This window comes from Chlorocebus sabaeus, chromosome 26 (genome assembly GCF_047675955.1).
Source record: "Chlorocebus sabaeus isolate Y175 chromosome 26, mChlSab1.0.hap1, whole genome shotgun sequence".
In the NCBI taxonomy this organism is placed as follows: Eukaryota; Metazoa; Chordata; class Mammalia; order Primates; family Cercopithecidae; genus Chlorocebus; species Chlorocebus sabaeus.
The window spans coordinates 12,109,292-12,253,470 of record NC_132929.1 but is presented as its reverse complement, the minus strand read 5'-3'; the positions used below and the strand labels follow the sequence as shown (position 1 = coordinate 12,253,470).

Genomic DNA, 144,179 nt, shown 5'->3' with positions numbered 1-144,179 from the left:
GTTCTACATCTTGCTTTTTCACTGACAATTTATCATGAATATTCTATTACATTTTCTACTATATTATAGAACATGTTAACTTTTTGCAGAAAATTAATTTTTTGGTTGTGTCTTAAGGTTAATATTAAAATTAATATTCTTTCCTAAAGCATCCACACTAACAACTATGCAAAGACTAACAGTGGGAGTAACTCTTTTGGGCTGTTACATATATTTTATAAAGCTGAAGTATATAATTTATGTTATAAATGTATCCAGGATGGAAAAGGGGCAAGTGTGGGCAGTGTAGGAAAAGAAATCAAGGAAGAGGCTGGTCCTTCCTCATTCAGTGACTGGTGACTTCCTCCTTCCTCCCAAACTCTCAGTTTCAACCTTCCAGTCAGTGCTTATGGTGGCTGGGAAAGTTCCACCAAGGCAGACTGGACGCTCAGGCTCACATCTCAAATATGGCTTGTGGGTGTTGTTATCCTCTCTGGAGCCTGGCTCAGGGGAGAACACGTAAAGAAAGCCGTCCGAGACACAGCTTGGCTCATAGTAAACACTCAATAAATAAATAAATACATAAATATTATTATTATTTTTGAGGATGTTCTGGCCCTAGAATCTTACCATACATAAACCTGGGGCCCACATCCAAATATTCTAATTGTATTAATTTGGGTAGGGGCCCAGGCATCAGTGTTTGCTTCTAATATGCCTCCAACATTGAGAAGCAGCGATCTCTGAAACAGGGCATCCTGTGAGCTAGCTTTCGCTGCATACTTATTTGGTTGCCAGGCAGTGTTCTTCACGATTCACACACTCCTTCAGTTCTCAGAGCAATCTGCCATAGGGTTTATTATCCTCACTATTACAATGATGAGGAAACTGAAGCACAGAGACAGTAAGTAGCTTGCCCAATGCCACATAGCTGGCAAATTGCTGAGTTAGGATTTGAAGCCCAAATTGGAGCATTCAGTAAAATAGAATATCCAGCAACAAGAGAAGAATGCTGAAAGCTTCCTCACATTTTCAACTATAGGAAGAACTTGGAGTCATTAGATTAAACGACAGTGAATGGTCAGTAAGGAGACTGAAGGCTAGAGAGAAACAGATGCTGCCATGTATCAAGATGTTGTTAGCTTAAGAGGCAAAACTTCAGCCTTCACTCTAACTGGGTTGTGGGTTAAAGAGAGTTCTGGTAACTCTCTGACATAGCAGTTTCAGATTTTGCAGTCTGCTAAGTACCCAAATGAGTAAAAGAGAATGTGCTTACCAGAGTGTTAGACATATGGGTTTCTCTAAAGTGCTTATTATTTTAAATTTCTCCAAGTCAACTTTCTTTGAGTTGACTATTGTTTATAGTCACTGCTTTAATTTTTTAATGAAAACATTAATTTAGATAGGAAGTCTTTAAACTTTTAGTTCATATCCAGGCTAACTCTTGACAATGCTACAAAATAATATAGTTGCCTCAAATTACAGGTGTTTCCTATAGAGTATGTCACATAAGTCAAAGATATTTAAATTTTCACAATAGTGACAGAAGAGTCACCACTGAATTCTGATATTTCCAACCTATTAACTTAGACAACAGAAATGAGTTTGTTGCGAGGGGAAAGCATACTAAACTTTAGGGAAGACTATAGAAAGGGTACGTTTTAGGAGACGGTGTCCTTTCAGGACAGGTAAAGCTAAGGGGGAACCTTGAAGAATGAGAGGGGAAGAAATCCCTAAAGTTGGAAGATACCACCAAGACTGCAAGCGCTAGCCAAACAGGGTGTGGCAGGGAAATACGGTAATACATTCCACCGAGACTGCAAGTGCTAGCCAAACAGGGTGTGGCAGGGAAATACGGTAATACATTTCTCTGCTTCAGTAGTTTGTGTGCTTAACCAGTAAGTATTGTTGTGGGTTTTCCGTGATGTGTAATCACTAGAACCTTAGAGATGATTGAGTTTTGTAAACACTAACTGCTCAAAGCTTACTGAATAATTCGTGTGAAACTCTAATTTTCTTATTTGAGAAGTACTGTAAATTAGGAAGAGTGAAGTGATGAGAAACTAAATGAAACCCAAGTCCCTCAGTTATTTTACATTCATTTGTTGATGATTTCAGTCCCTCAAAACTGTGATGCCTATTATTCAGTCTTCTAAAATTTGATAATTCTCTGGTCTAGTGTGAACTGCTCAAACACTTGAGTTATTAAGAGTATACCTGAAACCACAACTGGACATAGATTTCACCACATAAGTTGCAGAAATGTTAAATGCCTTTATGAGTCTGTGAAAGCAGAAGTTGGATGTTCTGAAAATTTTAAGCCATTTGTTATTACTTTAAGTGTATTTGAATATTGAATATATTTTACTCACTATCCTTAAATTAGAAAAATTTTTGAAAGCTGAATTTCTTAATCTGTATTATTTTCCTAGGAATTATTTCTGTTTTTGAAGGCAAAATGCCAATTTGAGAAAATAAAAATCATAAATGATTGTAAGAATAAAGCTCATGAATGAAAACAAAATTTATTCTCATTTAAGACAAGGCCATTTGGATGAAGGTGGTCTAAGTACACTTCCCAACCTCTTTTCCATCCTTTTCCCCTTACATCAGTGAAGTCTGAAGGATAGACTGAACTATTCTCCTCTTAGGGGAAGCTGAGCAAGACAGGGCCTCAATCTCTGTGGCAAAAACAAGGATAATGTGAGCTGCGCTGCAGTCTATATAATTTTTAATTTTGCAGTACCACATTAAAACAGGTCAAAATAGGCCAGGCACAGTGGCTCACGCCTATAATCCTAGCACTTTGGAAGGCTGAGGTGGGTGGATTGCCTGAGCTCAGGAGTTTAAGACCAGCCTGGGCAACACAGTGAAACTCCATTTCTACTAAAATCCAAAAATTAGCAGGGCGTGGCCATGTGCGCTTGTAGTCCCAGCTACTAGGGAGGCTGAGGCAGAAGAATTGCTTGAACCCGGGAGGCAGAAGTTGCAGTGAGCCGAGATCATGCCACTTCACTCCAGCCTGGGCAGCAGAGCGAGACTTTGTCCCAAAAAAAAAAAAAAAAAAGGTAAAAATAAGGAATGAATATTAATCTCAGTAATTCAATATTTACATAATTTTAAAAATAATTTACTTAGCTTAATATGTCAAAAATATTTTAGCACATACTCAATATGAAAACATTAAGAAGATAGTTTACTGTTTTTGTACTATTCCTTTAAAATTTGGTGTGTATTTTACACTTATAAGACATCTCATGCCAGTCTAGCTATATTTCAGGTGCTTGATGATCATACATAGTGAATGGCTACCATATCGGTGAGGCTTCATGATATCATTAAGAAAAAACTTAGGGACCAGTGTAAAAGTTGAAGGCTTGCCTTTGTTCAGGATTTAGGGGAAGATCCTAGACTTCAAGGTGTCTGGCAAAGGGCACATCTGTTGGCTTGCTGTGTTCAACGTGGAAAAGCTCCTAGATCTGTTAACTTCGGACCTTTGAAAGAGGACCACAGCAGTATGCTGAAGCATTTCTAGGTCTTGCAGCTAAAAGATGACGACCGGCGCGGTGGCTCACGCCAGTAATCCCAGCACTCTGAGAGGCTGAGGAGTGTGGATCACAAGGTCAGGAGATCGAGACCATCCAGGCTCAATGGTGAAACCCTGTCTCTACTAAAAATACAAAAAAAAAAAAAAAAAAAAGAAAACCAAAATTAGCTGGGACTGGTGGGGGGCGCCTGTAGTCCCAGCTACTCAGGAGGTTGAGGCAGGAGAATGGCCTGAACCCAGGAGGCGGAGCTTGCAGTGAGCCAAGATAGCGCCACTACACTCCAGCCTGGGCCACAGAGCGAGACTCCGTCTAAAAAAACAAACAAACAAAACAAAAACAAAAAAACAGATGATGAAGATGCCCCTGAGAGTAGAGGGCACTCTTCCAAGTGTCAGCAGAAGGACGACATTTTACCAGTTTATGCTGCTAGTCCACAAAAAGAGAAACTTCTCTCCTACTAGAACTAGTCAGATTAACTCTCTGTGAGAGAGACAAACAGCCTGACCTATAGTAACAATGAAAGAAGACACAGCCCTGCATAGACACAGATAAAGCATAACTAATTTTTCAAGACTAAGTCACATGATGGAGAAGACCACATCAAAAAAACTAGAATAGAAAGAGTACTACCAAATTAGAACTAATGAAAAAGATGGAGAGAAATTAAAGAAAAAAGTAATGGCTCTCAAGGAGATATATTCAGAATAGAAAAAGGATTTTTCAGAATTGGTATGGTCAACTTTGGCTGCTATGACAAAATACATGACTAGGTGGCTTAAACAATAGACACATCTCACGGATCTGGAGGCTCAGAAGTCCAAGATCAAGGTCCAGATTTGGTTCTTGGCGAAGGCAGTCTTCCGTGTTTACAGAGAGTTGCCTTCTTTCTCTATCCTCGCGTGGTGGAGAGAAGCAGCTCTGGTATCTCTTTCTTCTCTTACAAGGGCCGTCATCCATCTCATCATGGGGGCTCTAACCTCATGACCTCATCTAAACCTAATTACTTCCCAAAGGCACTGCCTACTACAGGTCAAGACCAGCTGATCTGTAGCCAGCTTACAGACTTGAACCGAGTTGTTGTAAATCAGTAAGATTTTATAGGTTAGGCAGCATCTTTACAGCAAAAATATGACTAATGCAAAATAATTCCACAAATAATTGAGGAAAATCTCCTGAGCTGAAGAAAAACTTCAATATTTAAATTGAAAGGATTCCTTTAGTTCCAAAGAGTATTAATGAAAACAAACTTACAACTAAATATATCCTTGCGAAATTTTAAGAATAAATTGTGAAGAAAAGAGAATCAGTCTGTTATAAACATTCTTAATTTGTTTTATAAAGAGAAGATCATAAATTTTAAAGAAAACAGAAAAAAAAAGAACTGCTAAGCAGAGATTCTTTACCTAAGATATTTATCTGTCAGGGTAAGAGAAAGTCAAGGCATCGGAATATATACCACTCAGTCACCTATTTAAGTAAAGATTTTGAGGAAGCCTTCCAACTTTTTGTTAACGGAATCAGATTATTTGATGATAATGGGAAATAAAGAAAAGAGGAAAAGTGGTAACAAATCTTGCAATAATTAAGACTTAGTAGGTGGTTAAAAATTAACTGGAAATTTATTACATAAAGTAAGAATTAATTCAACCATAGAGAAACTCCAGAAGAGATAACATAATAATAACTTAAAATTAAAACTTATAGCCTACCTAAGCAAAATTCTGTGGCAAGAAGAAGCATTGTAAAAGCCCCTTCTCAGTGGGGGAAATGGAGAATTGGGGAATAAGAGACTTTAATAGTCTCTTTCAGTGGCAGAGATAAAAGGTGAGGAAGCAGTGAACAAGCAAGCATGACAGTTATTAACTAATGTTGATATATTAATCAAGTATATTTTAAAATTATCATTATTAGGAATCACTAGTGAAATCAATAAGCACAATTTAATTTCCAGATTACCTGGAGAGGAAGGGAAAGGGGGAAGATAAAAGAAAGTAAAGCCAGCAAAACTTATGAAAAGGGAATAGAAGAAACAACAATAATTTATAATAAATATTAAACATAAAATGAGATTAAAAGAAAAAATCCATCATTCCTATAAATGCAAATGGGCTAAATATCTGGCCATATGCTAAGTGCTAGTAAAGAATAATATCCCTCCTTCTCTTTTGCTTAGTACTTTTAATTGTTTGGCATAGGATGTAATTTAAAACTTTAAAATTAGAAGTGATCAAAAAATGTTAGTTTTTTGTATTTAGTTATGGAAAATAGCATTTGGATTTTAGATTCTGTTATTACATTAGATTCTGTTATTTCTTTAATATCTTCTTACTGAGGAAGCCATATATAGTTTTCTTTCTCCAAATGTTTAGTTATTAAACTGGGTGTTAGAGATATATAGCAAAATGACCATTTAAACTTAGTGTTACCCAGATATTAAAAATGTGAGTTTTTTTTCTCAAAATCCTACCAAAAACTCTCTTTCAATTTTATAGCGACTAATTACCAAGCTGCTCCTTTTCTCATCCCATGCAGAGTTGACTGTTTTTGTATGGCTATTATAAGGATGTCCTTATTTATGTTTTTAACATGTTCATGGCTCATTAGATAAACCACCGGAAAATCATTTACTTTATCCTTGTATTGAGTGAAGAGGTATTCCATTTTTTTAAAAGGGGCAGGGAAGTATAAGGAAGAACAGGAAGGCTATTTTTTTAAAGAATGTATCTGAGATATAATGTATTCTAAGACTTTACTTACATTAATGAAGTTAGATGTTCAAAGTCCAGTCATGATCATTCTGCCAAAAAAACACATGTTCTCTTATGTTCATTGCAGTGTTATTCACAACAGCAAAGACATGGAATCCACCTAGGTGCCCATCAATGGTGAATGAGTAAAGAACATTTGGTACATGGAACACTATGCAGCAATAAAAAAGAATGAAACCATGTCCTTTGCAGCAACATGGATGCAATTGGAGGCCATCATCCCAAGCGAATTAACGCATGTTCTCACTCATAAGTAGGAGCTAACCAATGGGTATTCATGGACATAATGAAGGCAGCAATAGACTCTGGGGATTACTAGAGTGGGTAGGGAGCAAGGGGAGCAAGGGTTAAAAAACCAACTATTGGGTACTATGTTCAGGACTTGGGTACTGGGATTATCGTACCCCAAACCTTAGCATCCCACAATATACCCAGGTAATGAACCCACACATGTGCCCCCGAATCTAAAATAAGAGTTGAAATTATGTTTAAAAAGTCCAGTTATAGTTTGTACATTTTCCTCATTATTGAACTTTACAAAACAAATTTCTGTGGAAAAGAAGAGAATTAAGAAGTGACCACTGAGCAGTGGTAAATAGCAACCAGCTTCATATAAGTATCTTCATTTCGGTTCGTATATTACAGCTTGAAACTTAAGACTAAATCAGTCTTTTTTTTCTTTTCTTTTTTTGAGACAGGGTCTTGCTATGTTGCCTAGGCTGGTTTCAAACTCCTGGGCACAAGCGATTCTCCTGCCTCAGCCTCCAGAATAGCTGGGACTACAGGTGTGCACCACCATGCAGGGCCTATCTTAAATCAGCCTTGTCTTTTTAGTACACTTGACTCACACTTCCACTTTTGAAATCAATCTTTTTTCCTCTACTTCTTCTTTTTTTCCCCTTAAATCTTAAAGAAAATTTTCTAACAATTTTCAAAATTGATGCCCAGGTTTATAAATTGCTCATGAGGAAGCATTTTCAAAGGGAGAAGCTAAACCAAGCTAACCTCTTTCCAGTTGCTTAAAACCATTGTTTCTGGGGTTTCCAATATCTGTTTATTTCTATAATCACAAAGGGTCAAAATCTATTATCTCATTCCCACTTCGCTCTGATTTTCAGAACACAACACCTGAGTCTTTGATTTTTTTTTTCCCCTTGCCATTTGCCACACAAAGAATTATACAGCTCAATAAAATGAAAGACTCAGCACTGTGTACTTCATCCAAGTGGCTGAAGGGATTTTGAGATAGGTTAATGGTTCTGATTGTTTTCTCCTATTGATTTTTAGGATGATTATATTTTATTTATGGGGTGAAAAACTTAGACTTGTATGTGAATTGCCTTGAGAGTAAACTAGGCCTCTTTCAGATTGAAGAATTTTATGTGAATTTGTAATGATTTGTAAAAATATAAAAAGCGGAAAATGACGACAATTAACAATTTCATTTTAAGAGAAGATTATGTCTTTAGAGAGCCTATACGGGGTTGAATTAGTTTAATTGAACTGACCATTTTTATTTTATTTATTTAATTAATTTATTTGTTACTATTATTATTCTTTTTTATTTGAGATGGAGTCTCACTCTGTCACCCAGGCTGGAGTGCAATGGCGCAATCTCAGTTCACTGCAACCTCCATCTCACAGGTTCAAGTGATTCTCCTGCCTCAGCCTCCCGAGTAGGTGGGATTACAGGTTTCCACCAACACGCCCAGCTAATTTTGTACTTTTAATAGAGACAGTTTCACCATGTTGGCAAGGCTGGTCTCGTGCTCCTGACCTCAGTTGATCCACCCGCCTCAGCCTCCCAAAGTGCTGGGATTACAGGTGTTAGCCACTGCACCTGGCAGAACTGACCATTTTTAGTAGCTGACAAAAGCAGAAACAAAAGGTGGTCCTTTTTGGCTCTAGTCCGAAGAAAGATCAGAAGAGCGGACCATCCAGGTTGTAGTGGTATGGGAGTGCAAAAGAAAGAAACTACTGAATCTTAGGTCAACTCCTTGCTGCTTGACTTCTGAGATTCCTTACAGCCTTCTGAAAGGCTGTGCTGATGCCCCTGACATTAAGGGAGGGCGGCTCCCTTTCTGAAATCCTGACATAAATGCATTTTTCTCTTTGCAGTGCTGGCTTGAATTCTTTGGATCTATTTCAAGTGGAGCAGATGACTAATCGCCCCCTTCTGCTAGTAGATAATGGGTTGTCTATAAAACCTTGCTTTTGTGTGGTTACCTTATTGTGAAGTTCATGTCTTTTGAGGAACATTCGCAACTGAAAGGCAAGGAAAATGTCCACTCCAGAGTGTAGTAAAGCTGACAGGGGAAAAAAAACCCCACACTAAATGACTTGGCTCTGTTGTTTTTTAGTTTCCTGAGAGAAAGTGGCCTTGACCCCCATGCGTTACTGCTTTTGAGATTCTAACAGCAGATGGTACGAAATGACAGTTGGTGAAGACAACTGAAGGTGTTTCTAACATTGCAGGGTTGTGCAGGTGACTTTAAAAACAAAGGATTTGGAAGTGATAAAAAGTGGAGACTGGCAGGAGAGATGGTAATAAAGCCACTAGCTACTTGAGGCAATGTCCTCCCCCCATTTTTTTATTGCATGATTGCAAATTAAAGTCGGAAAAAAATTTACCCCAGGCAGAAAAGAATATTCAGCTCTTACCTCAGTGGTTTTAGAACAACAACAACAAAAAAACTCTAGTCTTTGGTTTTTAGATTAGATAGTTTTTTTCCTTTGCCTGCTGGTTGCCATACAAAGAGATATAGCTCAATAAAATGAAAGATCCACTGCACCGTGTTTCATATCAAGAGCCTGGAGGGATTCTGAGCCAGGTTAATGGATATGATGGTTTTCCCTTCATTGATTTTTAAGATGATTATATTTTATTTATAGGCAAGAAAATAATAGTTAATCTTAGATTTATTGAAAACTTATTGCAAGGCTGCACGAATTGATAACAATAACAGTACATTTAGGGCGACAAAACTAGACTTGTCTTTAATCCCTTAAGTGCTGATGTGCAGGGAACCTATTGACTTGAAATTAAATGTGCTCTAACCCACAACTGAATCCAGGTGGGGAAGAGTTATATTTTTCTGGCTGCTCTGAAAGATTTCATTACACAAAGCTTTGGTACACCTGAGGTGTTTCTTTTGTAAAAATGATGTGAAAAATCTAAGAGCTGAGAGCTCGGGACTATCAGCATGTGGCTCTCTGGAGGCTTTAAGAACTGGTTTCCAAGTCAGCCAGTCATTTGTCAGCTAAAAAGCTTACTGGTCAACCAGAATTGTGTCCAGAGGTTTGAATCTTAAACAAGGATGCAGAAAAAGCTCAAAACATTAGCTTATGATAACTCAGAATTCCATTGACTTAAAGTGATTATAATTTGTTTTTGTGTTCTAAATGAGTTCAGGGACCTTTTGTATTTGGAGTGAATGAATCCCTGTTCACCAAACAGGGGCAGTACGTTTGAATAATAAAGATAGAACACTGGGTCTTTGTCTGTCTCAGGACTGAATAATTGTCAATATAGTCACATTATATCTGTGGCTCTGAACAGCTAGAGGGCCTCAATATGCGGTACTCATATGAAGCGAAGGGGCCAAAAACATATTCTCCAGCAATTTAGACAAACTTTTCCAGAGAATTGAATGTCTGTGGAGAGAAAGAAAAGAAAATATTTAAAATGACCTGTAGAGTCAAGAAGTTTTGACCATTGCAGTCACCCAAAATAATAATGTGTCATTGTTTTATAGTATTTTAAAGTTCACTTTTACTAAAAGTGCCATATTAACTCATACTGTAGCTAATATGGGTGGTTCAAGTGCACTATTTCCTGTAAAGCAAATGTTCATTTTTCAGTTGTGCTATGGTCTTATTTTCCAGAAATCTTAACTTGAATGCTTAGTCACTTTCTGTTAAATGCAGTGACAGAATATAAAATGAACTTCCCACCAAAATTGTTGGGTATACAGATATTTCCAGCAAGGGCAAACCAACATTCTAAAATGAATGCTAGAAATTGGTGACTTTCTGTGTCTGAATCCAGGACATATTCAAAGGAAGGAGTCAGAGAAACAAAATAGTTATGCAATGAATGAGGTTTCCTTTTTTACTTAATTATTCTGTGTTGAGTTCAATTATCCATATTACTTGAAGCTCTATATTCGGAAGGAAAAGAGAAACTAGAATAAGGATGTTTCCAAAGTTGAACCTCGGGTTCACAAAATTCTGGATAAAACGGGAGACGTTTTTCTATAGCTGAATATCAATCAGTAAAGTTTTATACTTACTTAAGTACATGTAGCATTTTCCTGCTAGGAAAATGGAGAAACTGAAATAAATCTTCAGGCTGGACATAAAGACAAAAATATGGAGATAAGATATTTGAAAATCCCAGAAAGAAATTTGATTTCAGTAAAGAAAGAGATTTAAAATGAAGCAAGAGATGAACCATACCTTTTACCCAAAAATAATCTCTGTCCAGAATTTTTGAACACAAACACAATTTCTGTTATTCTCTATATTTGACTTTATTTTTCTTGGCCCCATCTTGAATTATCAACAAGTTGTCCAGAAAATTCAAGAACGCAACTCTGGTGAACATTTTGTATGAGTCAGGACAATAAAGAACATGAAGATTCTTCGATGAGAAACCTATTTTCTCAAAACTTGTGGTTTACTTTGTAATATTTGTGAAATAATAATAATCATGTTTTATCAAAATGTGTGGTGCTTCTCTGATCAGAAATTCTCATGTAGATATTTTAACTTATCTTCATCTTAAATCTACTAAAAATTCTTTCTGAAATATGGAATTATTATAGAAACGGGAAAGAGGCATTGTGTTTAGATTTTCTTTTAACAACATTTTTCTGATGTCAAAAATATAGATATTTATTGTCAAAAGTTTAAACAAAAAGAAAAAAAGGCCATTACCTCTGACTCTCTTTTCTAAAGGTTAATTCCTGTTAACATACAAACACATGGTTAGAATTACACATGCTGTTTAGTTATCTTTTTTTAGTTTTTGGTTTTTTTTCACACAACCATATATAATGAGAAACCTCCTTTTAAACAACCAATGTAGACAGTTCTTTCAAATGGTTTAACTTTAAAAAATAATAGCATATCATATTCTTATTCTTTTTGGCCAAATCATATTTCTGTTAAATTTTGCTGTTTTCCATTTTCATTTCCATTTATTTCTGGAGATGAGATTCAACTAGACCAGAACGGGGTAGGGCATATTGATTAAGGTTCAATTTATGATCTTTAAGTTTTATTTCTGTTTTTGATCTCCTTTCTCAGCCTCACCACACAAGATTTTTCAGTCTGTGCATATTTTGTATACTTACTGAATTTAATAAAATTAGTTTGTGAGTAAAATGCTATGAAGATGTTGACACAACACATTAATATTTCAAGAAGAAAAAACATATTTAAGGTCTGATATAATACTCTAATAAATTCCTGATAAAATGCTATTCTGTCGTTGATTCTTATACAGTTAAACAATACCTCGCTCTTATTAATTTAGTATAATCAGGGATTATAATCACCAAAATCATCATTAGTATTCAAGACAATCAACTGAAAAGGTCAGGATTTCTAAGAACCCCTGCAAATGATATAAAATTGCTTTCCTATATGCCAGAAACAACCACTTAGAAATCATAATGGAAAAAAATCTTTCAATTTATAATGACATCGATTATATAAAATACATGAGAATAATCTTAACAAGAGTAACTCATGGTTGGTTTACCCTTTGAGCAAATTCTGTTTTTACTTCCCGCTGATTCTGACTTCAAAGCAGGACTCAGTGGGTATTCATAGTCTCTTCATAGGAAAGATACTCCTCAAAGTATTCAGAAACTCTGTAGAATTTACTAAAGATGTCATTGACTTTTGGCTGGAAGGTTTACATGGCTTTTTCCGCAAGAACATTCCCTCAGTATTGTCTCCCCTTGTCTGCCTCTCTTTTTGGTAATCTATAATTAAATCAGGGAGGTCCTCCTTTGACCCTTTTTCCATGCAGCCTTTAATCATGGAAACTAATAGGGCATGCAAATAGCCAAGATCATGTATATATGAACAGTTCGTAGAAACAGTAGGGAAAGCATTGTTTCTAAAACACAACTGGAGAAGGATATAAGCAAAAAAACATGAGTAGGAAATACAAAGCTAATAAACTTAAAAAATTCAACCTTAAAAAAGAATTATAAGTTAAAGAAATAATAAAACATCATTTTCACTTAACAAATTTGCAATTTTTTTAAAAAAGATGAACACGTGTGATAGGTTTGTGAGGTATCACTTGTACTCTCAGTGGTCGTCGAAATTGTTAGAATTCCAACAAGAAATTTGACAATATTATCAAGAGTCTAAAGCATAGCCAATTTTCTTGATTTAGTTCAGAACCTCATCATCTCAGTTGAAATGTCCTCCTAATTAATCTCCTTGACAACAGCTTAAATCTTACCACACCAGAGAGAATTCTTCCCAAGAAATAAACCTGATTATGCCAAGCTCCCTGGTGGGTCCCCAATCCCTAGTTAATGACGTTGTTGTGTCCCTTATGCAAACACATGCAGGCCATTCATAGACAACCAGCAATAGATATTGTTTATTGGACAATTATATTTTAGAAAGTTTTCTAGGTGCTTCTGAGTTTATCTCAGTTAATACTCATAACAACCCAGTGGAGTAGGTACAATTGTCCCCATTTTACATATGAGACACAAGGTAGTTAACTAACTTTCTCAAGGTCATCCAGCCAGTTTGAATCCAGAGTCTGAGCTTTAATCTCTATGCTATAAAAAGACACCTAACCTTAACCTCACCTACCAGTTTCCCTGAGCATGCTACCCTTCATCCACATGAATATTCCTCCCATTCCCTAAATGCAATTGGCTCCTTGATACTTTAGGCATACGTTAATTATTTTGCCTAGGATTCCTGTACTAAGCCAACCACTGATACGACTTATCCTGAAAATCCAGCACTAACATACTCATCACACTGTATTGTTAATTATTTTTATACTAGTTATGTCAGAAACTCTTATTCGTCTTCCCCTTTTTAATGAAAATCCTCAGGTTTCCTTGTGGTTAGGTGTGGCCCTGTTTCTAAGTTCTCTCCAGTGTTCTTTGTAGTTGTGGGAGGTAGAGAAGAAAGTTCTTTGAATGTGGGGTGGGGAAAGGTGTTCTTTCTGACAAAATCCCCTTCAGAACTCCAGCAGCCAGATTGTGACCTTGAGGATTAAAGATCACGAAGGGAAAAGATAAAAGAAGTCTGAGTCCTTGGTGGCTTCAGAAGCCACCATACCAGCCTGGGGCTGCTCACCTGTGTATGTATACCGGTTATGAGTAACTGTATGCAATGCCTAAGTAACATATTTGTAAAAGCTAGAAACAACATTTTTACTTAGTATTATTATTATTATTATTATTTTTGGCATATCTAACGCCTGGATCACAGTCTCTAGTATGGAGTAAGAGGCCCTTCTGAAAATGTTTGTTAAATACATGTAACTTTTTATACAAGGAAAGTGTAAGTAATATTATTATGAAAGGCAACATAAGTAAACACTGGGGATTTGTGACAAATTTTTCTTTTTATCCAGACCTGTAATCAAGTTCAAGAAGCTCTCTTTCACATCACAAGCTAAGACAGCAATATAAACGTATACTTTCATTTTTATAATCCATTTCCTACCAAGTTTTTGGTGTTTGGGGTAAAATGGAGAATCGGGATGATGTTGGGCTTGACTCAGGTTAAGAAAGTCCTTACCTCTGAGCATTATGCTGAGGCTTGTGTGAAAGTGGGATTTATCCGTGAATGATCTTGATGATTGTTTTAGCAGTCTAATATAACTTATTTTGAATTTTATATGTTCTTTTTTGCCTTAAAAATACATGCTGCATCCAGGGAGGGATTGTGTCAGATAATCTGCATAGCGTTGAACAAAACTCTTTACTTTTGAAGTGCTTAGTTAATATTTAGATGAAGGTGCCAAATTGCTTCCTTTTTTATGCTGTTTACAGAACTCAAGAAGAAAACATGAGGTTATTTATTGCCCAAGTCGAGTGCCCAAATAACCGATTAATAAATAAGAGATTACACAAATAAAAATAAGAATGCTATTTTTAAATGTAATATCCTGATTACATACTTACGATCCTAGATTGATGGAATCAATAAAATCCGAGAAGCATTTTATTTCCACATTGGATGTATGTAGCAAACCCTAAGCGAACATTTTAAGAGGCTGATGGGGTATGACCAGTTTCACTTTCTCTCTTGGGTTCTCCCACAGAGATATTGTGACAAAAATAGACACTCCGACTCGGATTTTTATTCATAATTCTATGATCTTTGTGCATTTGAGGGAATTTATTGCTTACTTCAGTAAGCCCATCTGATTTACCTTTTTAATAAGAAATGATTGCAGGAACATTTAGCTGAGATGCTCACTACCTATTCTATTGAGACATGTTGCTTTTTTCTTTTTTTCCTTTTCTCTAGGTTCACCCTTTCCCTATCCCACCAGTAAATCTATCAAGGGCTTTCAGTTGTAGGTTATTCTTCCCTGGTCTTTCTCTAATCTCTTTAACCTCATAAAAACACTAAGAAGAAATTCAGGCCAGGAGCTTAATTATTTCATTTTTCTCTTCTTTGATGCCTCCATACATTACCTTTAACTATAAACCTTTAAAGTCATCATTTTTGGGCTGTAAAAACTCTTTGTCTTGATAATAATGGCTAACCTTAGAGAATATGGAGATCTTGCTTTACTTTTCCAGTGTAAACTGGAAAAATGACACATAGAGCTTTTGCCATGAATCGTGGCTGGAGACAAGTATTAGTCTATTCTCATGCTGCTAATGAAGACATGGTAATTTATAAAGGAAATAGGTTTGATTGATTCACAGTTCAGCATGACTGGGGAGGCCTCAGGAAACTTAAAATCATGGTAGAAGAGGAAGCAAACATGTCCTTCTTCACATGGTGACAGCAGAAAGAATGAGAACCAAGCAAAGGAAGAAGCTCCTTATAAAACTATCAGATCCGTGAGAACTCACTATCACTAGAATAACAAGGGGGAAACTTCCCTCAAGATCCAATTACCTCTCACTGGGTCCCTCTATGACATGTGGGGATTATGAGAAGTACAATTCAAAATGAGACTCGGGTGGGGACACAGCCCAACCCGATTGATTATATCTTGATTATATTGATTAAATATATTATTTAATTATATTGATTAAATCTTGATCGAAGTGATTAATCTTGACTAAACCAATATATAATCAGGGTTTTTAGTTGCTACATAAATCGGGCAGTTAGCTCTATTCATGAATTTGAGATCCTTCTCGAGAAGAAGGATAAAATTACAGGTTGCTAAATTTTACTTTATTTCTGTTAATTCCCTGGCTTCAATATAGATTTATAGTAGTTCTTGTTTTTTTTTTTCTTTTTAATTTTTGAGTGATAAGAAGCTCTGTCGCTCCGTCAGAATGGCGACCTCCCCTGGAAAGTCAAGTCATCTTTACTTGTTTATTCAATTTCTTCTCATTTCTATAGCTCCTCATTTCTTCTAGAAACTTTGCCATACTCACCTTCCTTTTCTAAATGCTTATGAATTGCTTTCTTCATGACATTAAATTTTGTTATGCTACCAATATCTTTGACTGTCTAGGTATCTACCTATCTATTCATGTATCTCTATCTAAACATGGTAATTTTGATTTTCCTAAACTTTTTTTTTTTTTTTTTTTTTTCAGACGAAGTTTCACTCTTGTTGCCTAGGCTGGAGTGCAGTGGCGCGATCTCGGCTCACTGCAACCTCTGCCTCCCAGGTTCAAGCAATTCTCCTGCCTCAGCCTCCTGAGTAGCTGGGACTACAGGCATGCACCACCACGGCCAGTTAATTTTTTGTATTTTTTTTTTTTTAGTAGAGATGGGGTTTCACCAAGTCAGCCAAGCTGGTCTCAAACTCCTGACCTCAGATGATCCACCTGTCTCTGCCTCCCAAAGTGCTGGGATTACAGGTATGAGCTATCATGCCTGGCTGACACCTCCTAAATTCTAAACACAGTAATATTATACTGTACATACATTTCTAAATTTAATTTAATCTTCAAAATAAGTCTATAAAATAATTAGTATTACATATATTTTACAGAAGAAAAAACTATATTTTACTTGTCTACTTATTTTTTTTTTGAGATGGAGTCTCACTCTGTCGCCCAGGCTGGAGTGCAGTGGCATGATCTCAGCTCACTGCAAGCTCTGCCTCCCGGGTTGACGCCATTCTCCTGCCTCAGCCTCCCGAGTAGCTGGGACTACAGGCGCCGCCACCACACTCGGCTAATTTTTTGTATTTTTAGTAGAGACGGGGTTTCACCGTGTTAGCCAAGATGGTCTCCATCTCCTGACCTCATGATCTGCCCGCCTCGGCCTCCCAAAGTGCTGGGATTACAGGCATGAGTCACCGCGCCCGCCTTACTTTTCTACTTATAATGACAACAATAATAACCATTTATTGAATTCCTAATACAGTCAGGAACCACATAATGACATTTCAATCAATAACGAACGGTACACACTATGGTGGTCCCATAAGATTGTAACACTGTATTTTTATTGTGCCTTTTCTGTGTGTAGGTGTGTTTAGATACTTACCATTGTATTACAGTTGCCTACAGTATTCAGTATAGTAATATACTATAAACATTTGTAGCTTAGGAGCAATAGGTTATACCAGATAGCCTAGGTGTGTAGTAGGCTACACCATCTAGGATTGTGTAAATACACGCATGAGGTTCGCACAGTGGTGAAATCGCGTAACAACACATTCCCTAGAAGGTATTCCTGTCATTAAGTGATGCGTGACTGTGTGTAGTAGGCATTGCACTAGGAGCCTCACTTAGTTTTACATGATTGTGTATTGCCTTGTTTGAAACTGGATTTAAGATAGCTTACTTGAACTATTCTTTAATTTTCATAGCAACTCTGAAGATAGAAATCTTATTTTAGAGATGATGAAAATATATCTTTACTGATAAAGTTTTATTCATGAATTTAATATTTAGATAAACAAATAATCAACTGGTAATTTTGGGGTAGTCTTTTCCTGATTGCCTACCCTTGCCTTATCCTGTTTATCATAAACCCTTATAAGTGGCCAGAAATTGCTCTCTTTAGTGCTTGCTCTGTTTAAGATATTTACTTATTTTATAAATGTTACTCTCTGTACAAAACTAGAAAATACAGCTAAATGAAAATTGGAAGAAAATTATGTTTCTTTTACTGGAATACTTTTCCCATTCTTCATTGTCCAGCCTCTTTGAACTGAAGAGTCACTTCATAGGGTAGCTATCCAATCCCTAGTCAGGTCTCTCTTTCAAATGTTCCTCTAGCTCTGTGCAATTTTACTCTAAAGCCTTCAGCAGCATTTTGATTAAGTAATTGCTTTTAAAAAATAAGCTTATTTACTCAATATATATTTATGCTTATCCTCTTATTTGTCAGACTGTGCTTAGTTCTTTTTTTTATTTTTTATTATACTTTAAGTTCTAGGGTACATGTGCACAATGTGCAGGTTTGTTACATATGTATACATGTGCCATGTTGGTGTGCTGCACCCATTAACTCGTCATTTACATTAGGTATATCTTCTAATGCTATCCCTCCCTCCTCCCCCCACCCCAGGACAGGCCCCGGTGTGTGATGTTCTCCATCCTGTGTCCACGTGTTCTCAATTCCCACCTATAAGTGAGAACATGCGGTGTTTGGTTATTTGTCCTTGCGACAGTTTGCTGAGAATGATGGTTTCCAGCTTCATCCATGTCCCTGCAAAGGACGTGAACTCATCCTTTTTTGTGGCTGCATAGTATTCCATGGTGTATATGTGCCACATTTTCTTAATCCAGTCTATCATTGATGGACATTTGGGTTGGTTCCAAGTCTTTGCTATTGTGAATAGTGCCACAATAAACATACATGTCCATGTGTCTTTATAGCAGCATGATTTATAATCCTTTGGGTATATACCCAGTAATGGGATGGGTGGGTCAAATGGTATTTCTAGTTCTAGATCCTTGAGGAATAGCCACACTGTCTTCCACAATGGTTGAACTAGTTGACACTCCCACCAATAGTGTAAAAGTGTTCCTATTTCTCCACATCCTCTCCAGCACCTGTTGTTGCCTAACTTTTTAATGATTGCCATTCTAACTGGTGTGAGATGGTATCTCATTGTGGTTTTGATTTGCATTTCTCTGATGGCCAGTGATGATGAGCATTTTTTCATGTGTCTGTTGGCTGCATAAATGTCTTCTTTTGAGAAGTGTCTGCTCATATCCTTTGCCCACTTTTTGATGGGGTTGTTTTTTTCTTGTAAGTTTGAGTTCTTTGTAGGTTCTGGATATTAGTCCTTTGTCAGATGAGTAGATTGCAAAAATTTTCTCCCATTCTGTAGGTTGCCTGTTCATTCTGATGGTAGTTTCTTTTGCAGTGCAGAAGTTCTTTAGTTTAATTAGATCCCATTTGTCAATTTTAGCTTTTGTTGCCATTGCTTTTGGTGTTTCAGACATGAAGTCCTTGCCCATGCCTATGGCCTGAATGATATTGCCTAGGTTTTCTTCTAGGGTTTTTATGGTTTTAGGTCTAACATTTAAGTCTTTAATCCATCTTGAATTAATGTTTGTATAAGGTGTAAGGAAGGGATCCAGTTTCAGCTTTCTACATATGGCTAGCCAGTTTTCCTAGCATCATTTATTAAATAGGGAATCCTTTCCCCATTTTTTGTTTTTGTCAGGTTTGTCAAAGATCAGATGGTTGTAGATATGTGGTATTATCAGAAATAATAGCACTGTGCTTAGTTCTATGAAGTAGCAAGTAAAACAAACATAGTGCCTGCTTTTATGTCTGTTGTCCTGAAAGAACGCAGGTGCCATGAGGGTGGGTGGTGTGTCAATAGGCTCATGATCGTATTCACAGATTCCAACCTGTTTTTTGATGTATGGATATGTGAGACACATCTGTAACCATGTGATTGAGAAAGGTCAAAAGGAAAAGGATAAGCAAAGATATAACAAGCAAATGCAAACAAAAACCAGAAGGTGGTTTAGTAACATCAGACAACATTGAATCAAATGCAAATAATCTTATAATGATAATGGTGCAATCTTCATGAATCTGATATCCATATTTATGTACCATATGATCAAACACTAACATTTATATTGATTGACAAAATAATGAACCCATAGAAAAAATCATATATATATATATATATATTTTTTTTTTCCCAACTTCTTTTTGCCAAAAAATACATAGGTATAAGAAGTCGTGTGAAACACCTGAATCTGGCCATCAGCTCCTGAAATTTAAGTGGGTTCTTGGTTACAACTCATGAATACATAACATATTGAAATACTGGGGGATTTATTTTTTCCTGAGTTAACAAACGCAGGTCACTGCCCTAGTTTGTGAATTTTTTTTCTCTCTTCTGGGTATGCTCTGTCATGTTCAAATTCATGTCTCTGTAACTCTGAAGTCTGTGTTCCTTACACTAAATGTAATTTCCCTTTTAAACTCGGTCTTCCCTATCCTTTGTTTTCTCCTGTATCTCTGTGGGTCAGATAGAACTTTGGTAGCAAGTAACAGAAAAACGCAGAAAAGAAGGCATAAAAGCAAAGATCCTTTTTTTTTTTTTCCCCAACGTGTTGAAGTTAAATGACTTTAAGACTAGAATTTAAAAAATCTCGTTAAGCTCTCATTTAAATGTGAAGATGTCATAAATATGTTTTCAGGCATACAAAGCATCAGAAAATATATCACACTAAGACAATCTTAAAGAGCTGAATGTATTAGAGGTGGTACTTCAAAAATAAGAGAAATACATACAGAAGGTAGTAATAAGGTAAATGGAAAGTGAGGGTATAACTTACTAAGTGTTAGATGTATTTTTTAAAAAAGGCATGAAAAATAAAACAAGCAAAAATAACTGGACAATACAAAATTAAAAATTCAGACATACCAACCTGGGTGGGGTTGAAGGAAGAGCCCAAGTACATGTCCTGTTTTACCGAGGAGAGGTAAGGATACAGATACAGTTAAGAAATTATTAAATATAAACATAATGTGAATAAGGAGTAACCAGAAGAATAACAAGTGAATGCATGATTTTAAGGTTAGAAGAAAATTCATACTAATCAAGAGAAAAGGGAAAAGAAGAAAAATAAATAAATGATGACTAAAAAGATGAGGAAAGAGATGTTCTAATTTAATAGAAAATGGATACAATTCACTAATCAAACATAGAAATAAATTGGATTAAAATATGTAATATGTAGTAGAGGAGGCATCACAAAGAAAGGTAGACAGCTGATGTTTGGGAAATTACCTCATTAAATGCAGAAGATTAAAGCTGGATTCATATCTTAAGCTGTGTATGCCGGTAGATACCAAATGAATTAAATACCTAAATGTGAATGGTACAACCATAACACAAAGAATAAAATGTAGGAGACTATCTTTGTGATCTAGAAGTTAACAAAAATAACTTCTCAAGCAAGATTCAAAAATAAGAAGCCAAAGGTTAAAAGAGAGAAAAATATGACGATATCAAAATAAATCATTCCTCCTGGATGAAGAGCACCATAGTCACATGCTGAGAAGAGATATTTGAAATGTCTAAAACTTACAGGGAATTCGTATCTAGAATAGAAAAGAAAACTGAAAATTCCCAAGAAAAAGCATAAAATACAGAAGGAAACTGTACAAAAGTCATACACAATTTCACAGAAAAACTCGAAATCTAATAGATATTTGAAGAAATGCTTGATAGCAATAGTTACCAGAGAAATGTTAATTAGGACAATAATGAGATGGGCTTAACACCCAACAGCATGCATTCCATAAGGACAAATGGAATATCAGAAAAGTAAAGTGGCAAGTTTTAGTGAGTAGTGAGGAATTTTCATAGGGAAGTTTGGTAACATTTGGTAAGAGTATGTCTAGCTACACCCAACAGTCAGTGAGTATCCTGGAGAAATTCCTCCCTTTCACTGCAAGGTGATATGTCAAAACAATTCTTCCATCTTTGTTGACGGGGAATTTGGTTCATCAACAGAGAAATGGATAAGTAAAATATGATCTATTAATATATGTTATAGAACAATATGTGCATAAAAAGCAACCAGCTGGCTGTAGAAATAAAAATTTGGGTGGATTTTTAAGAACAGTGTTAATAGGACAAAAGTAAAAAGTGGAACACAATTTATAGCATAATAGCTTTTGTGTAATGTAAAAATATAAACACAAAAAACTGTACTATGTGTTTTACAAGGCTATGTGCCTATTTAAGGAAATATAGTAAACATGTTTAAGTGGGTGTGTAGGAAGGCAGCGTAGTAGAAGCAGGAGCTGAACATAAAGAGGCAAATAAACAAGAGAGGGTCTTGGGCAGACTGGTGTCCCAAGCTGGGGGGTGGCTGAGGTGGTGGGAGTGGATCTCAATGGCTGGCCCCCTCTCCATCTAGAGCAGCTCTTTTTCTTGTGCATTATAAGGGTCTTCTGAGCAAGATTTCATGAGAGAAAAATTTCCAGTGCTAAAAAGCAGTTTTAAAGACGCTGACCTAGTGGATAAAGTACTGTGAATGAAAGCAGGTGCCTTGAATTCCACAACCTGCCCCAACACAATCCGTGTGCCTTAGGGTGAAACCCTGAAACCGTCTGTCTTTGTTTTCCTATCTGTAAACTGAGAAAAAAACACCTCTGTTTTTCTTAATCTCTCAAGATTGTTATGATACAAAAAGAATCTGATGACCCTTGAAATTATATCTAAAATCAATGAGTCATGTAAGAGAATACCTGTTGCTGCCCTGTATTAATGTGTGTTACACATTATATATATCTGTGTGGATTGTTTCCACCCAGAAGTTCTTCTGTAGTACTTGTGAGCAGTAAAACGTACATGGAAGCAGGCTTAGGAATATGTCTGTGGGAATCCCTGTACTCATCTTACCCCATGTGAGTAATGAGGCCCAGGCTAGTTTCCCTTAGGACGAAATAAATAGTATGATTTACAAAATGTCTTATGTCTGTTACCTCCCTTCTCTTTTTCTGATTTATCTCTTTAATTAATCCAATGATTCTCTAACTTTTTGGTCCCAGAGACATTTTACACTCTTGAAAATTATTGAAAACCCCACAGAGCTTTGACTTTTGTGGGTTATATCTATGGATATTTACTGCACTGGATATTAAAACTGTGAAATTAAAAATATTTATTAATTTATTAGTTTTAAAATAATACTAACAAACCGATTTTAGTTAACATAAATGACATATTTTCCCAAACAAATAACTACATATTCCAAAATAAATGTTTCCCAGAAACAAAAAAATTAGGACAGTCTTGCTGTTTTTACAGTTTTGCAAACATTTTAAAAGATTCTTTATAACTGCTTCCAGAGGTATATGTTTAGTAAAATGCTTAGACATCAAATATAGTCTCAGAACATTTTAGAGCATGGAATATATAACTTCCACCTTTAGAAAATAGCCTAACACCAAATATTTGTCTTTCATTTGTTATTAAAGGAGTATTTTCTGTTTTAATCTTGATGAAAGAATCCAGGAAATTTTGACTTCAACATATTTGTCTCAAATGACTTTTATAAGGAACATTAAATCTGTCTAGAATAACATTAGGTTGAACTACATAAAATTACTAATATTTGACTACTCTTTTGACCTTTAAAAATAAAATTTTATACAGTTTTTCCTAATATTATGGATAGCAGAGCAAACCCATTTGTATTCTTTAGAGAAATCCTTATTAAGGAGAATTTTACTTTGTTTAAGGAAGAGTTTAGGTTATACTTTAAGAAAAATAGTTTTGCCATATTGGAGCAGCTTTCTGAAAAAGCTTGGTTTGTGGATTGAATTCTGACTAATGGTGGAAGATTCAAGATGTTCTAGAAGTTTACGATGAAGTTTATCAGTTCTCACCTTTTAAGTTTAGCTAGAGTAGATAGCCTTTCACTTGAGATAACTGCTTTTAAGCTTTCAATGTTTTTGAAATCAAAATACTTACCAGATATTAGGGACAGGGTTGATAATACACATCTTAAAATTGTTTTTTATTATTGCTAAATAGTGTTAATAGAACTCACTAAAGTGGTACCAGTGTAGCAATAATGCTTTTCTTTGAATTAGAAGCTATATGTTTATTCAAAATGCTTATTGTGATATATATGACAGTGATATAAATATACATCCATGTGGTGACACTTTTTACCTACAGTGTATTTCTTTTTAAACCAAAGCCCATCCTATCATAACCAGAAGTTACAGAAACATATTGTTCACCATTGATGCTTCATATTATAAAATACAAACAAATAGTTACTGTGTTCTGATATTTCTAATGTCCTAGTACGTTAGAAAGCAATCACTTTTTAATTTATAGGAATCTAAATTTTAATCATTATTTCTTTCCTTGAACTGTGTGCCAGTTATAAATTATTCTAAAGACAGTGTGAAGTATCAACAAGTCTTATAAGACAGTATACCTCATTTAGTGTCTTAAACCAACAGTATTTTGCACTGGGAGCAAGGAAACCAGGATGTTTAGCCAAAATAAGGTATATGAAAATACAGAAAGACCTTTTGTGTCTTTGTCATTTTTTTTTTCCTGACATCATTGTATAGAAAATTCGAAGTTCTTTTGCCATCATCACTCGGTTTTGTAGGTATCTGGGTCCATGGCTAGTTAAGGTAAGACCTGCATTTATTGAGTACCTTATCAAAGACTGTTGGAAGCATCCTACCACCAGTCTTTAAAGAATGCCCATAAAGTAGAGGAACTTCTAACTAAATATAGGACAGTAGGAATGGAAGTAATATAATACAGAATATGATTTTCAGTAGATAGGTCAGGTTCAGGAAGAATAATAGCCATTCAGTTACTGACATTAAGGCAGCAGTAAATGGAATACAGAAAAGTGATAGAAAAACGGTGGCAGCATCTGCTACAGCCTGGTGTTACCTAATCCTGTGTCCCACTTGCCATCCTACACAGTGTGCATCCTATTGCCCCAGGCCACCTCTCTGGCACATCTGGGGAAAAGAGGAACAAAACATCGGATGCTGGCTGTGGAATGGGAATTTGTCAAGCATCGTAAGTCAAAGACAAGAAGACAGACTGTAATTATGAAGCCATGTTTTTTTTTTTCTTTGGGAAGTAATAGAAGAGCCTAAATGTGCTCAGACAAAAGAGCAAAAATAATAGCTGTGTTTTCTTTTAGCTCACTCATTTTGGTAAGAACTAACCCCAACTCTTTTAGCTTTTCCTCTTAGGCCATGTTTCTGGTCAAATTATTTCTGAATCTCTGTTTTCTGACTTCTGTGTTTTTTATATTGTGTCTGTGGCACCCAAAACTCAAAGATAGTATTTGAAAAGAGTGTGTTAACTAATGCTGAGTCAATAAATGAAGGGTTAGTAGAGCTGTATTACTGTGTATACTTACATGGACAGACCGTGACGCAAGCAGGATGTCATAGGAAGCTGGGAATAGGCCACCTGTCATTTCCTGCCCCTATAGAATCCCCTTTCTTTCTTTTCTTCCTTAGTTATCCTCCTCTCTCTGACTAAGAGATACATTGGACAAATGCATCAGGGTTGGAAGATGTTTGTTTGCGAAATACATAATGTAATGTGTTTGATTAGAAAAACCATCTACATCAGTTTCTGAGATGTGCTCATATTAGAAAGTTAGATAAGGTGCAAAAATGTATCTTGGGAGAGGACAGTATTTTTTTTTTCTTCTGGCTGTCAAATTAGTATGATATAAAGTCTTTGCTTGCTTTTCAAAAGAAAAATGTAGCAATTTGAAATCTTGGGACCAGAAATTTGGGAGAAGCATAGACGTATTTTATAAATACGACTATTTATCAGGATGTAAGCATGAGTTTGCCCTGACCTCCTTTGCTAATTGGTATCTCTGTCTATAATATGTACACATTTTTAATAATGTTATCACAACCCCCTTCTCCTTATCTGTGGTTCTGATCCATCTTCCTTTCATTAGTCTCCTTAACCAAGCCTCACAGGGGAGGTAGATTGTGTAGCATGGGACTGCCTAAGCTATATGCTTATTCCCATTAGAGGCGGGGTGGTAAGAAGAACTCGTGCAGAGAAATAACTCTTTATTTGGAATCTAGAACAGGGCTTTACTAAATATTTTAGATATGAGTCTTGTTTACCATTGTAGTTCTTTTGATATCATTGATGGCATGAAATGGTGGTTCAGCTGCTAAACTTATAGACATGCTATAGCCAGCAGACACATGCCCTTAGTGAGAATCTTGATTTAAAGTAACTATTACCAACATCAGCAATCCCACACAGGGTTCCCATGCTTCAGAGAGCAGTTATTCTCAGAAATTCCCTTCACAAACATACTGGGTTTCACCATCTTGTCATTCTCATGTACAATTATCTGATGATATCTCAGTAGCAGACTATCTATGTTCTTTTAAGAGCTTCAGAAAATAACCTCACAAACAAAACGCGATGATACAAGTAAGATTTAGAACTGCCTGGAAAAAGACACTTTTGAACTAATTTGATGAATACCATCAATTATTCTTTATCTATTTCCTTGTTGCCACTCATGATTTGACACTTGTGGAGTACACTAATGTTAATATAATGCATTAGGAAGAATTCCCCTCCTGAGAGCCACTGTAGCATAGCAAAGTGATGTTTAATGTTTTCTATGATATTTATTTAACTAAAATGGCTGATTACATGTTAAACAGAACATAGGTTAATTATCTTTGTTATTGGCATTCTAAAAAATTAAAAAAGAATAAAATAAGGTTAATGATGTATGCCATTATTGTTATTACAGAGATTAAAAGCATGCAGTTGTTGGCTGCAGTGAAAAAAATGGGCACCAAGCTGTGAGTAATTAACAAAATTATATTGTCTTCTAACCTTATAATTACTTTGTTTAGCTGTAGTGTTTTTAAATGTTGGTCTCCTTTGCCTTCATGTAATATAAAAATCTATACATAATTTTATATTTAAATATTGGAAAACAAACTCATAATGATTTTTTTTTTTTTTTTTTTTTTTTTTTTTACTTCTGAGAAAGAACCAGTGAAATCTACAGCCACTACCAAAGAAAGCACATGAGAAGAGATGAGACACTCAAGAACTTCTAGACTTGGTGGAGTTAGCTGAGATGTTGGAAGCTTTGGAGATCTTCTTTAGCTTTGGGAATAGTTAAAACTTTCGCCTCTTTGACCACCTCTACCAACCCAGGAATGCTCTTTGTTCTTTGGATTGTTTAATGAAAAGACTAGTTTTCTTTTTTCACATGAATTGTTTTTACGGTTACTATATTTAGGAAATAAAAACATAGGATGCTCAGTCAAATGTAAATTTCAGATAAACTATGAATAATGTTTTACCATTAAGTGCTCCCGTGCAATATTTTGTGTATATTTATACTTTAAAGTCTTTTATTTATTTTGAGATAGAATTTCGCTTTGTTGCCCAGGCTGGAGTGCAGTGGCATGATCTCAGCTCACTGCAACCTCTGCCTCCTGGGTTCAAGCAATTCTCTTGCCTCAGCCTCCTGAGTAGCTGGGATTACAGGTGCCCACCACCACACCTGGCTGATTCTTATTTTTTTAATTTTTTTTTTATTTTAGTAGAGACAGGGTTTCACCCTATTGCCCAGGCTCTTCTCGAACTCCTGAGCTCAGTCAGTCTGCCCATCTCAGCCTCCCAAAGTGCTAGGATTACAGGCGTGAGCCACCGCGCCCAGCCAGGTTATTTATTTATTTATTTTTGTTGGAAATTACAATTTAACTGGCAATTCTATGTTTTATCTGGCAACCCAAATTATTTAAAACCTTCCGAACTTTGTTGCACGGATACTGGCTAGTAAATTCAGACATTGGGTTTGAAATATAATATCTTCAAAGGCATAAAAACGCACATATCCCTTCCTTGCAGTTAAACTGAAACGTGTACTGTTTTTCTAAAGTATACAGTCATTTGCCATATAGAATTTACAAGAACATTTACATCTATTTATGTGGAGAGAGTGTGCTTTTTATATTGTTGGCCTACATAAATTTCTAAATAAAGGTGCCTTTTCCTTAAGTTCCTTTCTGTGTCCTTGGTATCGTAACTAGAACTTGTATGCTAATAGGGTATAGATTGAGTGGGGAGAACAAGAGGAGAAATTACATGATGGTGAAAAGTGTGTTAAAGCAATGTATGTTTCTTACTTTGGTCACCCTTAAATATTATCCTCCTGTTCCTCATCCTCATTCCTAGTCACAGCATGGCAAACGATGTCCAAAAAGTTGTGGATTTCTTACTGATTATTGAAGATGTTACTAATACACAGTCTTTCTCTATTTTAAAAAGAATGAATGAAAGATCTGCTAAGAAAAGTTGGGGATATTTAGGCTCTGATGAAGTTTTAGTAAGCTAATTTTTAAAAGTTAATTTGTTAAATTTTATGACATTACATTAGTTTTGCTTAGTTGTCTAAAGTGAGGCATTTAAAAAAACAAAAAATGCTTGATTCAGTTCTCTTAAATTGTTGGATTTCAATAGTTTGCTTCTAACGACATGTTTTTCTAGAGGAAAAGATACACAGGTTTTCTGAGTTCTTCTTTTTCATTCTTTTTTTAAAAGATTCTTACCTTGGCGTTTTTTCTTAATTCACTAGACTCCATATCTTAAGTTAATTCATCTATGATCATGATCCAATTTGAACTGCAGTCAACAAAGGTGTAAGTTCCTACGAGTGATAATCATTTATTTTTGTATACTATTCAGGGAAGATTGTTGTGTAAAAAATTCGTTTCTCTAATATTTACTCATGAGTTAAGCATGTTGACTTGTATCATTACGTTTCAGTTGGCATTTGTTTATAGGCAAGTTTTCTTAAACTTGTTGATATATCTCTTTAACTTGTTGATAGCCTGCACATTGAGGCCTGCTTAAGAAAAACTTGAAATTGTGGGCTGGGTGTGGTGACTCAGGCCTGTAATGCCAGCACTTTGGGAGGCCAAGGAGGGTGGATCATGAGGTAAGGAGTTGGAGACCAGCCTGGTCAAATAGTGAAATCCCGTCTCTACTAAAAATACAAAAATTAGCTGGGCAAAGTGGCGTGCTCCTGTAGTCCCCACTACTCAGAAGGCTGAGGCAGGAGAATCACTTGAACTCGGGAGGCGGAGGTTGTGGTGAGCCAAGATCACACCACAGCACTCCAACCTGGGTGACAGAGACCTTGAAATTTTGTGTTGAATCTTTTCACTCAATCAAAATTTAATTTCCACTAATACCTTTAATACAGCATATGCTGTGTGGTCACAGAGATACATTAAGGCCAAACCATATGATATTACCAATATTCATCCGTTTTTCATTAACAAAAATGACAATTTCATATGGTCCAACTAAATATAAGTTCTCTTGTCTTCCCTGAAGTAACTTGGGAATGTATGCACTATAATACATGGTAATGGATGGTAAGTTGCAGTTATGTGGCCCAATGCTTTTCATACTCTGAACACGTGTATGAGGGCTCAGAATACTTTTATCTACTTAATTATTTTTTCAATGAGCCACTTTTAAAAAACTTTGGGAAATTTAACTGTTTTAAGAAATATTATAGAAAAATGCATACTAGTTTGAAATGCTAGTAAAATATTTTTTAATAGCACTCATGTTCATCAGTGTAATAACAAATTCACCTTATCTACCATGTAAGACATATGTTACACCTTGGAAAAGCCACTGGAATTAATAGAAAACGCTATGAGTTCTGAAACATTGATCATATAGATCTATATAGATCTATATCTGTATTTTTGAGACGGAGTCTAACACTGTTGCCCAGGCTATAGTTCAGTGGCTTGATCTCGTCTCACTGCAACCTCCACCTCCCAGGTTCAGCGATTCTCCTGCCTCAGCCTCCCGAGTAGCTGGGATTACAGGTGACTGCCACCATGCTGGGCTAAAAATTTTTGTATTTTCAGTAGAGATGGGGTTTTGCCATGTTGGCCAGGCTGGTCTCGAACTCCTGACCTCAGGTGATCCGCCCGCCTCAGCCTCCCAAAGTGCTGGGATTACAGGTGTGAGCCACTACGCCTGACCGAAATATATATTTTTAAATAAAATATAAATCTGAAAGAAGAATGGAGAAGTCGATTACTTTCTAAATTTTATAGTAGATCTTAAGATATATTAGGCTGAACCATTAAAAAGTCAGCATTACTAGGGAGCAAACATATTTCCCTATTGGCAGTTTCATATAATTTAATCTAGTATGTAATGAAAAATGTTCCTTTTCCTGAAGGAAATTAAAGCAACATTATAGTTGGATTATCCATGAAGACATGCAGTGTGCTTCCCAGAGGGGCCTTCCTATTCTTCACTGCCACAGGTAACTTGGTGACCCTTCAAGCTGTTGACCCTAACATGTTGACTCATTCCCTGGGCCACTTTACAGCAGTATTTTCAATGACCTTTTATACCAGGCAAGTGAAGGCAGTGTGGGTAATAGTGGGACTAGATACAGTAGCACACCTGTTTGTGTTTACCAATATTCTTCTCTCTTCTCTGATTAAGTGAGACATCTACAAAGAAGATCACCTGTTAAGAGATAATCATTTGTCTCCTACCTACAGCCAACCAAGTGGATAGAAGTTTATTAACATAGCTGGGAGTGATCCTCATGTTGTGAAGTATGTGGAAAGCAGACAGGCATGAGATATGCACACATGAATTGTCCTCTTTCAAAGGTCAGGCTGCTACATTGCTAGTGTATGCCTGAATCCAGTATGCCCAGATAACCCTAGTTTAGTTTTTCTGATATTACCACTTGGATTCCATCATATGTAGGGACACGAAGATAGCGAGAAAATAACGAGAGATTTCAGCAGCATGAAAGATTTTGCTAACTTTCTGCCAAGCCAAAATATCTATGAAGACATAACTAAGAAATTGTATGCAGTTACTTTTTCCCTCTTCAACAGGTGTTTATCATTATTTCTCTTTTTAAAAAGAGAAATTTTCCTTTGGAACTTGAACTGCAATTATGAATGCAAAAATGCATTCTACAGAGAGAAATTCATGCAATGTTACCTACATGATGTACTTCATACTTGGAAAATATACTATTTCAGCATATTCTCTACTTATCTTTTGGGGGCTGGCACTTAGGGTATTATTCCAGTGAGAAGATAGAATTGTCACTGGGGAATTAGAGAAGGGAAAGTAAAGTGTGTTAAAATGAATATAGAATTTAAGCTACTGAACACACTGAAAGTGTTCAATAAATAATTGCTTTATATAAATATGTATTCTTAGGCCGGGCTCAGTGGTTCTCACCTAATAATCCCAGCACTTTGAGATTACAGGTGAGAACCACTGTGTGCATTTTAAGACGCAGAAAAAGTTCAAAACATTAGCTTATGATAACTTACAGCTTATGATTGGAGCAGGCGTATCACCTGAAGTTAGGAGATTGAGACCAGCCTGGCTAACATGGCAAAACCCCATGTCTACTAAAAATACAAAAATTAGCTGGGTATGGTAGTGCATGCCTGCCTGCAATCCCAGCTACTCTGGAAGCTGAGGCAGAAGAATCACTTGAATCAGGGAGTCAGAGGCTGCAGTGAGCAGAGATCATTCCGCTGCATTCCAGTCTGGCATGAGTAAGACTGTATCAAATAAATAAAATAAAATAAAATAAAATGAAATCAAATAAAAACATTCTATTAAAGTCAACTTTAATACTTCTCTCTTTTTAATAAATGCTTTTAACAACTTTCCGAAAATTTTCTGTTTAAAATTTAGGTGCAGCTCAATCTAAACAGATGACATTTTGCATAATTTAATGTTTGCGTGTAATTAATACAAATGACTTTTGATTGATATTTAATATTTTATATATACTCTATACTGGATTAGTATACACACAAAAATTTTAGCATAATATAATTGAGTAGTAAAGTTTCTAACTATAATAATTCTTGAATATAACATCTTTAGTTATCACTTTCAGGAATAGCCTTTGAAACATTAGCAAATTGTAACTAGTTCTTACACAGTTCATAACAGAATGTACTATTGAGGAATACTACCTTCATAACATATGTAGAGAGAAAATGTAGGAGTTGTATATTTGATGATGAATGACATTTTATAGAAGAATATTTGATATGTAAACTAAGCACATTTTACCAAATATATTATTGGAAGTCTATGTGAATGAATACACAAACATTTTTTAACGGAATAGAGTATTATTATAAAAGTGTTTCAGGAGGCCAGGCGCGGTGGCTCACGTCTGTAATCCCAGCACTTTGGGAGGCCGAGGCAGGCAGATCATGAGGTCAGGAGTTCGAGACCAGCCTGACCAACATGGTAAAACCCTGTCTCTACTAAAAATACCAAAATTAGCTGGGTGTGGTGGCACGTGCCTGTAATCCCAGCTACTCAGGAGGCAGGAGAATCTCTTGAACCTTGGAGGTTGCAGTGAGCCGAGATCATGCCACTGCCCTCCAGCCTAGGTGACAGAGCAAGACTTAGTCTAAAAAAAAAAAAAAAAAAAAAAAGCGTTTCAGAAAAAGGAACTGAAGTATCTTCATTACTCATTTCAAGATTACTGCAAGGTATCAATAGTCATAGAAATCTTATAATGCTGTTTCTCATCTGTTATTGAACAAAAATATAAGTGGTTTAGGGTACAGTTGCTTACCTATAAATTCAGTTTCAACAGATATTAGCAATTTCAAATTGTCTATTTAAAACTATGTTCATTTACTAATTAAATAAAATATAGTTTGTAGAAGGTAATGAATTTTCATTCTCCTTTACTTATTAAAATGCATTAAAGTTTTATTATAATGATCTTGGGAATGTAAGAAAAAGGCCTACATATAAATGTTTTGGAAGAAATGGATTCATTTCTCCAACCTAATAAAAAATTTGTAATTGACAACATTCATGAAGAGGCTGGTGAGGAAGGGCATCATTAGCAGGTAAATTGTTTTTTATTTAATCTTACAAGTGATTTCCAAAACATTGGGTTAAATATTACATTTGGCAGAAAAAAATTGCTCCAGCTGCTCCTACATTAGTCAATGTGAATTCTATCATATGAGGCCTTCAACATTGCTCATTTTCATTGCTCTGTGACATAATAATTATATAATTTCAAAATAGCCAGAACATAAATAGATAAAAGAAACAAAACATATTGAAAAATAATTGCGAAGTTTGAATATTCTTTACAGGATGGAAATGGGTTAGCAAATTATTCTTTCAAATCAGAGATCTATTTTCACATCATATATTTGAAAATTATCACTCATGAACTCTGTTTTGTTTTCTTCCATTATCAGTAATAACCTTAAAAATCTTTAACCTTTCATAGTACAGGTTCAGTATTAACTGTCAGATAACATGTCTCACAGGTTAATTTTTCTATTGAATTTTTGCACTTCTGTCAGCAGGCATGACATTATCGCTCTTTAATTTCTTCAGTGAAGCACATTGCTGGTAGGAAATTATTTCTTGTCTGGATTTGTGTTTTGTAATGACATGCCAAATACAGTAAAGTCTAAGATATAATCTATAACTGGGATCATACTTTGTATATAACACTTATTGAGTGCATATAAATTAGAATGCAGGGTTCATTGTGCCTGGCTTTCTTTTATCATGAATCTTGAGTTCTATGTTATATTTTTCCCCTTCCATTTAATCATAAGTGAAAAACAAATTTTACAGTAAATGGCATATAAGGAAAGACTTTAGGTTAAATTGAAGCAAACTTAGAGACAATTAACTCACTAAGTAGTGAACATAATTTTTTGACAGAATTGAATTTATAAACCTGCATTTCTGTGTTTGCATGTGAATATACAATACTTTGATATAGTTATAACACTGAAAAGTATTGCCCTTAAAAATAAAAGTTTTACCTCTATCATGTATGTTGGTTAAAAAACATGTTAATCTTTGTAAAGAGTATAATTTAGAGTTACTATTTACTTTATTAGGAAATAACATAAAGGTGTTATGAAAATAAATTCAGGTGTCAGCAGTACAATATTTTCAGGAAATAAGTAATTTCTAAGGTTAACTTTAGAATGCAGCACTGTTATCTAAAATAAAGTTTCCAGAGTAGAAAAAAAATGCAAACCTTCCATTTTTGGCAATATGAGACACAAAAAGCTAAAAAAATTCATTTGTACAGAATATCTTTTGGTTTGGAATAGTACCTTTGAAAGAGATTATATGTTTATAAACATATACTTTGATATAGGTTTAATATTTTTAATGTATTTTGCTAAAGTATTGGTCTGTGAAGGTTTGGTAATTAATAACAACTAAAAGCCTGATCTTTCATCTCTGGTAATTTGAGAAGAGCTTAGGTATAACAGGCTAGACGTACTACTCAAGGAGGAGACAAAATGTTGGTTTTACAAAAATTGGAAGCTCATACCTGATATTCTTGCAAAGGTGAAATGTTTAGTGGACGAATCATAGCAAAAACAACAAAAAGTAAACAGTGAAAAATAAACAATATCAACAGTCCTCTACAGAGGAGGATTGTTTAGATAATTCACTTTTGAGTGGATGGAAAAAGTTTCCTGTAAGGATTCCTCACAACAAGCCTTTTCTCCTGCCAGTTTGAGGCCCAAGTCATCTTACCTATGTGATCCCACACAAAGTAAAAAATTAAATATAAAGTGTTTCTCGTGTAGAGTTTGCTAGACATTACCTTCTCTTCATAGAATACAAGGACATAAACTTGTGGTATTCTAAACAGTTCCCTCCCAACCTGTATGCTATTATTGTTCAAGTTAATAATATTGTTAACCTTAAACCTTTTAATAAATATAAGTTAAATATGCTGACTAACTACTAAATGAATAAATATGAAATATAGCTCAAAAACTGGCAGGGAGAATTGTAATAAAAAATGGAAAAAACTTAATAAAAATAATTTCAAATATATTATAATGACATAACACTAACTGTAAATAAACTAAATTCCTCAATAAAATATACGTATTTTCCAAAAGAAAATGAAAAGAAATTCAGGTACATTTTAAAATAAGAGAAACAGCTAAAATGTAAAGACAAAGAAAGATTCAAAGTAAAAGGTTAAAAAGAAAGCTACAAAGCACATTCTAAATGAAATATGTCTATAGCTATATTGAAAGAGAATAAAATAGAAGGTAAAGTAAAAACTTCACCAGAAATAAAAAAGCTAGCATTTTGCCTCCCAAATCTGAGCAATGTATCAGGCCTTTTAAAACCTATGCTCTACTACGTATTAAGATATAACATAAATCTATGATAAGATAGTTTGGTAGTATGCAGAGATGGACAACCAGACTGGTGAATTAGAACAGAGATCCCAGAAACAGATCTGTGTAGATATTGAGATCTGATACAGATTAAAGTTGATAATGGCAAAATGATGGCTTAGTAACTAAAAAATCATCACATCCACATCTCACTATCCACAAAAATCAATTCTAGGTGGATGAAAACTTAGCTTTGAAAATCAGCACTTCAAAATTTTAGCACAGATTATTAGAAAATATTTTTATACAGGAAGTCCTGGCTAATCAGACAAGAGAAGGAAACGAAGATCATCCAAATAGAAAAGGAAGAAGTAAAATTATCTTTATTTGCAGATGATCTGATCTTATATTTGGAAAAACCTAAAGACTCCATCAAAGAAACTATTAAAACTAGTAAATTCAGAAGAGTTTTAGGATATAAAATCAATGTATACAAATCAGTAGCATTTCTATATGCCATCAGTGAACAATCTGAAAAGAAATCAAGAAAGTAATCCCGTTTACAACAGCTACACATAAAATGTAAAATACTTGGGAATTAACCAAGAAGTGAAAGATATCTACAATGAAAACCATAAAGCATTGATGAAAGAAATTAAAGAGAAGGATGCAAAAAAATACAAAGATATTCCATGTTCATGGACTGGAAGAATCAATGTCATTAAAATGTTCATACTATCCAAAGCAATTAATAGGTTCAAATGCAATCCCAATCAAAATATCAAGGACATTCTTCATAGAAATGGAAAAAACAATTCTAAAATGTGGAACCACAGAAGACCTAGAATAGCCAAAGCTATGCTGAGAGAAAAAAAAAAGCAAAACTGGAGGAATCACATTTCCTGACTTCAAGTTATACTACAGAGCTATAGTATCTGAAATGGCATGGTACTGGTATAAAAACAGACACATGGACCAATGCAGCACAATAGAGATCTCAGAAACAAATCTATACATCTATGGACACATCTACGGATACATCTACGGTGTATTAGTTTGTTCTCACACTACTAATAAAGACATACTCAACACTTGAGTAATTTATAAAGGAAACAGGTTTAATTGACTCACAATTCACCATGACTGGGGAGGCCTCAGGAAGTTTACAATCATGGCAGAATAGGAAACGCATTCTTCACATGGCGGAAGCGAGGAGAAGTGCCGAGCAAAGCCCCTTATAAAACCATCAGATCTCATAAGAACTCATTCACTATCAAGAGAATAGCAGCATGGGGGTAACTGCCCCCATGATTCAATTACCTCCCATAGGGTCCCTCCCATGACACATGGGGATTTGGGGAACTACAATTCAAAATGAGATTTGGGTGAGGACACAGCCAAATCATGTCATAAAGTAAACTCATTTTTGACAAATGAACCAACAACATAAACTGGAGAAAAGACAGCCTTTTCAATAAATTGTACTTGGAAAACTGGATATCCATATGTAGAAGAATGAAACTGGACCCCTATCTCTTGCCAAATACAAAAATGAAATCAAAATGGATTAAAGACTTAACTCTAAGACTTCAAACTATAAAACCACCACAAGAAAACATTCAGGAAACTTTCCAGGACATTGGGCTGGGCAAAGATTTATTGAGTAACACCCCACAAGCATAGGCAATCGAAGCAAAAAGGGACAAAAGGGATCACATTAAAAAACTTCTGCACAGCAAAGGAAACAGTCAACAAAGTGAAGAGACAAGCCACAGAATAGGAGAAAATATTTGCAAACTGTACATCTGACAAGGGAGAAATAATCAGAATATATAAGGAGCTCAAACAACTCTATAGGGAAAAAATCTAACAATCTAATTGAAAAATGGTAAAATAAATCTGAATAGACGTTTCTCAAAAGAAGGCATATACATGGTAAATGGGTATATGAATAAGTGCTCAACATTATTGATCATCAGATAAAAGCAAATCAAAACTGCAATGAGATATCATCTCACCTCAGTTAAAATGGCTTTATCCAAAAGTCAAACAATGGTAAATGCTGGTGAGGATGTGGAGAAAAGGGAACCGTCATACACTGTGGGTGGGAATATAAATTAGTACAACCACTATGGAGAACAGTTTAGAGGTTTCTCAACAAAACTAAAAATAGAGCTACCATGTGACCGAGCAATTCCTCTGCTAGGTTTATACTCAAAAGAAAGGACATTAATATATTGAAGAGATATCTGCACTCTTGTGATAATTGTAGCACTGTTCACAATAGTCAAGATTTGGAAGTAACCTAAGTGTCCATCAGCAGACGAATAGATAAAGTGTGGCACATATACACAATGGAATACTCTTCAGTCATAAAAGATAATGAAATCCTGTCATTTACAACAACACAGAATTGGAGGACATTAAGTGGTATAAGCCAGGCACAGAAAGACAAACTTCACAAATTCTCACTTATTTGTGGGAGCTAAAAATTAAAACAGTTGAGCTCATGGAGATAGAGAGTAAAATGATGATTACCAGAAGCTGTGAAGGGTAGTGGAGTGCATAGGTGAAGTGGGAATGGTTAATAGGTTCAAACATATAGCTAGATAGAAATGAGTAAGACTTAGTATTTGATAGCACAACAGGGTGACTAGAGTCGGCAATAATTTATTGTGTATTTTAAAATAACTAAAAGAGTAGAACTGGATTGTTTGTAGCACAAAGGAAGGATAAATGCTTGAGGTGATGGATACCCCATTTACCCTGATGTGATTCTCATGTATTATATGTCTGTGTCAAATTATTTCATGTACCCCATACATATATACACCTACTATGTACCTATAAAAATTAAAAATTAAAAAACTTCATGCAATTGGAGTAGATGATTATTTAATATCAAAAAACCTACATTAAAATTAATTTCTATTTATTAAAAAAGTGAAAAGACAAAAAGGGATTAGTGTGATATAGTTTATATATAATTATATATTACATATTATATAATTATGCTATATATAATTATAATACATTATATAATAAGATAACTCTAATATAATTAAAATAGAATCAATTTATATTATAAAATATTATTAGTCATATATATTAGTAGTATCATATATAACATGTCACATAAAATATACATATTCTTTTGAATCAAAATTAAATAGACAAATAACCCAACAAGCCAGAGGAAAAGGTGTGAAAAGTTATGAACAGTTATGAACAGCAAAACCCATATGTTGCCCAGGCTGGTCTTGAACTCCTGGGATCAAGTGATCCTCCTGCCTCAGCTTCCCAAAGTGCTGGGATTACAGCCATGAGCCACCACGTCTGGCCTTTAACAACGTTCTTGTTGAACATTATGGTGCGTTAAATGAACTAATCAATAAAATAGGAACAGACAAAGAAAATGAAGATATTAAGCTTAGTTGAGGCCTAGCTGACATAGAAAAATACCTTAATTAAGTGATAATCAAGATTCTCTTTTATGTTGATAGGGCAGTATATTTAATATCAGTAGTACATTATGAATCAAAGATCTTAAGTAAATATTTCTGATTACTCATAATTTTGTCTGATAAGTAGATAATTAAGTTACTTCATCAAGATACCTGCAAAAGATCTGGTGATAAATATTTGAAAGATGAATTAAACATATAAAATATCAATGTTAAGATGAAGAGTTTTAGGCAACAATGTAAGAGAGATCACAAAAATAGGTTAAAAAACATTAATTTCAGACCAAGCAGAACTGACCAAGTGACAAACTTGTTCTGTCAAATATATGTAAACGTCAGCTCTTTATGAGTCTTTTAAATCATAAAGCGATTTTGGTTACATTGATCTTTTTTAAACTACAAGGGCATTAACAAGCATTTTTACCAAAATGACTGGAAAGGTATGTGCAAAGGCACAATTAGAATCATGATGGGATATTTAGTTGAAGCTTGACAAAATTTGCCATCAACACTTGATATAAAGGAAAAGCTTCCATCAGATGCGATAATGACTGGAAATTGTCTCAGATTTTTATGTCTCAGTCTTCTGTCCTTAAATGACTATGGGGATTCTATTTGTTTGCAAAAATATATTTAACATGGCAGAAATTTTTCTGAAATTAAGAGGAACAGTGAAAATTGTTGGTGAAATTGGTGAAAATATAAATATGTTAGATTTCTTTATCTCATATAATCATTACTCTTAGAGGCATTTTTTTGTGTGTGTGTGTGCTTTTAATTTTCAAATGTTTTCCACTTTTGGTTTGTCATAAGTCTTCAACAATGTCAAAGGAATAAAGTATGACACAAAAGACGGTTGCGCCCACAGCTTATGAATTTCCATGTATTATTCTGTTTCAGACAATGAACCAAATTCATGGCTGGGTTCTTTATTGAAATTTTTTTCCTTTTCCCATAATAAGAATTTAATTGTATGCCACACTGAATTTGAGATTAATTGGATCGCTATATCTTAGGCTACAGTAACATTTTCAATAACCTATTTGGAAAGTTTTATCATCCAATTATTATATTTTCATATCTAATTTTTACATTTGTTATCATTCAACTATTATGTTTGTTAAATTTACAATGGATATTTTCAGAACACAATAACAACAACAACAATCTCTGCTATGCCAGCTATTATGTCAAGCATTTAACTTTTAATTCTCACATCAGACCTGTGAGATAGGCACAATTTTATACTCTTTTTACTGATGGAACAAATGGGGTTAGAGAGGTTAAATAATGTGAGACTACACATTTAGTAAGTTGTCTGAAACCCATGTTATAGAACATGGAAATCACATCTTTCTGTAAGCATTACACTGTAGTCCCTCCTTCCGGAATATTTTCTAAATATTCATCTTTAATTTCCTTTCCTGTACATTTCTTATCCGTTTAACAAGTGTTCTTTTTATCAAACCAGTTTCCACCATCCTATGACAGTAATAGTCCTGTTATTCTTAACCAGTGTTCAAGGACTGTGGAGCAATAATTAGAGGCTTCGGCCATTGATCTTATTAAATTTATACTTAAAATTTATTCAGAAATTGCTCATTTTATTTTTCGAACGTATACGGATGAGTTATATTGTAAAAACGTGTTGCTGAATACACATTTGTTTATTTTCCCAAAATTTTAATATGAATCTCCACTATGCTTTTATCTGTTAAGATGTATTTATATAACTATAGATACATCTACATCCACTTATTCATACTTGAGATTATTTAACTACCGCAATACTACAAAAACAGGTTTTACCCCAAAAGAAATAGTGCAATGGAACATTTGACTCTGGAAAGTTATTGGAGTTGAAAAGTTACTAGGTTTTTTCCTTTAAGTTCCACAATTAAATGTAAACTAAAGTAGATAGACATAAATACATCAAAAGTTGTATATTTCTGGTTGCTTGAGCTAATGATGTATTTTTAGACACATCCCATTCTAAAATTAGTCTGCTGAAACGCAGCACTATAATCTACTTTCTGAATCCTATAAGGTGTTGTCTTAAAATTAGGGTCACAAGAAGGTGAAGACAGGCAATAATACACTTGTTGACCCTTCACAGGAATTCCAGATAAAACCCCAGAAGTTCAGTCAGAGATAATCACGAGATCTGGAATTTACAACAACAAACTCTCCATATATCTACCTGTCAGACCTCTTCCTCTTAGAGAGGGACAAAAGGTCACTAAAATAGCATTTTTTTTTTTTTTTTTTTGTAAAAACGTTTTTGTCCTTCTTTGGGAGTGGGGAGAGTCATGAAAAGTTATAGTACAAATTAAATAGGATGTTAAAATTCTCTTTTCATTGAAACTAAATTTATTCTTAAAGGTCCTAACATTTTATTAAATATTAAGAACTTTTTTCAAGCCGTATATAATAAAAGTTGAGGAAGAGTCATAAAAAGAACAACAAAGAAGGAAAACAAAATATTGATCACTCATATGGATATCAAATGTTAGAAATTTCATAAAATTGAAGACATGGAAAAATTCTAACTTAAATGAAATTTAAAACCCACACAATTTTATGTTTTTGTGCAGCCATATTTTAAGGTGAGATAATGTGTTATTAGAAGGGTATCACACTCAATCCTTTTTTCCTACTTTTTTCCCTAGTAAATAAAAGAAATAATGAGACTACTGTCTATTACTATTATATTTTTCCTAGCAATAATTCTGTCAATCATATTCTGCTTTCTGAGGATTTTATAGGCAATAGGAAGCAACGTGGAGTTACATTTTTCTAGTTTTTTGGTTAAGTTCTATAATATTAACATCATGATTTTACTTGCCTTTGCAAATTTGGTATCAGCTATAGCCTAATATCAAAGAAGTAAGTCCTTATCTAATTTCTCATTTCTCCCCCTCTCGGATTATGGTTTAAAAGGCAAATATTATGGACTTTTCAAATGATTTTCACGAAATATAGCATAGTACTGTGTCTTAAAGGAATATACACAGTATACTTGAACTTATACCTTGGTGATATTTAGTATTTCATAGCATTTCTAAAAAATAAACATTTTTCCTGTAGCCAATAATTTATTGCATGTCTCAAAGCTTCTACATGATAATTGAGTTGTTTAGTAGAAAAAGAATTTCAGTTTTTTCGGATGATGGGCATATGAGCTCAAATCGTGTAGAAGTGCTCTTGAACAAAAGTTTTATATATCTTTTTGTGGTTAAAGCAATGGTTAAAATTACCATCATATGTTAGCTTTCTCATAAAGAACAAGAGCCACAAAAAATAAAAAAAAACTCAACATTTTTTTCAAAAGTGAAAATACAGTATTATTTTATTTTCATATCTTATTACATAACTAGGACTACAGAAAAAATTGTTGTTAGAGGCAATGAATATTTTCCAAAATCCAAACAACACATGCATATTATCACTCACCTAAAGGACCTTATCTATCTGGTATTGATTCTGTATGAGCTTGCAACTTTCCATTACAAGAGATGCAGAGGCACTAGAATGGGACTAACATTTATTAAGATGCTATTCTCAATGCTATTTTTCATTTTAGAGATGAAGCCGAGGGTGTGGGCCATATTTGTTTTGCTCACTTTTTATCCTCATCACCAAGAACAGTACTTGGCACTCAGTAGATACTTGCTGATTAAAAAAATATTCTGAGCCATGGATGACAAAGTTGGATTTAAACTGGAGTGATGTGATTCAAGCATAGGGACTATAAAGATACAGGAATTTCTATATCTTTAAACAGTCATATCAAAGAGACTGATGTTCATATCACATGATTATAGACACAGAAAAAACTGATCAAATCGAAATTTAAAAAACACATTGAGTTTCTGCATTTTTATAAAATAAGCACTTTATCAGTAAATATTTAAAAAGTTACAGAATAAATACTTTTGAAGAGGTAAACTTTAAAAATCTTTCTAAATAAGAGTTGGGTAAAACAATTAGAAGTGCCACTTGCAATCTAAGTTTATCTGCCAATTTGAGACTTAATGATTTTTGCTTATCTTAAGATTTTTTCCCGCCAGTTATCCCTTGTTTCTCTTAAAAATATGGAAACTTGATTGGTATCAGTACTACAGTATGTGCCAATCAATGATCAAGTTTACAAAGTGTTGCTTCTGGCTTATAACGTGTACATTCTTTTTGATTGGTTGATGATTCGTCAGGTATATGAGTAAAAATAACCAATAAGATAACATCTTCATTTATTTTCCCAGACTTTACTTATAAATTAAGTACATCATTTCTCCAAAGCTAAATGAAATTTCTTATCTAATTCCTATGATTCTTTTAGGAAGTTTGAATTAACAATAAATGAAACAATATTCTTTTTCCTTTATCTCAAGGATTTCATTTGAAATAAAATTTCTTTTTGCGTCGTTTTTATGGTCTCATCAGTTTGTGTGGCATCCTTAATTCCTTGTTGCACCTGACAAAAGGGATGTTCCACCCTTTTTTTCTTTCTTTCTTTTTATTAATTTTTATGAGGATCTCAGATGAGAAAGGATGCAGTATTACTTTGACTGCCTGCCATAATATAAAATGCAGTAAAATGTACAGCTGGTGATAGTCTATTTAGAATTTTTAAATGAAATATAAAGAAAAAGACCAGGTGCTTAATTTTTACATGCTGCATTTCATTTTAAAAATTCATGGTATCTTTTTGAATAATTTTTACTCATGCAGATGTTCTGAATATTGGAGACAGACGTTTATTTTATTTCCTTGGTTCCCGTTTCACATTAAGCTTTTGCACAAAGAAGGTGGGTTGAATGGCTATATTATTTGTGAGTCAGGATTCCAAGGATAATTATTCTGAGATAATTGTCAAATGACTCATGGCAAGACCTTTCAATGATGTGTTCCTTGGTTTTTCTAGTTCAGCTCTGGAGGATAATGGTTGTTTAACACAGTGGAAAGGAACTTTAGGCTATTTGAGAAGAAATATATGTCAGGAAGAATGTGTTGACTCTTAGAATAATAGATAAACCCATTTGAATTAATTGTTAGAGTATGAATCAGTGCTTTAAGAACTGTGTGTCACATATTTCAGAACTGTGAAATTTCCAAATATCAAAGTTGCTTTTTCTTGTTTGCCTGACAAACATGATGAGAAATTCGGTCTGAATTACTTACAATTAAGTGATTAGAAGTTATAATGATTCTTTAAGCTTTGTCCCCCAAATTACAAATATATCAAAAATCTCAACCAATGTCCTACTCGTTAGATAAAATGTGGAACATAGCTGGATAGCTTACAGGGACATATGACTGATATTCACGGGTAATCCATGTATTTAACTGATGATTTACCAGTTTGGTTAATGAATGAATAGGCAAAGGACATCAGGATATGTCTTGTGAGTGATTATCATTATCAGTAATGATGAAGATGAATTCATTGTGAATTAGGTTACTTCCTGTATTTAATAATATTCATTTTTCAAAGTTATATCATTCTGGAAAGGAAAAATTACTAATGGATTTCCATTTGACAAATTATCTTCTAGTAATAAATTGTAATGCATAGTATCCTTTTAAAAAGAAGTATTTGCTCACTGCTATTTATTCTCCCCATGTTGACCCTAATAACAAGAAGAATACATATGCCTGGGAAAGACAAATCCCATTGGGCTTTGTCTACCTCTGTTTCTCATTAATCGATTCAAGCTGATGTTAAAAAAAAATTTCAAAAATAATGTCCATTGTCTTAAATGACTGCATATTCTTGCTATTCATAAATTTCATTCTGTTTTCCTGATTTACCCCAAAAAAAGGCAGTTTTCCTGTTGAAGTTAATTTGGGATATGTAAAGTAACCTCATCCTCTAAAAAACAAGGCTGAAATATTTTATCCTGGCTATCAGTGACAGTCATTTGTTTTTCACTATATTTAGATTTTTCTCAGTATTCTTCATAAGTCATAAGTTGAACAGGATTGTGTTCTCATTTTAGTATAATGTAAGGCTGCTGGGAGGGAAAAGAGAAATACACAACATTAAAATCATCAATTAAATAAAAACCAAAAAACTTTGTTCATCATTTCTGGTCTCAGTTACCACCCTGTTGCTAAAAGCAACTCCATGTGATACATTACTCTGATTAGTTTCATCCCTGATTGTAAATGGTGCCCCAAACGTTCTTGGGCATGTAACAAACCATTCATGCTAATATAAACAGTTTGTGTAAGTGTGTGGGGGGTATACAATTGAATTAGTTCTGTGCCTTCGTAAACATTTGACATCTACACCAAACACAACACATTTTCATCATTTTCAATATGGCCCTAGGAAGGATAATATTCCTTCAGCTTTCTCAGCCCCAAAGTCTTTTGTTGTTTTCTCTCATTAATTGATTCTTGCATGTCTCAATGATAGTGTTGTGGTGCAGGGTGGAAAGGGGAGTGATCACTGTGCAACAGTAGAGCAGTGCATTGTGTGGTTTTGATGCTAACGGTGGGTACAAGTTCACTTATTACAGAACCAAGTGAGAAAGACTGGGACGGAAGAGGAAATAGCACAGGTTGTGTAATCACACATACTCACAGACACACACAGGAATCACCTAACGGACCAAAAAAGCAGTAAAAAGTAAAACCAACAAATTCTGTCATGAAAATTCTCAAATTTCACATTTTTCCTGAATAAAGAATGAACTTATGAGAGAGCATATTAAAAATTGTAAGTGCTCAAAATCCCAGGTATGGAAAAATGTATAATGATAACTACCATAATTGCAAAATATTTTGCTTTTTACATCAATGCTGGCAGGACATCAATATTGCTAATATTTGCAATTTCGGGGAAGCAAGGGTGGAACAGAAAGATATATGGAAGAAACTGAGCTTGTAATATAGGTAATTGCCCCCTTGCCATATTTCTTTCAGGAAATAAAGTGATGTTTTTGTGCTGATTCTTAATATGATCAAATAACTTTTGTTTTTAAAAGAGAAATAGAAAGTAGAATTTCACCTTAATGGAATTAAATAAATGTGTGTGTATGTGTATATGTATATATGTATGTAAATATATGCTTAGCTGAATAAACATAATGACCACTTTTGAATTTAGTGAGCTTCTAAAGTCAATAATCCAGCACTTAAAATTTCAGAAAAATTTCTCAGAAATAGGTAATAGGGGTCCAGTAAATCTGTTAGTTAGTGCCCAAGTTGACAATTCGGTCTCTTGCTTTTTCTATATCATGCCATTCTGGTGAGTGAGTGAATGAAGACAAGTTGCAATGCAAGCCTCAGATTTTTATTTCTGCCACTTTTCTGACTTCATGTATCTGATGATCTCTCTGTAATTTTATTTCTAACATTGGGACCAAAATATTAGGTCTTCCATCAACTTCTTCGTAAGCATGAATCAGTTAACACCTGTAAATCACTTCGTGGCATTCAGGGAAATGTGTGATGTAAATATAAGGTAGTTGTAAAAACAAAACAAAACAAAATAAAACCCAGAAGCTAATTTCCTTCAAAAAGCATTGATATTTAGGGAACATAATGCTGGCTTTGTCTAGCTGAGTTGCCAATATTTGGAAACAAAAGTTTTATTGTGTCACAGGCGGCAAGAGCAGGTGAGTTCTTTCCTAATGAAACAGTGAAAAGGAAGCATTGAAGCCTTTCAGTCCTATATGGGCAGAAGTAAAAATGTGGGGGAGAGAAAGGAAAGACAGCCAGAGGCACTCTGATGATACTTAAATTTGATTATCTTATTATTATATCTTAAAATTGTATATATAGGAAAATCAATATATGGGTTTTAGATTTTCCCATTGGTTTTCTAAAATCAGAGTTCCTAGAAATAGGTCATTGTATCCTTTTATCCTTTTAGGAGCCAATAGGATGTTTGTATATTAATGATGTAGAATAGAGAAATCTTATAGAATAGCTTTAATAAACTGAACAGAGTTCAAGGGTCTCCTTAGTTACTTAGTGTTGGCCTTTGAAATGTCTATTGTGTATTAAAATAACAAAAATGAAGTACCTACAAAAATTTATTTGCTGCTACTAAAAAATGAATAAGCAATATGCTGTGTGATGAATAAGGAAATTCAATATATTTGTCAGCTTTGCCCTGGATCCTCTTTGTAAGGCTGATCCATACCAGGAAATACTGAAATACTGTAATACTGCCTTAATGATAAGACTATCCTATATACAAGTAAAAAAAAAAAATAGCTTAAGAAAAAAAAAAAAGCACAGTAAGAAAAAGGGAAAGAAAGAGAAATGAAGGGAGGAAGGGAAAGAGGGGAGGGGAGAGGGAGGAAAAGAAAAGTAACAAATACCTGTCTTGCTTCCTTGTTATCGGGAGGGGGAGGACATCACTAACCTCAAAGGTTTTTCAGTTTAGTTTAAGAAAATTCTTAAAGTGATATTTGTTTTTTTTTTAAAAAAAGGAAGTAGGGAATGCAAAACTCTATGTATAACAAATGGTAAGATATGAAAAAACTGATTTATACTAGATGCAGCTATGGAGAGAAGCATAGGTTCTTTATTTTATTGCTGACTGATCTATTTTGCCTGCCCTCCACACAGGTAGGTAAACAGGTGAATGGATGGGAAGGGGAGAGGAATAAATTCAGTCCAACCTCTTCATTTCATTTGGATACATCTTCAATCCTTCACATCTCTTTCCTCCTCTTTCCCAAGATGGCATCTGAATGTATGAGGTGGCCTCTGTAACATATTATTGAGGGAAAGGGGTCCTTGGACCCACGATGTCCTGCAGCTCCTCTGTCTCTGAAAATGTTCCTTCATGTCTCTGGTGGCTGCTTGCCGAGTTGGCTTTCTTGGCTAAAGTGGTATTCCACAGGTCTGCGGGTCTGGGGGTCTGTTGTTCAGGACCCAGTGAGACTTTCTGGTTGACATGGCCTCATTGCAGCCTCATGTAGTTTCTACTGACACCAGAGAACCCTCTGAGTCTCTGCCTGGCTTCATTCTGTTTCAGCCAACTGCCATGGTGAACCTCACGGAGAATCTTGCTGGCTCTCATCTCAGCCGCTGTCTGAGACCCCTGTCCTAAAGCTTTCTGTTTCATCCACAGTGTATAGGAAACAGAAATGGCTCAGTAAAGCTAAACTCTGCAACTTCTTTGCCTAATTACTGTGCAATCGCTGTCAGGTTAACTTTATATGGCCACTCCCATTGTGTGCTTGGGGCAATGGGATCTGTGCACCAATTTCCTCCCAGAGTCCTTTGGGCTGTATATTCTCGTCACGCTCTCAAATATACCAACTTCTTTCCAGGTTGAATTCAGAGAAGAGATTTCACTTTTCTCACCCCCAACTTCTCTTGCTCCCTCCCACTTTTTCTTCTCACAACCCTCCGGGGCTGGATGAAGCAAGACTTTTATTTTTAATACTTCCTCTTATGTCATAGCTGTGACTTCTCTTATATCTGAGTCTCTTCTTTCCTAACTTCAGTCTTGTTGCTAAGCATTATTCATGGGCAGGGACAGAAAAAAAACAGGGAAGAATGGCCTAAATGTAGGGGAAAGGAGGTATTTCAAAAGTATCTGACACATTACAAAAATAACAAGACCACCAAAAAATTGAAGGCTGTAGGCTCTGGAAGAATGACATGGGAAAGGGTTCTAGAGACACAGACAGCAATGGGCTTAAGGAGAAAGTTGGCCAGTGATAAATTCCACGAGGAAGGTTGGCAGAAAAAATTTTACTTACTTATATTCTGCGTTGTACTTCTCCATTTTGTGCAAAACTTAGTGAAATTTTACTCCATGCAACAGCTCTGATAAAACAGAACTTCATGCTTTCTGCAGACCAGAGTAAGGAAGGAGAACAGCTCCAGGGAATAGATGACCAGCAAAATTCTAGAGGATCAAACTGAGAACATGAGTTCAGGGTAAGAGGTGTCAGGAGAATGAAAGTGCATTACCCTTCCTCTTCTACTGCACTACCATCTTCATATCAAATCCTCAGAAATGGAAAATTGAACAAGAAATCCCTCAGTAGTGAAATTACTGTTTTGTTTTTCAAGTTATCTCTGTAATCAAATCACACAGTATAGCAAGACACAATTAGAGCACACTTAACTTTATGTATAGAGTTTCCTTGACAGCCTAATTCAGTTTAGGGCAGGTATGCCTTTTACTTTATCTAAAAGAGTTTACTTGCTTTATTTGGAGGTATTCCTGAATTGAGTGCTACAACCAGGTAGAATAGTATTTCAGAGGTCAACATCAACCATAAATATTCTTAGAGAAATACAGTACATGCAGGTCATTTCATGTGAAGGGAACTTGATTTTAGGTCTCCTGATATCCCACCTGTATCTAAAGTAAGAGTTTCAGAGCCCACGAATTTTACCACATGTGTTTTGTTACCACTGAAAAGACACCTGACTTGCATTCAGCTGTGTCATTTATTATCTTTTTTCTTTCTCTGCCTCTACTCTGGGCTCTCTAGAAAGAACTTTCACTATAAAGTTATTTCCAAGTGATGCTTATCTTACTGTATTCTTTTCAGAGCTGATTAGTTCCAGAATTTTCATCCCTTTTTTTAAATGGAATCCTAGCACCATTTTCATTAATCATTTTTGTTCTTTGAATCTTCCCTCTGGCTTCTGAGACTGCATATTTAAGGGAAACAGCCAATAGTTAATTTGTATTTTTTTATTGGCAAAATATAAAAAAAAATCATCTTTTTTTCTGTCTTTTAATTCAGTACAATAACTCATTTGCTTGCCTGACCACTGCATCTTATGCAATAAAATAGTCATGTGCAAATGACATTTTAGATGTGAGTTTGAAAGATCTGTATTTCATTAGGACCCCATAATGTGAGTAACTCTTTGGATACTATAGCACGGCAGGGAGCCTGTTTTATAATGATGTATTTGAAAGATATATTTATTGTTCCCCCACAAGAAAAAGCCAAGAAGAGAAGGAAAAATAAGTTAAACTTTAGTCTTGGGGCAGAATCCCTTGGGTACATTTGGGGCCATCAAAAATCTGACCCCTCTTCCCAAACGAAAGCAAAACTTCCAGGAGTTCTTAGTCAGCTTATAAACAAAGAAGAGAACATACAGAAGTAATGAAATTTCCAACTGTGGAGAAAAGCACTCATTTATTTTTTTAAGATCAAGGAATGATTGATGTGGTTGCAATTTGATGTTTGCTTTTAAAGAAACTCTTTATTTCACTATATTACCCTCTTTCCTTTCCTCTAGCTATTTTATAGCAAAGCAATAGTCACCTTATTCAGACTTCCAGGGTTGGATTGAATGAAGCTTGGTTTATTTTTCTGTTCTTCCTATTCTTACTCCCTAGTAACTCCACATTTGTTACAATAATAAAAACTGTGGCAAAGTCATGTCCATTTTTACTACTAAACTTCCAACTGCTTTTGAGGTCCTTCATTATTTCTTTGAGCATGTTCATTTAGGCAAATACATATAATACATTTGGTTCAGTGTTAGTTAAACCTTATTCATCTCTAAATTTCAATCAAAACATGAATCAGGAAGAGAGTTTGTGTGTGTGTGTGTGTGTGTGTGTGTGTCTGTATGTGTGTGTCTGAAGATTGAATTTATTAAAAATATCACTAAAGCATTTCTGTGCTGGTGGCAAAACTAGTTTAGAATTCATGACGCTTTTTTTAATTAAAAAGTTTTTTATTTGGTTTCTCAAGGCAGGTTTGGGAGGACTGTGTGCAGAAAACAAGTAAGGCTAAGCATCTTACAATTTCCTTCTAGAATGCCCACGTTAGGATTTGTCTAAACTACACAGAGACACATACAGACACCAGAGAGGTAGAAAGCTGGTATTTCTTTCATTTTGGTAATATTCCATTCTGAATTTTTTTGTATGTTTAGGAACATCTTCTAAGTTAGAGTGAGAATTTATCAGAGCTGAGGGAGAGGAGCATCCTGTTCATTCCTTGCTTCTTCCAGAAAAGGTCTCTGAGGAATTACAGTAAGAGGGATCTTCACTGAGATTAATGGATGACGACAAGTATGTGCAAAGTTGCCAAATCACACCCCAGTGTTTCAGGCATTCAGTACTACACACAGAGGTCCTTAGTATTACATGGCTCTTTGTAATAGGAGCCAAATACAAAATGCCAAGTGTCAGCCACCAAACGGGTTCAAAGGTTTGCTCTAATATATAGTGATATCGCTTGTTCCAGTTACCTGGGAACTTTGCGTGAGGGGTGGCTTAATTTCTTTCTACTTTTATGTGGATCCCCTTGTTGCAGATTTCTACTCAAAGCCATTTATGACTGTAGCAGATGTTTCTGGTTTAGAAAGAGTACGTTTCTGAACCATTTCTTTCTAACTTTCTTCCCCCTCAACTCCTCCTCCTTGCTCCTCTCAGGAGCTAATTCCAGTCAGGTTGGAAATTACAAGCATGTTGTTTAATGCTGGGAATGATGTGCTGACTGATGAGCAGAGGTAGGGCTTGAACTGGGGTCCTGAGGAATAGACTTCAATAGATTAGAGTATCAGTCTACTGAGAAATGTGCCATGCAGAAGCTTGATTTTCTTTCAGTCCAACTTAATTTTTCAGAGTCTGTAACTGACACTGGCAGTTCTGAGCCCCTTGTTCCTTCAGCACAATTTATCAGCACAAGGTCAGATAATTCTTTTGGGCCTGTTTCTCATGAGCAGTGATAATTATGCATGTAGACAGCCCGACTCATATTATGTAATGTACTGAATGAAGCAGGGAGAATGGTTTTGATTTAGAATCATAAGCACCGTCACCAGACCCAAATATGCCCAGCATCCAAGTAACCCAGGAATCACCTCTCATGTTCTGGATCAGATCCATCAACACACCCCCAATGAGGACACATCCTCCTCCTTATGACTATTGATGGGCTTTCAGCCTGACAATTCAGAAATGTGCCATTGATGTAGGCCACATCCAGAGGAGAATGCCTTCTGGGATTCCTCAGTCATCGACCTAAGAGGGAGTGTTTTGGGGCAGGAAATGTCTCCAGATAATGCATTTTTCTAATTTCTTTTTCAAATACTTTGCATCTTAGCTATTAATCAGGGAAGCTCCCACTTTTCCCTGTCAGAGCCATTCACCCATTTGGCTCTGGTTTTGGGTGTGAGAATGGAGGAACTATGTTCATTTCACTGCAAGGAAAAGCAGATCAATGCTCCTGTCACTGTCTGGTTAGATGATTTTTCACATCACTGTAAACAAAAGCATTTCCAAGTAAAGATGAAAACTGGTAGTAAAAATAGCGCATTTGAGTAGGTACTCTGTGCTACCCTTTCCTACTAAAAACCCAGAAGATTTTATTAACACTTACAGCTCCTTTTTGACCCTTAGGGAGTTTTTATATTTCACAAGCTGTATAGCAGAACTAATATCAGTTACTGTTATATAGGAATCATTGGTCCTCTTATCCTTAGAAAACAATTAAAGGAATTTAGGAAGATGCTGGGGTTACTTATAACTCATGAGATAGTTAAATGTAGGTAAACCAGATAGTTGAAAGTTCACATCAGAGAGGAAAAGCTTTAAAAGGACACTTTAGTAATGAGTGACCCAGGTCACGCTTCGGGACCACCCAGATTTATTCCCTAGACATTCAATGCAGGTCCAAATCAATGCCCACCAGCCTTGGCCACTTTGTCACTTTTCTTCTAAGGACTATTGCTGTTGCTTTCTTGGAAATAAAACAAAGACACTAACCAAAACCCTGCTGCTCTTTATTGAATGATGTATTGATAGGCATAGATTCACAAAACATGCTAGCCATGATATTGCACTGTGTTGTGACACTGATTTGTAAAAACAAGCATCTTAACCATTTGTCATTTTTGCATTGTTTGCCAGCTTTTCTTTTCTCTAACAATTTTCCAAGGTTATTTATTTTTGTGTGTGGCTGAAGGTAAATATGTTTCATTTGAAAACTCTTCTTTAGCAACATCGAGAACAAGAGAAACCCAGTTGTATATTTTTTGTGAATTTCTCCAGTTTGTATATTTTCTCTTTCTCTTTACATCATTTCGATCCAATCAGATGTCTCAAGGAAGTGGATGCCAGGAATGATGAATCACTGAAGCCTGTTGGGGGATCCACACTCGAGGTAGGTGGGAGAGTGCTAGAACACTAAAGCATGACACGGCCTCCCAACAGAGACAATACCTTAGGCTTGACAAATTGAGAATTGGCATCTAATAACTTGGTATATTGAGAACCAGACCATATAAAAATCTATGTCTGGTAAAAATGTTTAAATGCTATTTTAACTGCCAGAGAGAAATCTACCATTAGTGGCTCATAGTGATGTAGTTTAGAGAAGCTTAACCTTGCTGACTCTATATGGATACCTTATCCTACAAAATTAATAAGGTACGCTGGTGGTTATTCTTTATTTGCTAAGATCTTAAATAATCCACATGATAAAAAGTCAAGAATTTATTTTAGTTAATGTCATTTTATTATTTTTGTTCTATTTGTGTGTGTGTTTCTGAATTATATAGTGTGTTTTCTCTATTACCTTTCATTTTAAGCACTGCCAAAAATTCTGTGTTACATTATGGCTTGCTAAGAATACTATTGGATGATGTGATTTTTAAAATGTCTATATAATATTAATATTTTCACAGATATATGCAATACATATATTCAAAAGTCTATTTTATTTTTTCTTTTGTCGAAAATAATGCTTTTGGGTCAGATATTTAAAACAATCTAAACTATTTCATAAATATTCTGCAGAAAAGCAGTGTAAGTTCAGAACTGTAGTTTGTATTGAGACAATATAGTAGAATACATCTTGCTATGTTTTGTGAAGAAATTCCTAAACACATTAGCATGGAAGTAATAATATGAATATTTTTCTTATTTTCCAAGAACACTTCATATCATTCTTTTTATGTCTCATCATTTTATTTTTCACCATCCTCAATTGCTCTTGCTAACAGCCAAATTGGAAGACAGCATTCGTTTCTATCTCAAAAACCTTAGAGATGAAAAGGAAAGGTAAATTTGTACTCCTTTACTAATTTTAGTTTTGAGATCAGCACAGTTTTATATTTGTATACCAAATATATATAAAACGATGTTTCTCCCGAGGTTCATTTCAAATCAGTTCATCTCTCTCCCTCCATCCCCCCAGCAGATCGTGTGTTAGGGTCTATAGAATGGCACAGAGGGAAATTATTTATGCTCTAGCCTCTCAAATCGAGGAGAGGGACCACCAGTAACATATGCCCTTAAGCAGGCTGACACTTAGGAAAAAGATAGACTGTTACACGAGAATTTCACATAAACAGTGAAACTGAAACTGAGGGCCTAAGTGCAAAGAACATCGAATTTTTATCCAGTGAGAAGTGGTTAAAAATTTTTTTGAGTTGGTACTGTGCGTCTTGCATAAAATTTGCCACTCTACCTCAGCTAGGCAGGATGATGAAGCTATATTTCATAAACAAATAAATGGTTATCAACAAGAGATTTCTGATGCTAATTATTTTAATTTCCTGCATCCAGGTGCCTTCTAGAAACTTTATTCATTATTATTAGGCATATCTAGTTAACGCCAGTTTAATTATTTTCTGATTCTTAGCCTTGCCAAAGTTTTTCCAGTTTCAGTACTTTCAAAGAACATAACTCCTGAAGTTAAAAAGGAATTCCTATCTGATGCAGAACAGCTATAATGGTACAGAAGCTGTTGAGCACTAAATCAAAATGAACCATTTCAATTAAGCACTAGGAGGGTTTTTGGTGGAGATGAGTTGGAGCTAGATAAGCACTCCTAGGATTCATTTGAAGGCTTAGAGATAATACTGTGCTGGATTAGTCACAGTCTTCACAAAGAGGAAGCTCAGAGGGTCACTGAAGTCCTCTATGAATGTCTGTACTTCTGCCTCTGTGTACCAAATGCACCCAAGTCCATTCATTGTCAGCTGATGAGAGTCTGCAGGCCTGTTTGCTATTTCAGCTAATCAGGGAACAGTTTGCAAAAACTCGGTTCTTCTTCTAAGTTTCTGGCCTCTCCTCCTGCTGTTGTGGAGACAGTTTTGCTGCGATGAGGTAGGTGAGATTTACATCTATCCCCAGTGATGCGTAAACCATGCAACCCTGACTGCGGGTAACCACCATTTGCCCTTGCTGGGCTCAAGCCAGCTTTTCCTTGGCATAGCTGATTTTGCTCGTGAACTGGAGCAGGGGCATCACTGAACGAAAAAGGAAGTTGGCCTTTATCTTCAGCTATAAAGTTGCCCAAAAGGAACCTTTGAGCAGAATGCTCATGCTTGATTTTTTTAAATAGTTATTCTCCAGCCCAACACAGGGAAATTTCCCAAGGACTGTCACGTTTTACTCTGGTAGCATCCCCAGGATTCTCTTTACCTCCCTTTGTTCCAGCAGTGTTGTGGGTCCATCTTCACATCTTTAAATGCTTTGCTTTTAAAGCTATTGGTTTTCTACATAAGTATTAGATTCTAAATTCAGGTGTGGTGAAGCCAAACTATTAGCAATCTCTGAAAACTTCTCATTCTTCCTTCCCAGAGTTCTGTTGTATTCTTAGCTGTTGTGTTAACAATTCTACCCTCCAGATAATCTCCCCATGGCATTTGCAACATAGGCATTTGGAATACAGTCTTACGTCTTTACGAGAGACACAACTAATTTTTACACATATACCAATGTAAGCATTTCTTTAAAAACTTCCCGACAACGAGCACAGATAAACTAGCCATTGCTAAGAATTATTTTGGGGGGGTGGAGTTGGCCTTTATCTAGTGAAATTCCAGTGGGCAGAGAGCTTGAGCCTGGTGGTTAATTTCATATCAGATTTCAGCCAGCCGGCAGTTACTCTTGTCTGCCGGTAGACTACTTTCTCTGTCACTTGGTATTAGATGTATTACACACCAAGCAGTAATTATCTTTGACACATAATTATTATGGTTTTGATGGCAAGAAAGTCTTTTCTTTCAGTGCTTTCATAACATATATTCCTGAAAGTCCAGGCTTGCAAAATGCAGCTAAAAATTAAAAGCACTTGGATTCAGATTGAATTTGAGGAGAGGGAATAAAAGAAAAGAATTCCTTGCACATGGAGAAGAACAGTTTGAGAAGAGCAGAAAAGAAAAGAAAAGAAAAGAAAAGGTACAGACTATTTGAAAGTTTCCCAGATGACCTCACCTAAGTAGGTTGCTGAACAGGAAAAAATCTTCGAGGGTCATTAATGCAGTGGGGAAAAGCTGCCCCGATGCAGCCATGTCACTTACTCAGCAGGAAAAGGATGCCTTTAAAATAATAAACTGATGAAGGCTTGGATTTAAAGAGAGAGGAGAGAAAAGAAGGAGGCTCCCGGCAAGGCCACACAAACCACACAAATGAGTTTCTAATCTTGCCACATGGGCATTTTCCAGCTTTGAGCTCTGAGTCAACCTCAGCTGCAGGCCTGGATGAGCAGTTTAACAATCCTTGCCCCTGAAGACAGATTTGTTTTTAAATAAATGATCAGAATCAGGCATCCTGAGTTTCTTGAGCCTGGGGGCTCTGTGGTATTTAAACAGGCAAACGTCTGGTGCCCCTCAAGCTGCGCCTGTGGCTGTGTTTCTTGTAAGTCCTGGTCATCAAGCTGTGGCTGCAGAGCTTGGTATAGGCTCACGTGGACAAGTCCCTGAAACTTATGTTTAGGAGCATCTGGGGACAGTGGGAGGTTGCGAAGAGGGTGAATAGGGTGGAGACTAGGGGAGAATGGGGGTGTGTTAGAGAGATTTGCTGAAGACTAGCATTATAATACATGGATGTAATAATTTAACTCTAGGAAGTTGATGTTATCCAGGATCCGATTAGCCCAAGAGGAAATCTACTGGGTTGGGTGATGATGATTGGGCTGTGACCAAAACTGATTTCCTTTTCTCCATTTAGAAGTCAAAAATGTGGACACCAGGGAGTCACTGATATTCCCAAGGGTGCTCCCTCTCCTCATAGACTTCTCAGCTCAAATTCAAATAATAATAATCAAGCAAACATACTTGAAGGCAGCTCTAATTTTAGTTCATTTTATTATTTAGAGATGGAGAGTGGAGGAGGGGAGGAGGTGGAGGCTGCCATCTATGACTAACGCTGTCTCGCAAGCTCTTAAGCCATATTTAGTAACGTGGAGTATAAAAATAAGCTTTTGGTTCAATTTTTTTTAAAGTTGACTTCTGTTTCCTTTCTTCTGTTCCCTCTCCCAAAGACGGATTTAACTAATTACACTTTCAGCTGAACGCTGATAGACATGTATTTATTATCGGTGCTGTAAGCCCTGGAATTCTTTTTTTCCTCTGTGAGGCCACAGACATATATATTAAACTCCAGTCTCTGTGAGCTGTCAGAGTTATGGTCCAGCCAGAGCAGTGCAATATGATAAAGTTTTCAGGCCCTGTTTAGTTAAGACTGAAGATCTGGTACCCAGCCAATATCCACCACTCAGGGCTCTTTTCACAGTCCAAAATGATTTGGCTTAAACGTTTCCAACTGTGATGAGGTCCCATTTCAGTGATTATGCAGTCATTCACTTTTCCACATCAACATCAAAGTCATTAACAGCCGAGTATTATTGCATTGGCTGGAATTCAGTTAAGAACTAGAGGGAAGTTTCCCTTTATTAAGATAAATCATTGCCTTGGTTATGTCACCCATGAAATAATCAATTTACTGTGTTGGTTAATTTCCTTCCTCTTTGATCTGTGAATTAAATTCAACAGATCATTGTTTCACACAACTACCACTCAAAAGATGTTTCAAGGGAAAAATGCATACATATGTTCTGATTGCTGCGGTCTTACAAGTATGATAAACAACACAGCAAAACTGAGGGCTCAGTCCATTCTATCATTTATTTCCACAGTTATCTTATCTTCCCAGTGCTCCAAGGGCAGTGTAACACCCTGATCGAGCTGGGTGATCCTCTCTCGGAATTCCTAAAGTGTTCTGCTAAGAAATAAAATGTTAAGCAGAGCTAACCTTAATGCTTTTGGGATCATAAGCTTGTACCAAATCCAATGTAGGATATTCTTGTCTGGAATTTAGGATGAATAAGCAGTGATCTTTACAGGGATATTCACTTATAAATGTGAGGCATCCTTTAGAAGAATCTCTCTCATAAATACAAGGCATTCTTTGCTCCATAATTCATGGTTTCTTATGGGGAGAAGAAGTTGAGTGGGATGTTTTATTTTTCCTTGCTTTGGTGATTCCTCTGAGAAACATTCTTGCGCTTGGATGATTTAAAAATATATATTTTATAATGAAATATTTCAAACATGCAGACAAGTATAGAGCATAATATAATAAAAATCCATGGACCCATAACACAATTTTATCAAATCTTAACATTGCACTTTAGGGGTGTGTGTGTGTGTGCGTGTGTGCAATGTACTTTAAAGAAATAAATCTCATAGATATAGTTGAGGACTACTGTGCATTCCTTTTCTATCCTTATTTATTCTCTGTCTCTTCAGAGGAAATGGTTATCATGAGTTCATGCATATAAATGTTTTCTGATTTTTTTTGGCTACATACATTTATGACTATCAACAACATATATGTTATTTTACAGGTTTTTTTTAACCCTTTGAAAATTATATTACACCCTATGCATTCTTTTGTATCTTGTTTGTTTCGTCTACATTGTATGTTTGGGATTTACCAGTGGTAACACAGGTAGATCTAAGTCACAATCATTTTAACTGGAACACAGTATTTAATTGTATAAGTATATGTACATCTTAGTTATGTGTCTTTGTGCACAGATATGAGCTTTTTTCTCCTAGGGCACAGACCAACAACGACAACAAAAAAGGGGTGAGTAGATTTTTGAGTCTTCAGAAATGCACATCTTCAACTTTACTAGACATTGCCAAATTGCCCGTTTATATTCCCAACACTAGTAAATGTGAATCCTAATTTCTCCAAACCTTCTGTACTAGAATGATTAAGAATAATTTTCTTTTTAAAAATCTGACTTAAGCATCTCTTATCTGGCTTCCATGTACTCCGTCTCCATACTGAAAATAAAGTGGAAAATTGTAGCCATCATCATTCTAATGGAGGTGGAAACTGCCTAGATAATTCTCTGTTAGCTCTGTCAACCTTGACTTTGTAGATCTGGCTTAAGAGGTATGTATAGTCAAAATAATAGAAAAGGTTAGGCTAAGGTTTGAAAAATTTGGCTAGTTCTTAATAGTCAGCTGAGGTGGGGACATCTGACCGTTCCCCAGATGCTTCAGGCCCCAAGCAACACTTTCTCAAAACGCTCACAACAAACACAGGGCTGAAATCTTAATCTCTTCAATCTCAATTTGCATAGATATGACCAAACTACTGCAAAAAATTTTTTAAAGGCTCGTGAGTCATAAAAATTAAATAGTGTTTATTTGGTACTTAAGGGAATATTGAGAGTGGTGACCACTGTTATCTTGTACTTAGGCTAACACGAGACACTGCATCTAAGAATTTATAATAGAAAAAGTAAAACCAATATTAACCGAAAGTAGGAGGATCAAACCTAAACATGCATAGGAAATGATACCACCAACTGTGGTTAATCCCAGCTTTAAAATGGTGGTCTTCTCAAACGAGGTGACACAAACGCCATATGAGAGACACAGAAGAGGATTCAGAACTATTTCTTCAGTCAGACTGAATAAAGGTCACTCCCCAAGCAAGAGGGAATAGGGCCTGGCATCAGAATCCATTCTACATTGTGTATATTTAGTTATATGTGTATATTTAGTTTAGAAGTATACGTATTGCATAGAACAGTCTAAAAATTACATATTGACATGATTACATGATTATTTTACTTTACTCTTTTGCAGATCAGGGACTGGAAATTTTCCCATGTCACTTTTGCTATTTCTAGGTGGACGTTAGGCATCAAATCAAACTTTTTATTTTTTTGAGACTGAGTCTCCCTCTGTCGCCCAGGCTAGAGTGTAGCGGCCGATCTCGGCTCACTGCAAGCTCTGCCTCCCGGGTTCACGTCATTCTCCTGCCTCAGCCTCCCGAGTAGCTGGGACTACAGGCACCCACCACCATGCCCGGCTAATTTTTTTTTTTTTTTTGTATTTTTAGTAGAGACGGGGTTTCACTGTGTTAGCCAGGATGGTCTCGATCTCCTGACCTCGTGATCCGCCCAACTCGGCCTCCCAAAGTGCTGGGATTACAGGGGTGAGCCACCGCGCCCGGCAAATCAAATGTGTTTTAGTGGACCCTATTTCTATTTCAGGGAGAGAGTGGCTGTGTTCACTATTCTCAGTTCGCTCAAGCCTCCTCCCTCAATTCATTCCCCGCCTACATTTGCTGCTCTGGAATGTAGCACCCAAAGTCTTCTGGCTTCTGGTTGGGTTTTGAGAGCAAGAAGCACTGATAAGAGACTGGAGGGTGGATAGATAGTACGGTCTTTATCCCTTCCCGGCTTGCTGCCTTAGAACACTCACCAGGGAACAAATTATTTAAAACACTTCCCAAATTCATGGTGGGTACATGAATTCTGGATTGGTAAAATACAAGATCATTGGAAGAAGTTAGATCTTAAATATTGTGCCTATTATTATTATTATTATTATTATTATTTGAGATGGAGTTTCACTCTTGTTGTCCAGGCTGGAGTGGTGTGGCCTGATCTGGGCTCACTGTAACTTCTGCCTCCTGGGTTCAAGTGATTCTCCTGCCTCAGCCTCCCGAGTAGCTGGGATTACAGGTGTCTGCCACCCCTCCCAGCTAAATTTTTTGTATTTTTAGTAGAAACGGGGTTTCATCATGTTGGCCAGGCTGGTCTTGAACTCCTGACCTCAGGTGCTCCACCCACCTTGGCCTCCCAAAGTGCTGGGATTACAGGCGTAAGCCTTTTTTATTTTTAATGAAGGTAAATAAAAGGTAAAAGTTTTATTCTGAGATATCAAATTATAAATACCTTTAATATGTGTGAGTTTACTCAGAAACATATTCAAGCCCCAGTTTCTTCACCTATCAAATGGAGCTAATAACAGTACCTACCTGAAGGACTGCGGAAAAAGAAGATACAATAAGTGAATAAATGGAAAGCACGTAGCATAGTACGTAATACATAATAGGTGTGCAACAAATTTGAGTAATTAGTACCACTCACGTTTTTTTATTTCCATTTACTGTATCTTCTCAGAAATTAAATTGCGACTTGTAGTTTTCAAAGTAATTGGGAAAATTTTCCCAGGGTGCAGTTGAGAGATTATCTTTGCCAACTTCCTTGTAAACACCTGTGGGTGGGATAATAGTTTTGAAAGATTCATTTTTTTCCCCTATTGTGTTTTCCAGTTGGGACCCTGGGGCCAGGTAATCCTGGTTTGAATTCTGGTTTCATCTCTTACTGATAGCATCACCTTAGATAAAACTAGTTTTCTCATCTGTAACTTTGTAGGGATGTAGTGCGGAATAATCAGAAAACTCATGTAAGTCACTTAACTCAGCACGAAATAAATGTGAGCCCTAATGATATATTATGGCCGTCATTGTTATGTTTAGTTACTCCTCAGGTGGCAAGGATAGGGTGAAAGTGACAAAATAACAAGCTATGGGACTCTGCGCAGTGAGCCCCCTTCTTCCTTAAGAACACCCTGCATCCAAGGGGGACTCTAGAACCTCGCTCATTATCGCCTCTGTGTGTATGTCCGTCTTGGAAAATAGTACTCCACCACACCAGGCGGGCTTTGCTATAGTCTCTGTTACATTGGAAGGATCTTTGCATGACATATTACGTGCAGCATTCATTTAAGACAAGGTGATGGAAGGATTTGAAAGATACACTGAGGCACAGTGATTTCAGATGCCCTGAGTCCCACACCATGTAACAGCTAGGTGTCATTTTCCCATTTGTAAGTAAAATCCATTTGTAAGTAAAATAACTTTCAGGGAAGGAGAAAAGATAACAAAAATTCTGTCCTAGCAAAGCCTTTCCAGCTCATACTCGTTGACTTTGTGGTTTGTTTCTGACCGGAGGGAATATTCAGGGGCTGAAGCGCCAGGGAAGATGCTACTGGTGGAATCATCCTAAAATGTCTGGCACTGTCATCCACTAGGAGGATCTATGGCAACGATAAACCCAGGACAAATTCTGTTCACTTCTCCCCACAGAAACAAGAATTTCTCTTTCTTTCATTTGAGACTAGTTTTTGGTACTACCGATGTCAAGATATTCTGTTGGGTCACTTCTGAAAAAGTGAAAGAGTAGAGGAAAACAAACAAGTATCAGTTATGGACGTCTCAGCATTTTGTGGGCTGAGACCTTTGTTGGAAATGTCCAATACTTGAAACACACAGACTTTAAATTTTTATAGGCTAACATAAATGACATCTAAATAGCTCAATCCTTTTCAAAGACTCTTTATTTCAAAGATGGTCATTTTTGATGATAATTTCTCATTCTTACATATTATTATATTAATATTTAGGGGATAAACTGGAATTTAATGGTAAATAAGGTTTAAAACTAATTACATTTGCTGTTAAATGGTCCCATCAATCTATATCTAAAATTTACCAAAATTGAACATTAATCTATCAAGTGGTTGGAAATTGCCGGGGTATGCCTGGCTACTTTTTAGCAGTTCATATTTTATAATATTACTGTCTCTACATTACTAACATTAAGCATAATTTCATGGCAGAAGACAATTAGATTAATGAATGACTCTTGTGTTGTCAAATCCCATGAAAGCCATTTCTGCAAAACGAACTGGAAAATCTGTTCTGTATTTTAGAAGAGGTGACCGTTTCTACACTAGACAAAGAAGGCCAACGCTTGTATTCAGCTGCTAACATATAATTCTGCCCTGGAATTCTACCCTCAGAAAATGGTTCAATAAATTCATGTCCAAAATAAGTTCAAGTCCAGTGAAGCAGTTCATTATTCATCGGGTAGGATATGAAAGAGAAGCTTAATATTTTACTGATGATTCCAAGCTCAGTAAATTTTGTTATTTCTAATTCAGGTAAAAAGTCAACTCTCTATTACTTGTAATATTTCTGAATTAGAAGTAATTTCCTGTTTGAATTGATCACCATATATAGAAATTTCAAGCCTTGATTATTTTTCCTCACTGGTAAGTATTTTTTGGCCTGTTGAAAGTTGATTTTCCTAGAATTATCATACAACAAATAACCTTAAAAAGCAGAAAGTTAGACCATTGAGTCTCATTCAGGACTTTTTATGCCAGAAACTCCCATAATGTGGGTCATTTTATTAGATTGTCCTTTCTGTACTTTGGAATATGTTTCTTGCAAAGTCAGATGAAAAAGAAGACTCATATCATAGCAGTAAGTGAGAAATGTTAGCCTTTGAATACAGCTGAGGTCGTTGTGCCAACCTTCCATCTTATAAGAAATGATGGGTCCAGAGAACTTCAGGGTCAGGACCCAGGTAGTTAACAGCAGAAGCTGAATTAGCAGGTGGGGATTTGACTTCTAATTTAACGCTCTCTCTCCTATACTAAGCCTGTTTCCATCTCTATTACTTCTCACAAAATCTGTCAGATAGTTAGCAAATGTTCAATGACCTAAGGTGAGTGCGTGAGACTAATGCTCTGCTGGAAGGTGAGGGAAGCTAAATCCTCAAGCGATGCATGATGGGGTTGCTCTGTCACAAATGCTCCATGGGTGTTGTGGGCAGGCGGGAAGGAAGAGTTGAAGAAAGGGGAGAATCAAGCACATCATCAGGTAAGCTCTTCTGCAATACGCCGGGAGTGAACAGTGTCTCAAACCTAAGAAGACAATATTCCCACAATTGCCCCAGGCTTCTCAGCAGGGCAGCTGGAGAGAACGGGATAAAGAAGAATTTCTAAAATGTTTGGGAAAAGATTTGAAGGCATACCAACAAAGAGAAAAATCATAAAGAAAATCATGAACAAACTTAAAGCATAAACAAAATTGAAAGACAAAAGGACAAATTAAGAAGAGATATTTGCAACATAAAAACGTAAGCAAAGTGTTAATATCTCTTTTCTAGCATTGCTGTTGTTAACAATGAGAAAATGATAAACATAAATGAAAAAAATAACAGGAGGTACAAGGATGTTAAAAGGGAGAGAGACAATTTTTTCAATAAACATGAAAAATGTTATTCTCACACAGAATCAAATAAATGAAAAAATTCAAAACATTTTTGAAAAGCTATCTTTCTTCTATCAAACTACTAAAGATTAAAAATAATCAAAATGGCTGGGTGTAGTGGCTCATGCCTGTAATCCCAGCACTTTGGGAGGCCAAGATGGGCAGATCACTTGAGACCAGGAGTTCGAGACCAGCCTGGCCAGCATGGTGAAACTCCATCTTTATTAAAAATGCAAAAATTAGCTGGGTGTGGTGGCACACACTTGTAATCCCAGCTACTCGGGAGGCGGAGGCAGGAGAATCGCTTGAACCCAGGAGGCAGAGCCTGCAGTGAGCCAAGATCGTGCCACTGCACTCCAGCCTGTGTGACAGTGAATTGAAAGAAACCTGGGTTGTTGCTAATATCACTGGGTAGGTCTTTTAGTGGTATAAATTTATTAGGGAGTAATTTAACAATGTTTCCTTAAAGCCTCAGAGTGGCTCTAGTTTTTGATCCAGCAACTCCGCCTCAATCCTAATGTAAAAGTAACCTAGCATGAAGTTTAAAAATGCAAAAATAATCTAACAATTGAGAGATTGGTTAAATAAATAAGTATAACCTACATAAAGTGCAGTTTTCTTATTGAAAGAATGTACATATTAATAGTACCTATTTTGTTATTTTGTTGTGGAGTTTGAGGAAAATGTATGTAGTGCAGCGTGCATAGTAAGCAGTCGTCTACAGCCATATTATTATTATTATTATTATTATTGTTATTATTTGAGCCAGGGTCTCACTCTGTTGTGGAGGATGGAGTGCAGTGGCTCAATCTTAGCTCACTGCAGCCTCAATTTCCTGGGCTCAAGTGGTTGTCCCACCTCAGGCTCCTAAGTAGCTGGGACTCCAGGCATGTGCCACCATGTCCAGCTAATTTTTTGTAGAGACAAGTTCTCACTATGTTGCCCAGGCTGGTCTTGAACTCCTGGTTTCAAGCCATCCACACCTCAGCTTCCTAAAGTGCTGCGATTACAGCAGCATGACCACTGTGCCTGGCCTGTTTATGATTATGTACATTGTTCTTTAAAGTTTTTAAAGAAACTTGGGGAAGGATGTTCCAGGGGGATGGAAATACCATGAGATGCCATGTGTTTGGCAGGCTTGCTCTGGAAAGGGCAGGATGGACTGTGTGTCTGGAGCCTGGTGAGTGCAGGGGAGCAGTGGGAGATGATGATGATGAGTCTGGAGAGGTGAATGGGGTCCGATTGCATATGGCCTTTTAGACCGTGTTAATAACCTGACATCTTACATTGATCTGTTTACTATCTGTCTTCTCCACAAAGATTAATCTCCACCAGGGCAATTATTTGGTTTTGTTCACTGCTTTCCCTTAGAATCTAGAACTGCACTATTCAATATGGTAGCCACTAGTCACATGTGGCTCTGAGCACTGGAAATGTGGCTGGTTGGAATCATGATGTAAAATATCTCAGTTAAAAAATATTTTCATGACATGTCAAAATGATTATATCTGGATATATTGGGTTAAAATATATCACAAAAATTAATTGCACTTTTAAAAATTTCACATAATCTTTAAATTATATATACATTTAATTTGTTTTATATGTATTTAAAAATTCATATGTGGCTCACATCAATGTTAAAAGCACAGACATAAAAGACACATAGCCATCACTCAGGAAATGTTTGTTGAGTGAGTGAATGTGCAAAAACTTTTTGCCTTGATTCTGTTTGACATGACCTCCCAATTTTAAATTTGTCTTGAAAACTATGGGATTTGTGGTTAGAAGAAAACTTTTCTCTGATTAATATCTGTCCTTGTAACCTCTCCCAGATTCTTATTTACTCCTGACTCTCTCCTATCTGGTCCTTCTGAGCACGAATACACATGTGATTTGCTCTGGTTGAGGTAGAAAGTTCTGCTGCTGCCTATAAATAGACTTGGATCTGACAAGATTGAAAAACAGCTCTAGTAGTTGGTGAATTTTTGACCCACTGTCATAATCTTGGTGGACATTGTCATCAGGATTTGGGCAATGCATACATCAACATATATTTAATTTATTGGAAATGTCACAAGCCAACGCACATGTAAATAAAATTATGACATTAAGTGCCATTCATACTTGGAAACATGTATGTGTAGGACAAAACCCTGAAGTCAAGAGGCTGGTTTTTAAAAATTGGTTTAAAAAACCTGCATCTTTCTAGGCATCTATAATTATAGAGGGTTAAGTTTATATCTGTGCATTTACCTGTAGGGGGTTCATATGCATCTGTGTTGGCCATGTATATATTTATATAAACAACATTTTCTCAGCTAGACAAATTCAGATAAGTAAATTTTTAGAAGTATAGATGGTCGTAGAAAGTATTTTCTAAGTGGATGACAGACCCTGGGGCTGAATCCCGCTTCAGGCAGTAGCAAGCAAGTTAAACCGTCCCTGATTGACTTTTATTAACTCTGATTTGTAAGGCTGATAGGCTCAGACTTGTAGCTGATGGACAGCTTTTTGTCACCCAGCCAAGATATGAATTCTAGAGAAATGCTAAAGAGAAGAGACGGTGTTGTTCCCTAAAACCCATTGTGCTTTGAACATTTGCTACTTTGTTTTTTCTATTTTACATACCCAAGCTGAAATGTTTTTACCAATTATTTTGTCATTCTCTATAAAACTTAGTTTAATCAGACGCTGAGTCTGATCTTTGTGCTTTAGGCTATGGCTGTAAATAACAGTGAAGTGGAAATACTGTTTGTTTAAAGTGCTGGAATACATTGGTTCCGTTAAGAGAAAGCATAGAAGAATATGAACACACCCTCTCTTTTCTCAACTCCTAGCTCACTCCTAAAATTATTTTTTTTCCTGAGCTATCCTTAAATAATTTTTTATGGACTAGTTAGCTATGATCTGAAATCCTCACATGTAACTAATACACTTATTTCTCTTTTTTGCTTGATTGAGCTCTAGGCAAAATTATAAAGCTTGCTTTTGATAGCTCCCAGCTACTTTTTTCATCCAACTCATGTTTGTTGAACATCTTCTGCAATGGGCCAAGCCCTGGGCTTGAAAGGTGCTTTTGCAGGCATTGTGTTTAAATTTCACAAAGTTATGAAGTTGCAAGTGTTTTCATTCCTATTTTGAGGTGGAGAAATACATTCCCTAGGATGTTTTTAAAATGTCTCACAGCCTGTATGTAACAGCATCAGGTTCTCTAATTCTGTTTAGTGCTTTTTCTGTCATGCACAGCTCCTCCAAGTCCTTCTTTATGTTCCACTAATTAAAACCTGCTCTCTGAAATGATCTGATAATCTCATTCCCACTTAGACGTAAAGTCTTTTGAGGCTTAATGGGCTTCTAATTTCCTCTGAGATTTCTTCTTTGACCCTTGGGTTATTTAGAAGTCTGTTATTTCATTTTGAAATATTTGGAGGTTTTCTACATATCTTATTGTTGTTTAATTCTAACTTGATACTGTTCTGATCACAGAACATTCTCTATCATTTTGATCCTTTGCAGTTCACTAAGACTTGCTTAATGACTTATGATCTATCTTGGTGAATGACCCATTTGCACTTGGAAAGAATGTATAGTTTGCTGTTGTTGTGTATAGCATTCTGTAAAAATATTTTAGGCCACATTGTTGATACTGTTCAAATCTTCTATATTCTTACAGATTTATACTTGTTCTATCAGTTACTGAGAGAGGGATGTTACATCTCCAAATGTGGGTATGTCCACTTCTTCATTTATGTCTGTAAAATTTTTATTTATATATTTGGGGACTTTGTTGTTAGTTTCATATGCATTTAAGATTAGTATGACTTATTGATGAGTTGATTTTATCATTATGAAATCTCCTTTTTTATCTGCTAATACTTTTTTTAAGTCTACTTTTTGACACTAATATATCATATCTGCATTCTTATCCTTAGTGTTTGTATAATTTACTTTTTCTATCTTTTTACTTTTAGTCTGTCTCTGTCTTAATCTTTTTAGCATGTTCTGGTAAGCAGCATATATGTAGTTAGGACTCATTTTTATTTTCTTTATTTTCTTATTTTTCTTATTTTCTTCCCCCAGCCTGACATTTTTTTTTTTTTTTTTTTTGCCTTTTAACTGGGCTATATATCAGTTTGTTTTGTGCTGCTATAACAGAATACTTGAGATTGGGTAATTTATAAATAAGAGAAATTTACATCTCACAGCTAGCAACTGGTGAGGGCCTTCTTGCAGCATCCTTACATTATGGAACATGGAAGGACAAGCCAACCTAACACTATATGAAGCTTATTTTATAAGGGCATTAATCCCATTCACATGAGAGAAGCCCTCATGGTCTGTCTAATCACCTGTAAAAGGCCCCATCTCTTGATACTACCACATTGTCCAACACCTGAATTTTGAAGTGGACACATTCAAACCATAGCATTCTGTTTCTGGCTCTCCAAAATTCATGTTCTTCTCATATACATTCATTCAATTCCAATGGCTCCAAACATCTTAACTTGTTTCAGCATCAACTCAGAAGTCTAAAGTCCAAAGTCTCACCTACATTAGATATTGGTGAGACTCAAAGCATGACTCATGCTGAGGCAAATTTTCCTCTAGCTGTGAGCCTATGAAATAAAACAAGGTCTATGCTTCCAAAATATAATGTTGGGACAGGCACAGGACATACGTTTCTATTCTAAAAGGGATAAACAGGCAAGAAGAAAGAGGTAACAATTCCCAAGTAAGTCCAAAACCCAATGGGGCAAACAACATTAAATCTCAAATCTTGAAAACAATTTCTTTGAGTCAATGTCTCATCTTCTGGACACACTGGGATGGGGGCTTTGTCCCACAACTCTGGGAAGCATGACACCCGTGGGTTTGCTGGACACAGCGCACACAGTCTGATGAGTTGGGGTCTTGTGTCTGCAGCTCTTCCATGCTGACATTGCATACTGGTGCCTGACATCGAGGGGGTGGCCCTGCTCCCATGGCTCAACTAAGCATTGCCTTAGTGCAGGTTTCCTCAGTGACTCTGCACCTGGAACGAGTCTCTGGCTGGGCCTTGAGGCTGTCTAAAACATTGTAATCTACTTGGAGGAAAGCATGCCTCCACGTCGTGTGCACTTGGTGAGCCTGCAGAACTAGCACCATGCAGACACTGCCAAGATTTATGGCTTGTGACTTGCAGAGCAGTCTTTTAAGCCCCATAACACAGCATTAGTCCATTTACATTCAATTTAATTCTTGATATGTTTGGATTTAAGCTTACTATCTTGGTGTGTGTTTTCTTTTTGTCCCATATGCTTTTTGTTTAGATAAACAAAAGTAGAGACTTTTCCTTTCTTGCTTTCTTGGGTGAAATGAGTATATTTTAATATTCTGTTAAATCTCTTCTACTCTAAGATTATGCCCCTTGGTATAATTTTTTAGTGGTTGCTCTAGTTACTAAAATATTCATCCGTAACTTTTTATAGCCTACTTAAAATCTACTACTTTATAATTAGTACAAGAATCTTAAACCATTATACTTCCAATTATTAGCTATGTCTGCCCATCATGCTTTTGTTGTCAAACATTGTATTTTGACCCAGGCTCTAAGCCCCATAATGTAACTTAGACTTTAAACAGTCAATAATGACTCTTTAAAAAGTTTTACATATATCTATGCCTATCTATCTATCTCGATTTGAAAAGGTATAGGTATAGCTGTATTTGAGTTGTAAAATACATCTTATATGTAATTAAAATAATTGTATAGGACTTAAAGCATTTTAAAATTTTTTATGTATATATCTGTACGTATAAATTATTCATATATACATAACATCAGAATAATTTTTGAAAAATCCTTTATGTTTGTCAACATAGATCTCTTGCTTGATGTTCTTCATTCCCTCCTGCAAAACAAATTTTACTTTGGTATTTCCTTTCAGACTAAAGAACTTCATTTAGCATTTCTTGTGGTACAGGTCAGACAGAGACACATTTTTTCAGCTTTCGTCTGTCTGACAATTTATTTTTTCTTCCTTTGTAAAGAATATTTTCACTGGATTTAGTATCTAAGTTGACAGTTTTTTCTATTAGAACTTGGAAACGTTAGTTCATTTTCTTCTATTTTCCACTGTTTCTGATGAATAGTCATACTTCATTCTGATTGTTCTTCACTTGAGTATTAAGTGTGACTTTTTTCTTCAGGCTGCTTTCAAGATTATATTTGACTTTCAGCACTTTGACTATGATGCATATCGGTGTGGTTTTCTTTGTATTTATCCTGCTTGAGGCTTAATGAGCTTCTTGGAACTGCAGATAAATGTGTTTATCAATTTAGCAAAATTCTCAATCATTATTCCTTCAATTTTTTTTGCTCCATTTTCTCTTATTTATTTGGAACTCCAATTATGTTTTTGTTAAACCATTTGCTATTGCTCCTCACATTTTTAGATGCTGTTTTTTTTTCACACATTTTTTCTGTTTGCATTACAGTTTGGATAATTTTATTGGTGTGTCTTTAAGTTCACTGGTGTTTTCTGCCTCTGTGTCTGGTCTGCTGATAAGTGTATGGAAAGAATTCTGACGGACTTCGTTATTATCTGTTTTAGTTCTAGAATTTCCACTTGACTCTTTTATATAGTTTCCATTGCACTAGTGAAATTTTCCATTTGCTCATCTGTATCTTTCACTGCTAGATCCTTTAATGTCTTATTGTGACTATTCACTTTAAATTTTTTTTCTGATTATTCTGACATTTGGATCATATCTGAATCTGGTTCTTTTGACACTTTCATTTTTTTTTAAATGATGGGTCTTGTTTCTTTGCATATCGTATAGTTTTGACTGAATGCTGTATATTCTGTGTAAGATAAATGCAGAGACTGACGTAAATAATATTTGTGCCAAGAGGAGTGTTTCTTCCCTTCTTCTGTCATACTGCTGGTGTGGGCACTGAGTCAACCTATTTTGAATTGAGCCAGGTTTGGGCCATATTGTTACTTCAGGAAGATTTAATTCAGCAGAGTCTTCGAATGATTAAGGGCAGGTTGAATGCATTCCCTTTCTCAGAGCTTTGGAGTTGTGTGTCTGGAGTCATTTTCTCAGTTCTCTGGCATTGCCTTCATTCTTCACTCAGCAGGTCCTACACACCTACACTTAATAGGGGGAAAGTTCTTGAGCTCTTTTACCTACTTCCAGCAATAGGAGTCCACTGGTTGCACTCATTGTAAGACAGAGTGCCAGAAGAGTTTCTCTCACTTCTCCTCTCCATCCTCAGACTACCAGGTATTCAAATCCTGTGCCTGGCTCTGTGTGCATACGTGTATGAGGGGCCATTCGCAGCTCTCCTGTCTTGCTTCCAGTATTTCTGGGGACACTTGGTGAAGATCTATGGAAAAGAGTTGATATAGTTTGGCTCTGTGTCCCCACCCAAATCCCACCCTGAATTGTAATCCCCATGTGTTGGCAGAGTGGCCTCGTGGGAGGTGAATCATGGGGACGGACTTCTGCCTTGCTGTTCTCATGATAGAATTCTCACAAGATCTGGTTGTTTGATAAGTGCATGGCTCTTCCCTTTCACTGTCTCCTGCTGCCATGTAAAACGTGCCTTGCTTTCCCTTTGCCTTTTGCCATGATTGTAAGTTTCCTGAAGCCTCCCAAGCCATGTGGAACTGTAAATCAATTAAACCTGTTTTCTTTATAAATTACTGAGTCTCAGGTAATTCTTTACAGCAGTGTGCAAATGGGCTAATATAAGACTTGGTGGGTGGAAGCAGAACACACTTTGCATGACTTTGATTATTTTAAATTTGTTGAGGTTTTATGGTCTAGCATATAGTCTATCTTGGATATGTTTAAAAGTAATGTATATCCTGCTGCTATTAGATGGCATGTTCTACTAAAGTCAATTAAATCCTATTGATTGATGCTTTCATGGAGTTCTTCTATATCTTTGCTGATTTTCTGTCTAGTTGCTCTATCAGTTGTTGAGAAAAGAGTGGAGAAGTTTCTAACTATAATTCTGGGTTAGTCTATTTTTTCTTTCAGTTCCCTCCTCAGCATCTGTTGACACCCAAGTCGGGGAGGGGAGGGGCCCTATTATTGCCAGGTGGGAGTGGGATTTCCAGCTCCCCGCTAGTCCTCTGTTGATACCTTGGGGGTGGCCTGTGGCAACTGAGTGGTGGTGAAAGTCCTGACTCTCCAGTAGGCTTCTTCTGGCACTACCCCACTGAGAGGGGACAGGTACTTCTTCACTGCCAGATTGAAAGGTGACATGGTGAAGTTCTGACTCTTCACATGATGTCCATTGGGAAAATCTTATCACCACTCAGTGGGGATGAAACTCTGCTTTCTACGCGGCCTTTCTGATACCATCCTGGCAGACTGGCAAGGGTGGAAGAATAGACCTCCAATCAGCTTTTGCTAGCATAGGTATGGGTAAGAATAAGTTTTTTCTGTGGTATTTGCCTGGAGTAAATACTTGTGTAAAAGCCTTATATCTTGCTAGGCTGCCTCTTTCCTGGCCCTTTTAATAGAGAGAGCTGGCTGTTGTTGTTGTTATTATTGTTTGGACCAGCGGGCACTTCAACATGATTGTTCCTTTCACCTAGTACATCATGTCTAGCTTTCAAAAGAAAATCTCAAGACATACCAAAAGGCAAAAAACACAGTTTGAGGAGACAGAGAAATCATCAGACCCAGACTCAGATATGGTAGAAGTGTTGGAATTATCAGATTCGAAATTTAAAACAGCTCTGATTAATATGCTAAGGGCTCTAAGGGATAGAGTAGACAGTATGCAAGAACAGATGGGCAATGTAAGCCTTAAATTCTGTACCCTGCGAAGTTATCCTTCAAAAGTGAAAGAAAAGTAAAGACTTTCTGGGACAAATGAAAATTGAGGGAATTTGTTGCCAGTGGACATGCTTTGTAAGAAATATTAAAAGAAGTTCTTCAGAGGGAAGAAAAATGTTATAGGTCATAAACTCAGATCTATATAAAGAAAGGAAGAGCATCAGAGTAAGAATGAGTGAAGTTAAAATATACACTGTAATTTTTTTTCTTCTTAACTAACCTAATAGGTTACAGTTTATTCAAAATAATAATAGCAACACAGTATTAGATTATGTCTGCTTTGTAGATATACCAATGCTATGTACATTTGTATAAGGAAGAAATGAAAGCTAAGTAACAGAAGGAATAAAAAAGAATTAGGAATATTTTGTGATTGTAAGATACTTGCACTGCCAGTGAAGTGGTATAGAGTTATTTAAAAATGAAATTGCTTTATCCGTAATTGCATATTGCAAACTCTAGGATTACCACTAAGAGAAAATAAAAGGGAAGTATAACTACTAAGCTAAAAAATGAAGAAAAATGGAATCATATGAAATGCTCAATTAAAACCACAAAGGGCAGAAAGAAAGTAGAAGAAAAAATAGGAACAAAGAACAAGAGCAATAAATATAAAACAGTAACATATATGGTAGATATGAATCCAAATTTATCAATAATTACTCAACATCAGTGGTCTAAATACTATAAGAGAGATTACCAGAGTCACTGACAAAACATGACACAATTATATATTATCTAAAGGAAACCAACTGTAAATATAAAGACATATATAACTTAGAAATAAAGAAATAGAGAAAGATATACCATGCTAACAACTAACAAAATAAAGCAGAAATAGCTATATTAATTTCAGACAGAACAGATAAAGTTAGCAGGGATAAGGAGGGACATTATATAATCATAAAACAGCAAATTCTCCAGAGATACAAAACATTCTTTAATAGGTATGTACCTAACAACAGAGCATCAATATACATGAGGCAAAAACAGATAGAACTACAAGAAGAAATAGATGACTCTACTATTAAAGTTGGAGACTTCAATACCTCTCTGTCAGAAATGGACAGGCCTAGCAGGGAGAAAATCAGTAAGGGCAAAATTAAACTCAACAGCACAATCAATCAACTAGAAATAGTTGACATCTATAAGCTACTTCATCTAACAACAGCAGAATGCACATTCTTCCCGAGCTCATGTGGAACATTTGACAAGACAGAGCATATTCTGAGCCATAAAACACTCCTTACCAATCTTAAAAAAGTAGAAATTATAAAATGTGTGCTCTCCGACCATAATGGAATTAAACTAGAAATCAATGATAGAAAGATATCTGGCAAATCCCAAAACATTTGTATATTAAACAGCATACCTGTAGATGACACATGGTTCTAAGAAGAAGTATCAAGATAAAATATTTTAAGATAAATGAGAATAAAATACAGCTTATCAAAATTTGTGGCATGCAATGAAAGCAGTGCTTACAAAAAATATATAGTATTGAATGAATATATTAGAAGAGAAGAAAGAGATGAAATCATTAATCTAAACTTTCACCTTAAAATAACTAGAAAAATCAAATTAAATCCAAAGGAAGCAGAAGAAAAGAAATAATAAAATTGAGAGCAAAAAACCAAAGAAATTGAAAACAGAAATTATTGATTCTCTCAATGAAGAAAATCAACAAAACCAAACCTGGTTATTTGAAAACATCGATAAAATTGATAAGCCTCTAGCCAGACTTACTAAGAATAAAAGAAAGTGTGTTTACAAATTCAGTAACCTAGATGAAGAAAACCAATTTCTTGAGACACACACTGCTAAAATACAAGAAGAAATAAACAGTTTGAATAAGCCTACCTATATCTGTTAAGGAAACTGAATCAACAATTAATAGTAACCTTTGAAAACAGAAAACACCAGACTTAAATGGATTTATTAATAAGTTCTATGAAACATTTAAAGAAAAAGTTATACCAGTTCTCTACATCTCTTTGATAGAATGTAACTGCAGAGCGAACACTCCCTAACTCATTCTATGAGGTCTGAATTACCCTGATACCAAAACCAGGCAATAAAAGAAAACCAGAGACTTATCTCTCTTATGAACACAAATGCAAAAACCCTAAAAAAATTAATAAATTACATCTAACAATATATAAAAATAATTATACACTATAACCAAGTGGAATTTATCCCAAGTATGCAAGGCTGGTTCAGAATTTTGAAACTACTTAACGTAATCAGTCAATTCAACAGGTTAAAAAAGAAAAATAACATGATTGTATCAATAGATGCACAAAAAGCATTTGATAAGTTCCAAAATTCATTCATAGTAAAAATTGTCAGCAAGCTAGGAATAAGGGAGAACTTCCTCAATTTGATAAGGAATATCCAAAAAACAGCTAACATTATATTTCATAGTGAGAAACTAGAAGATTTCCCACTAAGATCAGATATAAGTCAAGGATGTCTCCTCTCATCATTCCTTTTCAATATCATACTAGAAGTTCTAGCTAGTGAAATAAGGTGAGAAAAAGAAATGAAAGGCATACAAATTGTGAAGGAAGAAATAAAGCTGTCTTTGAAGATGACATGATAATCTATGTAGAAAATCTGGAAGAACTGATTTAAAAAACCCACCTGGGATTAATAAGCAATTATAGCAAGGTTGTAGGATACAAGATTAATACAGAAAAGTCAATCACTTTCCCACATATCAACAAGTGGAATGTGAAGTTAAAAACACAGTATCATTTTCATTAGCATCCAAAAAAAAATGCTTAGGTATAAATCTAACAAAATATGTACAAGATCTATATGAGCAAAGCTACAAAACTCTGATAAACAAAAGAAGAACTATATAAATAGAGAAATATTCTGTGTTCATGATTAGGAAGATGCAATATTATCAATATGCCAGGTATTTCTAACTTGATTTGTAGACTTAATGCAATCCCAATATAAATTGCAGCAAGATATTTCATGGATATTAATGAGGTAATTCTAAAGTTTACATAGAAAGGCAAAAGACAGAGAATAGTCAACATAATACTAAAGGAGGAAGAACAAAGTTGGAAAACTGACTTAACAGGACCTCAAGATGTACCATAAAGCTATGATAATCAAATGAATATGGTTTTGATAAAAAAGAGGACGCATTTATCAGTGGAAGAGAATAAAGAACTCAGAAATAGGCCCACACAAATATAGTCAACTAATCTTTGACAGTTCTTTGACAGAGCAAAGGCAATTTAATAGAGAAAAGATAGCTTTTTCAAAAAATGGTGCTGGAACAACTGGACTTTCACATGTAAAAATAAATAAATAATTATAGACAAAGATCTTATATCCCACAAAAATTAACTCAAAATGCATCATGGATATAAATGTAAAATGCAAAACTATAAAACTCCTAGAAGACAACTCAGAAGAAAAAACTTAGATAACTTTGGGTATAATGATGACTTTTTAGATATATCACCAAAAGGATGATCTGTGAAAGTAATAATTGATAAGCTGGATTCATTAAAATAAAAAAAAATCTATTCTGTGAAAGACACCATCAAGAGGATAAGAAGAAAAGCCACAGACTGAAAAACATTATTTGCAAAATACACATTTGATAAAGGACTCTTACCCAAAACACACAAAGAACTCTCAAAACTTAACAACAAGAAAACAAACAACCTGATTTTTAAAATGGGCCAAAGGCTGGGTGCGGTGGCTCACACCTGTAATCCCAACACTTTGGGAAGCCAAGGTGGGCAGATCATCTGAGGTCAGGAGTTTGAGACCAGCCTGGCTAGCATGGCAAAAACCCTGTCTCTATTAAGAATATGAAAAATCAGCCAGCTGTCGTGGTGCGTGCCTGTAGTCCCAGTTACTCAGGAGGCTGAGGCAGGAGAATCACTTGAACCTGGGAGGTGGAGGTTGCAGTGAGCTGAGATCGTGCCACTGCACTCCAGCCTGGGGGACAGAGTGAAACTGTCTCAAAAACAAATAAATAAATAAATAAATAAATAAATAAATAAATAAATAAAATAAACGGCCAGAGATCTTAACAGACAGTCACCTCACTGTATTAGTCAGGGTTTCTAGGGGGAGATAACTAATAGGATATATATACATATATATATGTATATGTACACATGTGTGTGTATATATGAGTTTATTAAGTATTAACTCATAGGATCCCAAGGTCCCACAGTAGGCTGTCTGCAAGCTGAGGAGCAAGGAGAGCCAGTTTGAGTCCCCAAACTCAAGAACTTGGAGTCTGACGTGTGAGGGCAGGAAGCATCCAGAAGAGGAGAAAGATGTAGGCTGGGAGGCTAGGCCAGTCTAGGCTTTTCATGTTTTTCTGCTTGCTTTATTTTCTAGCCATGCTAGCAGCTGATTAGATGGTACCCACCCAGATTAAGGGTAGGTCTGCCTTTATTAGCCCACTGACTCAAATATTAATCTCCTTTGGCAACACCCTCACAGACACACCCAGGATCAATACTTTGCATCCTTCAAACCAATCAAGTTGACACTCAGTATTAACCATCACACTCACCAAAGAAGGTATATTAATGGCAAATAAGCATATGAAAAAGTGTTCAACTTCACATATCATCAGGGAATTGCAAATTAAAACCGCAATGAAATACCACTTATCAGAATGGACATTGTTGAGATATTTCAACAATGAGATTCACATTTATTAGAACGGCCAAATATTCTAATATTGTTCACACTAACAACAGCAAATACTGGTGATGATGTAGAGTGACGGGTAGTCTTATTCAACGCTGGTGGGAATGCAAAATGTACAGCCACCTTAAAAGGTAGTTTAGTAGTTTCTTATAAAATTAAACATACTCTTACCATACAATACAGCAATCACACTCCTTGGAATGTTCCCAAATGAGTTGAATACTTATGTCCATACAAAAATCTGCACTCAAACATTTATAGCAATTTTATTCATTTTGGCTAAAACTTGGAAGCAACCAATATATTATTTAGGAAGTGAATGGATAAATAAACTGCTGTACATCCAGAGAGTGGAATATTATTCAGCACTAAAAAGAAATGAGCAATGCAAGAACCTTAAATGCACATTACTCAGTGAAAAAAGCCAATCTAAAAAGGCCACCTGCTGCAAAATTTCAACTATATGACACTCTGGAAAAAGTAAATCTGAGAGGAGACAATAATTTTGTCTGAGGAGATCAATGTTTGCTAAAGTTTAGGAGGGGATGGAAGAATGAATAAGCAGAGCAGAGAGGATTTTTAGGGCATAACATTAGTTTGTATGATACTATAATGGTGGATACCTGTCATTATACATTTGCAAAAATACATACATTGTACAACATCAAGAGTGAAACCTAATAATGTAAGCTATAGACTTGTGTGATGATGTGTCATTGTTGGGTCATCCATTGTAACAACTGAGTAACATCACCAGGACTTACAAAAACAGTGACTGTCAACATTATCTTTTTTACAACTGGTTTGATATTTTCCGATTATTTATGTATGACGTTGGCATCGTTAAGAAGTCTAGTGTCTGGAAAATAGCATTTATGTCGTTAATGTTGAACAGAAAGAACACATACATGAAGAAATGAATGCCCAAATCTCAGCAAAATGGTGAAATAGGGCAAAGTTTCCTAAAAGAGTGTTTTTTCCTTTGTTAATTACAAAGTACAAAGTTTTTACGTGGAAAAGCTCTTCATTCTTCTTAATGAATGGGCAGCATATTTGACCTAGAGAGGCCCACTAAACTAGTCAAAGAATTACATGTGTTTGAATAGGTGTCTCTTAGCTACACTTAGATGACAGGGACTGTTATTATTCATTTTATATCTAGCATAGAACCTCAAAGGGATGACTTTTGAGCTGTAAGTGCTTAATAAATATTTGCTGAGTGACTGTTAAAAACAGATCAATTTAGTTTCCTAGGTAACTATGGCAGAGGATCTCAGTTTAAAGTTGGAATTTATACTTTCTCCCAAACCCTAGTGTTATGGACTAAATTGTGTCTCCATTCCCAAATTCAAAAGATGAAGGTCCAACTCCCAGTACCTCACAATGTACTGAAGATAATATCTTTAGAGGTGATTCAGTTAAAATGAAGCCATTAAAGTGCAGCCCTAACTCAGTATGACTAAATCCTTATAAAAAGAGGAAGAGATACCAGGGACATAGAGAAAGGGGATATGAGGATACAGTGACAAGGCCAAAGAGAGAAGCTACAGAAGAAACCAAACCTGCCAACACCTTTATCTTAGACTTCCAGCCTCCAGCACTTTGGAAAAATAAATTTCTTTAAGCCACCTGGTCTGAGGTGTATTGTTATGGCAGGCCTGGCAGATTCAAGTCATTCCTTTGAATATATAATAAGGAAATCCCATGTTTTAAATTTATGAATGTTTTATTTAACAAATATATTGACACTTCTTCAAATATCTTGGCAAACTGGTAAATAAGTATCTCTCAAATGTAAAATCTTTATTTTGTTTGATATCAATGTTTATTTCCCCCTCTCTTCTTTCACCATTAAATAATTAACTATATATATACATTCTATTTGTATCCCCCCAAACTCCCATGTTTATCTTATAATCTGTTTTGGTCTGACTTGTGTTAATTTGGCACCTTTTATTCTAATTGATGGGAAGCTGAGGACCTCAAAGAGTGTTAGTCCCCAGTGCCTCCAACCATGTCATTTGACATTCAGTTCAATGTGTTCCTGCAGGGCCAGAATTGGTTTTATGCAGCAATTTTCCCTTCATGCATGTTATTTCACCCCCACCCCCACCCCAAACCATCTTAGATGACACCCTTTCAGGTTAGAACTAAGGAGGAAACAAACACTGATGGCATTTTATCAGCAGGCAGTGACCCAAGTATAACCACAACCCAAATTTCAGAGAGTGTACTTTTTTAACACTCCTACTGGAGGTATGATGATAATAAGTAAAGTCAGACACAGACATTTCCTTCAACTTTTGCCAGACGATGTGGCTCCTTGAAGTAGATTACAATGAAGTCTTTACAAAGCAAGAGGCATGTTGGAGGCTCTCTCCCAAAGGGAAAACAGTTTCCAGTCTGAGACTGACCCCTTAAGTGGAGTCAAAATCCAACGGTTGCATCATACTTAAAGCATGCTATCTAACCTGAAGGCAGCCTGTAGAGTGGCAGTTAGAGCACACGTCCCTGGTTTCAAGTATTAGTTAATATTTTTGAAGAAGATATGAGAGAGTTTTAAAGGGTAACAAAATCAAATTTTGAGAGGACTTTTATCCATATCATTTAGTTTTTTTTTTCCAGACAACATTTTTACATTGGTAAGCCTTGAACTCTGTAAGTTTTAAGATGACATACAAGACATTTTTAAAAATCATAATTACAATATGTTTGTTGCATTATTCACATCTATCTGATAAAAAGATGCAAATTTAGTCAGAAAATTGAGAAAAGATTTAGATGCCGTTTCCAAAGACATTTCATTTCAACTTTTGTTCTTTCTTGGAATCCTCTTCATCACCAGTCAGAGTTGTGTCTGGATTTGCAATAGTTTCTGGGGACTACAAAGGAACAGAAGTCATGGTTGAAGACTTTACTCTGCTCCCACAATATGCTAGGAGCTGTCAGGCATACAGCATTCTTCACAATCAAAACCCCCTGTTAAGTACAATTTTCTGTTCAAAACAGACCAAAATAATTTTTTTTTTACTATTGCCCCTGTATCTTTGGCATCTCCATGAAGTTTTGTGGGTTCCTTGAGTTGGAGCAGTGGTCCCCAACCTTTTTGGCACCAGGGACCGATTTTGTGGAAGAAAATTTTTCCGTAGACCAGGGTTGGGGGATGATTTCAGGATGATTCAAGTGCATTACATTTATCATGTATTTTATTTCTATTATTACATTGTAATATATAATGAAATAGTTATACAACACACCATGATGTAGAATCAGTGGGAGCTCTGAGCTTGTTTTCCTGCAGCTAGACAGTCCTATCTTGGGGTGATGGGAGACAGTGACAGATCATCAGGGATTAGATTCTCATAAGGAGCACACAACCTAGGTCCCTCACATGCACAGTTCACAATTCGGTTTGGGTTCCTATGACAATTTAATGCTGCCACTAATCTGTCAAGAGGCAGAGCTCAGGTGGTAATGCAAGCAATGGGGAGCGGCTGTAAATACAGATGATACTTGGCTCACTTGCCTGCCGCTCACCTCCTGCCACACGGCCCAGTTACTAACAGGCCACAACTGGTACTGGTCCATGGACTGGGGGTTGGGGACCCCTGAGTTGGAGGATATTTGTATGCAGGAGTAACAGCAATGGCTCAGATTTTGTAGGGTTGTTCTCTGTGCTTTAAATGGTAACCAGATGCTCAATGATCATGAATGTCTTTAGTGTTGTGAAGAAAGTCCTATAGATTTCTCACCAAATTGAATTACTTATTTGTGCAATGAGATAGTGAAATTAATTTACCCCACAATGATTTCTTATGTGGTAACAGGGAGGTTAATGGTAGGAGACCAGTGGCCATGGTAAAATGTTGCCCAATGACCAATTTAGGAGGGCAGCTACCTCAGAAGCCACCTCCACCCTTGAAATCTGACACTTTGCATGACTTACATGAGAAAATGCTGACTCTTTTACATAGCCTACCACTCATCGGGTCCCACTTTCAGGCTGAAAACCTCTTAGTTTAGTCTAGAATCTACGAATTCAGGGGTATATGGTAAGAGAAGGAAGTGCTAGAGCCTAAATGGAATTTCACAAGTGATGTCATTGCTGGGGAAGAGGAGGCTGAGAATCAGCCTACCAGCTGGTTCCCTAGTGGCCAAGAGAGGTGAGGAACTGATGCAAGTTTTTAGATAAACCACAACTAGTTCAGCAATAGCTAGTCTATTTTTCTGCCTTATTTTCACCCTAGGCATTTGGACCTATAATAGTTTTAAAAAATAACAACCAGATGTGGTCCTTACACTTACGCTATGTATGATCTGGTGACAATAAAAATAAACAATTATATAATTAAAAATAGTTGGGCAAAGATACAGATAAAAGAAGCAGACACATATGCAGGTTAGAATCAATATATTTTCTCTTAAGAAGCAAAAAGTCCCCAGGATGCCTGTCTGCCCATATGGACTTAATTAACTTGGTTGATATTCAGACTTGGTTTAGGGCTTTTTCAGGGGTAGGAGGGGCAATTTTGGTGCTATGCAACATTCAGTATTTTGATTCCAGGAAAAAAAAAGTGATAATGATCCATATTCCATTGTGTACTTTTTCTATAATGCAAAGTTACCAAATGTGAACATTTTAATTGGGCTATTCTAAGCAGTACCATTGTTATAGGCCTTCTTGTCAAGATGAATCTTACATTAAAACATTTCTCCCAAGCTACCACAAAACCCAGAATCATAAAAAATTTAAGAATTGCTAAAATACAAAGGACCTGAACCTCCTTAGATTGTTTGTGTTTTGCATTTCACTCAGCTTGAGTAATGAAGCTAAATTTGGTTCGTTTCTTTTATACTTCGCCTGTCTCTAATCAGTTTCACTTTTGATTTTCCATGAGCTCACTGAATGGTGTTGTTTTGGGGGCTTACATGGTCCTGGTATTTTTGTCCGTATTCTCAACAAGCTTACTATGGTCATGGAAAGAAAACATTTCAGGGCATGTAAGGGTTTGTAAAGGCTTGAATACTTTGTCAGAGGACACTTAACTTTGAGGTTAAAAATACTTAAATAGGAAAATGAATGGAATTTTATGGAGCTTGGGTTTATTCTGAAATAAGAAAAGTCAAGCTTTATAGTCCATCGATATTTTCTCAGTTGCTTAATAAATTTCACAATTACGCTGAATTTTGTTGAAGCGCTCTAATATGAATGGATATGTTACAGTCTTTAATTTTTATCTGTTGATGTGTGTTATAAATCCTGGTAATGTAGGCACTGCATATATTTAATAAACACAGCTTGGGTGCAGCATATCTTTCTAATAAGCATAACGTGAGCTCAGTCTGTGCCAGCTTGGTTAAACCAACAGATGATTTTAGCAGGAACAAAATGTTTTCGGTTTTCAGAGAATTCTTCTGTGCTATTAATTGGTAATGTGAATGAGCAATCGATTTGCACCTTGCTGTATGTTCTGTTAAAAGACTGATTTTAAATTAAATCTTTTAAGGCAAATTATTATTACTGAGTATAAAACGGCTGAATTGTATCATTTATGCCAAGTCTTTCTAACTATTTAGTATTTTTGAGTAAAAGGGTAAGACTGCTGCCTCTGGATAGGTGACAGAAGTGGAGATTAAGCTGGCATTATCAGTGGTTTATATTCAGCTGGAGGATTACCTCACTCCCTTGCCTCTTCTCTATGTTGGGTATGCTGCCTTGTAGCCATTCTGCTGTTCATTAGCGCCTCTACCAGAGGTGTGTGGGATGAGAAATCCTAGTCAGCCCCACTTTACTCCTTGTCAGCAATTCTGGTAAAAGAAGGAGCAGGGGACAAGATTGAAACTAATGGCTGAAATGAGGTTTGAGGATTGTCTGTGGTTTTCATTAGCCCTCTTCACTTGTTAACAAGCTCAACCCAGAGCTGAATGCAGTATTATTTTTATTCACCCGTATTTAGTCCCTGATAAAAATTATGGTTTGCTATTTATGCCATACCGATAAGCAGGATATAAGAAAAACTGAATATACTAAGGAACTATAACTTAGTTTTGGAAAAATGATGTTACTATATACACAGATAAGGGTGAGATTTTTAAACACACACACACACACACACACACACACACACACACACTCTTTATAATCAATTCCTTGCAAAGTCTCTCATCTTCTGTGGTGTTTTCTGTTATTTTATTTTTTTATACGAATGGTTATTAGCATAAGACACATTAGCCTGAAAGTGCCTTAGTCAATTGTTCCAAAATGAGACAAAGAAATTTAACACGGATTTAGTAATAGTTTCATGAAACATGACCTTAAAATTGCAAGTGTTTAATGTCATTAAATAAACACAGCACTGGCCGGGCGCGGTGGCTCACGCCTGTAATCCTAACACTTTGGGAGGCTGAGGCGGGTGGAATCACGAGGTCAGTGGATCAAGACCAGCCTGACCAACATGGTGAAACCCTGAATTTACTAAAAATACAAAAATTAGCCTGGCGTGGTGGCACGCGCCTGTAATCCCAGCTGCTCAGGAGACTGAGGCAGGAGAATCGGTTGAACCCAGGAGGCAGAGGTTGCAGTGAGTTAAGACCACGCCACTGCACTCCAGTCTGTCTGACAAAGCCAGACTCAAAAAAACAAAAACGTAGCACAGCACTTCAGTTGTAGAAATCAAGAATCAAGAGTATACAACTACATAAAAAAAATTGTCAGCTTTAATGTTATGTGAATTGGCACTTGGGATAAAAGAGCAAGTGTCTGCATTATATGTGGGTTGACATAGGGCAGTATCTCAAAGAACCCAGGCAGACGTGAATGCAGAGCGCACCCTGGAAATCTGTGTCAGATGACTCTGTGACCCTGGTGAAAATCAATATACTGATGTTAAACACGCATGTGAAAAGTATGAATGAAATTATTTTGTAAAATATGTGAGTGGATAAAGCAATATTCCCCAGTAATATATTTAATATAGTCAACTTTAATATGCAGGTATAACTAAATCAACAAAATACTATAAGTAGACATTTGACAATTTTATCTACACTCCTAAAATCTTTATATATATTCAACTTGGCCAAAAATGACTTCAGGATTTTTATCACAAATATCAAGGATGATCTTATATTCAGGGTTGGTCTTATGTCAGAGCATATATTAATTTTTGAACACCAGGCTAAATTTGATTGTGCCGGTTTTAGCTACAAGAGACAGACATATCTCTTGGCAGACAGGGATGGGTCCCCAGTGAAATCCAACCTTTAAGCCAAAGACAGTTGAAAGCCTGAAAACTGAGCTGTGGTTCTGGATAGATCCCTCAACTGGAGTGAGATTTACCCTTTCTCTCTCTCTCAGTTGGATCCTTCTGGATGATGCCTTTTAACCAGTTGAATGGTGCTTTTCCCAAAGCCTACCCACGGACAAATCAGCACTCACTCTGCCATTCTGAGCCAATAGAAACTCTGGACTCAGCCTCACAGAGGTCTACCGGCTTTCAGGCTGCCTCTCACAGCTGAGGGCAACCCGCTTTCAGTGTTCCTTCTCGCTGTTGAGAGCTTTCCTTCTGTCACTCAATAAAATTCTTCTCTGCCTTACTCTCCAGTGTCTGTGTACTTCATTCCTCTTGGTCGTGGTACAAGAACCTGGAACTCGCTGAGCTGTGGGTGGTGAGAACAAAGGAGCTGTAACCCGCCCCCGTTTTCTGAGTTGTGGGCAGCAGGTGCGAAGGGAGCTGTAACAGGCCCCCAGTTTGCCACGCTACGGGCGGTGGGCGCGAAGAGAGCTCGAACACGCCCCTGTTTGCCTAGCTGTGGGTATGAAGTGAACCCATCGGGCGCCATTCCCTCCTGGCTTTCTTGCAGAACTACCAAAACTGCAACATTTCTTGGGGGCTCATACCTCGGGACTCCCTGGGTGAGAGCCGTGACACCTCCAGGGACTCCGCGGTTTCTGGCATCTCTGAGTTTTCAGGTGCCACCGTGTTCCCCTTGTCTAGACATTGGTGCCCAACACAAAATTTACTCGTGACACACCTGGTCCAGCTGTGGGCTAAGCACAGAGTCCCTTTTCTGCCGCGGTATCTGGGCTGGGACACGGGCTGAGCACAGTCTGCTGGGCCCCACAGGCAGAGCAAGCATGGCAGGCCCGAGCAAGGCCCTAGGCAAAGGATATGGCAGGCGCAAAGATTTCTTGCTGGCAAACTGGCACCAAAAGAATCTTGTAACGCTAGCAATCAAAACTATCATTAATTGTAGAGGGAAATACAGGATTAGCCCACTACCAAGGAAAAATAACATTTGAAGAGAGTTTGATTATTCAGCACAAATACAATGCATTTTAACCATACATGCCTCCAAAATAGTCTAGGTCATTCTATGAAATTCTATATGATTTAAACCTAGATTTTCATTGTCAGGAAAAGTGAGATAGGAAAGTGTATTGAACGTCAAACTTAGTCTTTGAGATATAGGCTCCTTTGAAATTGTTCTTTGGGTTAATCAAAATCACTGCCAATGGACACATTAACATTTGTGAATTGACTAGAATGTTCATTTCATGGCATGTAACTGATGTTGCTGTTAGTTATTTTTATTTAGTCAGTTTTTTAAAATTAGGATTTAGGCAACCAAGCATTACATGAGGATAAGGGTGGTTTCGTTTTCTGTGTTAATATGGCAGCTTGCATCTTTTTCATGACATTTTTTTCTATAAGATACTGGTATTGAGAACACATTTTGCTTTTGTTTTTATTCATACATCAAAAGAGGTATCCTGGCAGGGTGTGGTGGCTCACACCTGTAATCGCAACACTTTGGGAGGCCGAGGTGGGAGGATTGCTTGAGCCCAGGAGTTTGAAACCAGCCAGGGAAACACAGTGAAACCCTGTCTCTACAAAAAGGAAATAAAAATTAGCTGGGTATGGTGGCACGTGCCTGTGGTCCCAGATACTTGGGGGCTGAGGCAAGAGGATGGCTTGAGCCTGGGAGATCAAGTCTGCAATGAGCCATGATTGTGCCACTGCGCTCCAGCCTGGGTGACAGAGTGAGACCTTGTCTCAAAAAATATAAATAAATAAATAAACAAATAAATAAATAAGACATCTTGAGCCACAGAAGTTCAACTTTGCAACAATTCAGTGGGTCCAGAAAATAAGTAAAATCTAGTCTATGACTCTCCTTGTTTCCTTTAATCTTATATAAGCATAACAGTGCTCCAAGTCTCCATCTTCTTTCTGAAATTAGCCTTTGCAATCTGTGAAAAAATATCTCCCTTTTCATGTAGGTGACCTTGATGTTAGTCCACAATAAAGGAACTTCTGGAGCTTTCCCTGACCAATCTGTGAGAACCTGCAAACTGGAGAAACTATACCATACCAGTCTCTAGAATCTATTGTCTAGGCCTCCCCAGAATCCCCCAATTTAAAACCAAAGCTTAGTCCAGAAAACTAACAAATGGCAAGTATCATCTTTCCTGGACAAGCCAGGAACCTGTTTGTTTGTTTTTTTTTTTTTTTCCTTAAGGTGACTTCTTAAAATATTTGAATAGTGTTTTTGTACTGCTGTTTTTGTATTTTCGGAATAGTCTGGAAATTGGTACTGAAATAGGTGATTGAAGCCTGGGGATGCCCTAGAAGCTGGAGAATTATGGGTTAATATTTGGTAATATCATGAATTTATATTTTATTTGTTATTTGACAAACCCTTGGGAAAAGACCAGAGTTCAAATGTTACCTTACAGAGTGCTTAGTATAAGCAGTGTAAGTTAGCCACTAGTTCATTCCACATGTCATGGATATGGACCTGATGTGTGTTATTCATCAGTAAAAATTATTGTATTTTTCTTTGGGTTGCTGGGCATCTTACAGCAAAATAACATGGTGGAAGGATAAGAGAGTTGAACAGGCAGCATATGAAGGGAGGTTATTTGGAAATTCCACTGCTTTGGAGAAGTGGGGTCTTCAGCTGAGGCTAACAACCTATCTTCTGCACCACACTGCATGAAGCCAGCTTCATGTAATGGGGAATGATGTGGGACAATACTCAAATACGTGCAGCAGTGGATGTGGCACAGATGGCTAAGACAAGGAGCACTATGAAGGCCCTACCTTCAGTATGTGTAGAAATGCTCATTCTGTTCTAGCCTAGCCACCCAGAGCAGACAGGCATGAAAGTGGAGGGCAGGGAACCAACTCTCCTTGAGTTGTTCTCTCTGAACTGACCAAGTTCTTGTAGAGAGGGGGCCCTTGGTGAAAATGAATTTGGCATTATATGTCAGATTCTGCTTATTCTAGCTGAGGAGAGAGAACAGCAGTATGGAAGAATCAACCTGAGACCTACACAGATTCACAAGTTTATTAAGTCTATACAGTTTCACAAGTTTATTAATATTATTATTGTAAATCAACATTGTCCTGTCAATTCCTGTCCGTGGCATACTTACAAGTTGTTAAATGCTATATAATACCTTTGAGAGATGGGATGAGATGAATGAAAGTTATTCGTTTCACTTACAGTTTTAAACAGGGAATGAAGCACAGGCAAAAAACTACTTATGAAGGCTCCCCACGATGTCTCTATGAGTAGCAGAGCTACCAAACCTGTTGTCTTTCTAGTAGAGCAAGTGAGATCTATGCAGCCCAATTACACTGGATCAAGGATAGCAGCCTTCTCCCTTGGTGTCTTTATGGTGACTATTTGGAAATCATGCCTGGTCTATCTATTAAGATTTTATGAATTAAACCATTATATTGTTTAGATTAAAAATATTTAGTCTTGGTGTTATTAAAGCAGACAACAATATTACTGAAATATAGAGCTACAGTATGTGTGTGAAGAATAGGGTAGGCAAAAGAGTAGTAAGAGAATAAGGAGGAATAATGGCAATCAACATAGCAGATCTCTAAGAAACTGTTAAAGATATTATATGGTCTATCAGTTGTGTAAGTTTTCAATTTCTGCTTTAACCAACTGCTTCACATTTGTTGGCTTAAAGCAACACAGATTTATTATCTTATATTTCTGTGGGTCAGAGGTCCAACACAGGTCTCACTGGGCTATAACCAACATGTTGGCAGAACTATGTTTGTTTCAGGAGGCACAATGGCAGAGTTCCTTTCCTTGCTGTTTCCAGCTTCTAGAGGCTGCCCACTTTCCTTGACTCAAGACCCCTTCATCTTCAAAGCCGGCAACATCCCACCTCTTCAACTCTTCTTTCATCATCATACTTTTTGACCACAACTGGGAGAAATTCTACGCTTAATGGCTCATTTGATTACATTGGGCAACCTGAATAATCTGGGATAATCTCCCTAGCTCAAAATCCGTAATCTTAATCACTTCTGCAAAGTCCCTTTTTCCATGGAAGGGAACAAATTCATGGTTTCTGAAAATTAGGACATGAACATATTTGGGGAGACAGTATTCTAACTCATTAATATATTCTGCTTTTCCATCCCCCCAAATTCTCTTCCTTTTGCCTAGTCATAGAACTTTATCTTAAGGTCTTTATCAATTCAATCTCTGCTCACTCTTTTTGTTCATTCATTCATTCATCTGTTTCTCGACTTCTTCATTATTTACATATGTATGAAATATCTATTTTAACATCCCTTCTGTGTCAGATTACTCTCTAATCTCTTCAAAAATATATAGGAAAGGCAATTGTTTTATGAGTATTTCAAAAAAATATGTAGACAACTTCATGCTTGTTAAATGGGAAGTACTAAGTAGAAGATTGAACCCTATTGTCAGAGTAAGTATATGGAATAATGTTGGTCCTGAATGTTCTGTGACATTCATGGGTCAGTTGGTTGGATAAAAGTACTGTGATAGAGACTGGTAGGTGTATCCCCAAATCTATTCAGCCTAGAGCTGACCAAAGAGATTGTGTCTAAATTTACTAAGTTAGGTGCATATGAATTTATTAAGTCAGGGTTGGCCATCTACGGCCCATGGGCCAAATCTAGCCCCCTGTTTTTATAAATAAAGTTTTATTGGAATACAGCCATACACGTTCATTTACATAATTTTTTTGCAGCTCTCATGCTGTAATGGAAGAGTTAGATATTTGTGATAGAATCTGTATGGGATGAAAAGCAGAAAATACTTAATTATCTGGCCATTTTACGGAGTACATTTGTCCACCTCTGGTCTAAGCCAACAGGAAACGTTCGGTATCTGTTAAGATGCTTTCAGTATTAAGTAACAGAATGTGTAACTAATAGTGGTTAAATAATGAAGAAATTTATTACAGCATGAAAAGTAAGTGTAAGGTTTATTAATTACATGTCTCAAAGAAATGATCCAAGATCCAGGTCCATTCGGCCTTTCTGCTCTGCCACATTGGCAGGTTGGCTCATCTATTCGTGGTCCTAGGCTGACTCTTACCTTCCCAGGCATCACATCCTCATGTACCTCATCACCGGCAGAGGAATGAGACACTTCCTTCACAGGTCACTCCTTATCAAGGAAGGATGGTTTTGTTGTACCTCCACACTGACCCTGGAGGAAACTTGCTTTTTTTTTCCCCCTTTACTTTTCACCAGAGAGAACTGCATCACATACTCATGGCTAATTACTGGCAAGGAGGGCAGAATGACCGTGACTGGCTTGGGCTATCCAAAATTTATTTATTTATTTATTTTTATTTTATTTATTTTTTGAGACGGAATCTCACTCTGTCGCCCAGGCTTGAGTGCATTGGCACCATCTCGGCTCACTGCAAGCTCCACCTCCTGGGTTCATGACATTCTCCTGCCTCAGCCTCCCGAGTAGCTGGGACTACAGGCACCCGTCACCATGCCCAGCTAAATTTTTGTATTTTTAGTAGAGACGAGGTGTCACCATGTTAGCCAGGATGGTCTCAATCTCCTGACCTCGTGATCTGCCTGCCTAGGCCTCTCAAAGTGCTGGGATTACAGGGGTGAGCCACCCCACCCGGCCCCAAAATTTATATTTTGGAACTGAGAGCGGTCCCTTTCCGAAGCACGTGGCTGCTGGGAAGAACAGCCATACAAAACTGGTACCCTGCTGGGAAGAAAAAGATAGAAAATGACTATGTGGCCAAGTGTCTGCCCTCCTTCTGCTAGCATCTGTGTGCCAAATCGAATGCCTTTCATCTCAGATCTGCCTATGTTGACTCATTGCATCTACTCCACTTACATTTTATGCTGCCTGACATTTTCATGAGTAAAGTACCCAACTTTTGAATCAAGAAACCAGTTTTGGATTCCTGCCCATTTTTCTCTCCTGACCGAAACCTCTTATTTCTAGCACAGTGGTTGAATGAGATGCTGTGGAACCACATTAGAAGTCAAACTGACCACAATTTGTATTTCAGGTATGCCAATTACTTACTATGCCATGGGGTTTTTCCTCTTTATAAGGAATATAATAATAGATCCCATTTCACAAGTTATCATAACGATAAAATGAAATGATTTAAATAAAGCATTTAACATAGTTCACATAGAAGTGCTCAGTGAATGTTGTGTTTTACAATTATCCCACTTCCATCATTGCACAGGATGTTCATAGTAGTACTTCCCTGAGATAAGCCTGAAATAGGACATGAGAATAATAAATTAATTATTTTCCCTATTCACACAAACCTCAATTAACTTTTTGAATGAAAAGCTAAACTCTAAGATCTGAGATTGTCATGCTGACATTGTGAATTTTGGGATGCTGGCTAAGAACAGAAGGGCTATAAACACATGCAAACTGGTTTGGATTGAACTGTGCAAATCAATTATTGGTAAGTTTGTTGACATAATATTTAAACCAAATAAAGTATTTTACGTTACTTAAAAGACGATGCCTTGGGAAACAAACACTTAGACTGAAGGGGTATGCCATAGCATTGAAGACATCAGCAGGTTTGACCTTGCAAATCCAGCCTTTATATTTTCTTACTCTCCTGCTGCTTTTACATTCTAAGTGTTTCTCAAATTTGTCTCTCCTCCATCTCTACTACCACAGTCCTTATCTGACATCTGGACTACTGAAATATTCTTCTTAAAGGTCTTCTTGCTTTTTCATATCCAACCTCTGTAACAGAGCCAGGTTAAAATACAAAAGGAGCAAATGTGATTAGATGGCTCTTCCCTTTAAAAACATAAAATGAGAACTTCTGCTTCTGGACATGGTAAAGTAACTGGTATTAGACTTACCATGTCCCTTCTAAAGAACAGTAGGCCTGGGCAAAAAAAATATGAGGTAACTGTTCTCAAACATCTAACAATAGGCTGCATAGAACCATGGTCCTTGAAAGAAGGGACCTTCATAAGGCAAAATGCATTTACCTCACCTTCCTGCTAAGAACATTTTTCCCAATGGCAGGAGGTAGAGTCCAAGCACAGCCACAGTTCAGCCGATGAAAAGGCAGAGATCAAAATTTCGAGATGCTGAAGTGACTAGATTTTAACGAAAAAGGTATTTGAGAGGAGAGACCTGTGTAATGGGAGGGCCCATAAGTCAGCTGGGGAAATTATTTTGAGTTGTTTCCCAAGTGCCAGGGTGTGTATAAATAGGGCAAGGCTTTCTGAAGTCTAGAAGAGATGGTTTGCTCTGGGGCTGAGAGGTGAGCAAAGCTATCAGAGGTCATACAAGGCTGAAACTTGGTGGGTTTCTGGCCCACCATAAGTGATAAGACCTTTCCAGGTACCTCTGGCATTATATGGAGGCATGAGAAAGGCCATGCCTAAGCCTATAAATAGTGTGCCCTAGAGAAAGAACCATATTCTAGGACTAAAGCAAAATCTAAAACAGAGTAGTCCTCACTAAGCATAAACAGTTTTATAAGGTTAAGAAGACCTTCCAGTAATTTAATTGTCTTGCTGAAAATAAATACAGCAGAAAACATAATCTATGCTCTCTACAACATAAATTTAAAAATTACCAGACATGCAACCAAGCAGGAAAATATGATTGATGATCAAATAACAAAAGTTTGTCACTAGGAGCAGAGACTGAAATGACCCAGATGTTGGAATTAGCAAACATTGCCTTTAAAGCAACCATTATAAGTATGTTCAAAGATTTAAAGAAAAAGAAGACAGAGAGAGTGAATAGATGGGGAATCTAAGCAGAAAAAGGTAATCTATAAAAAAAAACCACATAGCAATTTTAGAACTCAAAAGGACAATATCCGAAATGAGAAATTCACATTACCAGTATATTGTATATTATAGGAAACATCGCTAACAAACCTGAAAAGAGATCATTTGTAATAATCAAAGATGAAGAACAGAGTAAAAATAGACTGAAAATAAATGATCAGAGACTCAGTGACTTGTGGGACATATCAAGTGGTCTCAGTTATTTGTAATGGGAGTTTATAAGAGGAAAAGGAAAATAGAACAAAAACATTTAAAGAAATAATGGCTGAGAATTTCACACTTTGGTGAAAATAATCAAAGTACAGGTTTAAGAAGGTCAGTAATCCCCAGGAAAAAGATATACAAAGAAAACCTAGGTACATTACAGTTGAAATGTTTAATAATACAAATTAAAAGCTATCTTAATAATAGAAAAAAGAGCATTGCGTACAAGGAAATGACAATACACAAATTATGACTGACCTTTCATCAGAAACCAGGAAGATTACAAGACAATTGAAAAATACCTTTAATGTGCCCAAAGAAAATGAAACACTCAGTCCAGAGTTTAACATCCGGAAAACATTCTTCAAAACTGAAGGCACCTTAAGGTACAGAAAAACAAAGCTTGTATATTCTCACTTACTTGTGGGAGCTAAAAAGTTAAAACAATTGAACTCAGGGAGATAGAGAATAGAATGATGGTTACCAGAGGCTGGGAAGGGGAGTGGGGGTAGGGGGAAAGGAGAAAGAGGATGATGGTTAATGGGCACAAAAATGTAGTTAGATAGAATGAATAAGATCTCGTATTTGATAGTACAACAGAATTACTACAGTCAAGAATGATTTATTGCACATTTAAAAATAACTAAAATAGAACAATTGAATTGTTTGTAACACAAAGAAGTAAAAAATGCTTGAGGTGATAGATACCCCATTTATCCTGATGTGATTATTATGCATTACATGCCTGTATCAAAATAGCTCATGTACCCCATAAATGTATATACCTACTATATACTTACAAAAATTAAAAATAAAAAGAAGACAAATTAAAGGCAGTTTGGGTAAAAAAAAAATTCTGAGAGAATTCTTTACCAGAAGACTGGGACTATAAAATATGCTAAAGAAAGTTCTTTAAAAATGATACTAAATGGAAAATCAGCTCTACAGCAAGAAATGAAAAGAACTAGAAATGATAAATATGTGGGTAAGTATGAAACTTTCTACTTTCCTTAGAAATTTTGTAAGACTATGGTCTGTTTAATGCAATAGTAGTAACATCTTAATGTACATTTTAAACACAGTTAGAAGTAAAATATAAGCAACAAGAATATTCATGATGAGGATGAATATGTGGACATTATATTAATTATAATGTTAAAAGATTCCTATATTTTATGTGAAGTGATACAATATTTGTTCAAAGTAGACTGTGATAAGTTATATATTTTGATAACTAGGGCTAAAACAGTCATATTCGGAGGTATACAGAAAAGTCTAAGAAGGAAATAGAATGGAATACTGAAAAAATATTATATTGACAACAAAGAAGTAAAGAAAAGAGAAACAGAAATCAGATGGGCTAAATAGAAAACAAATAACAAGATGGTACCTTTAAACTCACTCATATCATAACTGTATTAATGGAAATATACTAAATAATATGAAAATTCAGAGACTTTCTGACTGGATAAAAACAAGATTTAGTTACATTTAAAGAGATATATCTTAACATAGAAGCATTAGAGATTGAAAGTTAATGTATGGAAAATATATTATGCATAGAGTAAGTACAAGAAAGCTGGTGTGGTTATGCTGATATGAGATTAAGTAGTCTTTTCTTTTTCTTTTTTTTTGAAACAGAGTCTTGCTCTGTCACCCAGGCTGGAGTGCAGTGGCATGAACTTGGCTCACTACAACCTCATTCTCCAGGGTTCAAGAGATTCTCCTGCCTCTGCCTCCCGAGTAGCTGGGACCACAGGCATACAATTAGCACACCATGCTGAGCTAATTTTTATATTTTTAGTAGAGACAGGGTTTCACCATGTTGGCCAGGCTGGTCTCAAACTCCTGACCTCAGGTAATCCACCAGCCTCCACTTCCCGAAGTGCTGAGATTACAGGCATGAGCCACCACGCCTGGCTAGATTAAGTAGTCTTTTAAGGCATAAGGATTGTCAGAGGCAAGGAGGATTACAAGAGAAAAAGAGGGGGTATTTCATAATGAGGAAGGGTGCAATTAGGAAGACACAACAGTCATAAACGTATATACATCAAATAATAGATGCTCAAAATATGTAGGCAAAATTTACAGAATAGAAAGAAGAGACAGACAAATTTACGATAATAATGGAAGGTACTTTTTTCAGTAATTGGCAGAAAAAGTAGATAAAAAAATTATTGAGACAATGGATTTCTGTAACACCAGCAATCAAGTTGACCTAACAATTTATAGGACACTAGTTTAATAACTACAGGATTACATATTCTTTTATTCTTTTCATATAATCATTGATTATTTAGACAGATATACCATATAAATGGGCTAAAAGTAAGTTTCAACGCATTTTAAAAGATTAAATTTTATAGAGAATGTCCTCCAGAATTAAATTGGAAATCAATAACAATAACAAATCTAGAAATATTCTAGGTATTTGGAAATTAAAGAATATTTTCTATGTAACCAATAGGTTACAGAATAAATTACAAGGGAAATTAGAATATATTTTGAGCAATAATAATGACAATTTATCATCTAAACACTTATGTGATGCAGCTAAGACAGTGCTTGGAGAAAAATTTATAGTTTTATATTAGAAAAGATAAAACATTTATAAAAAATGACCTAAGCTGCCTTCTTAAACTAGATAAAGAGGATATTAAATGCAAAGTTAAGTAGAAGAAAAGAAATAACAAAGAGGCAGAACAAGTGAAATAAAAATTAGATGAACAAAAGAGAAATGAATAGAGCAAAATGTAAATTATTTGAAAATATTAATAAAGCTAATAAACTTCTAATACGACTGTTTAAAGAAAAACACTAGAGAAATAAATATGATTGAAAGAAGGAACATCATTATATATGATTTAGATATTAAAAGGATAGTAAGATAATATTATGAATTACTTATTTCAACCCTATCAACAATTTATATGAAATAGACAAATTCCTTAAAATATAATTTACCCAAATTGGCATAAAAGGAAATAAAAAATTAAAATAGAACTACATTTATTAAATAAATGTATAATGAATATGTTAAATGAATTAAATTTATAATTTAAAAAACTTTTCCATAAAGAAAATCTCAGGCTCAGATAATTTTCATGCTGAAATTTATTAAATATTTAGTAAAGAAAAAAAGCCAGCATTACACAAATTCTTTCAGAAAATAGAGAAAGAAACACTTTTTGATTCATTTTAATAAGGCTAGTATAACCTGGATACCAAAACCTGACAAAAACATTGTCCTCTTCTCTACAATTAAAAAATAATAACAGCAGCAAACATTTTTCTAAAACCCCTAGGAAGCTAGGCATAAAAGAAAATGTCTTCAATCTGATAAGCAGCATTTATGTATAGCTATGATCTACAGCTAACATCAGTTTTAGTGGTGAAATATTGAACATTTTCCCAAGATTGGAAAAAGGCAAAATTCCATGCATCCACTACTTCTACTTAATATTGCACTTGCAATAAGGCAATGTAAGGCAATTAAAGCATAAAAATTAGAAAGGAAAAGGAAAAGTCTGTACTTGTACACTATGTGAAAGTGTGCACATATGATATTTCTATTACACATAATAATGCTACGGAATCTACAAGGCAGTTACTAGCAATGGTAAGTACAAATCTGGTAAGTCAAATTTGCAGGATACAGAGTCAAAATACAAACAAATATTAGTTGTAGTTTTATATATTTGATGAAAACAAATTAAATTAAAAATTTCAAATACAATTTAAATAGGAAAAACAAGACAAACTTCATGGATAAATGTAATAAAATATGTGGAAGAATGCAGCACCAAAAAGTATAAACCATATTAAAAAATTCACACAAGACTTAATAAATGAAGAGATGTTCATGGATTGGAAGACTCAAACGTGTTAAAATGTGAGTTCTGCCCAAATGATCTATGGATTCAATGATATAAAAATGATCCGTGTTGTAGAAATAGCTTAGTTGATTCTAAATATATACGGAAACAAAAAATAATAGTCAATACAATCCTGAAAAAGAATACATTTAGAGAATTCATGCTACATTTCTTAAAGACTTACTACCAAGCTACTTATCACCAGGATAATATTATTTCTCTTTAACTGCATATTATGAAAATATCAACATATATAAAAGATACTGAATAGCATAATAATGTAATGCTCATGAACCCACATTTTAGTGTAAACAATTACATACTTATATTATTGTTTTATCTCTATACTTCTACTTTACCTCAATTGATTATTTTGTCTTAATTTGCCACCCTAAAACATCAAAAACGTGAATTTTCCCCTTATCTCATATGTGGTTACTCTGTGGTATAGTTCATGTAGGAAAGACAGAATCAATTGTTTATTTCCTCCCTAGTTTATCAATTGTTTAAATGAAGAGGTGGAACCCTGGCATCGTCCAGAGATGACTCATTTTTGTCTAAGAATTATCAAAGGTGCCTGGATTTAAACATACTTAACGTTTTACAGTGCATTGCAGATATATCTTTATTGATGCTTAGTTCTGCTATCTTGGATTAAAAAGGGTTTATTCAAGTTGGTTGCTGAGTATCCTTGATAGCTTTCTTGCTTGTGCCAGGGTAATCTTATATATTTCTTGTCTCACATCTGGAATTAGCAACTACTTAAAATATTACTTTTTCCTTCTTATAGAAAATGATAATGGGAGGGAAAATATGAGTATTGGGGTGCTCGTTGCTGCTGGGTTGATCTTATCATAGACATTTGCTGTGTAGAAAATGTGTGTGTGTGTGTGTGTGTGTGTGTGTTGCTTTGTGTGTGTTGTGTTTATGTGTTATACATAAAATAAATACGCCATTGACTTTTACAAATTCATTTTCAGGATATCAAAGTTTGTTACCTAACATATTAACCCCATATACAAAAGCAAATCATGATATTTTAGATTGGGATACAATTTTTTATATGGATTGTAATTCTTTTAATCTTGACATCAATAATAAATGAAGAAGGTGCCATTTTTATATCTGTCTTAGGAAGAATGTCTTGGGTAGAATGAATTTCTGTGGATCACTTAATGGACCAAACACCAATCAATTCACGTATTTTAAGTTCCCATTATTGTTTTGTGCTAAGCAATGGAAAAATACGGAAAATACTGGATTGATTAACTGAGAATTCATTATTTTGATCACTATTGTGCTATTTGGAAATATTTGCATGATCCAGAGTGTTGAGTAGGTTACCCTCTGCAGTTACCTTTCTCAATAGTTTCCTCTGAGAAATAACATTTTCTTGATCCTATTTAAACAAGCATGCAAACATAGTCTCAAGACAAAATTCTTTTTATCTACCAGCTCTTTTTTTCTACCAAGTTTCTCCCACTCCCACTCCACACCCCATAAAGAAATTCTGTAGCCGCCATTGTCAAGTGATAATAGTTACATGAGAAACCAATCTGTTAATAACAAGACAAGAGGAAAGTAGAACTGTGTTCCAGGGTGTATGCTAAGTACTTTCACATGAAATAATAATAATACCCATACTTAAGCAGACTTACTGAAATTCACCTTATTTTGAACACTTTCCATATATTAACACCTGACCCCATAACCATCATTTTCATTGTACAGACTAAGAGACTGACAAACAAAGAAGTGAAGTAAGTTGCCTGGCTCAGGTTCCATACTCTTTACCGTCCTAGACTACCTCTCAGCATGTTATCTAATCTTATTGGACATCTAGGATAATTTTTTTGGTGTAGATATCACTGTCCCCATTTTACAGATAGTTAAACTGAGACTCAGGGAGATTAAATGATTCAAGTACATCAAACTTGAAAATTTGGACCTACGATTTCTAAATCAAAAACCCATGTTCTCAGTTTTAGAAACCAGTGAACAGAATAATTATTTAGAAGAAGTAGCTTATTAGTAATGTATAATTTCTCAGTTTTTATTTTATGTAACAGAATATTAAAATGTTATAAATTACACAAGTATTAAATATAGAGTTGTATATTAAAATTACTACTGATTAATTAAAGAAGTAGGGGCAATAATTTGGATGTCAGAGGTTTATTTTTATACAGGTAAGTGAGAGTGTATTTGTCTCTTTTCTCTTAAAATAAATAAATTAATAAAATGATGCACTTTGGTGTGCCATATTTTATTCTTTGCCAGCGAATTTTTTATTTTATTTTATTATTTTATTTTATTTTATTTTCTTGAGATGGAGTCTCATTCTGTCACCCAGGCTGGAGTGCAGTGGCATGATCTCGGCTCACTGAAACCTCCGCCTCCTGGGTTTAAGTGATTCTCCTGCCTCAGCCTCTTAAATAGCTGGGACTACAGGCATGTGGCACCATGCCTGGCTAATTTTTGCATTTTTAGTAAAGACGGGGTTTCACCATGTTGGCCTGACTGGTCTCAATCTCCTGACCTCAGGTGATCTGCCCACCTTGGCCTCCCAAAGTGCTGAGATTACAGGTGTGAGCCACGCACCCAACCACAAATTATTTTAAAAATTAATACATAAGAAAAATGGAACTGGCTAGTTTATTTTTATTCAAAAAGAAAACAAAAATCCTCCTGGTATAAAGAATGCCTGGATAAAAATATCGCCAGATTATCCCAATGAAAACATTCTTTCTTGGAAGTAGACTCAGATGGGAAAAGCTTAGAACCAGTTGGAATTAGGTGACTACATTAGATAAAATGGTAGCAAAATTTGAAGAGTCATTTACAGTCACTGACTCTTCATGTCTTTGGCTCTGCCAAATGCATCCCCAATCAAGAGACTCAGCCTTCCAAACAATTCATGACATGCCGATTTGTATATGGGTCATTTATTGACTGTAATCATAGGACTTGTGTTACTCTGTTGAAATTCGATGTTGAACACATCGATGCTAAAAAGTCTGCAATCTTTATTTATTTGCCTTAGCGTATTTATTTTTGAAACCCTTATAGTCTTCATTAATAACTGCAATTAAGAAGAAAAATAAAACCAACTTTCGTTTCCAGCTATTTTTCTTTTTTTTCTTTTTTTTTCCCAGCTATTTTTCACAGTAAACAAAACAGAGGTACACCAAAGACTTATAAAGTAAAAAGCTATTGAACTGCATTTTAAGGAGAGGCTTGATATTTCATAAATGTCTCTAATGAAATACATCTCTAAAATGTGAAATTATTTTAGAATTCTAGCCACAGATCATACAATCTTTGAGAATAAAAGGATGGATCAAGACAACAGGAAAGAAGGGATGAAGGTGTGGAGAGTGAGGGTGAGAAGCATTGCAGATGACTGCAAGCCAGTTCCCTGACCTTCCCCTACTCCTACTGCTGCAGGCCCTGGTCAGGGAAAGTAAAACTGACACTAGCTGTTTAACGTGTTGTAAGACCAGAAAGTAAAATGAAAACCATTACTACCTCTCAGGATGCAAGAAGGTACAAGAAAGGACTAAACCAGTTGAAGATGTTATCTCAATGGAAGACGGAATCCTAATTAAATTGAAGTCTTAAAAAAAGACTATTTCACAAGACTGATAGAGACATATATTTGATGAGTCAACTTGGTCTTTTCAAGGCCTTACTCTGGCTTCTCTTCTATTTCTGTGTATGATTAGAAGGATAAACAGTCTATAAGAGCTTGCTATCTACCAAATCCAACCATGCGGTCTTGAAAATTACTTCTGGGTTTACAGATAATTCTTGTATCAAATAGGTTGATATGAGACACCAAGAATTAGTAGGATTGGACTAGAGTCAAAACCCACTGCGCTTATCAAGGCTTTACCGATCCTACTGTGTTCCATATGTGTTGAAGTCTAAAGATACCTAGAAATATATGGCATGATCACTGCCCTCAGGGAGCTGACAGCATTGTATGCTAGCAAGAGGCAAAAACAACAAAAGAGAATGTAACTTATAACTGACTGAAATACCAGTGTGTCATTTTGGAAGCAGAGAAGCCTGATTTCGGGCAAACTTTTAAATGAGAATTTGAGTTTTCATATCTGTAAGGTGAAAATAAGATGATCAACTTACGGTTGAAATGACAAAGATGCATTTCCTATGAGATAGCCTTATATATACTAAGCATTCAATATGTAAGAACAGTGATGATAATGCTAATAATGACATAATGATGCCCCTAAGTGACAGACAGAAAATAACTGGACTAATAGGGATATCTCTACAAGCTGGAGTGGTTGAGCAAGGTACCTTAGAGTGAATGGGATCAGAACCCAGTGGTTCTGGGCCCCGAAGTATGAACAAAGGTGAGTGAGGCAAAAATGTGACCTGTGTAAGGATCACTAAGGGAACCATCCTTAGACCCTTAGAGTCACCGGAAGTTTATACTTTGGCCTTGGGAGCAGGTGATGATACTTAAATGAACACATTTGTCCATAGTCTCTGAATGACTCAGCCATGAGCCTCAGTGCTTATGATTACTGTGGAATTGGTGCCAGCTTGGCCTCGTCAAGAATGCCAAATGTAATGTAATTTTAATGACTTCCATTGTATTTGAGGCTTCCTTGCTAAGATCCAGCATCACATTGCACATTTCAACTGATCTGAGTATACTAATGAAGATTAATTGTTCATTGATTAAGGAAAGATGAATCACCTTATTACTGATATGAACTTTCCTTCCTGAAGTAAAAGTGTGTTGAGCTTCAAAATACTGGCTCAGATATGGTGAAAGGCTCTATTTAATTGTCTTTCATTTTATTTTACCTCGATGATAATGGTAACAAAATACTTATTCCTCTTGAAAAAAAAATCAAGTGGAAGTTTTATTGTTTTTTTCCAAACATATACAAAAGTCCACACACAGTGATTAAGTAGAGTAGAGGGTTTTATTAACACCTTTTTCTCAAAAATTGAATGAACTCATTCCTATGAATCAATTTCTGATAATAAGTGTTATTATTTAGGATTGCATTAAGCTGCATGTAAACAGAATCCTAAACTCAGTGGCTTAGTCAAATTAGGGGTTAATTTTATGTACTTAACAGGGAGACTGGAGAACTCAAGGAGCCAGTTTTTTTTTTTTTTTTTTTTTTTTTTTTTTTTTTCCTCCCTCCCATTTCATTGATCTGGGTGTGTGATATCTGGCATCTCGGTTGGAGGCTGGCTGCTGTACCAATGTGCACTATGTCTGCCTTTCCAGGCAGGCAGAAAGTGAAGAGCAGAGGGCCAAAATGCCTGTACTATCTGAATCAGTCTATTTTTGTTTTGTAGGCAAAAATGGAAGGCAATGTCTTTTTCTAGAGTATAATATATACCCAACATATATATCCAACATACTTCTGTTTATATCTTGTGGGTTGGATCCATGACTCATAGCTATCCATTTTTTTCTCAAAAACCTAGGAAATCTTATTGTCTTTTATCTGAGAACATTGCTTTTCTAAACAGAATCAGGGTTCATTTAGCAAGGAAAAAGGAGGAGATGGCCTATGTTGATTAGCATAGTCAATGGAATGGGTTTCCTTGCTAGGCTTCTCCTTGAGAGGAAGACTCGAGGAACATGACCATGACATATTAGAACTCCCTGCAGCAATATAGAAAAAGCAGTGGTAAGGAAGGTGGCAATCACATGATTTCCAAACCTTAGAATACTTGACTGGGGCTGGAGAACTCCTGCACTTCAAGTTCACCTCTGCTTCTCTAAGGTTTCGACAGCTTCCCTGTTGTCCCCAGGTGGATTTTCTGCTTTCATAGTAGAACCTTCTTTATTTTAGCAGTATGGTTTGATGCATGTGTGCTATAGACATGGAGTCAACATAGCAGTAAGGCACCACATTAAAAAGTACAGCATCTAGAGGTAGAATACCTAGGTCCAAATTGTAGCTCTGTCACTAATTTAGCTATGTGATCCTGAGCAAGTTGCTTAATCTTACTTTGCCTCCATCTTCCTATCTATCAAATGGTAACAATACCCTTTTTCATAGGGTTTTTCTGGAGATTAAATGAGTTAATATGTTTATAGTATTAAAAATAGCACCCATCACATAGTAAACACTCAGTAAGCATTAGCTGTTATTTAATTCAACAAACTTTAAGATAGATATATAAAATAAAAATGATATGAAATCTCACCTTTTGAGAGTTTGCTAATTTGGGAAGAAAGATAATATGAAAATATTTGAGAATAATTTAAAGACAGATTTTAAGGAATTGCATAGTTGGGTAGTAAACTATGAGGCCCTTTTTTGCCTCTGCATTATTATTTATTTTGTTAGATGAACATGAAACTTTGAGTTTGGGTACTGAATATTCCACCTGTTTGTATATCCAGGCCCCAGCTTATGATAGGCACTCAGTACAAATTTATTGACAATTATTACAGGAAACTGAACTAATTTGAAGATCATTGTATTTTTAGTAATTGAAAAAAGACTTCATGAATTATGAGAGCTATGATCTGGAAAGAATTATAATAATTCAGTAAGCTGAAAAGAAAAGAAAAAAGAAAAGGACATTCTAACAGAGAAGGGTATGGTAGAATGTGATGGAATGCTGTGTTAAAAAGGACAATGGCAGCAATGTGTAGAATGCACACAGTGCATGGCAGATGACTGACTTATTTGATCTTGGACATGATGGAGTAGTGATGAAGCTGGTTTTATCAGTTGGTTGAAGACTAAATACCTTGTGAATATTTTTGGATATCAGAATTGATCTGAGACACAGTAGAAACAATTACAGAATCTTTCACAGGAAAATATTGTAAAAATATTCACATTTTAAGAATTAAGCAGTAGAGTGCATAATTAGTAAAATTTGAAACAGAAAAACTAGAGGTAAGAAGACCTATTAGAAGATGATTAAAGTCCAGAGGGGAGGTCTTAAAAAGGGCAGCTTCTCTTCAAAGGCCTGAGATTAGAAGTGCAGTCTCAGTTTCTTTTTGAGGGCATAATAACAGCTTCAAAAGGCATCCTAGTCTCTTCCTAAATTCCCTAAGGAATTCTAAGCATTTTTCTAAACACTCAAAATCACTTAGGAAGCATTATTCTTTCTAAATATGGGCAAATAAACTGCAAGGTAGGAAAAAAATAACTAGTTAGTGTATATAGATTTTTAACCTACCTTTATTTTTAAAAGTTATTCACTTGCTGGATTTTTTTGTTTAGTGGTACCATACTGTAACCTTTTACTTTACAGGGCCGCATTTTTTATGATCTGAAGATTTTTGAAAGGATTTTGTATCCTTTATTACATAATGTATTCTATCTCCCTTATTAATCTGTTGTCCCTTGAAGTAAGATAATTGCTATATATTTTTCTACCTTCTACATTGTTGAAAGTGATGACTTTAGTTAATACTATAGCAATTCAATGAAACCTAACAGCATGAAATCTTCCAAAATTCTCATGCAAGGTACTGACAATACCTTGCAATAAATGAATGAATACTTATTGATTGGCTTGTATGTGCTAAACATTCTGATACTCACCACTTATATAGTGTTGAATGAAACAGACATAATTCATGCACTCATGAAATCCACCATCTAGGTAATAAGACTGATAACAAACAGGTAAACAGATAAGTAAATAAGCAAGTCTGGTCGGGCATGGTGCCTCATGCCTGTAATCCCAGTACTTTGGGAGGCTGCTGCAGGCAGATTGCTTCAGCCTAGGAGTCCAAGACGAGCCTGGGCAACATGACAAAACCTTATCTCAAACAACAACAACAACAAAACAAAGAAACCCACCCCTGCAAATAAGCCCCCCAGATTAGCCAGGCATGGTGGCAAGATTCTGTAGTCCTAGCTACTAGGGTGGCCAAGGTGGGAGGATCACTTGAGCCCGGGAGGTGGAGGTTACAATGCGCTGGGATCGTGCTCTGCACTTCAGCCTGGGTGACAGAGCAAAATCCTGTTAAAAAAAAAAAAAAATTCTGATGAGTTGTAAAGGAATTAAACAAAATGCTGAGGCAGAGAAGTGAGGATGTGGTAAAGTGTGATAGGAGTTGAACCTATTCAAGAGAGTGGTCACCTCCAAGGAAGAGATATTTAGGTGGAAACTGAAAGATAAAATGGAACTAGTCTTGTAAGTTTCAGGGGAGAAGCATTTTAGTAAAAGATACAGCATATGCAAAAGTATAAAGTTGGTATATATCTCAAGGCACACTTAAATATGGTAGGTGAAGAATTATATCCAATGTTTAAAGATAGAAGGATTTACAAAGGCATGGGCAGAATTAAGAATAATCAACAAGGGATGGTGAAATACATCCTGCAGAGAATAATGTTAAAGTCTGAAGAAGATATTTTTAAAAAGAAAGAAAGAAAAAAAAACTACTTAAGGATACTAGAGAGCAACCAAATGTAGGTAGAATGGCAGAAAAGTGGACTTCTAAAAGAAGGAAATAACATTAAATATTTCTTATTTTACCACTGTTTGCTGGGTGGATGGCTCCAATCAGAGAAAGAGCATGCTGGCTAAGACTCAGAATGCTGTAGTTTTATAGACTTGAAGTCCTAGAGGACAGGGTCCAGAGCTAGCATAGTAGGTGTGAAGTGAGGGAAGTAATCTTGACAATGAAGGAAACAAAGAGGTAGAGAACTGAACACTCTGTGTAAACTTTGCCCAAATTTCTGGCTAACCCCTTAAACTGTGAATGCATAGGCAGGTTCTAAGGAGCCCAGCTAAGACTAAAATAACAGAACAGAAATCTCAGCTGTTGCCCACCACAGGGACAATAACATTTAGACTTTGAATTCAGAGAAGTTAACTACCAACTAAAACGAACAAAATATTCAGCAATCTTTAGAGGAATATCACAGAATCCAGAGTCTCTACAAGATATTATGCAAAATCCCACACTGCTATACATAAAAAAGCAGGAAACATGACCTATACTCAAGAGAACAGACAAACAGTAAAGACTGACACAGATTACCTGGGTGTTGAAACTAGCAAAAAAGATTTTGAAGTAGCTATGAGAGCCATGCTCAAGCACACAAAGGAAAATATGCTTGTGATAGAGAAACAAAACTCAAGAAGAATAAACAGAGGAACAACAAAAAAATGAAACAAATGGTAAAATGATATATATAAAAATCTACTATCAATATTTATATTTAATATAAATGGACTCAATACTCCAAATAAAAAGGAGACTATATGTTATTTATAATAGAAAAATTTTTAATATAGTGGTGCAGATAGGTTAAAAATGCTAAAGTAGAATTCAAGAAAAGAGTATTACCAGTAGGACCTGTATATGTGTGTATTTATTTATATAATTATATTTATGTTTATATTTATTATAAGAAATTGGCTTATTCAATTTTGGGAGCACGTTAATCAAATGCGAAGTCTGTAGAGGTGGCAGTCAGGAGGGGAAGATCATGAACAAGTTCAAATCTTACCAGCATGGAATAAGGCTTGTTGTCCATAGCTAATCTAGAAGAAAATACTCAGGGGAAGCAATAATAATGGCAGATCGAGTGGCTGTTTGAAATTTCCCCCTTAGGGAAGACCTAAGCTCTCTGTTAAAGGCCCTCCAACTGATTAAGTCAGGCCCACCTCAAATGAATACTTTTCATTTTGATTAATTTAAGATTAGCTAAGTAGACGCTTTAATTCCATCTGCAAAATCCCTTCACAGTAGCACCTACATCAGTGTTTGATTGAAAAAGTCGAAGATATGTATATGCTTTAAAATGTATTCTTCCTCCCCGCTAGTCTCCAAGTCTAGCCAAGAAATATCCTTGTAGTCCACACTTCCAGCTGGAAATCTACTGGAAAGAGAAGTCTTATGACTATAGCTAAGCCTAAACAAGTTAACATATCAAAAGCTATCAGGCCAGAAATAAGAACAAATATTTCATAGTGATAAAAAGTCAATTCATAGAAATATATAATAATTATAAGTGTGTATGTGTCTAATAAGAGAGTTTCAAAAAACAGTGAGCAAAAATTTACAGAATTAAAGGAAGACACAGATAATTCCACAATAATTGTTGAAGATTTTAATGCTCCTCTCTCAACAATTGATAGAATAACTGATAAAAAATCAGCAAGTTCATAGATAATGAACACTAGCCACTCCCTTGACCTACTTATATTTATAGACCATTAAACCAAATAGCTTAAACCTAAGTTTAGAAACAAAATAAATATTTTCACCCTCAACATTCCCATTGAACACTCTATGAAGTTCTTGCTAGTGTGACATGACAAGAAAAGAAAATAAAGGACATAATTATTTGAAAAAAGGTAAAAAATATACGCATTTACAGATGCCCTCATTATTTACTTAAGGAAAATTCGAGGTATGTACAAAACAAGTATTAGAATTAAAAGTAAATGTAGCAAGATTATAGGATACAATGTCAACATACAATTATCATGAATATTTTCATATACTAGCAGCAATCAGAAGGTGAAATTTTTAAAAAGTTTCCATTAAGATGGTGTAGATAAAACATAAAATACTTAGAAATAATTTAGCAAAATGTGCATATCCTCTTCATTGAAAATTATACATCATTGCTAAGATAAATGAAAGGCCTAAATAAATGTAAAGAAATACTATATTCATGGATTGGAAGACTTACTATTGTTAAGATATCAATTGTTTCCAAATTGGCCTATATTTTCAAAACAATTTCAATCAAAATTCCTATGGAAATTGGCAAGCTAATTCTAAAATGTATGATAATTCAACTAAAAACCTTATAATAAACAAAGCCATTTTTAAAAAGAGCAAGTTGGAAGATTTACACTATCTAATTTCAAGAATACCCTATAAAGTTATAGTTATCAAGACAGTGTGGTGTTAAAGGATATATATATATGGATATGTATACATATGTTATATAGATATATATATTTTCCACCTCTCTCTCTCTCTATATATATATATATATATATTCATTCATTCATATCAGTGAAACAAAATATGAAGTCCAGGAAAAAATTCACATATATATGATCAGCTGGTCAACTGATTTTTACAAAGGGGCTAAGACAGTACATAGGGAAATGATTGCCTTTTCAACAAATGGTTTTGGAGAGAGAGATAGAGACACTAACTTCTGTCCTTATTTCTCATCACACAAAATAATTAATCATTTGGATCACTGACCTAGGCATAAAAGCTCAAAGAATAAAGTTTCTTAAGAAAAAAAAAACAAAAACAACAAAACATTAAATTAGGCTGGGTGCGGTAGCTCAAGCCTATAATCCCAGCACTTTGGGAGGTCGAGGTGGGAGGATCACTTGAGGTTGGGAGTTTGAGACCCACTGGCCAACATGGTGTAACCCCATCTCTACTAAAAATACAAAAATTAGCTGGGTGTGGTGGCATGTGCCTGTAATCCCAGCTACTCAGGAGGCTGAGGCAGGAGAATCACTTGAACCTGGGAGATGGAGGTTACAGTGAGCCAAGATCATGCCACTGCACTCCAGTCTGGGCAACAGAGCAAGACTCTGTCTCACAAACGAACATACAAACAAACAAACAAATAAACAAAAAACATTAAATGAAAAACTTTGCATCTTGCCGATAGGCAAATATCTTCAGGCACAAAAAGCAGTGATAATAAACAACTTATTTAGACTTCATCAAAATTAAAATCTTCTACTCATCAAAAGTCATCATTGAGAAAACAAATAGGTAAGTCGAAGACTGGGGAAAAATATTTACAAAACATATTTCTGATGAAGAATTTCTGTTCAGAATATATACAGAATTCCTACAACTCAATAATAAAAATGCAAACAACCTGGTTAAAAACAGGCACAAGATTAGAATAGACCCTCCTCAAAGGAACAATAAGCACATGAAAAAGAGCTCAATATCATTAGACATCAGGAAAGTACAAATAAAAATCACCATGAAATCTCATTATATTCCCCCCACAGGAATGGTTGAAAATCTTAATAAAGGAATGATTAGAGATTCCATCATACACTTGGTGGTGGGAGTTTAAAATGGTACAGCACTTTGGGAAAACTCCTAGGAGCTTATTATAAAACTGTACATATATTTACCCTGTGACCCAGAAACTCCACTACTGGTAATCAATCTAAGAAATATTAAAGTATACATAAATAAGTTTTTATAACAAAGTTTATTAAAGTTTTATTCATAATAGCCAAAAAAAAAAAAAAAAAAAAGTGGAAACACTCCAGTATTCATCAAGAGGATAGAAACAAAATGGTGGCATATTCAAACAATTGGAATACTAATCAACCATGTAAGGAGCAGACAACTGATTAAGTGCTAACACGGGTAAATCTTTGAAAACATTATGCTGTGTAAAGGAAGTTTTATACAAAGAGAACCTATTGAGTAATTCATCTATGTGCATTTTTAGAATGGGCAAAACAAATGTGTGATGAAAACAATTAGCATAGTTGTTGCCTCTGGAGGTGCTGGCAGTGGAGATTGGGAAGGAACCTGAGAGAAGTTTCTAGAGTGATATTAATTTTCTATATCTTGACAGCAGTTTGGATTATCCAGATATATAAATTTTCAAAACTGATAGAATGACACATTTAAGATTTGTGCAATTTACAGTAGGTAGATTTTACCTAGAAATAAAGAAGAAACTTATATTAAACTCTGCTAATGATATGCATGCTTAAGTGTTTAGGGGTGATACATACTAATGTCTGCAACTAACTCAATTACATCAATACATATGAGAGATTGATACATAAATAGAAGGATAGATGAATGGGTAGATATGTAATACATCAAAAATAGCAAAATGTTAATTGTAGAATCTTGGCAATGAATTGGGTGAACAGTATATAGTTCTTTCAACTTTTCTGTATTTTTGGCAATTTTTACAAGTAAATTTTTGGAAAAATTACAAATGATTGGAGGATCCTAAACGCAGTCTTCTCTTCGTTCCAACCCTACTTCCTATCCTACTTCATAATTCTATACCAATGTTTGAATTATAAAAAAAAAACCTCTCAGAAGAATGCTTATTAATTACTTTAGTGATACATGTAAACGACTCCCCCAATTCCATGACTGGCATGCCGAGAGTACTGTTTTTAACATGGGGAATTGCTAATGGTAAAGTGGTCTTATTGCATTTGAACTGAATATGTGTGCAGACTAAAAATTAGCCAAACTTGCCTGTAGTATTTAGAGCTATAGACCTAAAATCCTAAGAGTAAACATATTAATTGCTCCATCTTGGCAGCATTTGAAGCAGTGGCCTCCTCAGGTTTGAATCTATAGTTAACAGGTCACTATTGCGCCTCTACCTTCACCCTTTTTTATTTTATTATCTCCCTGCCTGCTGGAGGTGATTGTTGTAAAGCAGGGGTCCCCAACACCCGGGCCGCTGACCAGTACGGGTTCATGGCCTGTTAGGAGTTGGGTCACACAGCAGGAGGTGAATGAGCATTACCCACCTGAACTGTGCTTCCTGTCAGATCAGCGGCGGCATTAGATTCTCATGGGAGCGCGAACTCTATTGCGAACTGCGCATGTAAGGGATCTACATTGCACACTCCTTATGAGATTCCTGACTGATGCATCATGATCTGAGGTGGAACAAGGAACAGTTTCATCTGAGAACAATCCCTGCACCCCTCTCCACTCAGTCCATGGAAAAATTGTCTTCTACGAAACCTGTCCCTGGTGCCAAAAAGGATAAGTACTGCTGTTTTAGACAACTGCACTATTTAAGGTTTATATACTTAATTTGCCACAAATCTAGAAGCACTTAAGATAATCGCACAGAACACCTGAAGTTTTCATACTAGAAAAGAACATTTTAAATAATAAAGTTGTATGGGATACCATGCGTCTTAAGATTCAGATTCAGGCTTGCTGAGAGAGGGCTTCCTAACCCACCCTCACTATCTTTGGAGGAGTATATTTACAGTGGCAATGGGCTATTTCTCAGCAATTGCTTTCTAGGAATTTATCTTTCCCTCCCCAAAGAGTGGGCTTTAAAATGAAGCACATAGTTTCTTGAAAATATCATATTAGAGTGGTTATTGTGTTAAATGCTTTCATTCTCTCACCCCGTTTTTATTAAAGCCACTCTTCTCTTGGGGGATGGGGGCAAAGACGGTCAGAAAGGGGCAAAAACACAAGAAGACAAAAACATTCCAGGAATGCTGTTACTGCTTTCATAGGTCACAGCCTTTTCTGAAAATTTGTCAGGTGTCCTCTCCCTCTGTTTTGCAGGTGGTTACAATCATAATTGGGCCCTAAAAAAATAAAATAAAAAAAGTTGTGGCTGAAGATCAAAAGTTAAAAACATCATTAATTATTGATAGGCCTGGATTTTGACAAGAGCATTCTTTGGGTCAGAGATGAGTTAAGAAGCACTTAACAAATAAGCAGGCTTGCAGATTATTTTTGCAGTTCTTGTTGGAACAAAAGAAATTTTAAAAATATATAGGATTTTATTATGTAGATATGACAATCTTTTATTCAAAAAATGATTACGATGTTATACAAAGCCTTGCCTCTTGACCAAACGTTTAAAATGAATGGTAGAAAAAAAGACCATCACATAAAAAGATAGGTGGTCAATGCCAAGTGTGACATTCACATATTCAGAGAAAAACATTTTTCTTTATCCCATTCTCTACTCCTTTGAGCTATCGTTTTGAGGGAAAGCATTTTTGTTCTTTTCAATGTGTATTCCTTTTGACCATTGTAGACTAATTTGAATTTTTTCTAAGTAGGTCACAAATAAGTTATGATGCTGCTCGTTTCTATTTTAATAGCAGCATAGTAACAACGAGCCACGTTTTAGAAGGAGAGGCTTCTGGGTACCAGTTAGCACAGCAGTAAGAACCGAGACATGATGTGTTCCTTCTTTATTCTTTACCCCCCACATGAAAAGGCCTTAGCCCCCAGCTTTGCCTCAGGCCAAAGCCATGAGGCCATAGCCTAAAGCTCCTGATGAATCCTCATAGACTTCGCTGGTCAGAGTTTCTCAGGCAAAACCAGCACAAAACAAATGCTTTTCACTTGATGTCCGCCTCTTGAAAGCTTGGAGCAAAGATATCTCTTTGAAAAAAACAAAACAAATTTGAAATTATGCTTATAAGGCCATTTTTTATCTTTTGCCATTTGTGTATGCAGCAAACACTAAATATTGTATTGCCTAGCAGGAAGTCAAATACAAGTACCCACTGTGTCTTAAATAAAATAAGAGGCATGTTCATTTAGAAACTGTGAGCGGTAATTCAACATGAAAATCTGGGGGCAAAGAAATGATCTTGGGAGCCCCTGGGCAAACCTGGAGAACTGGCACATGGGCAGTCAGCAACCTGCTTTCCTTCATTACCAATGGGATGTGCTTTGCCTTTTTTCCCCTGTCTTTATTCATTTTTCAACAGCCTGCCACATGCAATATGCCAAATCTCATATAAAAAAGCCTTCTACACACACACACACACACACACGCACACGTGCACACACACACGAACTAAAGAACCTTCAGCAGATCCCGACATAGACAGACAGTAAAAACAGCCATCTGCACTGAAGCCCAGGATTTATTCAATTATACTTGCCCAAGTCATTTGTTTGGCTTTGCAATGTAAAGAGTTCTGTTTTATTGTTGGGGCTTTTCAGGCTGTCTAATTGTTTTCAAAACTCTTCTCCCCAGATGCGTTTGGCATTTACCAACAGCGAACAAGCATGAGCAGTGGAACGCAAAAATGTGTGTGCATCAAATGAACATGAAAATCTTCACCCAGGTCACCTGTCAGAATCAGACTAAGATTCCTGGTATTTAATGGAAAGGTTAAAAGAAGTTTACAGCTTTAATGCCTGTGGCACACTGATTACTTTTCAAGATTTTGAGGATTAAAGCCTCTAAGAGTCTTTCGAGCAAGTTTGAACAGTGGTGTTGGGGAGCATGAATGGCAGGTGGCTGGTCTACAAAATCTCATCTAGGTTCAAGCTTCTGGACATGATGTTATCAACGCCCCACTCAGATTTCACGTTTGATCCTGAGGATTCTATCATTGCTCTAATCAAGTCAGATATGTGGTTAATGCTTCACATTTTTATTTAAAGCAAGGCCTTTAGTACTATGTATGTTTTCAGTTAAACCACATAGCTGCTCTAGCATAGTATTATTTGTGACCCTAGCTGTTGTCTCCAAATGCTCATTGATATTCTTGTAAAAAAAAAGAATAATCATTGAGGTTCTCTTTCACAAAGCCTCTATTCTTATCAATGGCCATATAATGCTGATATCTTTTGGGTCAAAATGGAAAGATTTCATGCTGTACTTTGAAATACAGTATTATTTAGCACAATAAGTCTATCACAGGAAATCTTAAGTTTAATGTACAAAGCATATAAAAAAAACCCCACGAAATTGGAAATTTTTATGATCAGAGATGAATCCCGTATTTCGGGTGCAAGCCTTGTTTAATGTACACCTGCTGAAAACATTTCATACATAAACACAGATGGATATCTCTATGTATATACATATATATGTATATGTGTGTGTGTTTCCATGTCTGTCTCTATCTTTATACCTAACTCGGAAAGTTGATTACCTTAGTTATAGTTGGGCATATTTTATCCTCGCTTTTGGCTTACAACAATTATGGAAAGTCTGAATTTTGTTCATCTGTCTGCATTTGAACATGTCAAACATCTGTTAATTTGTTCCAGTCAGAATCATTTTACCCTATAAAAGAATCAAGCAAAAGACTACTTATAGTTTGTCTATGACATTTTGTTAAAAATTAAAAGCTTCCTCCCTCCCTCCCTTTCTTACTTCCTTCTTCCCTTCTTTTCTGTATCTCTCCCTTCCTTCCTTTCTTTTTCCTTCCCTTCTCTCTTTTCTTCCAAGTGTCAGTGCCTGGCTAGAATTGAAAATAAACTACCCTTTCTTTCACTGTTTCCAAAAGAGTATGCAAATGGAAATTTAAAAGCTATCGCATAAAAGTATATCCAAGTAAAATCCTATATGAGAGACATGAACATAAAAACAAATGCTCCTAACTGTAAAATCAGGCAAAATGCCATGTTGATGTGTGCAGTCATGTAGTCAACTAACTCAAGATTACCCTTGTGGTGTTTTTCTTTCCAGAATTATTCGGTTCCTCAGATTCAGATATGAAGGGAATGCAGTGTATTTCATTTCTGAGTTGCACCCATAGGTGATACACTGTAGGTGACCTTTATATCTTTTTGTTTTCCCGATTGCTAGCCTGAAGATATCTGTTCCTAGGGAGAGCACTGGCAGAATTTTTTTTTTTTTTTTTTTGGAGAAACTCTGAGAGAGTTGCTCAGTTTTGGTGCTTGGTTAGAAAGCTCTCCGTGGGCTCAGATGGAAGCTTTCCTTTGCAAGCTATCACAAGTGTAGGAGTTGTCACCTTTTATCTGAGGGAAAGAAATGGGGAAATAACCAACAGGAGCAAGTCTTCATTTCTATGGTGTCCTGGATGCCTCTCTTTTTCCTGCTTCCTCTTACCATTTCATTTTCTGGGTACGAATTTGCAACATGGTGGGTTACGGCTTTGTCTTTCCAAGATTTATTTAGTAAGATTTTGTGATCAATATGTGTCTGGGGCTGAGCAGCCAGAACTATTTCAGTCATGCCTTTGGAGTCCTACTGCAAATATTCAGAGTTTTAGAACTTCTATTTACGTGAGAATGGGATACCATAGACACCATACCTACTGATGGATGCACTGCTTTGCATCTGTTCGGTTTGCTTTCCTATGGGAAAAACAATGATCACTGCTAATTTATATGCTTTCTAAAGACATTGGTTTGTTGGGTATAAAATTTGGTTTCTCTGGGTCGTAATACTGCTGCCAGACAGATGCATGTTTTGCCTGTTATTAGTGTAACTTCGAAACCAACAAAGACAGTGAATTCATTGTATTTTAGATACAATTTAAATCAAGAAAACTGAAACTTGGGAAATGGCTACTGGGAAGGCGAAAATACTTCTTTTAAATTTGGTTTGTTGTTTAACGTGTACTTAAGTGTCTACTGTGTAGTCCCTTACATTTATTCTTTCTCTCAGAAATGATTACTGGATGCCTAGTGTGGGCTAGGCACGGTGTCAGATGTTTGGGTTACAGTGATGAATTGTAATGGGAAGAGAAATGTGGTCGTGCCAAGAAGATTCCAGGGGAAAACAAAGCTAAACTAATACAAAAAATTAGGACACTGACCTTTGTTTGTACCAATAAATATTAAGGAATTTGAAGTTATTTGACAAGTAAAGAGACCTAAGGATGGGTTTCAAAAATTTCTCCAAGTGGTCAAAGTATATTTACAGAAGGCACTTCATGATGACAGAGAATAGAGTGAGGTGAAGTGGGTAAAACTGGGGCAACTAAGAATTGAGCTTGTCATAACAAACTTCTTGACTTCAGAGCCAGTGCAGAGTTTTTAAGGGAGCATGTGAACTTTCCTTCACTTGAAAACGTGATCGTTGGGCCACCTCCCGCTCTGTCAGATGATTTAGCTTTTATCTGCGTAGACAGGGAGTTTGAACCAGACGGCCCTTCTTGTCCTTCCCACCATCTCTGATTCTCTGATACATGTGTTGGAAAACAGCTTTTGTCAAAAAGCAATTTGCCATAATTGGTTGTTTATGACGTTTTTCCCGACTCTGTCCAGAGTGAAGTGAGGTGTAGTCTGTAAGGAAGAAGGTGAAGGTGACAGTCAGTTTCATGAAGGGTACCCAAACAGCCTGCTACAAGTGAGGCCCTGAATCATCGCACCACTCTCCTTTTAACTGATTAGGCCACATCTCACTCAAAGATGAAGCATTTCATCTCAGGAGTAGTTCCTTTTCATGGCAGCATTGCCCTTTTCTTTGCCATAATTAAGATTCTGTCACTGTTTCCCTTATAAACTCCTATTTTCTGGAATTTATAACTAAAGGCTAAAAATTCCTTCTAGGCTGCAACTTGAAAACTGCAATCTGATCTTTTTACATGTTGGATTTTTTCCCCTTCTGTAAAGGAAGGAGAAGTTCAGCTGAGCTTTAAGGTGTCCTGACGTGGGAAAAATTAGACTGAGGATTTTCCTTTAGTTTCCATTCTATTGTGTCTAATGAACTTTGAGTTTACAGACTCTGAACTTTTAAATGTTAGACATATGCCTTAAAGGACTATTTAGAAATAAATGAGGTTTGGAGTTTGTAAGAGTCTTATCTTTACTATAATATTTCACCAACTATACTCTAAGGAAAAATGATGAATAAATTAACTGGAAATCCCTTCTCAAAATTAGTGCGTTTTTGTAGCTAATTATTTAGCTATTTCTGAGCTTCCCTAACCCATATAGCTTTACGCCACAGCTCTAGCAGTCTCATCCAAGGAGCATCTGTTAGTGATGGCAAGCAATAGATTTAAAAACTAACAGAAAATAGCAAAGGAAAAGCAATTTTTGCCTATCTCTTTTAGTTTTGGTTGAGGGAAACTGGGAACGCTGAATTCATAGAACACTGCATTTCAAAGGCAAAGAACAAGCTCATTAGAAATGTTACCTTAGTCCTATTGATCCTTGGGGTCCAGGAAGCCAAACTTGAATCAATTGAACTCTACTTGGTTTAGGATAAATGATTTGATGAATCTCCCCCAAAAAGTCATTTTATTTTTTCTAGGTATACAAGTCTAGGTATAAGAGAAGTTATTTACTTCACAAGAGTATGCAAACCTGAAAGGATAAACATTCATTAATTCCCGTCTCTTGCATTCATGTCTGGATGTGTCTGACCGTCAGATCTAAAAAAATAAGAAAATTCAAACCTACAAAATCATCATTTTTATGCTTTTCCCTTTTCTTCCCCTAGGTAGATATCCCCGGCATTTAATGTGAATGTCCTTGCTTCTGAGACTTTCAATTCTTTATTTTTTATATAAAAGTAGGTTTCTTTTGATTTAAAAAATGCATTTTTTTATGCCAGAAGGGAGATGTTTTATGTTTTTCTTTTATGTTCTCTTCTTTTTACTCCACATGAATAGGTTTACCAGTTTTATTTTTTATTTTCGGATGAATACAATTTCATGTTAAGCTGGACAAATTTATTCAACCCCAGTTCAAGTACAATTTTTTAAAAAATAAATAAAGCAAGGTCAGGCTAGCTTTGGTTTTTAAAAAATATTTTCTTTTATAATAAATTCTCTCTCAAATGATGCCTATGTGTATATTTTGACATAATCATGGGTACAAATGTGCAGTGTCTGAAATCTAAAATGACACTGGAATATCTTTTCTTGCATTAGCATTACTTTAGTATTCCTACAACAGAGGATGATTTGGGGAAATGCAGAGGCTTTCGGCTTATATATATATACCTCTGATTATTATTCCACTTCCTATAGCTACAGATCCAATTTCATACCATGATGGATGCATCTCTCAGAGTTCAAAAGAAGTGATGGCAAAAAGAAGGGCTTTAAATAAGGCAACCATGAGAGCCCAAGATGTAAAATTCAAAATCAAATGCCATAGAGTTAAATGATGATCTAGGTTTTGATTTCTGCTCCAACTACTGAGGTATATTTGGGGTCTTCAAGTGTAGCGTCATGTATGAAAACAGTACTAGGAATCCAGACAAGGATGACTGTGACATTTATGTTCCATCTCATCTAGCATTTTGTTTTAATCAATGACTTTAAAAGCCATGTCCTGGGAGGGCAGAGATGTCATCACTTTAGGGGAAATAGATAAATCACCACGCACTGAAGAGATGCAAGAATTAGGCAAAATGTTGAAATGTTGTTCTCATTTTATTTTTTGCATTATGATGCTTTAGACATAGTCAAAAAGTTACTGGTGATTTCAGCATCCTGGACATTTCAGGTGGGTATTGATAGGTGGTTTGTAGAATATTCTCACAAGTATAATTGTATTAAAGTAACAGATGATGCTGTTGGTACTTGATGATTATTCTACATTAAACTTAAGAAACAAATAGTTATCTGGCTTTTTTGCACTCATGATGTGTTTATAATAGAAATTTTTGATATGCAACAGAAGTTAATTGACTATTTCGATTTATTTGATCTCTTCTCTGGTTAAAAACAGAAATAAAAGAGAGAAAAGAAGGAAGGACAAAAGGAAGAATTCATTCCTTTGAGGCACAATATTGTGCCTTCAAGATGCCAAGTTCAAAAAGAGAATATTCTTTAATAAGGTAAAATGAATTGAATATTAACAGTATTGTGCAAATTAATTTACTTTGCAATGATAGTGTACGTGATGGGTGTGGGTGAGGCACGAGAATCCTGTGGCTTGAGATAGGGGGTTCTCGTTGAGACAAGGGACAATACAAGGGGGAAGAGGGACACAAAAGAGGAGGAAACAGATGCCAAAGACCAATTTTGATTTCGTTCTTGGATTTGTTTAATGCTGACCGTGAACACGGTTCTCATAAGTTCTATCAGATAGTACTGAAGATAAATACTCCTCCTTTCAAAATTTAGTTGAGTTTCTTTGTTTGATAAAATACTAGTAAGTAGAACACCCCCGGAACCAGAGGCAGGAGATTGGAGCTTGGCTGTCAGTTAAGAGCTGTCAGCATCTTTCCAGCTATTTTATTAAATGAGGGACATTTAATGGTATCTAACATTTATCTGCCTTATGAAATGCAAAAACATATCCATTCGGTTCTATGAACTCCATATTAAATTGGACAGCCCTAGGTTTATATTTCCTATTGTCCGCATGTACAAATTGATAAACATTTTTATAATATGAATTTGTGAATTTTGGGGTCACAGTTCTGAGTTAGGTTAAAACCATTTTGCAAAAACTATTGTCACCTGCAGACTTCTTGCAATAGGACACTAAGTTTCTTTAGTAATTTTCTTTAACATGTGTCTGTTGTAGTGTCTGGAGAGAAATGTGAGTAAAGAGAACTGAAGGAACCTTTTCGGTGTATTCAAAATTGAAAAGGAATATTTCCAATTCTAAGGTACCTGAGTAATTCTCAGAGAGCAAAACCTTGGAGCAAATACCAAAAGGCTATAGTTTTTTTTATTATGATTAATAATAATAATAATAAGATGAAGAAGAAGAAAAACAGTTTTTCCCTCTTACTGCTTTTGTTGTCATATACTGGAAAAATAAATTCTCATCTAACATTTTATTCCTCCTGCATTCTCCTTGTCTCAAACTTGTGGGGTTCTCAACTTGAAAACTTTTCTCTTTCAAAATGTGCATTAAAGCACAAATGACTTTCTCGCTTTGATGTTGCCAGAGAAACTTGAGCACTATGTAATTAAGCTTCTGCTTTAAAGTATTTCTCTCAACAAACACAGGCTTCTAGGACTAAGACTACATAATAGATGTTATTAACTGTACATATAAATAGGAAATGTGTCTTGCAAAGCATTATATTAGCTGAATGAGCTTGCCTTATTCCAAAGTCATCTCTTTGCTAATAATGACTCATGAGTTTCCTTTCCATTATTTAAAAATAACGTAATTACAGGTGATTCTGTAATAATTTGACATATCTTATATTCATATCTGAACCTATTAATTAGAGACAACATACGTATTTATAATGCGCTTTTATTATTCAAGTTAATCCCTTTAATCCTATTTGAATAGCCAGATAAAAATTAATCCCCTCAAACATCTTTATAAACAAACATTTAAAGTCACCTATTTTCATCTTTGTCCTCAGCACCTACACTGAAAGCTTTCGTGATTGATGTTGATAGAAGTAACAAACAAGTGTTTGGGAAAGAATAATATGCAAATTGTTTTTCTTTGCAAAGAAGGGATATGTGTTTACTGAAGAGTTCTCCCAATCCACAGGGGTTTAAAATCACAGAGAATTATTTCAGAGTGTGGTCATATCCTTAGAAATTAATGATTCAGTCATTCTTAGGGGTTAGGTTGTCGTGGAGGTCCTTGACTGTTCTGAGCCTGTCCATCTCATAAAATAAGCAGGTGTCCATTTGAAGACTTTCTAGACCAAGAGGCCCAGGTTAGTACAAGGTCTTTAGGTTTCTCAGAGGGTCCCTTGGAGTAGGCATTTGCTAACATAATAATAACAGAAGGAAGTCACACTGAAGCCAATTTTGGATTCTTTTTCCAGCACTGTGATCCTCACCACAAGGTCACTGGAAGCAGGGGAGGAAGCAATTGTTTTTCCCTGCTGTGAGCAGTGGATTTGAACATGCCTCACACTGTTTTCATGCTGCGTTTTCTTTCCCTCCCCTTTCTCCATAACACAAGTGTAAACCGAGCATGGGAAGTCCTTTGGGTACTAAAAATAACACAGTCTGTCCACAGATCAACTGATTATCTTATTTCACTTATTTCCTCAGAATTATGCAGAGTCTATCAATTAAGTAATGATAACTTTTTAAACCAGAAGGAACTAAAAAATAGTTGGTATTCGTTTATGTTTTGAATATTTTTGTTGTAAAGTGTAGAAAACTTGAGAAATATAGTAAAGTAAAAAGGAATAAAATTTAAAAAGTCAGTAAGCATAAAACTAAGGAGTAACTATGCTTGATATTTAGTTTAAATTCCTTCCAGGCTTTAACATGGTTTAATAATTGAGATCATGTAATAGAGATAGCATTACATCTTTCATCATGTTATAAAAGTCTTTGATAGCATATTTTTAATTAGCTACACGACATTACTTCTTAAGAAAACTTAAGAAATTTTTAAATTTAAGAAATTCAAGAATTTAAATGTAAGAAATCTAAATAGGATTTAAGAAAAAAAAAATTAACCATTCTCTTATTATTGGAGAGTAAGGCTATTTTGATTTTAGTTTTGCTAATAAGAATTCTTTGAGTCTCCTTTAATGTAAAAGTATTTTATCTGTAATTATTTCCCCAGAATTTATTACTACACATGGAATTATTAGGTCACATTGTGTGAATATTTTTAAAGTTCTTGATACAGAGCTAAATATTTCTTTGAAACATTTGTGAAAGTTTACATCCCCAACAGTATATGAGAATGTCTATTTCCCACATTTTCAGAAACGTTTAGAAATATTGTCCAATTTAAGCTAGACAAGTTACTTGCTGAGAAATGCTATTTGTTGTTTCTATTCTGAGTTCTGAATAAACTAGTAAAGTTTTGTACTTAAACATTTGTTGCTTTACACGTTTTTTATTTTATTTATTTATTTGTTTATTTATTTATTTATTTATTTGAGACGGAGTCTCGCTCTGTCACCCAGGCTGGAGTGCAGGGGCACGATCTCTGCTCACTGCTAGCTCTGCCTCCCGGGTTCACGCCATTCTCCTGCCTCAGCCTCCCGAGTAACCAGGACTACAGGCGCCCGCCACCTCACCCGGCTAATTTTTTGTATTTTTAGTAGAGATGGGATTTCACCATTCACAGGATGGTCTTGATCTCCTGACCTTGTGATCCACCCGCCTCGGCCTCCCAAAGTGCTGGGATTACAGGCATGAGCCAGCTTCACACTTTTGCTATTTCTTCTGAGAATTGTTCTCCCTTCGTCATACCCCTTGCCAGTTTTTTTCTTTCAATTGTTTGTGCTTCTGATATTGATTTCTAAGAATTCTTTATATAACAAGGATATCTATCAGCTCTTTGTGCACCACAGTTGTTGAAAATATTATATTTCAAATTTTATTGACCTATATATGCAATTTTTCCTGGTGTAGAGGAGTTACTAATGTTGGGAGACAATTCTGCATGGATCTTTTGGTTTCTGCACATCCTGTGAACAGAGACACCGACTGCTTTTGTTTTAGGACTATCTTTTCAAGGATGTTTGTCTGGCAAACAGCCCTAGAAAATAGAGATCGTGTCCCCATTGGAAGCATAGGAAAGAGGATCTTAGTGCCCATGGGAAAAGGTTAGGGCTCCTTAAGTTCAGGTCCCTCTCCTGTAACTCAACCTGCTTGTCCAGATGTCACGTGAATACCTTCGCATTGTTCTGTAGAATGGAATATCACAGAACTGACACAAATTTGCCCTGGGGGGTTTATTAAAAATAACCATTTAGTTAATTTTATAACATCTTCAATGTTTTGTTACTCTTCAGCATTTTAAATTCTTCCTTGTTCAATTTGGATATTTTGTTTTCCAAAATGTTTCTGTGTCCTGAGTATTTTCAAGTTTATTATGATAAATTTCTGTAATATATTTCCTCATAATCAATACATCTTAAATTCTGTTGTATCTTTTGGTGATGAACCCTTTTTGAATTTCTTAATATAATAATTAGGCTTGAAAGAAACTATCTATACAGATTTTTAGTTCCTTTTGTGGTTCAGTGTTTGCTTTCTAATTCATGCATTTCTGCTTTTAGTTTTATTACCTTTTCTTGTGGTTTGTTTTATTCTCATTGTTATTTAATTTTTAGTTGTATTTTCAATTTATTCATTTTTTTTGAAATTGTACCAGTTAGGTTCTTTTTGACTACAAGTGGTATAAATGCTGACTCCAAGGAGTCTAACAATAAAAGTATATATTAATTTCTTAGCCCTGTAAGTCAAGAGGTAGGGTAGGTGCTATGGATCAGTACTTGAAGGTTTTATTAAGGACTCTGGTACTTTTCATCTCTCTTCTGTGTCTTCCTTAACATCAGGTCCCATTTCAGACAGGTTAACATCATGGTCACAAGGTGGCCAGGTAGTAGCCAGGTTACATACTTTCTTGTTCATTTTCAGAGGAAGACAGAACGCTTCTCTTCCAGATCCTTTTCTTTCATCTGATTAGATCAGCACAAGTCATGGGAGCATCCCTATTTCAACAGCAGTTTGTAAGGAATGCTATAACTAATTCAATTAGCCTGTCAGGATCTATGCCCACAGCTGGCAATGGGGTGACCTTCATCTCAGTCATGAAGGGCTAGATTGATGGACAAACTTGGGGTTCTCTTAGAAAGAAAGAAGGGGTTTTTGGGTAGGCCACCAGCAGCATAAATGAAAGTCTTCAAGGCTAAACTTTATATTGTGCTTGTCCACATTACAGAAGTTTTGGTATATGATCATTTTTATTATTTAATAATCATCTGTAAATTATTTTATCCTCTTTGATTTGTTAGATTGGGATGTGCTTTTAAATATCTAAGGGTTAAATATTTTCTGGTTAAACAAGTGATAATGACATATATATATTCTGACAGTTCTAATTTATTAAAGTTTTCTTTGTATCTATCCATATCAATTTGTAAATGTTCCAGTGATGGGGAGCTATATATTCAGATAATTCTATTGGTAGTTGGCTTTAAGAGTCACAATAAAAAATAACTTGAACCAAGCTCTTTAATTTTATTTATTTAACAAACACTTACATAGCTGACCAAGTGCCAGGAACTTTTTCAATTACATTGTAAATATTACCTAACTTAATCCTCACAACAATCCTGTAAGGTAATTCCTGTTATTCTATTATTCCGGTGGCACAGAAAGGATAAGCAACTTTTATGGGTCATACAGCTAGCAAGTTGCCCTGCTTATGTTTAAACATGAATGTCCTGGTCCCAGAAGCCATGTCTTTAACACTCTCCTAAACTAGCTATCAATCAATGAAAAAGTAATAAAATGACTTCTGAATACAATCTGAATAGATTGAGTGGCATCAAGTCTACATTTGCCTCTCCAGTTTCAAACAAAATAACCAAAGTGATTTGTAAGAAGGAGGGGGAAAAAAAGGAACTAATAGTAATCAAATGAGGAAAGGGACCCTATATCTTGTCATAATCTTCAAAACATGGGGATTAAGGGAAAAAAAAGATTTGTTGGGGTTCAGTTTATCTCTAAATCACTGTCCATTTTCCTCTTTAATATTAGCAAAAGAAGATAAGTGTTTAAAATCTAGAGAAATCTCACTGATAATGTCTTGACTTTGAGAAAGGGGTCTGAGGAGTGAGTAGATAGTCACACATAGAAACTATTACCTATCAGCAAAAGATCTTAGCAAAGGAAGGCAATATTTAGGAGTTTCCATTGATTCCTCTTGATCAGGAAGAAAAGAAGCATTAAGATAAAGTATTCATAATTTCATAGGAGTTTATCCTCCTCCTCCACCAAAAGAGACACAGTGGAACGGCAGCCAGGAGCTAAAATAAATGAGATAAAGACCCCCCTGACAGAAAAGGAAAATGTAAGGAAAGCTGTATTAAGATCCTCCAGGAAGTACTTACCATAAGCCTCTGATATCTAGGACCAAACACATAAATATTTAAGATTGCTCATTTAAGAAGTCGTGAAAGAGTGAGCTTTGGCTTTAGAACTCTAAATTGAGCTGGGTAGATGATTGAAAACTCAAGGATAACCTCTTTGAGTGGGTGTGACAGAATCTGTCTCAACAAAGGAGATAGAGGACATTTAATGAATTTGGAGAAATTAACACAAAGCCAAGATTCAGCAACCTAACATACATAAAATTCCAGCTACATTCCTACATGATGGTTATCCTTGCTTTTTCATTAAACATGGGGTTGGGTTTGGGAGTTACCTGACTGAGGAATCACATCTGGACCTGATGGAAAGGCCTATGCATCATCCAGGAATCCTGGACAGGTATTCCTGGATGCAATACTTGTTTTAGGGGAGGGAGATCCATATGGAAACAGGAAATAATGTAGGCAATTATACAGTTGGTAGTCTGAATGGAAGACTTTGACAGAGACTGTAAGCTGCTCATCAAAACCCATTTCTTCTGTTGGTTATATAGCTGGATTATGTTTCTGTCTTCCTTGCGGTTTGTGTGGACTCGCTCACTGCATTCCAGTGGATAGAATGGAAATGGAAGTAATTCTAGGCCAATGTCCCCCAAACGCATCAACACGCCATGTTCCATGTCCAGGTATTCCTGAAAGTCATGCACAAAAGATGGCAGTACTTCCAACAGCCTGAGTACCTGAATTGCTATTTGGATTAAACTTCTCCCCATCAACCCTTTCCAAACTGAAAGCACATTCAACTTTTATGTGAACAACAAATAAGCTTCTATTGTGTTTGTGCTATTATTTTTTAATTTATTTGCTACAGCAGCTAGCCTGCTCTAAGTAATACAGTAAAGGTTTTGATAAATGCCAGAAAAGATGACCAACATCTCCGAGGTTTTTATTCATGATCTCAGATGAGGAGAGATTCCTTTTATCTTCCAGTAGTCTCAAATCAAATATCGTGGTGTAGAGTTGTTGCTTTTTGTATTTTATTGTCATTTCTACAGCATGGAGGAAGGTCAGGCCACAATCCCTTACCCTCTGAATCCCTTACCACATGGAATTGCTTGTCCATTGGGAAAAGCATATGTGTTTCCAGAAGGGACAAAAGATGGTGGGGGAGGATAAACAACTTTTGAATAGTATAATCTAGATGTACTAATACAGATAATTTATGACATTATGATCCCTTTAGTATAAACATTTCTAAAGATTTTTTTCCCCCCTTGGGTGTGTGTATGTGCTTATCCCCTTTGGAAGGGATAAATAAGAAACTGGTTAGCAATTGTTACCAATGGAAAGAAGGCCTAGAGCATTAAATTAACTTAACTTTGCATTTTATACCTGTCTGTACTATCCAAAAATTTAAACCATAAACAGGTATTATTTTACTCATTTATTTTAAAATATTTTAAATATTAACAGATATATGAGATGACATTGTGGGTCAGATTTTCTACTTTATAATCTTAGGCGTAGAAACTAATTTTAAAGAATGTGAAAAAAGTGAATTAGACAATTTTACTTACATAAGACAGTGAATTTGGTTTGTTTTTTCTGCCTCTCCAACACTTTTCTATGGGGCTGATATATATTCTCTGAAGTAAGAGGTTAAGATTATTATGGTCTTATTGTTGAATTAATATTTCTAATATTATATATGAAATATATCACTATAATTTATGTTTAATTTAGTCTAATGTATTTATAAATCTAATTCTGATTTTATAAAATGAATAATCACTTCAGTGCTTTATACTATAATTTGTGTTTCTCCTTTAATTCACTGCATGACTATCAGATGCATGATTATTGAGTAAATTTTTCTAGAACATAGTAATACATTTTCTAAGCCTTCTATCTCAGAATATTTTTTAATTGCCTTTGTACATAAAAAAAGTCTTAGCAGACCGTAGAATTCTTGGATCTCATCCTTTTCTATTCAGAACTCCAAAGATGAGTCTAGTGTCTTCTGGCACTCAACATTCTAAGAAAAGCTAAGGTTGATCTAATTCCTTCGTAATTTTTTTTATTGCCTGGTTCCTGAAAGAATTTTGTGTTTACTCTTGAAATTCAATAATGTTGCCAGGATATTTCTAGGTATTAGCTACTTCTTATATACAATATTTCAATTATAAAATGAACATTTTTCATTTCATTATCTCTTAAATTGGGATACACATTGCAGTCAATGATTAAAAAGGATTATGTAATATTTTAATTGGCAGCAGTTTTTAAATAGTGAATTTGAAAATAATGGTATGTTTTAGAAGGAATGGAATCTCAAGTTTGATGAAATAATAAAGTATGGTCTCTATTAACATATTCTCTTATTAGGTCCCTTAATAGTTCAAATTATTCTTTAAGTAAATCTACATATTTCTTGATATACTTATACCTACCTTGGTTTCCTTTGTTACTTCTTAAAATGTCAAATTTTCTTTCCTTATCTCTTCTAACTCATTTGTGTATGTGTAAGCTTTTGATTTTTGTATATACAACCTTGCTGACTTACTGTAATGCTCTACTTGTTTTCTCAGTTGATTCTCTTGGGGTTTCTATGTATGGGTTCATACCATTGGCATATAAGAATACTTTTGCCCTCACTTTCCAACATGCTTGTCTCCTGTATTTCCCTTCCTTCTTATTGGCCAGTGTTTGTTCTAATTGATTGATACATAAACTCTACTGTTTAAATAACTTGTGCATCACTGCTATGCTAGATGACACGCTTCTACTCCTCTTTGGAGTGAGAAGATAAATGTGATTCATAATGAACCTATGTGATTTATAAATGTACTTCATGTCACAAAGTAGCATATATTTCTTTAGTTTTCATCAGCTGCCTCCAAGTCGATTGCTCCTTCACCCTGACATTCTCCCCGCTGGCTTCCTCCAAACATGACTCATCTGAAGGCTTCCTGCGTGACCCCACTTCATGCTCTGTGGTGTGAAAAATCATCATTAGGACCAACTTCTATATTGTCCACAACATCAGACTAACTGTCCTAACTAAAGGGCAGCTGGTCAGGTGTTCTGTGCTTAGCATCTAGAACCTTTAAGAAACTACATGTTGTAGAAGAACTGTAGACTTTTGTGTGTTTCCTCAGGGTTCTTCTCCAATTTCATCCTAAATTCAATGTGCTTGGTAGCTATTTTTTTTTTTTTATAACTTGAAGCCTAGGGTTGCGACTGTCTCCTGGTTTCATAGTAATGGAGATTATTGTTTTCATCTTATAATTTATTTTTTTAAAGTGAGTGATAGATGTGCAGAAAAACTGAAATGACACCATGTTCTTTCCTAATGCAGCTGGTTTGTATGACATTTTTCTTTTAATAACGCTCTCTTTCCCTTTATCTTGATTGTATTATTTTCTTAAGAGCACAAAGTAGATGCATTCTAAAATAAATGTGTTATTAGTTTTTCCTATGTGTTTTATTTTAAAATCACTTTTGTAGGTTTGATTCCCTCCACCTCATTAGACCAGTTTTTCCTTTATGTTATAGATTTTTGTAAAATGTATTATCCATATATTTTGTTTGTTTGCATATACTGAAAAGTGGAGAGAATTTGCCAGGTTTTGCCAACCAACAGACTGTGTATAATCTCTTTGATATTTTTTATAGTAATGCAGGGATGTGGTAGGGTGTTAGGATATACTGTTCAAGTTTTATGCTGGAAAATAACTTGATGTTCATAGCCTCCAGCTACATGTGCAGTCTAGAAGGCATTTATTTAATGTAATTTGGCTGATTTGATGTGAGATTAACTTTATTGTTGAGTGGTATGTGTCTTTTTCTTTAGTAGCTACTTCCGTAGCAGTTTCCACACCAAACTTCTATGGCAATTTATAATTTTCATTTTCTAAGTTGGAAATTGGACTATTACTGGGCTGTTGTTTCAAAGAGTGCTTTAACCTCAGGTAAGCCAACTCTCCATTCTAATATCCACATCCTAAAATATCTTTATGGCTATCTATACATTGTAACCCAAATACGGCAAGGCCGTTGAAGAAGAAACAAAAACTACACCCTCTTTTGTGGTTTTTGTTGGTATAAGTGGCTAGCCTTAAAAAGGAATTCCACTGCTTTATGACTATAATCCTGCATTTATAGAATTACTAAAGGTTTTCAGGACTTTCTGTCCTTTAATGAATTTAAGAGGGAAAATTATAGGATAGGTTGTTGTAAAAAATGTGGCTATTTAAATACTTTGGTATGTTTTCCTTCTTGTATATTATAGTTTTTCCTAAAAACTTCTTGAAGAATTTCTATTTTTTTTTCTAGGAATACATTATCTAGTTTATCCCTTGACTCAGTCCTTTGCCTTTCAACTTTGTTAATTTTTTTTTTATTTACTATTTTACTATTTTATGATTTGAATTTACATCTTGGCTGAGCAAAGGAGGCAAGAAGACAGGAATTTGTAGTTATTGCTTGCATGTGTTGATTTACAGTCTTGCATAAGTCTTGCCAACACTTTGAAATGTTTGGATCTATTTTTCTACTACCAAGAATAATAAAAGGATCTTACGTTTGCTGATGATATTTCTATTTCTCAGCAATGATAATACTTTCGTCTGGGCTTTGAGATGTTAAAATCATGTACAGAATTGTCAGAGCTGATGCACAAATATATTCAACACAATTCTCCTTTTAAATGGAACTTTTCATAACAGTTGAGTTGGTGCCTAACGTGATTCTCTGTCAAATGTCTGTGGCTTAAGGTAATCCATGCCAGGCTTTACCTTTATTTTCCTAAATAATCAAAAACTGTTTGAATTTGCAAGTTAGTACGTTCTGTATTCATTCTCTGGACTATAATTTCGTTCTGAGAAACTGATGTAGACGATGCCCTCCCGATGCTTCCTTGCCTCTGGGATTGAATCAGACGTAGCTTTCAACCTCTGTCCTCACAGGCGAAATGAAGTGCAAAACTGAACTAATTAACCAGATGTCTCTAACGAAAGTAATCCACTATTGAGAAGAAGGTAGGATTTTGAAGCTAGAATGATTTTTTTAAAAAATTGGTTAAATTCAAAAGATAAGTAATTGCTCAACTTGGCCAGAAAATTGGCAGCTTCTCTTTATGGATAGAGCTATCTAGTCTCAATCTTTCAAGTGTTCAGATTCTTATAATAAAATTCTACTAGAACTAGAGTTACTGTTTCAAAAATTCTATTCTCACTGAATTCAAACGTTTTCCCCCATGAGACGCCAATTCTTTTTCCTTTCAGTATTACCTAATTCAGAAAGAAGGGCTAAGTTAATATTTAAAGTCATGCTCCTTAAAATGCCTATCATAATTTTAAAAAAGAAAAATAGGGGCCAGGCACGGTGGCTCACACCTGTAATCCCAGCACTTTGGGAGGCTGAGGGGGTGGATCACAAGATCAGGAGATTAGCTAGGCATGGTGGGGCATGCCTGTAGTCCCAGCTACTGAGGAGGCTGAGGCAGGAGAATTGTGTGAACCCAGGAGGTGGTTGCAGTAAGCCAAGATCACGCCACTGCACTCCAGCCTGGGCGACAGAGCAAGACTGTCTGGAAAAAAAAAAAAAGGAAATCTTTTTTATTTAAAGGCTACTTCCTTCTGTCTACATCTTTTCTAGGTCTACATCTGTCTACATCTTTTCCAGGTACATCAATGAACCTCATTGGTAAAGTTTTTGGAGGAAGCAATGCACTTTTCTAAGCACACCAGACAAGTCGAATTCTTCCTGGGATTAAAAATAATCATGAGGACATTTAAAAACATGCCTGCAGTTGGTCACTGAGGGTATAAAGAAAATATAATAGTAGTTGATATTAAGTAGATTTCCCATATTTTCAAAGTACCATCTAACTGGGATTCATACCAAAATGGCATAAAATCCAAGAACGTTCTCATGAATTCCATAGTTTCTGGACTGATTTGAGGGAGAACACTTAGTAAATAGGTGGAGGTAATTAGGTCTTGTGAACTGGAGCAAGAAAGCCTTAGGAACTGGGATTTAAAAGGGCAAGTTCAGTTAGGTGTGGTGGTTCATGCCTGTAATCCCAGCACTTTAGGAGACTGAGGTAGATGGATTGCTGAGTCCAAGAGTTCCAGACCAGCCTTGGCATCATGGCGAAACCCTGACTCTACAAAAGATATTAAAAAAAAGAAAATGCTGGGCTTGGTGGTGCACACCTGTAGTCCTAGCTACGAGGGAGGCGGAGGTGAGAGGATTTATTGAGCCAGGGAGTTTGAGGCTTTGGTGGGCTATCATGCCACTGCACTTTAACCTGGGCAACAGAGTGAAACCCTGTTTCAAATAAATAAAAAATAAAATGGCAAGTTTGTAGCTTATCTGATAGAAGAAAAGAGGTAGTCCTTTGTCAATGGCAGTGTCAAATATAAAATTTAGGAAAGGAAGAGGGTAGCCAGGCTGTGGGAAATCACAGAAAACAGAGTATTTACCTCTAGAAAAATAAAAATAACATGGACAAAGAGGTTAGGAGGAGATGTTGTCCCAACTCTCTCATTCATATAAATTTTCTGGTTAATTTAAGGCAAATATTTCCAAGGTGTTCATTGAGCACCAAAACTTTGCCACTTTCAAGATGCTGATGTAAAGAGAAAACCAGGTGGTCATGTAAAATTTACATTGATCTGGTCGTAAATGCCTAAATGGCAATTCCTTGGAATTCATGTTTTCTTTCTCTCTTGGGTCAAGTTGAAATTAAAATACTCTATTTTGTTTCTTTATGGTGTAAAACTATCCAGAAATGAATATCCTGGGACTCTTTCAAGCCAATAGCAAGAAGGGAAGTAAATCCATTCAGTGATACATTTCCTAAAGCCACACAACTACAACCATCTGAATTTTGACAAAGTTGGCAAAAATAAGCAGTAGGGAAAGGACATTCTACTGAATACATGGTGCTAGGACGACTGGTTAGCCATGTACAGAGGAATGAAACTGGACTCTACCATTACCACACACAAAAATTAACTCAAGATGAATTAAATATTTAAATGTAATACTGCAAACTATTCATATAAGAACCCTAGAAAGAAACCTAGAAAATACCCTTCAGACACTGACTTTTACAAAGAATGTAAGGTCCTCAAGAGCAATTGCATCAGAAACAAAAATTGACAACTGGGACCTAATTAAACCAAAGAGCTCCTGCACAGCAAACAAAATTATCAACAGAGTAAACAGACAACCGACAGAATAAGAGAAAATATTTGCAAACTATGAATCCAATGAAGGTCTGATATCCAGAATCTATGAGGAACTTAACCAATTCAACAAGTTAAACACATATAACCCCTGAGCAGTGAGATTTGCAGGCAGGGGCAGCTTGGTGACCTGGAATCAGTCTGCATATACTATTTCTGGGTGTCCCACCCTACTTCTCTGAGGCTGTGGTGCAGTGGGGCCCTCTCTGCTCCATCCCTAAGTAGTAATTCAGGCATTTGGAGCACCTATTTGCCTGGACTGGGAGTCTGAGCTGCTCCACCCTTGATGGACATAGATTGTGGTGAAGTGGGTCCCTCTCTGCTCCACTCCCAGGCAGAAATCCAGGCATCTGGAGCACCCATTCACCTGTCAACAGCCTGAACCACTCCACCCTTCCTAGACATAAAATGTGATGCAAGAGGACCCTCTTTGTTTCATGTCCAGGCAGATCTCCAGACATTTAGAGCACCTGCTTGCATGCATCAGCAGCCTGAGTTACCCCAAACTTCTTGTGAAGAGATCTTGGTGCAGGGGGGTCCTCTCCATTCCATTCCCAGGTAGATCTCCAGGTACTTGGAGCAATAGCTTGGCTGGATCAGTAGCCTGAGCTGCCCCATCCTTCCTGTGGAGAGATCCTGGTGCAGGGGGGGCTCCAGGCAGATGTCCAGACATTGGGAGCACCTGCTTATTTGGTTCAGCAGCCTGAACTGCCCCACTCTTCTGGGATGTAGACTGTGGTACAGCAAGGCCCTCTCGGCTCCATGCCCAGGCAAATCTCCAAGCATTCAGAAAACCAGCTCACTTAAGTCACCCCACCCTTCTTGTGCAGAGATCTTGGTGTAGGAGGGCCCACTCTGCTTCATGCTCAGGAACATCTCCAAGTATTTGGAGCACCCATTCACTTGGGTCAGCAGCCTGACCTGCCCCATTCTTTCTGTTCAGAGATCTAGGTATGGGGAGGCCCTTTCTGCTTCGTGCTCAGGTAGATCTCCAGGCATTCAGAGGACTCACTTGTTTGGATCAACATCCTGAACTGCCCTACTTTTGCTGGACATAGATCACGGTGCAGCAAGTCCCTGTCCATTCCATGCCAAGGCGCATCTCCAGGCATTCTGAATACCCACTATTTTGGATTGAGAGTTTAGGCCACCTCTCATCTCTGTTCAGAGAATGTGGGCCAAGGAGGTTTTCCAGCTCCACACTTGGGCACATTTCTGAGCACTAGGCCATATGCCAGGTTCTTCCTAGGTGCTGGTACTTGTGCTTGCCCTCAGGGGATCCTGTAGGCAGACCTGCCTCATAAAGCACCGCCCCCCGCAATAGTGACCTTCTTCCCACACAGGGAGCAGGGAGTTCATACCATTGTGCCCTCCATGAATCAGCCCACTGCCTGAGGCAACCGATAGCTTCTCCAGTAAACAAAGGTAAAGTATATACCCAACCATGTTGGCTGTAGTCAGCTCTTACCTATAAGTGCCATCTACTGTCTTGTAGGTCAAACTGCATAGCCCAATATAAAGCCTGCCAACAGAAGTGCACAGGGCTATAGAAACAAAGCCAAAACACCCTACCCACGTTTTCTACAGTCACTCTCCCTGGGTGGAGGCGCTGGGGAACATGGGAAAGAATATATATGTGTGTGTGTGTGTGTGTGTGTATTCTTATAATATATTACATATTATATTATATATTATATATGCTATATATATAAGAATATATATGTAATAGAGAAAGAAAGAGAAACAATTCTAACTGCATGAAAATAATTACAAGAATAAAAAGTGCCTGCATCTCCAGAGAAGGAGGAACCAATGCAAGAATTCTGGTCCCATGAAAAATCTGAATGTAGTGATACCACCAAAGGATCACACTAGCTCTCCAGCAATAGTCCCTAACCAAAATGGAAACTCAGAAATAACAGATAAATAATTCAAAGCATGAATTGCAAAGGAGCACAATGAAATTCAAGACAAGATTGAAAATCAACACAAAGAAAATTCTAAAGCAATCCATGAAATGAAGGAAGAGATAAACATCTTAAAAAGAAATCAGTAAAAGCCTCTGGAATTGAAAAAATTCACTTAACGAGTTTCAAAATACAATTGAAATCTTTATCAATAGCCTGGACCAAACAGAATAAATAATTTCAGACCTTTATGATGAATCTTTCAAACTAACCCTGTCAGACAAAAATAAAGAGAATATTAAAAAATGAACAAAGACTTTGAGAAATATGGGATTATATAAAGTGACCAAACCTATAAATTGTTGGCATTCCTGAGAAAGAAGGACAACAATGGAAAAACCTTTAAAACATATTTGAGGAAATAATTCAAGAAAATGTTCCTAATCTTGCCTGAGAGGTAGACATTTAGATCAAAAAAATCCAGAGAACACATGTGAGATACTTTACAAAATGAACATCACCAAGGCATATAGTCACCAGACTATCCAAAGTCAATACTACAGAAACAATCTTAAAGACAGCTAGAGAAAAAGTTAGATTACATACAAAGGGAATCCCACCAGGCTAACAGTGGACTTCACAGCAGAAATCTTATATACCAGGACAGATTGGGGGCCTGTTTTTGGCAGTTTAAAAGAAAAGAAATTCTAACTAATTATTTTATATCCTGCAAAACTAACCTCATAAGTGAAGGAGCATAAAATCTTTTCCAGACAAGCAAGTTCTAAGAGAATTTGTTACTAGACCAACCTTACAAGAGATCCTTAAAGGAGTTCTATAGATGAAATTGAAAGAATATCTGTTACCACAAAAACACACTTAAATATATAGCCCACTGACCCAATAAAACAACCATACTATTAGAAGCTACAAAGCAATGAGCTAACAACTTCACAATAGGATCAAAACCTCATATATCAATATTAACCTTGAATGTAAATGATTTACATACCCTACATAAAAGGCACAGAGTGGCAAGTTGGATAAAAGCACAAGATTCATCCATCTTCTGTCTTCAGATACCCATCTCACACATAAAAACACACACAGACTCAAAGTAAAGTGTTGGAGAAAGATAAACCACACAAACAGAAAAGAAAAAAAGAGCAGGGGTCACTATCCTTATGTGAGATAAAACAGACTTTAAACTCACAGTAAAAAAGGACAATAAAGAGCATTTCATAATGATAAAAGGCTCAATTCAACAAGAAGACATAATTATCCTAAATATATATGCACCCAATATTGGAGCACCCAGATTCATAAAACAGGTAGTTGTAGACCTAAGAAAAGACTTAGAAAGCCATGCAATAATAGTGGAGGACTTCAACACCCCACTGACAGTGTTAGATCATTGAGGCAGAAAACTAAGAAATTCTGGTCTTAAATTTGACACTCGGCTAATTGGACCTAATAGACATCTACAGAATACTCCACCCATCAAAAACAGAATATACATTTTTCTCATCTGTACACGGAACATACTCCAAGATCGACCACATGCTTGCTCATAAAGCAACTCTCAATATACTGAAAAAAAAATAAAAATTATACCAATCATTCTCTTCAACCACAGTGAAATAGAAATAAAAATCAATTCCAAGAGGATCTTCCCAAATCACACAATTGCATGAAAATTAAACAACTTGCTCCTGAATGACTTTTGGGTAAACAAAAAATTAAGGCAAACATAAAATAAATTCTATAAAATAAATGAAAACAGAGATACAACATGCCAAAAAAGTCTCTGGAATCCCACGGGAATACCAAGATGAATCACATACAAATCTTTTTCTCATGAGACTTTCCTATGAGTTGATGAGTTAAGGCAAAGACAATCAGGAGGTAATTAGGTACAGCAGGTCCTTGAATACCATCATTTCACTCAACATGATTTCGCTATAACATTGATGAGAAGAAAAAAATATTGATTACTGGCTGGAGCCAGTATCTGTGTAGAGTTTGCATGTTCTCTCCACATCTATGTGGGTTTTCTCCAGGTACTTCGGTTTCTTCTCGCGTCCCAAAGACGTACACATTAGGTCAACTGGTGTGTTTAAGCTTTCCCAGTCTAAGTGAGTGTTAGTGTGTATGTGAGTGTGCCCTGCAATGGTATGGTGTCCTGTCCAGGGTTGGCGCCCACCTTATGCCCTGAGCTGCCAGCATAAGCTCCAGCCACCTGTGATCCTGAACTGGTATAAGCAAGTAAATAATTATCTTACTTGTTTTTATTTATTAATTTGTTTTAAATGTTTGTAGAGCCCACATTTATTTCAATGTTTAATTTTAGAAGAGTTTTGGTGGATGGAACTGGAAATCATATGTAAGAGGAAATAAGCCAGCCAAAGAAAGATCAATGTCACATGTTCTTATCTGTATGTGGTAGCTAAAAATGTTGATCTCATGAAGTTAGACAGTATAATGATGGTTATCAGAGGCTGGGAAAAGAAGAGGTTGGGAGACGGATGAGGATAGGTTGGCTAATGTGTACAAATATACAATTTGATAGAAGATATATGTTCTAGTGTCAATTGCACGGTAAAGTGATTATAGTTAAAAATAATTTGCTGTATATTTCAAAATAGCCAAAAGAGAAGATTTGAAATGCTCCCAACACAAAGAAATGATAAATGTTTGAGGTGATGAATATCCCAGTTACCCTGATTTTATAATTACACATTGTATATGTGTATCAAAATGTCATATATACCCCATAAAATGTCCAATTATTATGTATCAATTTAAAAAGAAGTGGTTTGGGTCTTCGTTTTCAAGTTTGGTGATGTTTTCGTGACCAGAAATATGCCAGTGCCTGGGCATAGTTAGTGTTTAATAAATGTTTGCAGACTGATTGAATGAATGGGATAAATTGTGCACTTAACAAGGCTCATAAAGTAAGGGGAAAAGGATGAAGAACATAAGGTAGGAAATATGGTCCTTTTGTGGTATCCCAACATTGATATTTAGATTTTATTCTCAAGGATATAGGGAGCCATTAAATATTTTTTAAAATTATGTAATTTATCCAAGAGCAGATGCATACTGTGACTTTAAAACTATCTGCTTTACATAATGGGAGCATGCACACAGATAAAAGTGGAAAAATTGACAGTAAGGGAAAGAAGTTTCCTCTCTGATGGATAAAGTATAAAATAATCATATAAAGAATTATTTCCAATCAATCATCACCTTCTGTAGAAGAGGGAATCCTGGGCAGTAGTTTTAAAATCTTCTTCTACAGGCAAGCATATTCCTATCATTGAGGCTGACTAGATTTAATGTCTTGAACATTCATAGTGTAGACTTTCATTGATCGTGTTTATATGTCTGCGTCTGCCTAGTGGAATACACATTTCTTGAGGTCAGGGAACAGGTCTTATTTGACTTGGTATCTTATGTGTCTTTACATACTTGATGTTCAACATCTGTAGAATAACTGAGGAATAGGCTCCCCATATTCCAACTTTCCAATGCCCTGTGAAAGACAGAGATTTACTAAAAGACTACTCATACTACCAAGAAAAGAAATTATTTCTATGTGTTAGTCTCGGTGAACTGTCTTGATCTGTATCTTTCCATGATAGGTATATCCATTCTCCCCTTGCTGACAGACTCAAGTTTCTGGGCTTGCACAAGTCAGAGAAGCAGACCCTGCACTAGAACCATTTTGTAAGGTAAATGTCATCTTCCATGAGAGTGAGCAGTCCTTTCCCAACGACACCTTCATCTCAGTACTCCTGCCTTTCCAAAGGGTTCAAATTAGAAATATTGGTAATTTTTCTTATGTTTAGAAAAGAATAATAATTCAAAATACCTGAGTTCCAGAAGGAAAAATTTAGGCCAAATGGAAAAAAGAATCTTTTAACAATTGCCATACATAAAAAAAAATCGTATTCTGAGCTTTGCTTTATATGATGTTCAGACATTGTCCTTTGGCCTGTAAGGATTTGGGTAACCTAAATATCCAGGGAGGCATGGTCCATGTTTACTCTTCCATTCCATGACTCAGTAGGTTTTTTTCAAACCTAATTTGTTTTTCACGCTTTACCAAAGAATGAAGGCAAACTTTACAAATGCATTAATGGTGAAACAGATGACAACTTTAGTACAGGCCCCATTAGCCATGTCAGTACAAGTTCAAACACTGAGGAAAGAGAACATTTTATTAAATATCACCTGAAGACAGCAGAATAGAAAACAGCAAAAAAGAAAAATGGTCACTGAAAAATTTAGTGCTGAGGAACACACACTGTATTTTTCACCATATGCCATATTTACTGAAAAATCAATGGCAGATCTCCTGTAGTGTGACTGTGGTGTGACAAACTCTTATTATAGGTTAACATCCTATTACACCAGTTCATTTGTGTAAAACTTTCTGCTGGAGTGGCAAATATTAATAGCATTGTCAGATAAGAAACAAAAGTTGGAGTCTTCCAGGTATAAGACGGAAAGGGGCATGTCTCAGAATGGTGATATGTAGTTGTTGTTTTTATTTTTGTATATGCTGTTATCCTCAACATGATTTAAGATTACTCAACAAAATACACAGAATCCAGTAAGACAGAATCAACATTTAAAATAGATGAAGGAAAGGTGTGAGGGACAAGAAAATTAGAATACTAAGTTGGGCTTGAGAGTAATCTGTGCACATCGAATGTTGGGAGTTTTCATTCTTGAGTGAACTGAGCCTTGGATGTGACACTGAAGTTTTGAGCAGCCAACATAAAGGAGATCTGATCAGCTTTTTGATTCACAGTGTTTAATGAGATAAAAAACAGACCAGGTCATTGCTCATAAATATTCTAATTTTTTCCCATTCTATGCCCAGTTATAAATTTATCTCATGGATTCGGAGAGAGAGAGAGAGAGAGAGGGAGAGAGAGAGAGAGCACGCTGAAACATGGGACACAATATTCTAACAGTGCTTTCACAATGAGCTTACATATAATTTTCTACTACATAGCCTGATAGAATTATACCCCAAAGCAATGAAGTAATAAATCTTTGGGGAACTAATAGAATGTGTTTGAGGGGTGATGTTTCCCGCCAGAGTGGCATAATGAAAGACAGATTTTAAAGTATACCATGGACTAGATAAGCTCTGTATTCTCTTTAGGCTATTTAAATTCTCTCATTCTCTCTTATTTTTTTCTTTTAAACTTGAGATTTTTAGGTACCTGGACAAGGTAGCTGGTTAGTGCGGCCAACTCATGGGCTTCAACATTTAGTCCTGATGGGAATGAAATTAACATACTTCCGTGAACATTGAGGTACCTAACAGAACACCTAGAAGGCCATTCTGCATTCCACAGCAGTGACCTCAGGATGGCCAACATTTTCCTCAGTCTCTTCCAGGTTATGGAAAAGCCTCTTCTTGGCCATGATGTTCAGAGGGAACCAAATTAACTTGATGGCATCATGTCATGGAATAAATAAAAACTAATTTATGTTCTCATAAATTTTTCAGTGTGACTCCACAAAGTGAATCAAATGGAAATAGCTTCCATCTCTGAAATTCGAGTTTGAAAATTGATAGCACAAACTTTTCTAAGAAATGTAGAACTTCAGAAATTAAGAACCATGGAAATAAAAAGATCAGGGGAAGAAAATATATCCAAGCCTCCATTGCCATTCACTCTTCCTTTATGTGTCTGTTCTGCATTCCTCAAATCCTCAGATTTGTCTGCCTTGCCTCACCCTCTGAACGGCCACCTGATGATAGAATGATTCCGTTGGATTTGTCTTTCCAACAATTAGAACGAATCTCATGATAAGCAACTCAAGGTTGGTTGAATAAATTAGTGTTGCTTTTCTTTAGCCCCATCTATATAAGTGAAAATCACATTGCTAGTTTAGGAATAACTAAAAGTTTTATTCTTAAATTAGTTAACAAATGAAATATTGATATTGCATTATGAATTTAAGATACGAGATAAGGAAGGAATAAAAATTGAGGAGATACTTAAGGAAAAGAGGGTAAAAGTTGACAGAAAAAAATCTTGACAATACATTTTTCTATTTTTGCTAATTATTTTTCATATGTTTGAAACCAAACAGAAGAAAACAACAACAACAACAATGACAACAACAACTTCTTAGTTGTACTGTTTTACAATATGTGTTCAATATGTGCTATCCATCATTTAATTCTTTGAAGACAATAGCGACAGGGAAATGAATACTTTGCCAAAGATGTGCTTAGGAACTTTGAATATTTGTGCAGGTCCAGGGTTGTCAGTGCTGCTGAGGTCACAGAGGCGACAAATGAAGGCTGCAGAGAGTGAAGTGGGGTTTTAAGCTCAATAGGTGGCTCTTGGGTCTGGGGCAGAGGCACATTGGGAATTAGGCACATTTGCCCGGATCCTCAGCCAGTAAATGGGTATCCTCCCGACAGTTTCAAAGTGGTTCTGGCCGTGTTTAACTTCTCTCTCTGTGGGGGGCTAATCTCATAAAGATTTCAGCCACACAAGCAACAGTGTCTGGGGTGTAATGATCGCTTTGAAGTTTGTTTGCCCGTCAGTGCATTTAAACAGTTTAAATGTTCCAGGAATAGGATTAGATGCCCCAGTGAATTCATTTCATTTACCTCCAGCAGTGGTTTCCCAATACTATGAGAGGTTTACATGGTATCAATTTAGAGGCATGCTGCTTTTGAAGATTTTCCCCTTCACCCTCTCAATTTTCTACATCTCTTAGGGTCTTGCCTAGAAAAATATTAGGGGTCAGGGCTCAGTAAAAGGGGCATTATGGTTACGCCTTTAGGTCATGCAAAATACAATTTTCTGAGTTGTTTTCTAAAGTATTGTTAGCTCAATAAGTAGAAAGCAGAAAATCAGAACAAAATGAAGGCCATTTTAAAATTTGTACAAAGATTATACATAAATATTGAACCACTGTACAGCCCAATCTCTGAATTAATCATGCCATTTTAGAATGGAGATTTTTGAATACCGATTGTCACACTAGGTGTGCAGCAAGTTGATACCAGATTGCTTCTGTAGACTTTAACCCTTAGGAACCCACAGAGTGTATATTGCCTTCAAACATAACCCAAAAATTTTATTTAAAAATTAAGTAGTGATTTGCAGTGGTCCTTCAATGCCCAACAGTTCTATGCCAAATTCTGCACACTAATTCAGCACTAGAAAATAGAATAAGCCTCTCTATCTTTGGATACAGAAGGAATAAAGTTGTCCTGAGCTACTGTGTCCACTGAAAATGATCTCTGGGACCAGCAGAAGTTAATGTGGAAATACTTAATATTATACATATGAAAAATTTCCATGAAGTGAACAAAATCTTTCATTTTGTATCATTTCAAAATGATAGAAGAATATATTATTTTTCATTATGTTTACTCTCTCCTAAGCAGCTCAAATGACATATTTTAAAGTAAAATGTTCATATTTACAAAATTTTGGGGATATTAAACAGGTACTTTCCAAATACATTTGACTTAGAGGCTTACTGTATTTCTCAGACATTTTTGTTGTCCTTTTTTTCTGAAAAATAATACATGTTCATTTTAGAAAACTTAGAAAAAACAATTACTAAAAATCAAATGAAAATTATACATAAAATTCAATAATCTTTATGTAACCAGTGTTAAAAAGTCAAGATTTCCCTTTTTCTTTTTGCTGGACATATTTTTCAATAATTAAAACTATACTATAAATAAATGATTTCTCATGTAGCCTATATCATGAACATTTTTCTTTGTCATTGAAATTATTACTAAATGTAATTTTCATGGCTAAAGAATATTTCATTTATGAATATACCTTAATTTATTTCAATGTTTCTGTTTTTGATTAGATATTTAGAATTTTCTTAATGTCATGATACACAGTTTCTATTTGTTAGAAATAGTTGTTGGGCTGGATGTGGGGGCTCACAGATGTAATCCCAGCACTTTGGGAGACCAAGGCAGGAGGATTGCTTGAAACCAGGAGTCAGAGACCAAGCTGAACAACAAAGTGAGAACCCATCTCTACAAAATAAAAACAACAAATGTAGCTGGGTGTGGTGGCGTGCACCTGTAATTCCAGCTATTTAGGAGACTGGGGGAGGAGGATCGTTTGAGCCCAGGAGTTTGAACTATGATTGCACCACTGTACACCAGTCTGGGTGACAGAGCAAGACACTGTCTCAAACAACAGTAAGAAAGCAGCAGTTACTGGAATCATTGGGCCGTAAGTTCTGATTATTTTAAAGATTCTGAATATATACATATATTCAAATGTTTTTCAGAAATAATCTATACAATCACTAGTGAAGTTAGATGTTTTAAAATATGCTTATTAGCTTTGAGATTTTTTCATGTCCTTATCCAAACTTTGAGTATTATTTTGAGGATGTTTGTGTTATTTTTAGTGATTTTTAAAAAACAGCTCACCATATTGGGGATATTACCTTTGTCTGTATTTGTTATGAATATCTTCCCCTAGGCTGAGGAGTACTATTTTGTTGCATCTCCTATCACATTCTTACCCTGCTGCTATAGTATCTGAAAAAAGAACCTGTTTAAATGACCTCCTTTAGAACCACATATTTTTATTAAAATAAGAAACAATTTTGTCCTAAGAATTTTTGGGTAATTATCTCAGTATTGTGGAGAACAGATCCTTAAATTGCTAAAGGTGTGATAATAGATTTTTAAAAAAGAACTAGACACATGTCGACTACTTTAGTCTTCCCTGGATGCTCACGCTTCTATTTTCCCCACATGTGCCTCTGCCACCCCCCTCCCCCAACTCCATCCTCACTTTCTCCCTGTTTTTCCCTGAAGGAGAAAACTTCTTTCTTTAAAGTGGGATGAGCAATCAGTTGATCTTCTCTTCCCACTGTCTGGTTAGATTACCTAGGGACTCACAGCAGCTCTCTTAGAGTATGGTTTGCTTACCACACACAAAAGGCTCTGCATGCAGAAAATGCTAATATCACTCTGCTTGATCCTATTTTAAGGGACTTGCAGCATCCCATACTTAGCGGTACCATGCATAATCAGTCAGGCAATGTTGCTTGTTACTGTTTATTCTGATCTCACTTTGGCTTAGTTTGCCAGCAGTGAATTGGCCTAATCTCTCACTGCAGTTATTTTATAATTATCTCAAATGTTTAAGAAATATTCTAGTCATTGACCAGATTTTAATTTTTCTTGATGACCCAGGGGAACTTAGGTGACATCCGCTTTTGGCCTTGACTTAGTCATTTCTCTTACCCCATAATCAACACCAATTCATGATCTGATCACGATCATGATTCAAGATATATTTTGTCTTCATCTGAAAACTGGACTTAGTATTTTGCTAGACATTTATGGAGAATTAATAATCAACACTCTAGAAGATACACCCAGATGCCAGACAAGTGGAAATATTTTTGTCTCTCCTGTGGTTATTCTGACGCTTTGTAAAAAATAATTTTAATATGCATATATTTATATAATTATAGAAATACTTGTAGCTTTGTGTTTTAGTGTGAAAAAGCTTGTTCCATGGCATGACCTAGGGGAGAGGTTATGGAGGTCTTCAACTGTACATGCTGTAGGAACAAACACCACTTAAGCTAGACTGTGCTTCCTAAACAAGTATTTAATCTCCTCATTAAAGATATATGAAACTAAAAATCAATGAGCTCCGGTGGTTAGAGCATTTTAGTGGAACTAATGGATACACCTTGTCTAACATTAGAAACTTCACTTGTGGTTTACAGCTGTACACCAAGAGAAAACATGAATCTAGAAATAAGGTCTCTGGCTAGAGTAATAATTGGGCTGTGAGTTCTGGATAAGCAGGTCTCCTAAATGAATAATGTATGGAATAAGTATTGCCAATTCACATTCTCTCACATTAAAAAGATATGGTGAACTCTTACTATGAAGCTTAAGATAAAAGATGGCAAACTTCTGCTTGGATACATGCCCTGTCAAGCCTCATTAGAAAGATTCTTTGTGCAAATTTAAACCTCTAACAGGCTGACATCATGAACTATTTAAACTGAAAAATAGTTGACAACAAGACTTGTTTAGAGATATAAAAAAATTTCACTTCACCAAGAAAATACAAGTCAAAATACTGGTATATTTCCGGCCAAATAATAAATAAAAATTTCCAGCCATTTGAACAAGAACAAACACCGAGAACTTGAAATGAATCTCCTACAAGCCATTTTATAAATAACACTACATCATCTCCAAGAAAATCCCACAGCATTGATTACCTACCACCCATTACCTACCCATTTTGCTTCTAGATTTCAAAGTTTTGTTTTCTGTCTACACTCGTTCTAGACAATGCAAGTAAATACAATGAACACACAAGATAGATTGCAAGCTCCACAAAACCAAAAATCATATCTGACTCCTTTAAAACCTAAAGTGGGGACCACTATATAGCAAGCACTTACGTTTTCGTTAAATCAATGAATGAAGCTTAACGAAGGTCGTATATAAATCTTGGCTAGATTGTGAACTAATGCAGCGGTCCACTCTGGCTCATGAGGAGTCAGCAAGAGGCAGTTGTGCATAGTCCCAACTCTGAATCATTGCCAGATCTTTGCTTCAGTAATCTTTGTGTAGATTTATCTCTAGAAGTTTCATTCATGCTTTTGTAGCTCTTCACTTAGTAGAAATAAAACAGCTAAATGCAAAACTCTATTAAAGTTTCAATCTGACTAAAGGGACTTACTTTTAATTCTAAGCACACGACCAGGTGACCAGTAAGAATTATAGAACACATGTGTCTTGGAAAATAGAGAAGAGTATCCCATGCAGCCTTTTAGTCTAGAAGATGTCCTTTTTCTCTGGACACTAGGGAAACTTCTATCACTACAGGTACAGAGAGTAATAATAGAAGTTTTTCAAAAGGTGTTTTTGAGATATCCAAAATAAATTATCAAAACTTTACCAGTCCCAATGCTATTCAACATATAGAAATATCTAAAACAGAATTAGGAAAAAAGGAAGAAGAGACTCCACACAATCATAGACATATGGCTCTCTGCTATACTGGTGAAGGCTCACAGCAAAACCTTAGTGTAGAGCTCACCCAAATGCTCCACTTAGTTACCCATCTGTACTTCTCTTCACAATCATTCTGGCTTTTTCTTCTTGAGATTAATAGTAACTTGTACATAGTTGATTCCATAATATAGGTTCAGCCCTTTTAAGTGATTTTTGTTTTTGTTCTTACAAAATACCAAATTTATTTGACCAGGATGACGGAACTAGTGGACCCAAATGGTGGTTTTGTCACTATTCGGCTTTCTTATTGGCGATATAGATGAGCATATCCTTAAAAACACAATCCACTTAATATGAACTTACATCAAACTGCATGTAGTGATGAAACTCCATTCAGAATGATTTATTACAGGGAAACTATCCTGACCATAACCAGCCTCTTGGACTTCTTCAAAAGGTCATCATAAATAGCTGATAGAGCACTGGGTCATCTTCCAATTTTGGTGGACAAAATTATACTTACATAGCTGAAAGGAGTCATTAATAAATATTTATAAAAATAATATAATGTATATAACTGTAAATACATGTTTACAAATAAATATATCTTACTTTACTTTTATGTTGTGGAGACGAGGAAGAGCAGAAAACATAAACTTCTTGTAAAGAACCTGGCATCTCTACTAAAAAACATAGCCAATCTTTTTCTCAATCATAAGGAACTCTGCAAGAAAAGCTTTAGGAAAAAGCTTTTGGTTCCTATATTAGTGTGGTTCTATTTTTATTTTTATTTTTAGTCTATGTGATTTTAC

General features: G+C 35.9%; 1 long non-coding RNA gene across 1 annotated transcript; it reads left to right on the top strand.

Moving 5' to 3' along the window:
* The first annotated feature begins 52,296 nt into the window (after positions 1–52,296).
* Positions 52,297–112,785, top strand: LOC140710438 (uncharacterized). The gene is made up of 3 exons (XR_012091453.1): positions 52,297–52,522; positions 89,463–90,137; positions 111,719–112,785. It is a non-coding gene; the product is annotated as an uncharacterized lncRNA (long non-coding RNA).
* The last annotated feature ends 31,394 nt before the right edge of the window (positions 112,786–144,179 follow it).